The following is a 111,596-nucleotide window of genomic DNA, read 5'->3' as shown; positions in this document are numbered from 1 at the left end:
AAATCGCTTTACCATACAATTTACCATTTAATGTACATATACAGTCATTTAAATGCACGACTAGTAACAAAGCCATTGTTGGTAGCAAAGTTAGAGGACCGAAAAAATAAAACTTAAATCAAAAGTTGAAGATTTGACACTACAAACATGAACTGATAGATACTGTTGATATACAGTACATCTTTCAGTTAGTTTTTTTAAGAGATCATACAGATTTTTCATGGGGTTTTAAATAAATTAGAAATCGTCTTTGGAGGTTTAAAGTGCAATATCACAAAACCCGTCTTCAGTTCTTTGTGGTTCCGTCCCTTTTTACCTCGTGTCCGTTAAAACGAATCATAATAAATGTCTGCAGCGTTTTTCATTCTAAATGATCTGAACGCTTTCTATATAAAGAATATAATATATAATGATTATTCATCCACAATGAAAGTGCATCGTTCGTCCTCCCGAGTCCTGGGCGACGCGCGGCAGCCATTACGCACCAGAAGAACCGCTACAGAGCGCATTGTATCAAAGTAGTAATAATCTACAAGATAAATATTTTTGCACGCTTTAATATAACTTAATACTTACACAAATATAAAACGTAACAGTGGGTTTCTAAAATCAACATTTATTTGTTTTTAATTTCATGACGACTTCACTATTTAACAGGTGGCAAATACTCGAAGGACTTTAATGTGGACATAAACTGCCACCTGGCGGCTACATTGAGTCCAACACGACAGTACAGAAGTTTCTGTCTTTTATAATTTCATTTCCGTAGAGCATGTGTCCTTTACAGCAGTGGCTCACAACCCCAAGTGTCTGTTGTCTCTTTGTAGTTAAGACCTAAAGCACCGGTCATAATTGATACGTTTAACCAATCTGCTTGCTTGTTTAGACTTTTGGTTAGTCCCTGCACTGCCACGTTTCAAAAGTTACAGTACACTCCATGCTTGAGCTTCATTCCAGCAACTTCAGTAATAAGTACATAAGACTTTAGGCAGCTTCTCCTCAACATGGTTGCTCTGACGAAATGCCTATTAATATGTGATCAGAGTATGATGAACAGAGAATGGTGGCGGTGGCAGTGAAATACAGTAACAGCTTCTCACACTGAGCATTTTTCTATCTGTAGAGGTCTGTAGAAAGATCTCAGCTTGCGCACAAACTAGAAAATAACAGTTCCCCAGTACCGGGGCTACAGCATACAGTATGGAACGTACTGTATACACTGTGTGTTATACACTGCTACCGTTTTAAACAGTGATGTACTGTAGGTTTTTCTTGTTTACGAAGGTTTACGAATGAAGGTATAGCCTGATCTAACCCCATTTCAAAACCCGAGCAAAACTGGGCATAGAAGGTGCTTTACAATAATGAGATAGCAGCTTGTTGTTGATGATGTTGGCGGGACTCTAATCAGTAAGGAACACAAACTTTAAAAATCGTCTCAAATCACATCAGAAATTGTTAAATTCACCGAGTTAATTGAATAAAGTCGTCGTCAGAAAATGCAGAATAGTGCAATTAAATATTTCCAATATCAACTATCGTAAAAAGTTGTGCATTAAAAAAATATTGCCATCTTGCAGATAACAGTAAAACTATGGTTTTTCTTTTTAGCACTCTTGTTCAACGGCATTTCTTACACGAATTCATTCCTTTAGCCCACTGCGCCGCCTTGTGGCTGTGAATTAAACTTCGCATGTGGAATCGGGGAAAAACGATTCCAAGCAATATTAGAAGCATATGACCTCCAATAAGAAGTTTCTTGTTTACTGTACAAAACTGCATGTTTTTCTCTTAACTGTGTTTGGAGAAAGAACAATTCAATGCTTTAACTTAGTAGTGGAGGATGTGAACTGCTACATGTCACTTTGACCTCTTCAGGAAATAATCCCATAGAGTAACTTTACCAAGACAGCTGCATTCACAAAAACTTTAGTGCCACCTCAAATTTATTGAGACTCCAAACCTTTACACCAATGGCTTAAATGACCTGCAAATTAAAGAGCATATAAAACTTCCATTGTTAAACTTGGGTTAAGAACTGTTTTTATTATTTAAAAAAAAGGTTTGTGATGAATTACAGCAAATTATAAAACTAATTTTAGAAAAGTAAAATTTACATCTTGCATACAAGACGAAGTTTCAAAAGCAGTCCATAATCCCATAATGACCTTTTATGGTAAAAAGTATGCAAGCCATCTTTCAATTTGTAAAATCATTTTATTGGTACAAATATACACATAAAGGAAACTCCACAACCTGTAGAATAGTTTAATGAAATTTGTAAAGTGTTATTTTAACAGGAAAAATATGTAAAATATTGCAATTAAAAATCTAAAAAACAAAACAGAACCAAGAGCCCATCTTTTAACAATAAAAAATCCAGTATTTTTCAGAAATAATACATCTGTATTTAAATATTGCAACCCCCATCTCCCATATTTTAAATTACACTTTTTTGTGCTTACAGTAGTGCACTACAAATCCCCTCAGAAAGTATAGCTCTGCGCTTTAAATAATGTAGATTTTTAGATGGAAAAAAGTCTTCCTTATACAGGATTAAAAACCCATCACCAAGCACCCCTTTATTCATTTTTAAATAAATTCTATAAAAAAAATTGCTTTATCTTTTTATTAATGTGCTTTGTACCATATGAATACAGAGCCTGTGAACATGAACATGTATACATCTATGAATACATATCACACATGCGCATTTGACACAATGACGTCCAGCAGTAATTTCATTGCCTGCTTTTTAAAAGACAATTAAGAAACTATGTCCAGTTTATTCGCTTTACAAAATCATTAACGAAGATCTGTTATTTTATATGAAGCTACTTTACTGAGATGATTCACAGCTGAAAGAAAGCAGGCAGAGACAAAGGTTAGTGTGCTCAGCTGAGAGGATATATGAGGCATGGCAAAAAACAACAAACTGAATCCTAAAACAATTGTTTCCAACTGCAGACTTGATGGGCACACAACAAGTCATGTCAGGAAATCCATTCAAGGGGATGATCAATGATCACTTGCCTATGTTAATAATAGATCATGTAATTCCAGTGTCAGCTGTGCTGCAAATTGATTCAACCGTGAATGATCACCAATGAATACATTTGCAGGGGCAGGGTGTTACGAAAGGCTCTGAAACTTTTACTCTATTCCTGTGAACTCCAAGACAGTCTGCATATCAAGACGACTCCTAAAATGAATCCCTACACTATATAGATTTTGGGATGGCTGTTCACAAAATATACAAATAAAGGTAAAATGTGTAGATGAAGACTTCAAGAATTCAGACAACAGCCTACAAATTCCCTAGATAAGGTAAAAAGAAAGACACAAGTATAGTGTTCTCCACAAGTGAAGACTTTCTAAATTCATGTTTAACAGTAGAAGCAGTGGCATAATGGAAGGCCCCTGCATGAAAACGAAAAAAAAAAAAAAACTGCAAGCAAGGTTCCACATAATGTGCGTAAAGGACTACTCAGCAACATATGATAAGACCTGAAATACTAAGAGCAGATATTTTATTTAACTATTTCAGATAAAATAAATTCACCATTAGTCTGCCTGACCTCGTGTTTTGTAGTTCATGATTTACTGATAAAGAAATGTAAAATTTTCTAAAGCTCTGTGTACTGTAGGTACATTCAGCGACGTCACTGAGCACAGTATTTTTACCTCCCAACCCACACATATCCCTTGCTTTCACTATACACTCTATGAACATTGTGTAATCTACTTCAAAAGTAATAAAGTAGAATTTAATTGTAATTTTTAAGGCTTTATGCAATAGTGCTTAGTAGCTCTTTAAGGGTCTTACTGTAGTTCTTCTGCTGCAGACAATAAAACTGCTCAGCTGGCGGATTTCCTATCTGTGCTACTGTACTGTACATATAGTGGGATTATTTGACTTTATCAGAATATGTAGTCAGAAAACTACAAGTAAGCCATGATTCACCATCCTTGGATTGATACTTTTAAATAATTTACATGAAGCACCTTTTAGCCAGTTTAATTAAATATATGAGTCAAATAAACCAGCTCAACAGAGCCATTCTGTAACCTCCATCAGCCAATTTTTGATGCTTTACCATTATATCAGAAACATGTCTCCTGAAAGAAGTGCTGAAGTTTAGTCAAGGCTAAGTACATCATCTGGTAACTCTACCTTTACAAAGTAAGAACATCATCATCTCTTCTCATCAATTCAACTTGAAAACAGTGAAATAATAGAGTTGGGAAATTATGCATGTACTGGGTTTTTAAATTCTTGATTGGGTGCTGAAGGTCAGATGCAAGAAGACAGTGCTGTTTGTTTTCTCATACAAAAATAAAGTCTTTGTCTGCTTCCTCCCCAGAGTCACCAGACCTGTTACCCTGGTTCTTGTCTTTGTTGGGGGACTTCTCTTTTGCCTTTGACCCATTGTCCTCCGAGTGCTGGCAGCTAGGGCTTCTGCGCTGGGCTGCTTCTGTCATGGAGGCTGGCCGCACTGTGAAGTGCAATTTGAAAACATTTAAAATCAGTTCAGTGGCCTAGGCGCCCTTGATCTTCATTTTCTTTTAAACATTTTCATACACTTATACTGGTCTTGTCAGGTCCTGAAATTTTTAATCAACAGATCTTTCTGCTTTAGGACGAAAGGTTATAAGGAGTTTTTTAAGATGATTTAACAAAATAGTAATTGATGGTAGTTTTCCAGGATTTGCAGCTTGCAATTGGCAAGTGTGTTATAACTGGGTGAATCCGATTAAACCCAGACCAGTTAAAACCATACCTCAAAATGTGAAGGCCTGAGTAAGGGTCTATCTAAGCCTGTGTATTTAACCTATTTACTATTATGCTTATATTTGTTTTACGGTTCGTGTTCCTTACCTTGAGCTGTGTGGTATGTGTGCACAAGCACTGCAGTCAGTTGAAATGATGTGGGATTTATAAAAGTTTACCTGTTTCTTTCAGTTACTCTGGACTGGGGAGACTATTTTAAATAGATGTGACTGTTTTTGAAAAGAATGTTTTAAAGATATAACACCCTTCTATGAACAAACCATGATTTTGAATTTCTAATAAAACAGAACACTTCAAACAACAAACATTGCACCATTATGTTCTTAAAAAGTGTACTAACTACAATACTTTGTTTAGCCAAGCAGTAGACAGGAAATAATCCTAATCCTAACCCATAAAGGTGCCTCAGTTGTGCCAAGTACTTGCTCATCAGTACATTCTAGACCTCCCCAAAAGGAGGATGACAAACTGTAGGTTATTTTCCTGGTAGAGAATAAGGTTTGCTGTGGGAAGCTTACATTAATCACTGCCCTCTCAAAATCCACTGCCAAAAAGGAAAAGCTAAATACAGTGCATTTATTTAGCACTTTAATTACAACTGTAATGTTTGTGATGTTCTCTAAGTGTCTAAGAGCATAAGGGCAATTGATAATAACAGTCTTTACTAAAGGCTAAATAAAATAGCAATAAATATACAAGTTGAAGAGTTATGCCTAGGGCTATTTCAAGCTCTTCATGAGTGTCAATAACAATCCCTTAAATGCATTACGATTTATAGAACATTTAGAATAATCAGATTTAACTTTTCAGAAACACAAAGTGAAAAAGACAGACCTGTCATTATGTATTATATACAGTATGAACAACATCCTTATTCTTAAACATTAACTTTCTTGACATGCAGTATGAAATTCACAGTCAGCCAAGGGCAAAGCAAAACTGAACTACAATGATGTGCATTCTGTGACATGAGAAGCAGATTGTTCCAACTGGCACCAATTCAGGATTATTGTGGACATTTTATTAGTCATTTGCTCGTTAATCTTTTGTGCTTTTCTACAGTACATCTTGGAATACGTTTTCCCCACATTTATTACTTTTAATGTTCACTGTAAACATGTTTGTGATACAGGAAATTGTCAATTGGTTTTGATATGTCTTTTGGAGGTATTACTCCAGTTTTCAAAGCTTGAAAAATGTCAGACTTAAATCTATATGCAGTGCCATTTGGAAAAGAAGAGTATGTAGATTCACTGAAGTCAGCTTCCTTTGCACATTTGAGAAGGAAATGAGCTCAAACTAAAAATAAAATAACAGATTTAAGTGCCAGAAAGCTGTTTTTAGGAATCTATACACCTTCTTACTGATTTGTAGAATATGACAGGTGAAAGGTGAAAGGTGAAAGGTGAAAAGCTCTAACCGGGTCGAGGGTTGGACTTCCTGCGCTCCTGCTCACTCACTTCTTCAGCGGTGCTAGCAGAGTACTGCCGTGTGGTTCGCATTCTTGCAGCGATGGGCTTGTCTGGTTCATGATCTGTATCAAACGTGCTATCATCTCCAGAAAGCTCCACTGAGGAAAAGGAGTCTTTTCTTTAGCCTTTTACGCCAGCATTCAAATTGAAATAAAGAATGTACTTGGCCAATAGTATTCTGTTGTCACAAGCTGTTAGCCAGATAACCAGTGTGGTTAAGTCGTAGCAAACGATGTGCTCAGATTACATAAACAACTGTATCTCAGAGTTAACACTTTTTAAATTTACTGCGCACAAATGGAACAATGTCTGTGCTTTACTGCAGTTTGTCTCTTGGTTTTCCCAGATTTAACATTCATACTAAACGTCTTAAGAAAGCGTCCATTCCTGCTATGTGCAAGGATTAATGAATCCTGCACTGTTTGGGGTCTAACAAGACAGGAGAAAATGTTCTAATGTTCCAAGGATTATGGTCTAAAGTCTCTCTTATTGTATCTGTTGACACAAGTACAACAGAAACCGAATGTAAAAAATATTCTTTTAAATAACCAGGAACCTAGACTGAAAGTAATGTACCACATATTTTAATTTTCATTAAATAAGCCCGGTTGTAACTTGTATGATTTGAACTGCAAATTGAAAATGAATGATTATTGTTTCTAGCGTTGGGTTTGAAAGTTTCAAAGTGGCCCTTTTTATATCCACTGCAAATTATACAGACAGCAATCTCAGGCATTTTCCTTATCTTCAAAACCTGTTTAATTAGTCCACCTAATTTTCACTCATTTTTAGTCTGAGTTCCCTTTTGCTATATGCTTTTTCTCTTTTGTCTTATTTTTAATGTTTTCTCTAGAAATGTTTTTAAGATTAAAAACTATTCTATATTTTCAATACTTTTGCAAATCATTTATAAAACAGTCTTGGGTAAACTGTTGACATCTGGCACAGCAAATCTTTTTATGAAAAAATATATGTGCTGTATACTCAGAAATTTCTTACAAAGAAAACTCTAAAGGAAGATGATATATTTAGAGCTGCATGTCTGTTGAGTGTTAAACAGGAATTTCACAAGTAAATGAAGAAATAATTTGCAGTTTGGCTCCGATTCACTTCTGACAGTCCATAGTGAAATGAGAGCATGATATTTCAATTATACTAAATTTCAGTATAACATGGTCATCTTTAGTAATAACAATATAGCCCCACAAACTGGGTTATGGGGCCATGTTTATAGTTCATTGAACCTCATACCAACGCTAGAAACGTCACATGAATCAATGAAAGCTCATGAAGCCTAACACACCATGCAATACGGACAAGGTCAGCAACATACACATTGATTAGGGATTCTGGAAGGCAAGAGAGATTCACATGAGGCAACATATTAAGCAGTACACTGAATTAGAACTCAACACTTTCTACAACACTCACATCAACCACAAAGAGCAGTATCCACAACAGTGATAATTAATTACATCAGCGATAAGAGCAGACACAAAAAAGGCAATTCATTATGAAGATGTTCGAGTGGAGACCTGAGTCAGCGTGCGTTGGCTGCAAAGGAAGATAAGGTTAATTCCACACTGAAAATAAGCAAAATAGCATTTCAATACACTAGAAGAAGGCTCAAAAACTAAAATACTGTTTCTTCTTTTTTTTTTAGTGTGGAATTAACCTTTACTTTGCTTCTTCCTTATAAATAGGTCTGGAGAAATCTAAACATGTCTTGGAGAAGATGGGGAGCACTACAAGTGTTATCCTGGATTTAATCCTACTGTACCTATCCTCTCAACAATTCTATTGGTTTAAATTGTGCTCTTCCAGAGTTTAATTTAAACACAACAGATTTTGTGTGGTTTGGCACTTCTTATAACAGCATCCTTATTCAAAGAACTGCACTGTACTGTATATTAATGCATGTAACACGTATTTAATTCACTATTAACAAAGTTCCAGTAGAACTTTGTTAATTTATCCTCATAAATACTTGCTTCTACATAATTTTCCACTACGTCTTTGGTATCTAGGCACAGTTATAATGAGTTTCAACACTGAGATAATTTTGTGGGAGTTCCCTGCTGAATCCCTAGTAAAAGGGCCCTTCTGAGGTAAACAGGTGGGCCAGTCGTCTACAAACTTAACAGAGAAACATTTAGTGAGAGAAGCACCCACCTGCAGCTGGGCCTGAGAGGCTTGTTCAGTTAACCTCAGCCCCTGCTCAGGCTGAGTCACAAAGTCATATCCAAGTTGTGCCCCTCGCTCCAGTTAGCTGAGCAGATGGGGTGTAGCTGCCCCAGTGCGTGCCCACTCAAGGATTCCCTGCTTACCATTCTGGAGAGGTCACCGTCACACCCCTGTCTCTAGCAGCGAGTGCCTTCTGTGGCTGGCAGCTCAAGCTCTGCTGTTCTCTTTGTATTTAACATCTCACTTGGATATAGGAAAATATGGGGATATGGGAGTGCGGTCCTCAAAACCTTTTCCACTTAAAGTGACCCTGTCAAGTCAAGTTAAAGCTGTAGCCAACTACAGTAAGCTGTAGTTAAAGGAGTATGAAAGGGAACTGAAAAGGTGGACCCCCAAAACCTACCTTCCTGTGCTGAAGCCCAGCTGCCAGACCCACTGAGGAGGGGGCTACTTTGCCCATCTTTTTCCTTTTCAGATGGGGCTCTCTTAAGAGCATGTGGCAGCAAAGCTACCTTTGGAGAAATATTTCCAGCTGGAGAATCAGGGATTTCATCTAGTGAAACGGAACAGACATCAGAAAAAAATGTGAATATTTATCCCCTGGAAGCATGTCTATTGAATTTTCTTCACATTGGGTGTGACGTGTATGCCAAGATATAACATTTGTCTCGGTTAACAGATGTTAATAAATACATTTAAAGAAGGAGTCAATGTCTGGAGCATTCACACTACAATGAACATTATGCTTCATTAAAAAATAAACGGTTATAATAAAAAAAATAAAAATGTGTGGAAGAAGGCAAATTTCAACGGTCATTTCAGTCCATTAACTTCATATAATTTCCATATGTCCTACATGTTGGAAAAGATGGGTTGCTTTCCTAAGTATGAGAAATCCTAAAAAAAAATTAGAAAAATTCGAAACAAAAACTGTTTTTTATTTGGAGAAGGCAACATATGACCAGTTTTAAACCAATAAAACATAATTACAATAAAACTGTAGACTTTTTGTGCACAGACATGGCAGCAGCCTCTATCGGAGGCAAATCGACCGAGAGTGTTTCATTCTGTTTTTGACAAAAGGATGTTACACTTAGACAGCGACTGGACCTACCTATGCTCCTGCTGCTGCTGGTGCGCGGTTTCTGGGGGATTAGGGGCCGCGCGCTCAGGCTGGGCTTGTGACCCTGTATGGGCGGTTTGGGACTGGTGGGATTTGGGGTGGAAGAAGAGCTGCGGTTCCTCTGTGCAGCTTCATGCTTTCTTTCACTTTTTAGGCTTTTCTCTGTGGAACTCACGGCCGATTCCCCTTTGGCTGCTCCGGATACCCGGCTCTCTGCTGGGGTGTGGTGACCCTTTGCTACACAGCAGAAGATGTTAGGATAAAATAATACACAACTGAAGACAGGGAATCTGTGAAGCTGTGCTTCGTGCTTTTCATTTGGACCATTTTAGTACAGAAACAGAATTATAGCCACAGAGAAAATATCGATTTTACTGATGAACAGGTTTTACCAATTAACGTTAAAGCCAATTAAGCCAATTAATATTAAAAGAAGGACACCACATTTAAGAAAAGAGATGAACAGGGGATTGTAAACATAATTTACAACCACAAAAACAGAAAACAACAGGCATTTGAAAAGATAAAGGTTGTGAATAAAAACATCATTTTTTAGCCACTAAGAATTTTGCTTGTGTTTAATTTTGTAAAATGTATTTTACACATTGTATCTTTTCCTGTAGTTTAAAAAATATTATGTGACCCTGTCATGTACAGTACGTTGACTACACTTCTAATTCAACAATTTTCCTATTGTCATACTGAATGACACGAACCTAGACATGGCGCAATTTAAAACCTATAAGGTTTCATATGTTCTGAGTGAACAATCAGACAACAGATGCCTTTGTCTGAAATCATGCTACAGACATGTTCTCCCTTCTCCTGTTTTAGCTGTAATTCTTAACAGACTGATGATACAAGTCTTTTCTCTGCTGTACAGTGGTACTGTACATAGATAAATGTTTCTTTTAATCTTTAATATCTTGTATTGCTGTTTTTTTTAGATAGTATATAATTATGTGCCAAGGGGGTCTTATTACATAACTACAGTATATACAATTAAACAGATTCTGTGTGTAATGGGCTGCAGTCATTGTAGAGGATGGGTTTTATATTTAATGTATGCTACAGGAGATCAGCATTTTCAAATATATAATATAATCACATTGCCTTCTTTTACAACAGTAAATGATGATTTAGATGCAATACATACAGCAAATTATTTTATTTAGGTTCTTATATTGTGTAGAAATGTAGTCACTACACTATAAAAAAAGATGCTCTGTAACCAGAAAAAATCTACCAGATACTTTCCAGGACTTAAATGAGAGGAAATTATGGTAGGAATTATTAAAAGTGGAAATTAGGTGGAAGAGCATTTAAAACACAGAACAGGAGGCACTTTGATATGGAAAGGACGTGTGACTAAGGAACAGGCTACCCTGCCACCCTGTTGAAGCTGATACCCTGGTTTCCTAGAAACTTTCCTAGAAAGTTTCAAGAAATGGCTGGATGCGATCTTTAGACTAACACTAAAGTGAGCAAGCTGGGCCAATTTGCCACTTCTTGTTTATAATCTGTCTTATTATCATAAATGTATGCATTGTTTTCTCATAGATCTCATAGATATAGAAGACATGGCAAGATACTGGCTTAAGTATATGGTAATAGGAATCAAATCTATTCCTATTCTGTTCTCTTGTATAAATCCTCATGTATGATACTGGCAATGGTTTGGATGACATTTAACCTAATTAATCAAACTGTTGTATATAACAGCAACGAGAGCCTCATGGCCCAGAACCGTTCTTTTTTAGAGACGTACACACTTACCTGACACATTTCCGTCCATTCTATCCGGGCTGGATGAGGTATCATGTGTCTGGAAAACAATTCCATGGGACAAAAATAAAATTGACTTCATCATTCATCAGCATCCTTCTTTTAGGACAGACAGAAGGCATTTTGACTATATGCTCATGTAGATATGGGATGTCATTAAATAAACACCACTCATATTTACATTCTGCTAAGTTGTCTTCTCGAAGATTTTGACGTTTTGCAGGATGTTATCAAATGACTGAATTTTGCAGTTATTTTCTATTTTTACTTTTAATACATTTTTTTCTAAGTAATAACAGTAATGAAAATGTGTTTGTGATTTTGGAACCAAAATCCTGATCCCTGCTTAGTTTGATTACCTCCTCTACTGCAAACGTACCAATATAATAAGTAAAGTTCTGCTCCCCCTGACAGCTATGATCTCTTCTGTGCCACAGAACCCAGTCTCCAGCTGCAGGAGAATTCTACACTGTCCAGGCTTCAACAAGGTGAGGTTACTTTCTGGCCAAGTACCTGCCTACATACTGTAAGCACTAAGCGTAACAAAATTCTGAAGTCCAGACTTCTCTGTTACTGAATAATTCACATTTGAACAGTTTTAAAAGCAGACGCAGACGCATCTGCATTACTTTATGCCACTCTTACAACAAGGACTACTTTCATTCAAAGTGTTTAGCTGTAAACAGGAATATTTGGCTTGACTGTACAACAAAGAATTTAAAAAAATCAATCATAAAACAAAAAAAAAGGGGAATGGTACTTACTGTAATTTGTTGAGATTATATGCTCCATTCATTTAAATGTAATATAATAAAGCTTAACAGCCCAATTCATGTTAAGGAACCATGCTAAGGTATTATCAAATTGATGAAGCAGAAATCATGACAGCTCTGTTTTCAAACCCATGAAGATGGATCTAATTGAGCACAAACTGAGGAGCGGAGATTAAAAGGCACCGAAGCGTGAGGAAATTATTCTCATCCTATTGATTTCTGTTCTGGATTTTCTGACCTTATGGCTATTTAAAAATAATTTGATCTTTTAAGTGTTATAATCAATTTTGTCCACTTGCATTGTACATTTGCAAAGCATTTTCTCTGGAGGAATCCACTAGAATTACTTGTTAACAGAACTAATTCATCCAATAAATAGAACTCTTGCTTACATTAAAATTTATTTGAGAATTTGAATCAGTATATTTTAGCACTCTGTTTTTCTTACCCAATTCAACTAACTATTCTAATGCTATTTAAAGCATTAGAAAGAATCCTGAAGAGTTATGTTCATAATCTTCAGGGGAACAGTATTCACCCTGTTAGCATTAATACTTCATTGACTTCAGAATTTTTTGCACAATACATTGACTGGAATCCACCTGTTGTCTTAGGTTTTCTCAGTCTAAACCCAGACCAGCAGAGCAAACTAATATCTTTGCACATGCTTCCGAAAGTCCTTATTAATCAAAAAACACAAAACGATTGATAATTTAAAAGCCCAGTCAATTACATCTGTGAACAGTACAGTGGCTCCCAGGAACAGCTGAACACTTAATGTAACACAGCAAACCTCTAAAGGAAAAGTTTAGGAAAGCAGAAATTTCTTATTTTTGTTATCGACCTTCCATGATAATTAATTCTACACTGCTGAACTGTGCTCTCACTCTCCTGTTCTACAAGAGAAAAATAAATATTAGATCCCTCCATGAGGTTTCAACAACAGCTCTGTTCAGTTTAGAACAAGGAAAGCAGGGCAGAATTTAAACAATTTATGTTAGACAACTGTACTATACCTTAAGTTTTTTTAAATTAATCTGATGTTAAAGTCAGATAGATTCAATTAAAGCTACAAATCAAACTGCAGTGAAAAATCTGAGTCAAATGAATATTCACTACAAAGTCTAAACAAATTAATCTTTTATGCAGGAAAAAAACAACATCTCAATTATTTACAGATTTCTTAAGTGTTTATAGAGTAACTTGAAACCCTCCTCCATCTTTGCAATATAAGCTCATTAAAACAGTTCCTAGCAGACTTTGATGGTTATACACTCTATGAAATGTCAGTTCCAAGCCAGATGTCAGCAGGGGAAAGCAGCAGGTGAATATCTGGTTTTACAGTAAATGAGTTACAGTGGTACCACGTATTGCAGCTAAAAAATCCAGTGGCCGTAGAAAATATTAACCTGCACTGTATTTTACAACATTTTGTTGTGGTACATCTGGAAAATGTGATAGACTTACTTATTTTTATACGTTTTTACCTAAACAACATCTCTAAAATATAATTTTTTAAAAATGTTTTGAGCTAAAAAATCTTCATGGGAAAAGTATTCACCCTCTTAGCATTAGCACTTCATTGTCTTCAGAATTTTTTGCACAATATTTTGACTGAAATCCACCTGTGTGTAATTAAATTGGTTAACCATTCAGATCAAACACACCTGTCTTTGTAAGGTTAAATCCACCTGTCTGTGTGAATAGACAAAGCATACAAAGAAAACAAAGAAGCTTCCCAAACAACTAAGGTACAGAGCTGTAGACAATCACAACCCAGATGAGAGATACAAAAAGATTTCAAAGGCATTGGGTATTTTATGAAGCACTGTTAAATCAATCATCAGGAAATGGAGGACACGTATAACTCGTAGGTCGTCTTCCATAACTCGGCAGCTGGACAAGAACAACATTGATCAGAGAAACAGTCAATAGCTTGAAAACAATCCTCAAAAACCTACAGTGTCTCATAACTGAGATTGGACAAACATGGATCAGCGATAGCTCAGACAATCTGGGCTCTATGGTTGAGTGGCAAACAGGAAGCCATATTTGGAAAAAAGCTTGTGGGAAAAAAGTTTGTGGTCTGATGAGACACAATTTTACTGGGCTTCAATGCCAAGTCTTATGTCTGGTAAAAGCAGAGAACTGTTCATCACTCACAAAATCGCAAAATCCCTAGATAATAAAAATAATATAATAATTGCTTACACTTATATAGCGCTTTTCTGGACACTCCACTCAAAGCGCTTTACAGGTAATGGGGTCTCCCCTCCACCACCACCAATGTGCAGCATCCACCTTGATGATGCGATGGCAGCCATAGTGCGCCAGAACGCTCACCACACATCAGCTATCAGTGGGGAGGAGAGCAGAGTAATGAAGCCAATTCATAGATGGGGATTATTAGGAGGCCATGATTGGTAAGGGCCAATGGGAAATTTGGCCAGGACGCCGGGGTTACACCCCTACTCTTTACGAGAAACGCCCTGGGATTTTTAATGACCACAGAGAGTCAGGACCTCGGTTTTACGTCTCATCCGAAGGACGGCGCCTGTTTACAGTGTAGTTTCCCCATCACTATACTGGGGCATGAGGACCCACGTGGACCACAGGGTGAGTGCCCCCTGCTGGCCCCACTAACGCCTCTTCCAGCAGCAACCTTAGTTTTTCCCAGGAGGTCTCCCATCCAGGTACTGACCAGGCTCACACATACTTAGCTTCAGTGGGTTGCCAGTTGTGAGTTGCAGGGTGATATGGCTGCTGGCAGCATAATGTTGCGGAGGCTTGTCAAAATAGAGGGCAGAATGGATTAAGCAAAATATGGGCAGATCTTGGAGGAAAACCTGGAACAGTCCACAAAAGATCTGAAATTGGGATGGAGATTCACATTTCAACAGGACAATGACCCCAAACACAAAGGCAAAGCAACCTCTGAGTGGCTTAAAATGAAGGTGGAAGTCCTTGAGTGGCCCAGCCAAAGTCCAGACTTAAATCCCATAGAAAATGTGTGGCAGGAACTGAAGATCACTATACACTACCACTCTCCCAGTAACCTGCAACAGCTGGAGGAATTTTGTCAGAAAGGATGGGTGAAAATTATACCAACAAGATGTGAAAAGGTGGTTATAACATGCCACAAAAGACTTGTGGCAAAAGACTAAATGTTAAATGTGCAAGGTGCCGGGAACTTGTCCAAGCTGGATTTTTCAGGTTTCATAAAACTTTCCACTTTTCATAACATTTTCTTTTACAATAAACATGATTATGCCCCAGTGAAATATCAAGTGTTTTGTTAATCATACAAAAAAAAACCCTGTTCGAATGTGTTGCAATTTGGGGTTGTAATACAGCAAGACGTGGTAGAGGTCTAAAATATATCACTTTCTACACCTATTTTGTATTTACATCACAATAGAGCAGACTGAAAATTATGTTCTATTAATTCTGTAAATTAATCACATTAAAGTACAAAAAAATATGGGCAAAACTGTTTAAAAAGACTTTGAGCTTTATAAATGTAACAAACAAACTGTGAATCTGAGCCACCTCAGATGACATAGAAATTGTTTGAATGCTAGAATCAGGCTATGTGACCATCTTATCTCTGGCTCTTCCTTTCTCACTCTTTCTGCTTTTTGACTTTTGTCACTGCAGTGAATGACACTCATAAGCGCTGACAGATTCCTTGCTGCACATGGTGCACACCAAGAGAAATGGCACACAGCCCTGTATTTCACCCACTTTCTAAACAGATGGTGGACACAGCTTTCTGCAGTGAAGCAAGGTCAGTAAGGACTCATCCCAGAAAACACCATAAAAAAACATTTAGTGCTCCAGTTGGAATTAGTAATAGTAACATTTCCAGCTGAATTTGCACCATACAAAAAAATATTACAGGCTTACAATGCTGCTGTTGTAAAAGTTTTTGTTTCAGTTTTTGCTTTTTTTCCAAGTTGCGTTTTTGGTTGTTTTAAGTGTTTTGTAGCATATTTTATTTAACACATGGGGTAAAAATGTGAACACCTGCTGTTGAATGTTTAACATACTCCCTCTCTCTTGCTATTTTCCTGCATTTTTCTGAAAAGTTCAGTTCATTATTTTTATTTAGCAAATATAGAAGACCAAGAAGCAAGGAGAGCGATGGGATTCTCAAACACTTGGTTATGCATAAGGAATAAAGGCTGGTCTTCAATGGTGTGCTGTCAATAAATGAATTAAGTTATTCATGAAAAATAACTAATCTTATTTGTTTAGTATGTTTATCACTTGGCTTATACAAAAAAGCCACAAAATGATAGACTTGCTTCCTCAGTGCAGGGAATGAGGGCTCTGGGAGAGAACACCTCAAGCATGTTACTGATTCAGCTCCTGATAGTAATATCAATCCATGTTCCAATACTATTCCCTAAAATAAAAAAAAAAAATCTTTTCACTAATTTTAAGACGAAAGTGATAAAAAAGATATCTTCCCTGAAAAAGTTTGAAAGTATCTTTCTGAGTATCTCTCTTTACCCAATGGCCCACATCTGAATCTGGTAATGAAAAGTAATATCATTGACCCTGAATGCAGAGAACACTATGGCACTAGATGGTGCTACTTTCCACAGAATTGTCTGAAACTGTTTGAGAGCACTGAGACATATACACTGAAATAACCAGCTGTTGTTCAAGACAAATTATACCACTTTTACCATGTGTGCAATTCAGACTGATGGGCACATTATAATCTTAGATTTCTACGCAATATAATGGATTCTAAAAATATATGTTAATTAAGTCAGGAATTACAGCAGACGTCCAGACTAGCTTAATGGCTCTTTAAATAACAAAATTACAAAAACGTAATAAAGAATAGCACAGCATCTTTTCATTATTTTCTGAGCTTATGTAATTCAGGACAGAGTCTTTGCTAGAGCCAGCTGGTTTTAATGGAGAGCTATTTTTTCGGTTTTATAAGATGTTGGGTGATAATTTTGGCTTGATTTTTTCTATAACATTACACACATATTTGGATAGATACTTTGCAAGACAATGTCAGTTCTCTACAACTTAATCATTCACAACACAAGGAAGACTTGGACGGCAGCCCAGATTTGACAAAAACATACTTCCAGCTTAATAAAAAATGACTATCGCCCATATGGCCATGTTTTTCTACATAAGCTTTAGGCCTTGACTGCTACTGTTTGAAATCCTGTGAATCCTTTCCAAGATGGCAACTGCGTACATCTCAAACACTCAGGCAGTTGGTTAGTACCCACCTTATGGGAAACAGCTGCTCTCTTCTCCTGCTTGGCCTTCATCTCGGCCAGCAGACCACTGCCCATAACCTGAATGCCATAGCGTCTTCCCCCCTGGGGACTGCCTTTGCCCTCGGCCTTGTTCTCGCCTTTCAGGGAATCCTCAGAGTGCTCATCCATGGAGTCGGGCGTCTTGAGCTCCTCGGAGCGATCCGAGCTGCTGCTCTGGTCTGTGGCCGCTGACCTGGCTTCTTTGCTCTTGACCGGCTCCGCTGCTGGGCTCCTCGTCGATCCCTTGGGAGAGGAGGGCTCCTCGCTCAAGGTCACTGCCGCTACTGCCGCTGCCTGGGGCCGCTCAGACTTGGAGGAGCGGGACTTGATGAGGTTTAGAAAGCCGCTCTTGCGAGAATCACGTTTTTTCTTCTCGTCTGTTTCGCCGCCCCCATCCGGCGAGTCGGAACTCTTCAGAGAAGGACGCCTGGAAACAAACAGGACATATACTTCCTTTACAGCATATACCCCTGAAAGAAAGCTGGTGTCTGAAGAGTATACCTCTCAGGCTCTCCCATGACTGTAATACAAGACCAAGGCTCTTTTCTTGTAGAACATGTACTGTATGACTCTGCATGAGTGCTTTTGTGTTTCCGTTTGTCATCTAGTTTAAGTGGCACTAGAAAGTGTAGAAAAAGTGTTTTTGTAATTGAATTGCTTCTTCAGGTTTTAATAGGTCAACATTGAGTACTGTGCCAGGTTGCATTTTAAAGAAAACACAGCAAATACATCGGATTTAAACAAAAGGAGCCAAATGTTCCAGACTTTCAAACTATGATGACACTGCAAGCTTATGAAGAGGTTATTTGATAATATAACTGTAAAATAAATTCATCTTACTTTTTACAGTACTATTTTCACACCACTAGTTAATGATTTGGTGAGATAAACTTTTGCAAGCCCTTGGAAATAAAAAAGGGTGAATGACTTCGCATCTTCGGTGACTTGAAACATACTTGGGCTCCATCTTGGTGACTTTCTTAGAGAAGAATTCATCCACCCCTTCATCCACTCTTCCCATGAGACCATTCTGCTCACCCTCTTGCAATGCCGCAGTACTGACCTGCTGAAAACAAAATCAGAGCTGCTTCACCAGCTAACAACCACTGTGGCCAAACTGAGTTTCATTTTGCGTTTCATTTGCGAAGAACTCGGAATGCAATTTAAACATGTCAGGGAAAATATATATTGGAAAAGGTTTTTCTCCAGGCCATGAATTAAAAAAACAATCAAACAAACAAACACACTTTCATCCAATTATCAGTAAGTGGATGCTGTTTGGAGTTTGAAATCAATGTAATTTAAATTCCACAGAAAAGGGGCTACTGAAGACAGCAAATGTAATAGTTTGCAGTTTTAAAATAAAATACATAAAAAATACAAATTTTAATTTTGTAACTCTTATTTGTTGCATTTTTCATTACATTACATTTCTAATTAAATGTATTCTGTGTGTGTCTTGTACTGATCATTTTTAAAGAAAGTAACTGATGCAGCACACAGAGTTTGAAGCATAAAGAAAGAAAGTAATGGAAGGAATGTCAGTGTTGCACCATAATTTCTCAGCAACCATACTTTTCCAAGAACAGCTCATTAACATAAAAAGCAAAAATAAACAAAGAAAACAACATGCACAGCATGATATAAAACAGGCAAGAAATTCAGAAGCATAATCCCATACACTGTTAATAGGAAATCACTTTATATAGTTTATTTTATGCTATAAGCAGCTAAAAGAAAATATTTAAAATAGAGAAAAATAAAAATCCTTAAAAAGGGAAAAAACCCAAACTAAAATAATACTAAATGCAAACAGTAAGAGGAGCAAAAACATAAAAGGGTATGACCAATGTCACCATTAAAACTACATTCAATTTACAGTATAAGTTTAATTTAAGTTATGTTGTAAACCCAAGTCCTGATCTGAAAATCGTCAACACTCGCCGACTGTGACTGGGATTCATTATACAGTGATGCACAGATGTCACCGAGTATAGAACTAGTTGGTCAAGGTTCTGTTTGCTCTCAGTTACACCTGCTGCCTCCCGAGTGCTTGCAGAAATATGGTGCTTTAAGTGAGGAACGTGCCTGTCCTCCAATTGGCATGGAGCATGTGAATTGTAAAATGACGAATGGCTGAAGGTTGGGGGTGGGGTCAGATGAGGCTGCCTAAATAACCTCATTCTCCCGTGTGTGGTTGCAGGGTCTGAGCCTAACTAGGTGGATACAACAACCAAAAAAACAATTGTCGATTCTTAATTTATATGAAAATAAAACAGTCCACAAGGGTATATCCCAAAAAATACCATATTGATATAAAAATTAAACTCAATTTTAATTTGTCACATGAACAAAGCGAGATGTGCCAAACAAAAGCAAAACACTTTAGATAAAAATAATCTTTCTCTGGGTTTACATCATGATACCAATATTTAAATGTCTGTCTAGTTATCTGCAAATGTTTCTTTCTGTTTGTTTTTTTTATGTCAACGTCTGGGGTACTCAAGTTTTTTATATTATTTCTTCCATTGTTTTCAACAAAACCACTATCCCTTTCTTGTCTCTTAAACATTAGGGTCTCTGTTTTGTACACCTGAAGATATAAAATAATTACATTTAAGAATAACTGTAGAAATGACAAGAGTTGAAAGGGAAGTGTAACTGTGCTCGCCAGAGAGGTACTTACAGCAATCTTGCTGGAGTGCTGCTTTTTGTTCCTTTTGGGTCTGAGCTTGGTAAAGTGCTGAAGTTTCTTGCCTTCCTCAGAAGGAAGCTCAGCAATGACTGCCGATGGTCTATTCTCCAGTTTAGGAGCTGGAGGGGGGTCCTCTATGTGAATGGGGACGTCCTCTAGGGCCTTATCCAGGTCGAACTCCATCTCTGACACAAAGACATTGGCACGATTGAGAGACGGAAACCAATACAATACACCTCATCACCTTCATCAATAAACTGAATGCTGCAATGATGCTGCACAAAGTCCTATAGAGTGACAGCAGGCACATAATATTAGCTTCAATTATTTTTCCTGTTTCTCTGCCAAAGCAAGGTTATTTTTCTTAAAGCTGAAAGAGATCATGTTGCTATTTGCTGCTACTTCCAGTGCATCATGAGCACGGGAGGCTTTGGTTTTCCAGCAGTTTTGCATTTCAAGCAGGTACAGTCTCATGCATCCTCCTGGGAGAGAAAAGAATTCAGCCCACGTGTGCTTCTGTACCATGACCTCTCCTGCTACAACAGCCCTTACAGGCATAATGGTTTAGCAACATGATGTATTCAGAGGGCCTAAAAACAATGAACAGGATTAAAAGGAAAGACATTTAATTGTTTTTACAGTGCACCAAACCTCACACAATTCGAAACCAGTCAGTCATCACATTTGGATGAATTAAACCAAGGAGATTAAGGACACTTCATTCTAGAAGCTGGCTTAATTCTGCAAAACAACAGTTAGCTTACCGAAGGCCCTTGAGACTGGCCGGAGCATTCTGCTGTGAATGCTTTTTCTTTTTGACTTGGGCGTCATCTGCCAACCAGAAACAGAAAAATGTTACTTTGGGCTGAAAACAACATGGTTACATTCAAGTCATCATTTTCTTGGTTTTCTTATTAACAGCAATTATCATTACAAACTGTTGATTAGAACAAATCCAGGAGTTAAACTAAAAGAAAATGTGTCCCATGTTTAAAATATTCAATGTAATTATACTGTTGTATTTATTTTGCAACTTTTTTTCCTCAGAATCCATTATAAACTTCAAGATTAGTGTAAAGAATGACAGGTTGCTTCTGATGTTAATTCTTCCATTTACAATGTTGACCTTTTTAAAAAGAAAACCAACTGTAGTGAAGGAAAAAGCTTAGAGATCAGTGGTCGATAGTGTTTACTGGATGCTAATTATGCTACTCTAAATGTATGAAAGAACAAAGATTTTCTTATCTGTAAGAGCATTACACCCATCCATCAAACCACAGCTAAACAACACAACTTCCAAATGGAAAAGCTTTAAAAAAATTACTATGTATGGATACAAATCCCACAATTGATGAGAAAATGCCACGTTTGTATTTTAAGTCAATTTAAAAAAAGGAGGTGCATATTCCTATGCAACTATTTTGAGACGTAATCACAATGTACTGTAGTTCTTCTGTAAATCCTTAAAGGAATTTATTTAGTTCATACATGAATATAGAAACAAATCTAAAGGTTCAATTCGGCATTCACAGAATACATACAGTAAAATGGCACATATTTATATGCATATAAAGAAATATGACAGTAAAAATTATTTGGACACCTTAATTGAAACCCAACTAGGAACGGAACATATTCTTACTGTAAATCATTTGCTTATGCTCTGGTTATTTGAAATGGCTGTCATTTAAATAATTTAACAATGGATGCATTTTACTTGTATTTTAGCTCAGCTCTTCCCATAAAACTGTCACTCCTGATAAAACTGCTCCTTACATTTCAGAATCTGAACAAATCTAGACATGAGTATTGTGTAACAATGCAGAGCACGCCTGTAGTCAATTACTCAGATCTTCTAAATGGGAAGTCTGAATGCAACCAGAGCAGGAAAGGTAAGTGCATTAGCATTTCTCTAAGAAAGGAGTCAAACTAGGCTCTGAGCCATGGAAGACTGGCCTTTATGTTCTGTTGCTCCAAGGGAGAGGTCACTTAGCCCAGGTCAAGCCATTCAGTCATTTCAAATACAGAATTAAAACTCATCTTTATGAGTCTGGCTTGTTTAATGCTCTTTAATTTACAGGATTCATTTTGAATTCCTGTCTGCTGATGGAATACATAATCGTTTTATTGTAAAGACTTATTATTATTATTATTTACTTATTATTAGACAAAAATAATTAAAATACCTCCAAACTTAAATACATGATTAACACCTTGTCAGGGGACCCCTAGACCAGCATCAGATATATCCTGGAATTAAATTGAGGACCATCAGCATGACAGTGGGAGTTAATTCCATGACAACAGATCAACAATCTGTTCAACTTTTAGAACACGGACACTGAACATAAAAGCATCCATACTGTAACTGAGCTTTGTGGAAAACAGATGTAGGCAAAGGCACACTAAATTACTTGTGATTGTAAGATGTGACAAAGGCAGGACTAAGGTCCAACAATAATATTAAGTTTCATTTTTATAGTGCTGTTCTTGTCAAAGAATCCCAAAACATATTATATGTACTGTAGGAAGGTGCCCACATCATCCAGCACCAAAGTGAAGCATTCGCCATTCTGCACCCATACAATGCCTCACCATACACAGCGGGTTGAAAAATTGCTTCCCAAAATTATTTATGGTGGACACTTAATTGGGTCACAAAGATTAAGCCCAAAATAGAATCTAGAAAATATTTTCATAGAATAGTGATTTCACAGTTTTAGAATGGGTATAATCTGGGACCCTAAGGTCTGAATGCCTACAGTTCTGAACAGTGTCATGGGACCTTTAATTGCAAAGCAGCCAAGACCTGTTTAACATCTCATCCGAAGAACAGTACTGTACCTACAGTATAGCTCAGTGTACCCAGTCAACATACTGTACTAGAGGCACTAAAACAGACATCATGGACCAGAGGGAAAAGTGCCACCTATTAGAATACTAATACCACTTACAAGAGAATCTACAATAAGTCTTTCTCAGTAAAAAACAGACCCAACTTTGCTTAGCTTCTCAGATCTGCTCATATCAGGTAACAACGTGATAATAATGCTGTCAAAATGTATGGCATTAGCCATAAAGAAATCACTGATAAACTTCAGTACAATATATTAATCTAAAACCTAACAGGAAGGGTTTGAAGATCTCATTTAAAATGTAACAAATGTCACCACATGTTCTACAACTGAAGATATAAAAGGAAGAAAAATAGCCTGTTATTACACAGGATGTCAGGTTTCTAATTTGCCTTCTTTCCTAAGAGGAGTAATGCAACTTGTTTGACAATAGGACAACACTAGAGCACAGTGATGCTGTAATAACTATTGTAACTGTGTGATAAACTGGAGAGCTGAAACAAAACACAACAGAAAACTAGGAATACAAAGCACATTGTATGTACTGTCAATCAAAAATGGATTGCGTTACCCTATCAAAACATGAGAGGGCGAAAAAGGACAATAATTTACTATACAGAATTCAGCACACAGTATGGGTCATAGGAGGAAGCAGATTCCTTATATTTTCTGCTTTATTACAAAAAATAACAATAATGCAATATATTGCATTTGAAGTCGAAATATTAAGTTTTGCCTCTATCATATTAATGATTGACAAAAGCTGTCTAGGATTACCACTGCCTTTCTCAACGAGGTTAGATACAAACCGTGCAGGCCTGCTGTGTTTTGCAGGTGAAAGGGCATCCTATATATACTGTATTTTAAAGGGATTCCAAGCCTACTGATGAACAGTGAGACCAGCTTCTCTCCACCTGCATTCGAACATGTGACCTGCAGCTTTCCTAGACTGTAACTGCTTTGTATAAGAAGTAAAGAAGAAGACAGAAGAGACAGAATACATCTTCTCCGAGGCTATAAGTTCAAAAATATTCAACACTACTAAACAACTTCACCATTTCATCCGGAATTTGGGATCAGGCATCAAACAAGTGTGAGTCAGAAAATGAGTTAGTGAACCTGGCAGGAGTCGGAGATTTCAGACTATGAAACATAATGCTGCACTTAGTCCTGGAGGGAGGCAATGGAAATTTTAGTTCACTTATAACAGCCAGATGGTCTGACATGTCTAAATCAAGAACATACAGTAAATATTGAAAACAGTCAGGCCATCAGTAACGAGAAGATGTAATTTATGGCGCTGGTCATGTGCTGAAATGTTACCATGCTGTGCGAGACCAAAACAGTCTCATAAAACTGAGAAAAATCAGGCAGATCAGGTGTAAACAAGAGTATCAGAACCAACATGCACTGTGCCCTGGAATTCCCTAAAAGCAGAATTCTATTGGCTGCAGAACTTAACAGTGTTAACATAACCAAATATTCAACTAAACAAAAGTAGTGATTTGGCTCAAGAAGCCAATACTCCAAAATCAAAGCTGTCGGCACAGGTGTCATGACTTTGCAAGCCAAATACTAAGGTGATTCAAATGAAGGTACAGCTAATCATCTCAGATTAAAATTTAAATTGAACCATGATGATCACTGTTGAGAGCATTTAACAAGAATGCCCTTTTGCCTTAAATATCTTAAATATCGAGCGTTTAGAAAACGTAACTCAACAGACAAATTGTATATAATGTCTACAACCTGGTAACTGAGATTTCAAAACATATAATACACTTTGGAATTTAACAGCAGAGTAGTGAAAGAGGAATTTGTGCCAATAAGAATTAATAATGTCAATATTTGGAAAATCATGTGTAAAATTGCTTTGCCCTGAGCCTCAATACAGATATTCTCATCTATATAAAACTTCTAAGTAATCAGTGAGCACATCCCCCAGTGTAAAACCAAGGATGCATTGTTTCAGCCAGCTTTCTGCAAAGACATAATCCTTCCTTGTATCAATGTGCAACGCCCCTCTGAAGATGAGCTCTCCATGCTGAGTTTTAATTACTGTACTTGTGCACTGAGAACTGACTGTTCATCTCGACCTATGCTACCTTCCCAAAACATCGCCTTGCTTACATCTGTACTTTTTATGGGATTTCAGTCTGAAAAAATGGTTTTAATCTAAGAAATTAAACATTTGCAATCATGGTTTTTGCTTTGAAAATCTGAAAACAAAATTAAGATGCATATTGTCTCCTTCTCTTAACATAATATGCAATATACAGTACTTCTGTCATCTAAGAGATACAACTTGGTAACCTTTGTTAAGCATACAGCTATACAGATACAGACACATAAGATATACAGTTACATAGGAAATCACACATGTACCTACATATATTTGCAATGCTACTGTGTAAAGTGTCAAAGTAATGTATTATTGTTACAGGCAATCACATATGTATTAAGCAATTAATATGTCCCTCTCTAACTAGACAAATGATGTAAATTGTTACCTGAAACTGTCCTCACACAGCTTCCTTATTTTTTAAGAAATAATCCGAACTGTAGTATGTTTGGAATTAAACTTCCTTCTAGGCTTCTGATCACTCAATTGCTTTGTAAGCCTGATGCTTCTTTTCTTTTCCCTGTTAGAAGCAGTTGTTGACTAGATTTCCCTTGTCCCTTGCAGTCACTTTTGACAAGACACACAACATAATTGAATGAAATCATAAATGGACTCAAGCAAAGATAGTGGCGTAGTGGGTAGTATTAGTCACAATAGTGCAAGCAAGCAGGGAGGCTGAGAAGAGCTGTACTTACACTGGTGCAGCACAGAGTCTCCAGGAAGCAAAGGGATGAGAGAGAGAGAGCAGAAGAGGGAGAGAAGACACAGTGAGGATCAATGGGCCCACAGAAAAAAGCACGATGAAGGAAGAGGTTTGAGAAGGAAAACCTGCAGCATGTCACCAAGAGATACAATCAGGATGAGCCATGAGTTTCACAATTAGAAAACATCCAAAGACACAGTAAGTACTGTACACTGACATGGCATGCATCATACACATTCTCATTGGAGCAAAGGATTTTGTCAAACAGGATAAAAAAAGAAAAGAACCACATTAAGAACCAAGGTTTAAAAATTTTCCCTCTGCACAAACACTTAAAAAATAATCATAAGGGTACACAAATGAGTAAAGGATGTGATGAGAAAGAGATCATCATTATGCAGATTGGCTAAATGAGAATGCTGGATTAAGGAAATGCTTTGTTATATCATAAATCCAAAAGTCATGATATCTTGAAATAAAGCAAGAGACAGTAAGTATAGAAAGAAAGCCTCACTGATAAAGTCTCATTGGCAAGACTGAAGACATATTTTCAAAGACCCGTGGTACTGAGTATAGTTTGATAAAGAGACTATAGACATGTTGACGGATATTTTGATGACTGCCCTTGGTCAACTACAAATTGGCACTTAGTCCATACTGAACACATAATTTGTAAAACTGTCATACAATAAAAGTCACACAAAATTATTCAGCTACTATGGAGTTATTGCAGCACCTTCCACAAGTCACTTTGAGCCCTATTTCAATATGAATAAACTATGAAAATGTGAACTCTGTGACAGAAATTCTCATGGCACTGGAAAAAAAACCCAAAGCATGTAGCTCAGCTCTTATGAAGTTACAGAACCAAGGTTTTCAATGTGATGGTTCTACTATAGCTATTATACTACTAAGCTGAAAAAAACATTCCTGGAATGCTTAACATTGTCTAAGGTTTCCCATTATTGAGTGTATGTCTCCAGAGAAGTTTGAAACTGATTTAGAACAAGCAGAGTTCACAGTTCACAGCTCTTTTTGAGGCACTATTCCAGCTGAAGAACAATATTGTGCTGAATTATTCCTATATAACTGACTTAACATAAAGCAATACTGAAGGTATTCTTATAGAAAGTATCAAACACAGTACAGTACATCTTACTGTTCTGTTTTGTCTAAACGTGTTTAAACATGTGTACAGTATACTGTATACCAAACTGAATTAATCTGTTTCATCAATGGCTGAGCAGTGCATAGAGTCAATATTCCCCGAGCAATATGTTTGCCCTTTAGTTGGTAACATGGTCCATTTGAAATGTAAAAATTTAAGATTTTTTTTGGATGTGTTAATCCTCTCATATACTTGTTTTAAAGCAGGCACATTTCCTACATATGGAAGGCACGTTGCCTTATTTTAGATGTTTAGATCTACCATCAGAACTAATTCTAAACTAAATTTATGTAAACTATATCCTACGTATGAAATGTGCTAGTCAAACAAAACAGACCACTGTGACTATACCGTACCCAGGACCAGTCATCCTGCTGAGACCTCCCCAAGAGCAAACTGGAATATTATCCAGGAAGTAACAGTCTCTCTTGCTGTGGCAAATGTCAGTGTTCACACCTCAATCATCAGAAAAAGAACAGGAACGGTTTTCATGTGGTGAGGACAGCTGGGAAGAAACTATTGTTCACTCTAAAAAAAAATGTTCCCAACTTTCCCAAGGAGTACCTGGATGATCTACAAGATTACTGAAGGAATGTTCTCTGGACAGAAAAGTCAAAATACCCTTGTTTTGGCTGTAATGATAAATATTTAATGATAAATACTGCCTCCCATCAGAAGAACCTGACACCAAATGTCAAGTCTTGTGGTGGGAGTATCACGGTTTTGGGCTGTTTAGCTGCCTCAGGATCCAGACAGCTTGCCAACATTGACAGAAACCATAATCTGGTGTTGTATTAACACATTCTGAAGGAGAATGTCAAGCCATTCATTTGTCAGCCGAAGCTGAGCTGATAATTTCTCATGCAGCAAGACAATCATAAATATACAATCGGATCTACAATAGAATGGCTTAAGAAGAAATTTTGCATTTTGGATTGGCCAAGTAAATCTGGACCTAAACTAAATTTTATGGCAGGACTGAAAGCATGCAAGGACAGTTTCAAATGTCACTGCCTTGAAGCAGTTCTATAAGGAAGAATGGACCAAATGAAGAAAAAAACTTCTTTTAGGTGAAAACAGTGTTTGCTTTTTCCCATAAACAAATTCTGTACCTTCTCCAGACTTCTTCCAGGTACTGTAGCTTTTAAACTTTTTAAGACCCATTTATAACTTTTGTCCTTATGTTAGACATGTGCATGCTTTGTTGACATATTTCTAGCAAGTAAATACCCATTTAATTAATAAAACCTCAAATAATTAATGAACACAGAATAAGCACTGTAGTTTTCCCAGCAGTTTACTGCTTTTTTCTGTTGCTTTGGTCAGAAAACTAACAGAACAGAGTGTAAGTAAATGAATCCCTTTCGATTTACATTGTGCTGGTAATGGTCCATAGCAGTAAAATCACTGCAAACACATGTTCATGAGTTAGAGAACAATTTGCTCAGACAAATCTTACTTTACATTACTGAACTCTTGAATGTTCAAGTTTGCATCATTAACAAAGGCCCAAGCTGCATGACATTATTTTGTAAAATATATTAGAATTATGTCAGTTGTAGAAATTGCTCTGCTTCAGCACAAAGGCTATGATCATCGTGATCTGATATTTAACTGAAGACTATAGTGGTATATAGCTATAGCTACACTGCATTTTACAATGTGAAAATTATTTGTCTTTGACAAATTTATTTATATCACAAATTTTCTAATTCACTCCTGTTTTTAGCTATGGCTAAAGAAGATTATTCAAATTATTTATATTATACCAAATTATCTGGCTAATTATGAAATGTTTTACTGTTAGGTATTATTACTTTTTCAGCATTTGATTGTTCAACACACTGAAGTTTTACTGTAACAATAATTAATGTTTACACCATTTGTGTCACAAATCTGCCACTGTCAAAACATAAATTATTAGCTAGATGTCTTGTAAGTGTACAACATACACTAATTACTTACATGTAATTACTGATTACATGCTGGTTTTAAAATAGTAATTGCTAAGCGTGACTGACTTTCAGTGTACAGTTGAGTTTGGTCCCGTATAGGTTCCTGAATTCTATTTTTATGCTCACCTTAAAACTGACATTTATAATCTGCTATTAAGTGTAAAATGTAATAAACAAGACAGCTGTGCAGACCTATTGTATGTAATTGCAAATAATGTCTATATTAGCTAGCTAAACAGAAAACACTGAAGACGAGATGGAATTGTTGCACCATCATGATAACATTCTGTTGCTAAGAACCCAATCATATGCTGTATTTGTGATGACACACTGTAGGGACCAGTCCACTGTGATCACACACAGTACAGTACGTTTGAATGTCAAACGTTTAAAATCAAATATCCTGGAAGAGTGAAGTGAGAAACAGACATTGCCTCATTGCAACTGTCTGAGCCACAAAGAAGGTGCATATATAATTTGACTCTAAAAGATCACGATAGCGTTTAGTCCTTTCCTTGAGTTAACTGCTCAATTAATCTCAAGAAAGACTCTGTGGTGTTTGCTAAAGAAGTGGATACTAGGTCAATTTAAAAAAAAATCATTGATTCACCACAGTTCTATTTTAGAAATAATCAACTCCAATACCTTTAATATGTGGTATTATTTTCCTTACATTTTATAACCATTTAACAGGGATACTGTGACATACACTGTTCATTTCAGAAGCTTTGATCTTCATTTACTATATAATCACAGAGTAAAATAATTGCTATGGAAGTCTTTCAGCTCAAGCTTCAAAAGTTAGCTTTTCACACCACAGTCAACACTTGCTCACCAGCAAGGAATCTGGTTTCTTGTTTCTTGTTTTCTCTCTGATGGCTTACAGTAGGTGGCTATCTTTCTTTTCAGGGTTATTAGGTAAAAGAATACACTAGTGAAACATATTCTGGGGTGGGCATGTCAGCGTGGTCAGTTCTCTTAAGTTACTACAGGTGTGCAATGTTGTAAGGGATTCCAAATTAAACAATGTCGAGGACAAAAAAAACAATATCAAGAACAGAGCTCCTCTACATACTGTACAAGTCACAAAAAAACTATTCTATAAGCACTAATTATAGGGGCACAGGAAGAACTGTTGTTGGACTTGACTTCATACTACTTAACCTAAATTAAGGCTTAAGGATTTACATCTGACTATCAAATAAATGGCATGTGCAGAGATTAGCAAAAAGCTCTGCATTGTTCTTCTTTAAACAGTAATTGCTTTTAAGGTGGCATTAATTTCCTGTCAAAAAGGTTAAAAAGATTAAACTTCTAATGCTAAAAAACTGCTTATTTTGGCCAGTGATAATGACAGCTCACTGCAGCTTGGAAAAAATCCTTTAGGTTTGCAATTGTGTGAAAGTTACCAGGGTCTAATTGAAAATGGTCATGAATATCATGTTATTAATGTTGTTATAATCCGTTAGGATATAAAAAAGCCTTTAAAATCATTGCAATTCAGAGACTCTTCATTTTTCTTCAAGTTAATAGCTTTACAGATCCATTTAGGTCTGTTTAATTTTTTCAATACATTGGCCCACTTTTTTCCTATCATAATTAAATATACACTCATAGTGCTTTAGTACATAATAAAACCCAGAATACTTGATACCTTTATTCACTTTTAAAAGGTTTAAAAGCAGACCAGAAACATGTGAAACTAATTAAAAGGCCAATTCTTAAAATAATAATCATGGACTTCACTTTCACATGACTTGAAATCCTTTATATCTTAATGTTTAATTGGTTCTTTAAAACCTGCAGTCAAATAAAAAGTCCTATCTACAATTCTTTTTTTAAATATATTTTTATATTATATTGTTAAAAAACACTGGTATTATGACTGAAACCATATTTGATTATCATCCCACTTCACATAAAAACAGCTGGTTTTGCAGTTCCAGATGTTTCAGTTTAATAAAAAGCTTTTCAATATGATCAAATACTGGAAATACACCATTAAAATGTGTCATAAATTAAAATGGTTTCTGTTTTGATTCTCATTACCTTACTCTTCTTGCTGTCCAAATTGGCAAGTTTAAATCTGAAACCTGCTGATGATCTAACAACTGCAACAAACAATTTTTAAGTAGCACTGCTCATAAATCTGTATACATGTTAACCTGTTAAAACAAACATGTTAAGCCATAATATTGCACCATTTTTGCAAACTATTGCAAAACTCAGCTCTGGTCAGACTACGCTACACTGGAATATAATCCTTTATAGTAGATGTCTTGCAAAACTAAGATATGTACATAAGATATACATAAGAAGGTCTCAATACCATGGCTATAAGTTCAGTACACAAACGTGAAGTTCTAGTCCTATTCTTTCTAACCACAGTCAAAGTGGCAATAACCAGTGGGAATCAGACATTTAAATTTGGGGAACAAAAAACAAAACATCCTCCACTGGTATTTTTTTATTTCAAACATACTGTACTGCATAACACAACGGTTAAGGTGCAGAATGGAAAAGAGCAGAGTTACAAAGCAAAGAGTCTACCTAGACACATCTTCTTCCCTTCCTATATTCCTAGTGTAAACTGTTTGCTTAAACCACATTTTTATTTTTTAAATATATTTGAACAGGCGATTCAGAAACCTGGTGCACAGCTTTCTACCCAAGAATAAAGACAATGAAGTAGAACAGCAGATTGTCGTTATTTCAAGCTGGGAAGACGGAGTCCTACCATGCATGTGTCCAGATCCTCGATTCTTTCTCCCTCTGACACATCCTCTGCTGTCGAGACAGATCGTTTGGGGGCCTTCTCCTCTATCACCTCGATTTCCAGGGACTCCTGATGAACCAAGGGTTTACCCCCACCTTTCAAATGCTGTGCCTGGTGAGACAGAAAAAAGACACAAGCATTTTAACTGGGCTAAATGTAGAGGCACACTGTAGGTGTCCATGATAAAATGAACATGAGAGCAGAAATCGATTTTCTGTCGTGCAGGGACAACGGCAACATTTAATGGATTCAAATTGGGGAGGTGTTGACATTTGTGCTGTACCACACATTGGGGAGATTTGTACATCCCTATCATAGTCTGACAACTTCTTCAATATAAGATTTTTTAAAAATGTCCAATATCTACAGGTATGGAAAACTGCAATCTGCTGTTTACCCTAAAATATTGTTTATTGGAATTCACAGTGGACAAAGGACAGGTGTCTTTGATCACTACCGAAATACAGTATGCATGCAGGCTTGTGGAAAATAGTGAAACCTCTGTCTTCATGAAAGTTTCTTACTTTGAAGTCTCCTTGAATAGCAAAATTTGCAATTGTGGGACTTACTATTTTGTGGGGAGAATAGGGTTGGGTTCCACAGCTGGTGAAACAAGCATTTCCATAGTAATATTTTTGTTATAATTGTAAACTATTTCTAGAAATACTCTTAGTAATTATTGGTAGTAAGCATGTTTAATGAAGATAACACTACTATGCCTTACTGTAATAACAGGTCTACACACAACACCCATCTAATGCTTTCCTGTAGGATACTCAATAAAGCATAACCTATCATGCACCTCTACATAAACATGTTAACTATATGTTAACCAAGCTACGCCTTTACTATGGAGACTGATGCAGGTTGGGTGAAGTAGATCCACTAGATGAAGATGCCATGCAAGAGGGTGCCCACATTTACTGTTCTACTGCACAGCCTGTGAAAAGGCAAGTTTTGTCTGTGGCTTAAATTACTCAAATTCAGTTTTCATATTATCTAAAGAACACATTTTAATTTTGGTGGGCATTGAGAGTGTCTCAGCAGAATTTATTTTATGTAATAATCTCACTTTAACAATCACACTCTTGCTCATACTAACAACTTTAACCTTAACAGTTTCTAATACATCATGTAGGTTTTGTAATGGGTTTCAATGCTTAATTTGTGCTGTTCAAACTACATTTCTTTTCCAGTTTCAATAGAACAACTTATTCAGTACTATTACTACTACCAAGGTTTTAAAACATGTTTATTAAAAAAAAAAACACGAGCAAATATCACTCACCAAAACGTGCTGAGAGCTGGAAAGTGCTTCTAAGATCTCATCGACAATTCGGTCAGAAAGAAAGGAGGCAAGGCTCAGCTTCACTTCACTGTATGTACAATTACAACAAGAATGAGAGTTTTTAGCCAGTCACTTGCATTATTGCTCAATTATGAGCCCCAAATTGTTCACCACTGTTTATCTAAGTAATGTATTTCTAAGATGCCCTTTTAAAATAATGATGCATATACAGTTAATTTTTTTTTTCATTATTGGAAATGCAATTGCCACTATACTTCCTCAACCCAAATATTATTCTTTGTTGGAAATATAGATGGAGTGCAGATGTAGGATTCAAGAATGTTAAATTTGCAGATGTTGTAGACCCTACAATACAACTTCCTCATAATCTTAACAGGTGGAAAGCTCAAACATATTAGTTTAAAACTGCACTTAATCCTAAAAGCTAAGGATTACAATTACAGAGGCAAAATACAAAGATTTCATATAACATACAATCAATGTGAGAATCCTTGCTGGGTTAACCATAAGAGTCAGACTGAAGTTAGACTAACTGGTTAAACTTTGCAAGCGAGGACACCATGAAGACCAGTGTGTTTTACAGACCAGTTGATAACTAGTCATTTACCTGAAAACATTTACCTAAAACAGCAACTGTAAACACTTTTGTTAAAATCCTCTGTAGATTAATATATACTGTAGGAATCTAATAATCATCAGCCTGGGCAAAGATAGGGATCAAAGCATTCAAGGTTCTAAAATACTTCAAGATGTCAGTTATCATCAGAATAAAAATGACCCAAATTTTCTGTGGATATGTAAAGAGTTAGGGTGGTGCACCTGATTTTGTTGATGATGTCAACCCCAGATTGCTCCAACAGGACGTTCTTCACAAAGTTTCGGGGGACAGACATTTTTCCAGTACTGGCTTTGATAAGGTCCTGACTGATGTTGGCCTTTTTCATCACATGGGGACAGAGGGTCCCTGCCACATCCACCATGGACTCCAGCAGATTCTGTGAAGAGTGAAAAAGTATTAAAAATAACCAGCCACTTGTAAAGTGTATTTCACTCTACTGTATCACAATACAGTCTATTTGATCTTAAGTAACTAAGACAGTTTAATTGGATACACTATCATCTGATCAGCCTGAGAGCAGAATAATAGTTATGCTAGCCCAAAAGTATTTTGAAAGGATTTGTCTCAGTGATAACTGTGGCAACCTCACTCTCTCAATATCACAGTCATTTTGTTTTTGTCAAGATAGCTTCCCAAAATACCAATTCAATCTTTGGTTGACACACAGCTGACAGATGCTTTGGAACTGACTGTATCTGAATGCTAAAATACCTCATGAATTTCAAGTGATACAGAGAAAAACTACCCCAAACCAATTACAGCAGAAATCCGAATGGTGGAAGCCTGAAATGTTTGTGGAGCACTTAAGGGTTAGAATACAGAAATTATGTGAATAGAAATGTATTTTTCTATCTTTAAATCTGAGGATTGACTGAGTTCTGTTACTGTATACCACCTGGTTCTAAAAACATCTAAGTTGGTAAAAAAGCTTTCATCGGACTTTTGCTGCAGCACTCAGAAGCACTTCCCACTGAGACAGTTCACATTACATTGCTATGTCTGAAGCAGAGAGCCCTGGGAAACCATTGCTCCCACACAGAAAATGTCCCCTCCCCCACCATAAATGTGTAAGAACAACATGTAAAAAAATGTACATTGGATATTTAATCCACCTTTGCACAGAATACATGGGCTTGATACCCTCACTTATCTCTGAAAGCCCTTCACTTTTACAGCCACTTTCCCTTTGCAAAAAATCCTAAAAAATAAGCCATATAAGATTAGCTTTTTTTCTTTGAAGAGAATGTCCATTCCCATGCATTCACAGAGGAAATCGATAGATAAGTGTGGCACAGACAAACAAGGTTGTGATGCACACACCCAAGGAGAACAGAGGGGCCGGCAGAATGACAGAAGGTGTGTAATCGAAGCTGACACACTGAGCCATTATCTCTTTTTATACAGCACAGCACAGGCACTGTGCTGTAAATGATACACTTATGACAAGGATGCTTGAGTGCTGATAGAGATGTTGTCCCAGACTGCTGTGGCATCTTATGAGAAATCGGATGAGTTATTCTCTCTTCGGAATCACATTCTCAGATTTAATCCTTCTGGCTCTACTGAACGTGCATACGAAAAGTGACAATACACTGTACAGTCTAGTCAATTCAAAATGAATATACAAAATTGTACAGTATATACTGCAACCATATAATTTATATACTAGTCTGTAAACTAATGTAAATGATGTTAATACATGTAATCAATGTGGTTAGTGAAAAAAAATCATCTGATCTGAACAATCACTGAACAATCACAGAACATCCAAGCACAGGCAAAAATACAGAAAATTCAATACAGGAATTTATGCAATGACTAACTTATAAATCCATCATCTATTATTCACTTTTTACAAAACACCTTTTATTACATGCAGTCAAGTAACACAGCTTTATGCTCTGATTAGTATCTTCCGATACCTAATACTTATTACCCAATAAAAACGGCTTGAGTTAAGTCAGCCATGGAGTTGAAGTGTATTTCTGTCAGATCCTTCAAGAACCCTACCAGACAAAATCTCTAAGCTTCTAACAACTCAATAAGACAAAACGGGTCCTTTTTGTGTTCATTTAATCCAACTACAGTTAGCTCCTTCATTTATTAATTTTTACCTTCAGCTGTTCATCCATAACACATGTGATCTCCCCAGCCATAGACTCCAGCTTTTCTTCAATAGGTCCAGCTGATGAGCCACCAGACCCGCTCTCAGAAGTGACTCCCAGGTGGTACAAATTTGGCAAGAGCTTTCACAACATGACAAGTGTTAGAATCACATAGGTCTCTCATTTCCCACTTCAAATTTCAGCTTCCAGCAGATCAGGAGAGACAGGCCAAGACTTTCATAAGATGTTAAATTGGAACAGTTTGCAACTTACCGACATTACTACTTAATAAAATGGTGCTGCATTTGTATAAGATACAAAGCCCTCTACTATTAAAATAATGTCTAAATAAAGTACTGTAGTTTGAATACTGCCCTTTTTTAATTATGACATGTCCCTTCGCCATTTCAAATTCAAGAGTTCCTAAAAGGTAATAAAATTATAATTTATTAAACCATTAGGAATTGGGAATAGAGAAACACATGCAAATGTTTGTCCACAAACATCAACTCAACACCTCCTGTAAATGTGTCTGACACACTCTTCTTTTTATACTTAGTACAGTACATTTGTACATGATTATTTAATTTTAGGTACTCGTAACAGGCTGACATTGGTGCACACTGTAGCAACCCAGAAGTTAGGAGACTAGCAAACCTTAAGAACAGTCCAAACTGTCCCCTCACCGTTTTTGAATTTCTGGCATCCCTTATCAAGTTTTCTGCCATTTTAATGTCTTCTGAAATGGCATTATTCTCAGAGTTTCGCAGAGAGTTGAGATGGTCTTGAACTTTAACACACATTCTGTCTATCATCTAAATAAAGACAGAAACAAAGAGAAATGGTTAGGCCAAATCTATTGGATTTTTTACTGCAGTTACTAAAATAGTTTTATACTAAAACTGTTGCATTTTAATACCACCTTTAAAGAATGATAACATGATTTTCATTTTACTGATCTCATACACTAAGAGCTAAAGAGACCACCATTCTTTCAAAAAGGCATACCAAATACCACACTACAGTTCTAAATATAAGACTCTTATAATTCTTAGCTATAAGTGAAATTAAAGGGATTATAAATACAGCCTTCAAGGCTCTCAAGCATTTACCCACCACAAAGAGTTTTTAAAAGTAAATTATCAGTCAATCCTGTTTCTTCAGTTCCTTTACCAAAATGAAACAATTTGGAGAATATCAAAACAATGATACTTATTTTGTAAAAAAAAATAAAACACAGTGAACATTACAATGTACTGCGTATAAAGTACTCACCACAATACACATACAGTAGGTACTTCCAAACGTAGAAATTTAGACAATTTAGAAAAAAAAGAGATTTTGCTTTCATGCATTATTTACTACACTGAAAGTAGTAGTAAATTATGTTATTAAGATACAACCAGAAATATACAATTAAACATTTAATATACTGTAATACAGATAGAAGACCTATATAGGCATTTGATTTTTCTATTATAGACATACAGTACATGCCAAATCAAGTGTTTAATATTCTCAGGTTTTCAATTAATGGCTTTGTAAATTTTCATACAATCAAATTATATGTAGCTTTTAGCACGACATCACTCAAACCTAAATACTAAGAACTGTATTCATGTCTTCAAAAATGACTCTGGGTGCTTTACACCACAATCCGTGTGTTGCACAGAAGTAAAGAGGACTTACGTTAGACATTAATGCACCAAAATTAATTTCAGTCTACCAGCCTGAGGAAGGGTGTTATTTGATAATACAGTAGGAACATATCCCTAACTTAGCAGAGACCTAGATACCTCATTCTAGAGACCTCATACCGATTTGCAAGCTAATTATCCTGGCAGATATTTGCAGCTACTGTACCTCTAATCTCTTACTGTGGTCCACTGATATCAACTTCCAATTTACCACAAGTGACCTACTGATATTTTAGTTTTCACTCTGGTACTGAACTGTTAAAATTGATGCACGACAAAGTTAAAAATAAAAAAAACATCATCAAGCCACAAATCATAGAGTGCTGTACATCTATTTATTCACTGGTGTACCTGTACAATTAGCGCTTCTCAAGACCATTAAAATAATGATGCCCACTGATTCCCCCATCTCATTTCTTTTCCACTGATGGTCCTCAGCTACTATTTTAATACCGACCTGCTGTGTGGTGGTGGTGACAATACCCTGCTGCAGCCTGTATGCCTGCTCCTGCAGGTATTTACGAGTCTCATGATTCCGAAGAAGGTAGTTCTCAATCTGAAAAATCAAGGCATCTCAAAGCATCACTTGAATTCCACTTCATTAACAAGGCAGTTTCCTGCCGGGGTGATGAAATGAGCTAGATAGATGTCAGAAACTAAAATTGTATAGAATAGCTGTAATGTGTATAATGGCATCTGCTACGCCAAACAGCTTCTACTGCGGCAGTCCAAGAAGGAAATACTATCTCAGCCCATGTTTTTACATTTGATTATTGAAGTTGTCAGTTCACAGATCAAATGAATAAATAAGGAAAAACAAATAAGGAAACAGAAAGAGCTGGCCTGCTTAACTTGCTTCAGTGGATTAAAACATTTGTTGACATTTAAAGTAGCAACAGAATGTTTGGGTAGCTGCCCTGAATTTTAAATAAAGTTCACTAAAAAAAATCTTGCTGTTAAATAGTACTGACATTGTATACTGTGTGGCTTTCTTCACAAACTCTTCTTAAAGTCAACCAATAGCATCTTCCTGTTATAATGCTCAACAATAGTCAAAAATGAACTTCCACACATTGTAAGTTCTGGTAAAATAATTCTTGTACAAGGCACACACCTTTAGCAGTGCATCCTCTGTCTTCTCTGGACTGGCCTTCAGAGCTTGAGAGGCATCGATGATGGGAATAGGCATGAAACGGATAGTGAAGTTTCTTGAGGGGAAGAACAGAAGATGTTCTTTAAACAACACCTGGACAAAGCTCAGACTAGGAGACTAATCATGGACATGCTGTATGCCCCACTCTTCAATGGTGAATTTGCAGCAGCAAGTTGACACAATAAGGACTGGAGGGACCAATGTCTGCTAAGTTACCGATATTGGATATTAGTGAGTACAGTATACATAAAAACTGTGCATCTGTATGTTACAAAAATCAAACAGATAAATCTACAGTAATTGCCATGGGAACAACAGCAACCCTGATTCTGCACTAAGCTGCTAAAATCGAAAACAGAAAAAAATGAAACCAATACCTCACAGTCAAATGACAGGGTGAGATTTTTATTTTTGTTTTTAAGCTTTAAAAACAACTTCTTGGATGATATTTTAAAAAACAGTTTCCAAAAATTGACAAGCAGCACATGAACAGTTGTTTCAGAGCTGGCAGTCCTAAAGGCCATGCCTGAATCAAGCTGTTCCCACACACTAATTGACTGTGACTTGACATCATTAGGTAGGTTACTCATCTTGTGCTAATGCAAAAACCATATTAATATTCATTGGAGCAATATAAAGCCTTCTGGAACATTGCCTCTACAAAAGTGATTACACTGTTTGTATGGTAGACATGAAAAATAGGCTTATGACATTGTATGAATACTCCTCAAAACAGCAGGGAATTGCAAATTAGTCAACCTTGTATCTGTAAATTACTCAGTATAATCTTCCTTCCACTGGGCTTTACATGCATTTTATTCTTTAATGTATTTTTATATCTGTTTTATCCTCTTAATACAATGTCTATGTGAGGAATTTACCCATGAAGTAAAAGTTCACTCCTGTGAAACTAGTTACCCAGTGAGATCCACATAAGCCAGTTGACAGGTGGACAAATGTTGCAGTGAATTAACCTGATAATGTAACGTTAGAGAGCACTGATGATCATAACACAGATTTATTTTACAAATAAACTATGTTTAAAGTATTATTAATCAAAACCATACAGCAAGCAGCATTCTTGCACAAATCTGTGATAGATGCTGTAGTGCATAAGCATCACTCAAACATTTTCAGTATTATGTTAACACAAGGGTACAATCTTTTCCTTTCAAATAGTGTGACATAACTAGACAATTTACTGTATGTCAATGTCGGATTGCTTGCATATACAGTATCCCTCTGGATTTTATAACCCCAGCCACATGAGGTCATCAAATTCTATTGGTCAATCTGGAAGACTAACTTATTTGCTTACAGCAAAAGAAAGGTGATGGAGTTTCTAATTTAGCTGATTAAACAAGTCTTCCTATACTTAATGATAGTTACTGGGAAACTTGAAAAAGAGCAAAACTCCCGTTTGAGTCTCAAACAAAAGGCAAGATATGATCAGTTAAAGAAGCAGCACTGAAGGAACAAAATAAAATCCCTCCTCAAACAGTTTCATGCCAACTAGACTTACATCATTACCTGTGCATTAGTAAGGACATTAGTGATGATTGCCACATTGAACTGTGTGACTTACTGTACATAAAACAGCCCTGAGTGATTAACAAACTGCAACTCGCAATTCACAGTGAATTCAGTTTTTGATGAATTTGCAGATAACCAAAGCTGTCTCAAATGAATAACCTCAAATATGCTTTAAAATTTAAAAGAAGAATGACAAGCAATAAGCAGGGTGGACATGAACATATTTATAAACAGGGATAGACACAGACATGTGAAACAGCTAGACTAAATGAGATGCTGTGCACGTACACAAGATCTTCCAATCCCACTTGTATTCCCTGCCACAGCTCCTGTGGATTGTACAGTACATTTGAGAAGGCAATTACCAGTCACTATGGCATGCGTTTCTGAGAGCTGCAGCCTGCAGGAGGTTTAAAACAAGGTGCCAGCTATGCAGTAATTATGACATGTAAAGGCCATTTAAAGGAGATGACACAGATATATAAAAGAAGTCTATTTTGAACACAATATTGTATAAATCCCAGTAGATGCTCTTCTACACACTGAGAAACTCTACACAATTATGTCAAACCCCACACTTTTTCACACGGCTGCCTGGCATGAACAGAATGAGGACATGAAAGAAGATCTGGCGAGTGGAGCTCTCCCAATGGAAAAGGAAGAGCCTGCAAGCCTTATTGTTTTTGTACCGAAGCTGCTGGTGATTCTCCATGTCCAGCAGTTCACCTCTTTCTTCAGCATCACCTTTCATCTACTTCTTTTCTGCAGACTACCAGCTCTGCTATTTCCTTCTTAGTATTACACTCAGATTACAGCTGAAAAATCACTATGAAAACCTGAATAGTAAAGGAAAGAAAGTGAATAAACCTGAGGCTAGTAGCATCTCTGGGGAGTTGAGCTACTGGGGCCCTGAACATCTGATATATCGATAATATATAAGATTGTTTTTAAAAAGCTAACAAATATAATCTATGGATTGCAAGAGTCTGCTTTAGTTCTATTTAACTCTCATTTTAGGGTCTAAGGCAGGTCTGTTTGCACATCTGGTGATTTTTGTTCTTTCATGAATAATACAGTATAAGAGCAGTCATCAACTTGCAGTAAAGAGGAAAAATCTATAAACCCTTCTTGTAATGTTACACGGGTTACACAAACCAATGGTTCCTATGTCTAAATAATTTGATACATGGAATTATACAGCCACATTGAACATTATATATGTTTCAATCATTTCTTATATTATTTTCAATAATTTGTTTTTCAATTTGGAACTGCGGGTAAGAGTAAGGTGTGTACGGTACACTCATACATACAGTGTCCAGAAAAGCGATATATTTGCAAGCAATTATCAACTATTATTAAAGCACTGCTGCCTGATTCACATGTTCACGGAAGGTTCTCGTCCAAATTCAGTCACTTTTGAACTTTAAAGTTCGGATTTGCGTAATTTACTTCTAATAGCAAATTACAAGGTACAAATTCTTCATGTTCGGATTAGTGAAAATTCGTATACCAAACGTATTGCACCGGGGTATGAATTTTTCATTTTTTTAACTGAACGACATCATCCAGGGATTCGCAAGAGTAAGAAAAACCAAAAGCTATTTAGTGCCCACAAAAAAATGCAAGAAGACATAGTTGTTCCTGGAGAACATATTCTCAGGAACAGTGCAAGACAGATCTCAATTGCCCCGAATCTTCCTGATATCCTGAGTCAACAGTTATCTGTCTGTATGGGGCTGTTTAGGGTAATGTTGTCCAAAGACTACAAGACAAAACATGGGTAAAAACCTGATGGTTTTTTCTCACGTCAAGACAGTGACACTGAGATAAGCACTACTTTTTACATATCTAGCAAATTTAACACTGGAAATAAACTGAAGAGTAGGATTCAATCAGTAGTTTTCTCAGGTATCCTGTCCATATCATGCAATGGTGAACTCCTTCAGATCCATAAACACAAAAATGATAGAGGTCATGGTGTGCTGAAAAAGGCTTTCGATTTCTCAGCCCCTGGAAACCATAGCAAAGGATATTTATATAGATGAGATGGATACATCTAAAGTCAGGTGCAAGTCAACCTGGGGCAAGGATTAACAACAAAAATTCAAAGCAATTAAACTAGAAAAGAAGGGGGTGAATCCAAAGAAATTCAAAGGAAACATACTGGGAGTAGAGTCAAAAATAGAAAGGCAAAAACATCAAAGCACCAAATAATTAAATGATTATATCTAAATGCAAGCAGTATTAGGAACAAAAGAGAAACTAAAGTTATTGCACTACTGTTATAAAAGGTATAACATTAACAGAAAATGCAACAGTAAGACTGATTGGTGATGAGTATAACATCAGTGCAATATACATCATACCAAAAAGATAGGAAAGGCGGAAGAGGTGAAGACATAGCACTATACTGTACATCAAAAAGCATTTAGGCATAGGAAGGTAACGTAGATGAAACATGATTCTCAGACTTACTTTTCTAGAGCTGCAGCTATGTCCTGTAAGCCTTGAGGGCTAATGTTGTTCTTGTCCCAAATAACTGTCCTGTTTAAAACAGCAGGCAATCAAAAATAAAAATAAAAATAAAAATCATTCTAATGGAATACAGCTAAAAAAGAAAATGTTTTTAGCGGTTTCATATGACAGACTCTAAGACACAGATTAACTCAGTGTCAAACAATCAATCTCACGCATTCTGAACCACTTTCTAAAAGAATGTTAAACCACAAATATACCACAATGTATTTTTAATAACACATTGAATTGAAAATGTATGCATCATCTTATAATTGGAAAGGAAGGATTCAGAACTTTATTACTTTCCAGAATCCAAAACCATCTGACAGGTGCACTAGATATTGCAGTTTCCTCTCTCCAAATCATTTAAATAATACAAATCTCATAAATACTGTCAAAACCGACGCATTATATTTAAATCCCAAAGACTCAAAACAAAATATATAAATGAAAAACTTTTTTTTCTTACCTGAGTTTTGTGTTGATCTGCAGAGCTTTGGCCAACATCTTCGCACCCATGTCACCCATCCCATTGCCACTGATGTCCACTCGGGTCAGAGAGGTGTTACTGCCCAGGGCGTTCAAGATTATTGTCAGGTCAGTCTTAAGTTTGGAATCGGCCAAGGACAGGGAGGTTAGAGGCTGTTGGAAATGAATCAATGTTAAAAGTGCCAAGTCAGAAGACAGGGACTTATTTTCATATTTAGAAACATATATACTGTAACAGAGGTTTTATGAACATGTCTCCCCACTCACTAGATCTAAACATCATTGAACCTTTATGGGAAGTTCCAGATATAGATTGCCATCTCATTTGTCTCTCAAAGGACAGTATTCCAAGATGGACTGAAGCTGTACTGAAGGCAAAGGGTAGCCCAACACCATATTAGTTAATAAATTCACATGCTTCTTGGTATTCACATTATTTTATCGACTATCTGTACATCTAATTACACAGAATACCCTAAATATACTGTAAGAATAGGAACTGATCAAATTAGCAAATCAGAACAAATCTGATATATAGCCATTGCTTTTGAGATACACTGAAAACAAGTAATTTTTTAATTACTTTTAACTGGAACGTAAGTCCCACAAGGACAGAAACCTGATCATAAATAGTATATACTATGTCTATAATTAAACCATTCGAGTAATTGTTTTCTAAAAATATGTTTGGTCCACCATATCTTATACTTTTTCCTTTGTACAAAACGTATTGTCAATCTAAAATTTTCTTGCACAATACATATTACCATAATGATATGCCTCAGATCATTGCTTCAGAAACTAACTTCCATCACTTAAATGTTAGGCTAACATGGCAGGTTTCTCATCTATTATAAGAAGCATTAAAATCAGTGTCTTATAACAGATGAGAAATAATCATAGTCTTCACTACAGACGTCACCTTTTTAACATGACTATGGTTGGGGCCCATCAGTCTTGATTAAACACAGAACCCCATACAGATAAATCATTTTAACAGAATGTGACTCGACACAATATTGTTGCCATTCCATGGTGATTTTTTTTCTATCTTCAGTTTCTTTTTACGAGACCCCATGCTAAAACCCTGCTTATATGTTAATCAGAAAAAAAAATAGCACAGAAGCTTTCAATTAGATACCACTGTTTTCCTCACAATACAACAATGTGCTATATAACATTATACTATGAAAAGGAATCCAGAGTAAAAAAACACAATACTCTGCTATTTAAGGAACTGGTGCAGAGTAAAAACCCAAACCATATTACATCAATATTTAATTTTATAGCTATTGCTGTTTATATTAGCTCATTTTAATTAATCTTTTTGGCATGCCTCAGGAAACATGTAATTATAAAGCTAATGGAATATCTCAGTCCATTTTAATGAAAGAAAAAGGGAAAGATGAGTTGGATATCATAACATGCAACTAACATTCTTATTCCTCTCATTTACCATTGGGAAGTTTTTTTTTCAGAATGTATTTTACAGAGATATTGAACCAGTAACACAGTGTTCTGTGCAGGAAAAATTATAGAAGTTCATCCATTATTGGATATTCAAGTCATAAATGAAGTAAACCTTAATGATGGCATACTGTAAAAATATAAATAAAGGAACAGCCTTTGGCTTAAAAGAGCTCTATAGTGTACTATAATTTCCTGGAATTTAAATAAAATGCATTTAATTCCTTCTCAGAACAAAATAATAACAAAAACAACCTAAAGTCAATGAGATTTTTCAAGGATATTGCAAACTTTAACAGAACGTTAAACAAAACAAAAACAAGGATGGTTTTCTAAGATTTTTAAAAATATATTTTTGCTATCTCTGGGAGGCTGAAGTGTCATTTTTCTCCAGTGAAATGATTTTCAATGCAAGCTTCTTCTCTAAAATTGCCTAATTTATTACAGTGCTCCTCTATAAATCTAGCTATCAGCTTCCTCCCATCCCTTCAGCTGCTTTGTCCTCATGACCCAGCATGTAATTTGCTGAAAGGTCAGGTCAGTACGCAGAAAGAGCTGTGCATCATGCCGAGCTTTGGCAAATTTAAAACTGCTACAGCCCAGCAATTTCAAGAATACAATATTAAAGGCCATATGTTTGTCTCAGGGGTCTTCACCGGTTCTTTTAAAAAGAATAAGTTAAGAATGTAAAATCCCTCTTGTAAATTATTATTAATCACTGCCATACCGTAAACATCCATTTGTCAAGTTCTTTTACAACGGAAGCTTAATCTAAAACGTGTTTTGTGAATTGAAAAACTGTCAAAGGGGAAGAGCAGAAGGTTGAGCTTAAATGGGTTTAAAGCTCAAAGGAACTCCAACTTGCAGCTACATAAATGATAAGACTCGTTTCATTTGAGATATGAAACTCTGCATCCTACTATACTGAAGCCTCATAATGGGAAACTAATTAATAGGAAGACTATCAAAATGAATTGAAATGTAAATATAAAGTGAATGAAGTGTAAAGTGCTCCTTCAGTATTTGATAATTTATGTACTGTATATAAATGGACTCTGTACGAAAGTTGCAGGTTTTCCCCACATTTGCAGTTCCAAATGAATGCCAGCTGCTCTGAATTCTTCTTATAGTTCTTCAATCAAAACTTGAGGGCACTTTTGATTCATTATTCTATATAAAATGAAACTTTTTTTTTCTTTCTGACTTAGATTTGCTCCCAGTTCAACCAGTACTGATTATGGAGTTATAAAAAAACAGGAAAAAATAACTTGACAGACTGTTCTTTCCAACATGTAAACTCTAAATGCTTATATTCCGCGTACAATCTGAGAAATTTCCAGAATGTCTCTTCATTGCTCTTTCAATTGGCAAATTAATGAACATTGAGAATGATTTCCTTAAGATTGTGGCACCTCCTTGGGTGTGTCATAACAGAATCTTAATATGCATGGCCCTAAACTCATGATGCATCACACGATCCCTTCATGACCTCCTCCAAAGTGATCCTCTTGGGTTCAGCACATCACAGCCCTTCATTTGTGGGCTCTCACACCTCTGTTTCTTACTCTCCCTAGCTCCCTTTCAGGGAGTAGCAGTGGAAGACCCCTGACTCCTGATCGTACGTGTCTGGTCAGATCCTTCATCCCCCTTTACCTTACCAGTGGGTCAACAAAGCAACAACCTAGGATGCTACCCTCTTTGTGAGTCTTCCCCTGCTTTCGATAACTTTCGCTCTCTGCAACACCCTTGGAATCAAAGCAGTGGCAAGTACTCTTTTGCCACCCCAAACCTCATATTTCCAGGGTGAGGGCCCCTTTACTACACCCTATACTCTAATCCTCACGCTCTAACTCACAAATACTTAATTTAAAACCCACTCAGTTAGCGGACATCTCAGACACAGACAGCCTCTCTCACTCTAGAACACCCTGTCTGCACTCATTATCAAAGCCACCTCCAGAACTTTTGTTTTTTCCCCCCATTGCCTTCTCTTCAGAGTCAATTTCCTACCCAGTATTTTAGCTTTACCAGTTTGGACTAAATCACATAAATTCAAACTATACAGTCTAATTCCTATTTGAAAGTGCCAGGATTGCAAGCACAGATGGTAACATGTGGAAACTGCGCAGGATGGGTGAATACTTTTGCAAGCCACTGTCTATCACAGATGTGCTGGACTGGCTGTCTAGCAAGTATTAGAACATTTCTCTAATTGTTCTTTCATCACCTTCCCTACAGTATTTACTGTACACATTCAGGAAAGATCATAACCAGATCCACTTCTAATGATCTTTTGTAATATCAAGGAATTTGGTGTGTTTAAAGGGTAGCAAGCAGCAAAAAAATTAAACACCTTCAGAAAGGTTTTGATGTAGAGTGAAACACTCACCGATTCCTCATCTTGAATCATGTGTACCAGATTGTCTAGAACAGGTGCTAAATTTCTTTAAAAAAAAAAGGAAATGTTTAAACTTTAGTTGAGCTCATCTCGGCTGCCATAACAAATGAAATAGCGTATCCTGCAATGTAGGTGCTGAACACCCAGCAAGTACAATATTATACACTGATACATTTACATGATTATGCATGTCATAACATTACTAATTCACAAGAATTATGACCACATTATCACACACATTAAAACAAACAAAGATCACATCAAACTGCCAGTTTTTTAAGAAGTACTGTCTGGAGTCTTGTGATACAGAGCACAGACTGACTCTGCTCAAGTTTTTCTATTTATACAAGTAGCTCATTTGGACGTGGCCAGTGTGAGTAAAAAGGCCCATTCCAAATATCTCTCCATAGGCTCCTAAAAGTACAGACAACAATTGTGGCCTTCTTGTGATCTTCTAGACATTAGCTGTGACTCAAACTACCTGATAAATGCCACATGTGTGTTGCATATTGTCCTGCTGGGAATTATCAAACTGTGTAACATCTGGATGAAAAGGATAATGTGACTGCACAAAAAAAATACATTTTGAATTTCTTGCCTGTTTTTGAGGGAAAACACTTACTTTGACTTGATGTTGTTGAAGTTTTTCCCCAGTGATAAATGTCTTATTGATCTGTTTTTGCCCAGCCATACCAGAAGTGTTAATAGGTCAGAATCCAAACCTTGACAAAATAAATATTATTATATGAACAAAAATAGGTTTTATGTGAAGGCCAAGGAACATAAATGCTGCTGTAGTAGATGGCAAACAATGCATATTTTCTGCATGAAGAACACATCATTTCACTGGCCTAAATTAGTGTTTGAAAAATGAATTTCTCACCATTATCTGAAATATCCAGACTTGAAATATTGGGAATTTCTGCAATACAGCCCTCCAAAATTTGTGATCCCCCTGACCGTAACTGAAATAAACAAAATAAGGAGGTATTATTAATGAATTTAGAATTAGAATGAAGAGAACTTGAAATAAAAAAAATATACAACATGAAAAGAATCATGGTTACTAATTTTTGTTTCACATGTTTTGACATCAAAGGATATTCAAAAAACAGGTTTAGCCTTTTCATACTAAAAGAGCATTAAGAGGTAAATTTAGGGTATTTAGATATCATTTGCTTTTTTGGTAAATTAAGGTGGAAAATATTATTTTGTTAATAACATTACTAGAATATTATTATTTTTTTCTCCAACTGCAGAACCACTGAAAAACAACCTTTACTGTATAAGGGCTACCCAAAATACAAACCATATGAAAGGTACAATAAGATGCCAAAACATTTGTACAAATTCATCAGCAAATTAAATTCTAATACAGTCAGAATGGGCACTAGTGAAGAAAGATGACAGAACTCTTAAGAGCAGCTATTAGATGCAGAGAATTGAAACAGGAAAAATATCACATTCTAAGATACTTATTCTTCTGAAATGTGCTGATAAAAGTGCTGATACAGATTTGTGAATAAACATGGGCATAAAATACATCTTCCCCATTTGTCTTTCTTTTTAAATAGCATTAAAATAATATTTTGTATATGCATTTGAATTTACGTTTTTACTTGCAGTGTCCAGTGTTTTGTATGCACAACTCAAACAAATGTTTTGCTTAAGTTGCCAATTACTAATTATAACAAGAAAAGGAAATAATTTAAAAAATCTTCCAGTCAGTCACAGGAGGTGTTCAGTGATGGGGTAATTAGTGTCTCTATGTTGTTTAGAACAGTACTGCCAGTACATGCCTCACCATCACCTTTCCTCACATGAGGAACTACTGGTAATGCTGAGGAAATGTAAACAGCTATAAATGAGGACTACTAAAATCACGTTAAATGAAATATCTAATATACTTCTTGTATAAAGTTATATACTGTAAGTACAGACACAAATTATTTATAAAATGTGACTTTAGTTTCACTTTGCTTAAACTAAAGTTCTTGTTATGAACAGGACAGAACATGTGATTTAAGATGTCAAATATGAGCAAAGCAAATCCATAGCTTATATGCAAATGACTCTATATTACAAAATGAATGAATATTTAAGTAAAAATATTATGTAAAGTGTTACCCAGGCTGCTTGCCCAAAAAGAAAGCAATCCTGGCAGTACTGAATATAATTCCAAGAAAAGGCATTTAGCTCTAATGGAACAGTCCATATCGAATAACAGTTCCTAATGTCTTTAGATTTAGATATGTTGCACACATTTCCCAATTTGAACTAGTCATGTTGAGAGTACATAATATTTCCTTTTAGTTACTGACAATTTCTTGTCATTAAACTAGAATGACTTAAAAGAATACGTTTACCATAAAATCTGCTCGGAGTTTCCTATACATAAGATACTGTATGCCTATATTTAGGACCATCATATGAAAGGTTAAGAAATTATGTGAGACATTTAAGTATAATTCTAACATCAGTGAAATACAAAGGTTTGCGGATTTGTGTGTATCTATGGATTAATTGTTAGAAAGTTATAAATGTAGTGAGTGAAGTCACCCCAATACTTACACAGTGGCCAAGCTTAGGAAAGCAATAGGAAAGAAAATGGCACCAGTGCATATCAGAGACAAATGAGGAATTAAAAACACATTAAAGTTCAGAAGCATGAAGCAATAAAAAAACGAATGTAACTAACACATTAAAATAAAAAGATCACTACCACTGAATGAGGAATTGCACACAATAATAACCTACAGGGGATCATCCACTATCAACTGTGCTAGTGTCCTTTAATAGAATATCAGCTTACCAAGATATCTAATTAATTTGGCCAGACAATAGTATTCAAGCAGTATCTGTCAACAGTTTCATTTAATCCCCAACTCAAAATCACAGCCTAGACATACGGAGATTATGTAAAATTCTGAGCAAAGTAAACTCAATTTTCCTTTCATACCACATGAAGCATTACACAATTTTAAGATAACAGCATTTGACTCTGAGCCTACAAGTCTTTTCAGAAAGACACCTGATTTAGTGCTGCTTTAGACATTATTTTCATAGTTCAGATAGAAAGTTCTCAGATGACTCTGCAATTGTTGGATGTATCAAGGGTGAGCAGGAGGAGGAGTACAGAGGACTGGTCAGCAGCTTTGTGGAGTGGTGTGGGGTGAACCACTTGGAACTGAATGTTACAAAGACAAAGGAACTGGTGGTAGATTTCAGGAGGAAAAAGGTCAAACCTACTCCTGTCTACATCCATGGGAGTGGCGTGGAGATGGTGGACTCGTACAAGTACCTGGGAGTGCACATCGACGATAGACTGGAATGGTCTAAGAACATCGAGGCCATCTATAAGAACGGACAGAGCCGACTTTACTTCTTGAGGAGGCTCAGGTCCTTCAATGTGTGTAGTAAGATGCTACACATGTTTTATCAGTCGGTGGTAGCGAGTGCCATTTTCTACGCAGTGGTCTGCTGGGGCTCTTGGATTAGAGCAGTAGATTCCAAAAGGCTGAACAAGCTCATCAGGAGAGCAAGCTCTGTCATTGGGTCTGACCTGGACCCCTTGGAGGTAGTGGCTGAGAGGAGAATGATGTCCAAACTAGAGGCCATCATGGACAACCTCTCCCATCCCCTCTATGACAGGCTTGCAGGAATGAAGAGCACCTTCAGCAATAGACTGATCCATCCACGGTGCGACAGGGAGGGCTACAGGAGGTCATTCTTGCCGTCTGCCATAAGACTGTACAACGCATCCACCTTGCGTCTTGGCAGAGGCAACAGCGACAGTGACCTGTTTCTGGACTAAACACATATACACATCTACTGCTACATCTGTTCTCTTTCTTTTTCTTTTTCCCGTTTACAACCACTTTTGTGCAATATATGCCAGGGACCTGTGCAATACATTTATATTTATATTTATATCTATGGTTACAACTATATTTATATTCATACGTGTGATACGATTTTCTGTGTACTGTTCTGTTCTAGTTTCCTCTTGTGTGTCCGGACTGTGAGTAACTCTTGTATTGTATTGTATGTATTGTACTATTATTATATAATTCGTTACACTGTGGCTGTGTTGTGTGTGTTAAGCTGCTGTTGCACTGCAATTTCCCTCACGGGATCAATAAAGTATCTATCTATCTATTACAGGCAGATTATAGTCTTAGTTTATCCACTAGCTTTATCACCCTGCAACTCACAACTGACAATTTACTGAAGCTCATCAGGTGTGAGTCTGACCAGTACCTGGATGGGAGACCTCCTAGAAAAGCTAAGGTTGCTGCTGGAAGAGGTGTTGAGGGAACAGTAGGGGGCGCTCACCCTGCTGTCTGTGTCGGTCCTAATGCCCCAGAATTGCGTGGGGGACACTATACTGTAAAGGTGCTGTCTTTCAGATAAGTAAAACCGAGGTCCTGACTATCCATGTTTATTAAAACTCTTTTAGTGGAGGTGTTAACCTCAGTGTCCTGGTTGAATTTCCTCTGGCCTTTATGAATCATGGCCTTCTAATAATCCCCATCTATGACTAGATGATTTGTGGTGAGCGTACTGGTGCACTTTACCTGTAAAGCGCTTTGAGTAAAGTGTCGAGAAAAGCAATATACTGTATAAGTGTAAGGATGATGATGATTATTAATAATAATATTAATGCTAGCCTTTCATTCCTCCTTTACATATGTCTTTTTTTCTCCCACACAAACTGCTTAGCATTTAAAGGATTGCAGCATTTCTGCTTTTAGTGTCCAGATTATCCCCACCAATACACATTGCAAAAAACAACAAGCACTTGATGGGCCTGGATTGGCTTTTGGCCATGACCAGTTGCCTCACTGTGAACTGCAGACTGGCCATCTCCCTTGAGGGATGTGGTTATTAGTCTAACCACCCTTTAGGTTTCTTGTACAAAAACAGCAAAAACAGGTACCCCATAAAGACAGAGGGAATATGAACAGTATGTTAGGAACACTCCTGGACCTGGAAAGTAGTTCAGGTTTTGTTTGCAAAAATTGTCTTTCCCTTTGGGCGTTAGGCTTGTGAACTGGATATTAGGGAAAACAGCAGGAAAACATTATTCTATGGGCTGCAGAATTTCATTTCAAAACTTTCAAAACTGAAAGGGCATTTAGCAAATGGAATAGTCTAGACAATGATGTAATAATTCTTACCTCACAGCAGCTAAGATCCAGTGATACTTCCTTTAGGTTGGGATTGCTTGCCAGGCCAAGCAAAAGTGCTCTGGGTAAAACAAAAATCAATTGCCTTGTTTGTTTGAATGTATTTTAAAGAAAGGTACTTTTTAACCTTACACCTACCTTTTGCTAAGAATGCAATTCTTTCAATGCTGATTTTTTATAATGCAACAATAGAAAGAACAAAAGCAAACATTTTCTTTCAAACCTGACCTCATCATTGAGAAAAACACCCCTAGAAGAATCCACAGTAAATTTAAAAACCTTATTTTAGAAACCGTCTGACATAAAATACTGTATTTCCATCAAATAAGACCAGTTTAAAAAAAGAAAAGGAGTAGCAAAGGATATATATATTAAAAAAAAAAAACTTACTTCAGTGCTTCAGGAGGAAGCTTGGTTCCAGATACATTAATGCTGGTCAGAGCCAAGCAGCTACTAAAGAAATGCTTAAAAGAAGGAGAAATGTCTTTTCCTTTCCTAAAAAAGAAAATCAGTTAAGGTAAATGTTCTTTTCATCCCCTCTGGAGCTGAAAAATGTGGTGCAATGTTTATACTGTGGACATGTGATTGATGTTTATACTGTAGTTCTTACATTAAACAACAGGAATTATGATGAATCTATCTTAATTTAAAAATACAAAGTGACACAATGTAGATAATACAAATTTTGTGTTTTGCCTTACTCTGCAGTTACAATTGGAAACACTGTGCAGGCTTGCCAAAATTTAACAGCACAGTAATAATGTGTTGTTTCAAAATAACTATGGACATTGTTATTCCTGTAATGCACTTCTGCAGGTAAATAAGGATGATGAACAATAAATATAGTATGTGCTGAATTATAAATGAATAAAATCCAGCTTAACTGTTGCATGATCAAATTCTAGGCTACGGGTATTTTGTCAGGTTATCCACACTCAATAGTCCTTTTTACAATCTGAATTATATTCTGCCCCTCCCACAGCTGTCTGTGTTTTGATTAACAACCCCTCCTATACCCTCTTATGCCACTGCACTCATTGCAGTTTAAATTAAAGAACACATTTATGGAACTAAATCACTTTTACAAAGCTTACCAAGATGCTTTTGATTGTAAAAACTGAGTCTAAAACCGTAAACATCTTTATGTTTAAGAGAGCCGTTATGGACAAGAACACTATAAACTAAAGCATTTAAGATACTATCTGAATATTTTGTAAAGTCTGCAAATCCCAGTTTTTTTGCAAAAAATATCTGTTTTATAATATATATTGGGTTAAATTCACAAACGTTATTCATTACAGTAAAAAAATATGCATGTTAAAAAATTCAGGATTTACAATATCTGAATAAAAAAAAATATTTAGACTTGCACCCCTATAATAATATAAAAGGATGAAAAGCACCCCAAAACCTATTATTCATAAAATAATTTAATATACTGAAGAATATTAGAGAATTAAGTATAAACTATGGTAAATGAAATATAAACAGCTCTAACCTTGATGAAAGAGCACATTAGAATAATGTAATACATGTTTGATAAGTTATTTAAATCCCATAACAGGGGTACAAAAATTAAAGAACAAAGAATGTAAAAATCAATCTACCAGAACAGCCGCTGGCATCTAAAGCTCCATTCATTAATTATTAAGTAGAAACAAAGGACTGACAAAGAATTCATGAAATTCAGTGCAAGGTCCTGTTTCAACAGCGATACAGCAAATGTGCTGTACTGCATTCTGCTTAAATGTGTACTACAGTATATAGCCATGAGGTCTGTTGGGTGGTAATTAAATGGGAAAGGTTTATCCTGTCACCTAAGTATGTGTAAGGTTTCACTACAGTGGGAGATTAATCATTTAATCTGTTTTGGAGTGGGGTCCCTGCCACAGATAAGATATCAAATGTATTTACTTAAACTTTTAGTTATAAAATTTTAGTCCAGGAGCCATACACGAGCCTCCACACATCAGTTACCCTATTAACAGTACTTTCTATATCCTGATAGCTGCTCTCTGTCTTCACTCAGGTACAATGACTTAAAACACTACCCTTAAGTTAACTTAAGTTAAGGAAAATATTGGTTTTAAATAAGCTCACATTTATAAAAAAGCTTATATTAAACTAAAAAATACATGTAGTAGATAAAAAACAGTATGTACAGTATAGCTATAAGAAAAGTGGTGGGACTCATTGGACTGGAGGCAATCGATTGACCTTCAGGTGGGTGTTGTTGTTCCTGTCCTAAATCAATTTAACCATTTATAACTATAACACAGTTACAATCATACCATTTACTGCTGCAAAATGATTTCCCTCAGAATAGATTGTTTCGGCTCTGATCAACTTAGTGATTGCTTAGTGATGTGTTACCAGACTGTACTACAGATTTTTCACCAGTAAACATACACGTGAAAAACTTGTGTAAAAGTTTAGTTTTTCCAAAAAACTAAACAAAACAAAAAACTAAACAAGAGAGTTCAAATGGCTTTAGACTGTAGGTACAAACTGTATACACTTCCAGTTTGAAATTCCAGCCCTTAGATGAAGTGTGCATGGAAAATTAATTTAATTAAATGAGGCAGATGAAACACAAGGCTTGCTTACTCTACAATACAGAAGAAAGCATTGCCACATTAGACAGAATCGCTCTCTTAATATACACACAAGTATATAAGTGGAATTTTTTTTAATTCACTCTTATTTCCCTGATAAGGAAAACGTCACCACCATGCACTGTGCTCTGTTTGTAGTTTGGCAATGCCTAGTGAAAGTGAATTTTTGTTCCAAGTCTTAACCTGATTTGTTACTAAAGAGAGCCGGCAGCCTCTTTGAACCTTATCAACAACAGCTCAGATGTTTTTTTCTAATTTCACTTATCCTTGTAAGGATAACAGGAAAAAAAAGACACCAGGACTGTGAAATGACAGAGAAATCATCAGTTTTCATTACATGGCAATATTTATTTCCGTGGATGTTTACTCACTGTGTTCCACTGTGTTCTACTGACAGTATACAGAAGTGAAGAACACGTTTTTGTATTGTGAATGCTTGTTTTGTCAAAGCTATCAGTTACTGATTAAAATGTTTAACTATTATCTGCCAAGTATGCAATTGTAAAGCTCACCTGTGAGAGAAGACACTCTTTGACATGTTCAAAACAGTTAGGTGTTCCAGACAGCCTCGAAGAAGAGCAGCACACACCTGGGGAAAAATAGTGTCTATATTCATGTTGTTGATAAGTAACCTGAAAAAAATCTCAAATTTTCTTGCATTCCAAATCAAATTAATCACATTTCTCTCTCACCATACTTTTGTGTCTTGTTACAATATTTTCTTTTCCGTTTTTTTATATTCTTCCCAGTTTCTCTGTACTGATTTATTTTAATTGAATCAATATACTGTTCATCAGAGACACAAAGAACAGAACAGTTTTTGAATTTCACTAACCATGTCAAGCGGACAGTCTGAATTGGACAAATCCAGGGTAGACAGGTTGTTGGGTTGGCCCAGGAAACTGTACAGATTCTGTGGGATGCAAAAAAGGTACTGTAATTTTAAGAGAAATAGGACCTTAGTAAACAATTAGTAACTCTCATGTGACAAAAGCATAGTCAAAAACTATTAAAAGGCTTTTGATGCTGCAGGGCATGCTTCCTGTCCTTGTCTTTAATTCCTTGGAGTATAATAAAGTATTTGAGCTTTTGAACACAACAAGGGAAACAAACAAGAACTGTCTAGCTTATTTCAGTGCTCCAGCCACTACTTTAAGGAAAGATCTACTGTTAAATTCCATTTGGGATTCTGTTTTTTTTCCATTCAGTGTTGTGCTTGATTTAATCCCTTGGGTTGACTTCCTCAATACCTCTTGGAATGATAACACTTGGATCAGAGCCTCTGCCCTGTGTAGAAGAATAAAGTAATTCATGTCCTTTCACCTCTCTCTCATTCCCCTGAGACCTCAATATAGATTAAAGTGCTTGACTAAAATTACTGGAGTCAAGGTAAAACTGGAAACAAATTAAATCTCAAAACCCCAATGATTTTCAAAACCTGAACAATTAAAATCCCAAACATTCATTTTCACACAAATCAGATAATTACAAAGTACTGATGTCTACCCTGATAATTATTGAAAATGTAACCAATTGAACAAACAATATTAAATTATAGTTCAGGTGGGTAGCTGCGTCAGCATGCGTAGGCTGCAAAGGAACAAGTAATAGGTTTATTCCACGCTGAAAAAAGGAAGAAAGAGAACACAATGTTTCGGCCGTGGAGCTTTCTTCAGGTGTAAGAGAGACAGGGCAGTAGGCAAAGGTAAAGTAGCGGGAGAACAAAGGTTGGGAGGGAGGAGGAGTGAGAGGCGGGAGCAGGGGACAGAAAGAGAGGCCAATCAAGAGGTGTGAAGTCAGAATGGGTGCAGAGAGGTGTGAAATGAAACTTCCAATGAATGGAGAAAATGTAAAAGAACAGTAGTCTGTCGTTAATTAATTAACATAATATTAAATTATGTTCATCAACAAACTGCATCAAAAAACACCAGAATCTAGTATCTAGCGGATTTACAAAAGAAAGGCTAAAATAAATTAACCATACTAAAAGTTGTGAAGAATATGTGGAATATGAAATACAACAATTTATGGCAAAGCCTATTAAAACTGAACAGAAAGGTATTGTGGGAGCACAGAACTGTCAGGACCACATTTCCCAGAAACCTCTGGGGGAATGAGCTGCTGCTCTCTGTCACCTGACCAAATGCAGGAAGACAATTGGTCAGGTGGCTGTTGCGGGATGCAGAGGCTTCCCATGTCAGTTAATGTCTGCCACCTAAAGAGCAATGGGCAGAACCTCTCTGTGCACCAATCACTGGAAGGAGAAGGACTGACTGTGGACTTAAGGATACCACTAAACTTAACTGAGTTTTGAACATTAGGACGTTTTTTAAAAGAGTTTCAGGGGAAATGCGAGATTGGCTTTTTTGAGGTTTGAGGCCAATAAGCAGTCTAGCTTCTCTGCTGTAATAGAGAGGAACTCCAACAAGTTAATAACTCAGAAAGGAGCTAAGGTTTTTGTTTTGGTGTTTGCTTTGTTTGTTGTGTTTTTTTAATTCCTGTAAATTCGCTGTAAATAAAGCATACTGCTTTATTTGTAAATAAACCTTACAGCTCTGTGTTTGGTGCTTCTGTAGACCTGGGCTCTTCTATTTTAAAAAACTTATGACGTGCCCGACGATCATTGTGTGTAAACGCTGCAACAAGTCACGTTAAAGCTGATGCCACTGCGTCTTACAAGAAATAGTGCGAGCAGATCCTGGCATCAAGTATCTACTGAGAAACCGAATTAGATAGGCCAAATGGTTTCCTCTCACTTGTATCCATTCTTATATTTTAGTCTATTATCTAGCTAGCTACCACTTGCAGCTGTGTCAAGAGATTAAACTCGCTTTATCTAGTGATCCCAGACACACTGGAGCCTTGGACTGTGGCAGAAGTCCCTTTCTAAAATAAGCAGCACTAATTATTATAGACACTTTAAACCCCCCTTAATACAACTGACCTTTTTTGTAGAATGGCAAATGAAATTAAAAAATATATATTTACTTGTAATACCTCATTTATATCTTGACAGCATGTATGTCCTCACTTAAAATTGTCTTCTTTCTACAGTATGATTTATCCAAGCATTCTTTTTATTATTGCCTAAATTTGTCTTGATGAAGACACACCAACATGCCTAATTCCATTTCAGAAATATTTCTAATAAATAGTTCCAGAAAAGATTTTTCATTAAGTTCAGATAGTCTATTTGATATATTAATATTCAGATAGCCTATTTGATATATTAATATTCCTGTATAAGAGAAATAAGATCACTTTATTGGCCATATACAATTTCTTGTATTAGGAATTTGTCTTTTCACATACCCCAACTTGCTCTCCATGAGACACACAGACACGGAGAGAAGCTTGGGGTCAGAGCGCAGGGTCAGCCATTTATACAGTACCCCTGGAGCAGTTGGGGTTAAGGGCCTTGCTCGGGCCCAACGGAGTAGGATTCCTCTGCCGGCCGCGGGATTTGAACCAGCAACCTTCCAGCCACAGGTGCAAATCCTTAGCCACAGAGCCACCGCACCGCCCCCATATAGTCTGTATACTATATGTATTTTTGCAGCAGTCACTGGTATACAGTATATTCCTCCCCCTATTTTGGAATCCATCCATTCATCCTTCCATTTTCTAACCTCTTTATTCAATACAGGGCTGTAGGGGAGCCAGAGCCTCTCCCAGCAAGGAGTGCAAGGCAGGACACACTCCAGCAGGATGCCAGTCCATCACATCATTTTCAAATCACATTACATTATTCTAACGCAATAATAGCAGAGCCTCATTGAAGACTAGAGTCCTACATGCAAGTGCAACAATGTTCCATCAATCTGACAAGCAAATCATTATCATACTGATACCTGAAAAATAAAACTTGAGTGCAGGATTAATCAGATAAACTGAAAACCAAAGTTTCGATCTATTTCATTCCATACCAGACATTATTCAGAACACACAGTCTCTAATGGTGATACTAAATTCAGATTTATATTTGCCTGTGTAATGTTGCATGGAGTTAGTATGATCAGAGAGTCATGAGCCTGGCTATTACATCTTAGAAGGTGTGTGGGTGTCAGCTCCATTTGTCAGATCACGAGTATACCTTTACTGAGTTTTACCCCAAAAATCCTGTAACAATTGTTTCTTTTTTTTAAATCAAACCTCATTTGTGCTTGATATAAATTCATACCTTCGTTTTGAAGTTTGAAAAACTGATTTAAGTGGATAATCCAGCCAAGATGAAAAGATTCTGGTTTTGATTAAATACATGGCCTGTTGTTGAAAAGATAAGGAATGGCTTCTCCAAAATGCATAGCTTTGTAAAGGGGTTTTATAGTTCTCATTCTTGCTGTTACATATTTTCAAAAGCATCAGAAGTCTCCAGGAAAAGGAGGGCTCAAATTGATCTTGCAGGTGGCCATAATTAGTTTTGCAGGTACAGCCGGCATTGAATTCTTTTTCTAGAGGAACAGTTATAAAATGACTATACATTGTAGCCAACTCAAACATTCTAAAGCATAAAGTGAGGCAAAAGGTTGTATCTACAAATGTAGTCCATGTCAATCACCTTGATTTAACATTGCTTGATGAAATAAGTAACAAAAAACATGGAAATCAATACTGAGTTGAGGCTGAGGAAGCATGTGCAGCCAATTTGTGCTGTTGATGGAAACATTAACACAAATTAAACTGCTGTTGTTGAGAACAGCGGCACTTTGCAGTTCAAATGGCTGAAATACTCGCCACAAGGTCGTCTCCACGAAACATGTTCCCCGAGAGGTCCAGATGAACGAGGGTGTTGGGGATCAGCTGGTTGGCACTCAGTGACTGGGCAAGGCTGTTCACCCCTGAAACAACATGGGCTGTCACTCCAGTATCATGCCAACATCACAGAAAAGAAAACCAAATGCTTTTAATGAAAGACACAGCACCACATGTATTTTAAGCATGGACTTTAATCAACAGTTTATTTAGGCATGGGAATATTCTCTACACCTTAATTCATCTTCATAACTCTAAAACAGAGAGTTGTATTGTAATGCACATTTTTTCTTGGGGGGGGGAAAGATGTAGGATGAAAGATAGTGATTTGGGTAATCCTTACAATTTTCGGAAAACAATATATAATTTAAAACCCAATAATCAGGAAACCGTTCTAGAACTTAGTCATGTCAGTCATATTATTGGGTCTAAGGCCACTTGAAGAGAAGTACAGAGGTTTTGACGTTGTTGAATTTAGATCATTTGTGCAGAACATCAGCCAGATAGACAGGGGAGGCTCAAACAATCGGTGCAAGTGACTTGGGAATGTCTCATGAGTGAACTGGCATGGAATGATTTTAACTGCCTAAACTGAAAGAACTTCTCTTGTAGCTCAGCTGAGGCCTTGGACATTGAGTCTGAGCAGATCATGGTCAATCACCAAGGTGACCATGAAAAGCCATGGCTGAACCCTAGCATGGTGGAAGCTCTGGGACCTGCTGGTAGACTCCAGAGGTGAGAAAAAACCTTAAAAAATTAGGCCCTCCGAATAATGTTCACGAACTGGTGTCCTGATTCAGCTCAGAGATATTGACTGACTAGGAGTACTACTGGAGTAAAACAAACTTCTGTGAGCTCCTCTCCTATATGTGGAAAAAATATGCAAAAGTGTTTTCACCAAGCAGTGTTTGTTGTAAGATATTGAAGTTTCAGCTATGTCTTAGACCACAAGGGTCTTCAACTCTAATTCTTGAGACCCCAGGTCCAGGAAATTTTAAAGATAACACAAAATATTTTATTCTTGAAAACTGAGAACACTTTGAGGAGTACTGATATAGAAGTTTGTTAAATTAAGGAACTTCCTGTATTTAAGGACTGTGACTCTTTCATACAAATGAGATGGACCTATTTTTTCAGAAATAGGTGATTTAGTGACTGTGTACAAAGTGTGATGGACCAGGGGCAAGGCAGGAGATGCCTCAATCTAAGGAAAAGCTGAGCAACCGCTATGAAAAATAACAAAATGACAAAATTACTGTATCTGGCAAAATAAAAAGAAATATTAAACACAGACAAATTAAGGGAAAATACTGCAAAAGATATGTACACCACACTCATTATCAGAGTCCATCTGTTATATACTTGTATGGCCTTTCCTAACATCTGAGGCATGCAAGCCCTTGAGACATACCCAGCAGACTGAAGTTTCTAGCTTGAGTCACCACTGACTTGAAGAGCATTAACACCTTTCCTTTCACAATCTACGATTCACCATAAAATGAAAGCTTGTTGTCAGGGAATCTTGGTAAGAAGATGTGAGTTGTCAGAACTACTCAAGATTTGTTTTATCTATGGGAGAATTAATGACGCCATGTGCTTCACACTGACAGGTTTTTCTTTCTGGTCATATGTCTTTCAGATAAGGGATTATTGTCATCTACCACAACATCTTAATTACTGTATATCAGGTCTTGCCTAGAGAAAATACTTCAGCTTGTTATAGGATGAGGACTTCAAGATAGCACAAATTATTTTGAAATCAGTCAATCGTTTCGAGCCTGGAGCTTCCTTACTAAAATCATTCTGTATTTTTTACTATTACGTATTCCATGACCACGTTTGTCTTCTAAATTCCAAGGTGAAGAAAGAGAAACCTAACTCCATGTGCAATTCCCTGAAACACCTCAAGCATTATATATGTGCAACCCTTTCCACCACCAGTGTGTAGCCATCACCTGGATGATGTGACAGCCGCCACAGTGCACACAGTATGCTCATCTGTCAATTCAACACAGACCACTGAATGTATTTATCTTATCAAGGGCAAAGCACATTTATGATTCTTAACCCAATACTCCCCCTTAAGGAGTACTCTGTCTAAAATTAGCATTAGAGCTCCCTTTGTGAATTCAATGAAAGTAGCAAAAGCCTCAGAAGACATTGTGGAGACTGCCATTTATTGGGACACTATGAAAACCCTTTCCTATTACTTATTTCCCTTTTTTTAGTACATAAAAGAGTGTAAGAATCTCCTTTTGGGACAAATTATTTAACTTTGATTTTTAATCTAATAATTTGAATACAAATAATATTTTCTAAACTCAGTGTTGGACAGGTATTCAACAATGAGAAATTAAAACATGAGGATTGTATATTTGTTTTTTATTAAATGACATTTTTACAAGAGGGATAATTCCAAACTGAAGCCATACCATTCTTATTTTGCTGTAAATTATTTTCTTCCTTTAGACAATCAAAGGATTAACAATTGGAATATTAATTGTTAGGGTATGTAACTACAATGTAGAACTTAGGTCAGAGCAGATATGTTAAAACTGTACAATTAGTAAGGCTTCATTGAGAAAGGTAGACGCCTTTTTTCACCACTTCATAAAAAAAAGTACTGTTGGTATTTTGTTGGTCTTATGGAGAGAAACAAAGTGCATTCCTGTGCATCAAGGGATGTCTTACACAGGCCGGGTAAAAGCATTGAATATCTTGGACAAAACATTTTGAGAAGACTCAATTACGTATTCAAAATCATCAATGTCCATGACACAGTTAACCCAATGGACATGCTCAGGATCAACAGTGAAACACAAGCCAGAAAACGTAGGGTGTGTGTGTTTAAGAAGGAAACAGATGGTAATTCTTTACATATCAGGCTTTTGCAGTCTGGGACATTTTGTCAGCAAAAGTCATTACAATGGCTTCTATCAGAAACAGTAGATGAGATCCACCAATTAGGTATTAGCAACCAAACAAGCTGGGTGGATCAAAAGGCCTCCACTAGTGTGTAACAGTTTTTATTTTCTTATGCAAATACTTTACATTACATCTATGTTGGATAATCCAGAAGAGCTTATAACTACAATCAAAAAACAATTATTTTTAACCGGACAAGCAAAGTTTCAGTTTAAACTACATGTAGCCATATAAGACAATGGAAAGTCCTGTGCTTCAGCATTTGCCCGCAATGGGATTCCAGAGCCATTCTACTCTTCTACATTTTTTATGTTTCTCTAGCTGAACATTTTGCTTGAAAGAAATAAAAACAACACTATTTGCATTATAATAGTAAAACTATCCACTTAATAATAGCATAGCGGGATGTGTTTCAGTTCTAAATGCGAGTACAAGATACAGTAGCTCACCAGAATTTACATGAACAGCCATGTGGGTCCAACAAGCAAATAATCAGCACAACCATCGAAGCAAACCCATACAATCGAGACAAACAGAAAGTTTCTAAATAATATTTACATTCAAAATATATTTTACCTTTGGGTGATAATGAGGTTTTTGACAAATTTAAATGTTTGAGGCCCTTTCGGAGCTTGGCAAATTGTGTGCTCAGAGAGGAAATACCTGTCACAAAAAAGGCAGAAGAGAAAATAATTAGAAAGAGGGGCTACTGTTGTTGAAGAGCTCCATGGATGGGAAATCCCTAAAAGAGATCTGAGCTGTCTCTTACCTTTCCCACAACACTTTCTGTTTGGGTCAAGAAGTGTGTGAACACAAAAATGCCTTTGTACTGAGCTCATTGTCATGCAGTAATGTAATTCTGCTACAGACAAGTGGGACAAATGTTTCATTGTCTGCTCATTCTAATACATCCTCGAAAATAACAAGTACTCCTGTAGAGGATCCCTCACTACTAATGCATCTGAATCTCTGCTGCTTTCCAAAACCTTTTCATAAAAGGTTCTGCTGAACAAATTATAGCCTTTGCTGAGATTTGAAGGTGTTGATCACCTTATAAGCTATTATATAGTACAATATAGAAACTGAAAGTATTTGCAAATGTTGATGACTTCACTGTATTTTTTAATTGTAATCTGTACTTTTTTTTTTGCTATACCCATTCAATTTGGAATAGTCAACTATGTGTTTTGCACATCAGGGCATGGCGGCTATGAGCCCCATGACCGTGAACGGGGCGTGATGAGGAAGAGCAGACAGACTCCTCTGACCTGCCCGCCTTCAAGGCAATCAGCCTGCAGCACATCACAGGCACCACAGCTCCGTACTGGAGCATCAGACTGGAGAAGAGCTTACATCCCTCACAGACAGAGCCAGAATTCTTCAAGCACACGGCAGGCCAGAGGGGAGAGTGTAGAAGTCTGATACTGGCCTGTGATCAATACATCTGGTCTGGCTTGAGTGAATTTTAACCAGACACCTGCTGTTATACACAATTTCTCAGAATTGGCTGAACGGCCAGATAACATCATCAGGAATAGCCTCTAGGCCATAGAGTAAGTGGAATGGTCACTCATAAGCCCCCATTAATAGCATAGAGTAATAGCACAGAGTGAACATGGCTCTGTAAACTCTGTTGTAATTCGGGACACGGTGGGAAATACACCTTGTGTGTGTCTCCTTCAGTGTTCTCAGGAAATGGCCATTTTCGCACAATTAGACTGTTATCAAACCTTGCTGAGACTCTACAGTTGACTGTAAGAGACTGTTCCTATTGTACCCATGGTAGTTCTCGGACAATTACACACTGTCACTTAAGCTACTTCTGTCACTAGTCGGCTAGTGACATAACCCAGACTCAAAGCCATGATGGCCCAGTTATAAAGCTCAATCTAGGCTCAGGCACACGCGTCTACTGGCAGAGCCACACAGGGTGCATTTCACTGGGATTTTAAAACCAAACTCATCAATGGTGCTGCAAGATGTAGACCCAAAAAGAACCTACTCGCTTTAATTCTATAAAATACAATTTAGTACAGCAACTGTGACTAGTGCAATGTTAAGTATGTGTTGAAAGTCTCTACCTTAAAAGGTAGAATTTTGACTTTTATGGCTATGTAATTTGTAAATATAAATGTAAAAATCCTTAGAAATTGAAAATATGAAAGTCAAGTGATGTTCATTACATTAAAGATTTAATGAAGATGAACTTAATAAAAAACACTGTTGTAACTGGAGAAATCTGAATCATTTGACTTTTTCAATGAGTAAAATGCCATCAAATGACTGATACTGCAAGTATTAATAATTTTTGCTGCATAAGAAATTAATCATTAACACTTCAAACACGTCAAAACATTTTTTTTAATTTACCGATTTGAAAATAACCCAATAAAATAGAAAAATGTGTTTATTAGATTTCATTTTGGACACTCAGATGTAATCGTCTATAACAAATATGAAACATCTAAGGAAACATTAGAATTATCAAAAGGTTTTTTGCAGAAAACTAAACATTTAGCCAATAGCATAGCTACTGTGTATACTGTATATTTCAAAAGACAAAGCATAAGCTTCATAAGAAAACATACGCTTTGCAAGACACAGGAAAGGATCACTTTAATAAAGCATTAAGGACTTTTTTCTCCATTGGCTGCAGATAATGGTGTCCAAATCCAAGTTGCTGCTGAACAAAAAGAATTGTAAAATTCTACTGGATAAAGGAGACAGTTTGGACACTCCTGGGAATATTCAGAATATCCACATAATTTGAAATTCAAAACATTCCTTTTCATTTAAGGATTCATCTACGTGACTCTGGAGAGAGCAGAATTCAATCAATGGTTGCTGTGAGGGTAAATTGATATATCCAGACGTATACATTTTTTGCTATAAAGCCAGTTAATTTCAAAACAGTGACAGCGAAGCTCCCTTAATCCCCTTCACTTGCCAACAGCTATTAATGAAAGCCTGCATGTTCTCCATACCTCGATCTTCAAGTCCATTGTTTGCAAGGTTTATTGTGTGAAGTCCTGAGCAAGGATTATGGGCAATGGCATTGGCAAGCTTCTGTGCAAAATCTCTACAAAGAAAAAGGAAAAAAACAATGACAATAAGTTAAGAGTATCTCCTTCAGGAAAAAGCCTAATTAAGATCCGAAGCATGGCTTTCCAATCCTAGCCCTGGAAAGCTGATGTGATTGCAGTATCTCAAGAGCTGGGAGAGGCTATTAAGACAGTACCTAGCTGATTTACCTGGTTAAGAACTAAGCTGGTCGGAAAACCTGCCGACCCATATCCAGAATACACATCCACAAATTGTCAAGTCGTGAAGAGTGCTCTTGATACCCAAACACAATGCCATCCCACACCCCCTTTGTTATATGATGTACTCCACAGTACGTTAACGCTGATAAAATAAAACACAAACTAAATCAAATCGTAATAAAATCAACTGCATTTGCATGCAAAGCAGCACATAAAAAAAGGGGCAACTTAAGAATAACCCCTTGTAATAAAATTCGAACAATTCATTCAGTCACATCCTCTAACTCAAGGGTTCTGAAAAAATGTTACATTTGGAGACAACAGAATGCTTGTTTAAGGATTTGGAGTTTTTACATTAAAAAGTGTAATTAGGGAGTTTTATCTTCAAATCCATTTTTAAGCAGGTTCAACCAATGGGATATACTGGACTCCAATGTTTAAGTACAGCACCTGTCTTCCCTCCATTATACAGTACATTCTCTGGCTTTAATTAGATCTCTTGAACTGTGAGTCTCAGCTGTAAGAATGGGCTGGCACTTTATCACTGGGTGTCTTTGCATCTGCCCCTTTTCTAGAGGGGCCTCTACTGGGCTTTGAAATATTTTTTCCCCCCACAGAGTAATAGTTGAGGATTTTTTTAAGTCAACAGATCACCAACGAGAGAACCTGGTCACTCACCCTGAACCCTCTCCCTATTTTGACACTCAGCTAAACTAAACCCACCCATATTATTGCACATGCACTTTAAATAAAGACTGTAGTCTAAACTCCATCAAAAAACTAAGGTGTCAGATTAACGATATCACATTTTATCTTCAAGCATGGCCTTAAACTTTTCCTTAAACCAGGGTGCGCAGTCCTAGTCATGGAGTGTCAGAATATCTACAAGGTTTCTTCCCACGTTCCCTCATAACAACCTCAATCAGCTCATTGGGACCAATGGGACCAATATTAACAGCTTCTTCCAGATTTCAGGTGCAGGTACTTTAAATAGATGTAGAAAACTTGCAGAGACAGCAGCCCTCTATTAGCAGGATTGTCCAGCCTTGTTCTACACAATACAAATCCTAGCAGCAATCTATTGAACTTAATATATTATGCAAATTGTGCAGAAACATATTAATAAATGCAAAGTTTCCAATCAATAAAAAATGAAACAAAGCAGATGAATGAAACAGCATGGGCAGAAAACACTTCTGTATGAGCATTTAAAATAAAGCATGTGTACAGAAGCCTCAGATAATTTTGTTTAATCTATAGCATTACCAAAGTTGAAGCTGCAGAACTATTAGCAACGGCATTAGCTATAGCTGAAATTGCTGCTGACATCTCCTGACAGCAGTGTTTCCAAGTCATTCTTTCACTCAACCCAATGAGAGATACTCACGTTTTGAGGCCTGCATTCTCCAGAACCAGCTCCTCCAGCCTGCTTGACCGGGCCACAACTCGCAGGATCTGATCACACACATCTGTGGACTGAAAAAAAACAGGCACCCTCAGGAAAGAAGGCAAGTTCAGAAAAAGGCCACTGATGCATTGACCTTCCCAGAATCCATTACTGAAGATGTAAGCAACTATCTTGAGGAAGACCCTTTGAAAGTCATTCCCTGAAAGGCATTTGAGATATCCTAAAATAATACAATCTCATCAGCAAGCTGTTCCACACATCCAACCTGCAATGAGAGGAGAGATGAAATATAGATTTTGGACAATCAACTGCCTAAAGACCACTGATTGAAACACAGAAGGAATACCAGTAATGTAAAGCCACAGTCAAATGTCATGGTTAAGAGGTTTTAAGGTAGCTGTAGGCATAAGCTTTTTATCATTATTTTTATAACAGTATATCAAAAAAAGAAAAATCATAAAACAATTGTGAGTATGTGGCATGAAGTTCCAATTTTTAAATAATCAATTAATCATTAGATAGCTAACCCTTAGAGATCTTTTTATGCACAAAGAACAAATGATCAATTACACTTGTGTTTTTTTTCTCATCTTCTACATAAGCATTTTAAACATCTTTAAAAAACTAAAATTCAATTTTTAAGGGTTTCTCTTCTCATTAACTACTTGGAAAATTGCAGAATCCTCTTTGATTGACAGGCATTTCAGTATATTGTGAAAGCTAAATACGAAGTCAATTGAGAAAGGATGGCTTAAAATTCTCTAGCCTTCAATTTAAACCTCTCTGGAATTTTAAAGCATGCTGAGTGCAGTTTAACACAAGACATAACTGGAGCCAGTCAATAGTTAATCTTTTTCTTGTTCACACACAACAGACACATTTGATCATCATTCTAAAATGCAGCCTTGATCTTCCTGGGTTCTGCTGACCTACAGAAAATAGCCATACTTTCAGTCCCTTCAGTAATAGTGCAGTTCATGTTCAAGCAGTATGTAGCATAATCTGGAGCAATTTATATTCTGGATCTAGGAGTGTTTTGAAAAATAAAAGTCCTCTGAAATTATGTGTTCTTTTGATAAGAGATTGCATATACAATTCCACAAGGAATGTGCCATTCTCTGACTTTAACCAGAGCAATCATACCTTCTTACAAACTAAGTTTACTGGGCTGCACCTCCTTTTTTTAATTCGGAAGTAATTAGCATCCTTTAAAATAGTATCTTTTTAAAGGGGGTTTACAGCAAGTGGAACTTTTTCAGTTAGGAAACAGCTCTGTTGTGCTATCACAGCTCAAGCCATTTTGAACTTATCCATTTGAACATGCCTAGACGAATCAAGATCTTGGTGGAAGATTATAAGGTGTGACATTCTTTTAGTGTTTTTAGAGCTCCATTATCAACCATCCCCGGATTTCAGTCTCCCGTCTAATGCATCATGACTCACAAACACATTTCCCATGTAAGAGTGAGAGAATCATTATGGCTAGGACATCAACCCAAAAAATGGCTAGCAGTTCCTGTGACAAAGTCTAAAAATATTATCCACTTTCCGTTCATTATCTGAATCAAAAGTACATTTCTTTTATTTTTTTATTTGCTTTTCAACATCTAGACAAATAATTCTTAACAGTTTAGTGTCGAAATAAAGTCACAGGACAACTTATACAGGATTTTTTCTATTGATAAATGAACAAATGTTGAATGCGTTTCCCTTTATTGGCCTTTTAAGCAATTGTAATTGCAGTTCTACTTTGCATTCTCTCAAAGCCCTTTTAAAACATATAACCATCCCAATAACAGGAGTATTTTCAGGATCCATACACATTTGGTAACAATCTTTATAGATTACACTACATTTTTTGTACGTGTACTCTTATTTTATTTTTTTAATATACCAATTAGCAATTATAGATGACCAGTGCTCCAGAAAATGGCTATATGAACAGCTTCCACAATAACATTTGCCTGTGACAAATCAGACATCTTGTTTTATATAAATACATATGTGAGTTTAGGTATGTACCTTTCTCTTTAAAGCAAAGCGCAAGTATATGTTCTGATAGCAACCGATTCTTATTAGAACCTACAGAATGTGCCTGTACTATACAAATTGTTGTTTGTAGACTTACTGTATGTATTAAGAACCCAGACATTTTAACAACAAGCTCACTACAGAGCAAACAAAATGTGTTTCACCTGAGCCACAATCTGCCTTATTTTATGCTTCCAATCCTTCCAAAATGTTTATTGTGCTAGAACCACCAAGTTGATGCAGAGCAATTTACATGATATTGTTTTATGAATTCTAGGATTTTTAAATGTCATTAATTATAATTCTAAACACATTTATAAACACATTATTTAGAATGAAGTAGTAAGGACAATGTGGGTTTTTCACCCTGAGCCTTAATGGATTTAAGTTCTAACACCAGGGTAATACCAATCATCTCAGAAAAACTATCATGATGAATGTACAATAATGTTCCTTTCGTAGCTTGTCATCACATCACCTCCCTAGACATCAGTTACTTTCAGTTTTCAACTCATGAAGTCTGATATCATCTATAGAAATTGAATTGGATTGCAATTTCAGGCTCCAATACTTCAGGAACTGTTGTTAACATAGCCAAAGAAGTTGTATTTGAAGTGCTTTCAACTAGAAAAAAATGAATAGAGAAATGAGAGAAAAATGGAGAGCTGCTATAAAATTGCTGTGAATCTGTAACAGTTCAACATGACTCACCAGTTTGAAGTCCCTGGTGGAGAGCTTTGTAAACCACTGGTTATATTCCAAAACAGCAATGATAGGAATCAAATCTCTAGGATATAAAACAAATATTGGGAAATCACTTATTACATACTTCATCGAAAGAACAACATTCTGCTCTGTCCTTATACAGAGCAAAACAACATTACTACATGTTGGTAATTTTCCAATAACTGCCAATATATTTGTTTTACTGAACCATCAACTAAACTTCCTTCATATGCACACAGCAGATTACTTCTTGATGAATGTTCTGCTGATGATATCAGTAAATAAAAATAAATGCTCTAATATTTGTTACCCATGATTTCTATTATATAACAGAGAAAAGATTGGCTAAATAATTAGTGTGGCAATAAAAATGGTTTTCTTGTGGTATGAGAGTAGATCACTTTTACATATAAACTGGAGGTCAAATTGTGTATGTTAAGAACCTTTAATCTTTTTATCTTCAATAAATGACTGGAAAGTACTTAATCGACACCATGCATTATATAGTATCTGCATAAAAACATCCTGTTTTTATTGAAGACTATAACAGCATAAAGTATTTATTTAAATTTAAAAATAACAGATTACCTGTGATCAAGATGACTAAAATCCTGCAAATTCAACTCTCTTGTATCCTGTGTTAAATAAATGGTGTCCACATCCTGTTTAATAAAAAAACAGAAAAATAAAAGCTTTACCCTGATGTGTATTGAAGGGCATTTTGTTAAACCATTAACCACAAATAAAGCCAAATTAGATGGAAGACTAACCTGAAGCTGCTTGTTGTTGGACAAAAAGCCTTAAATAAGACATAAGAGCACACAACATGTTTCTGGTTGTCATACACCTGTTTGTATGGGGCCTTTACCCTTACATTTTGAGAGTGTCCCAGCTGCTAGCTTTCACTTACAGAGCTCAAAGAAGCAAATTTTAAAAAAAGTTGCCGACTTTCTTTAAAAGGCCAAAAAGTGAGACCACTTTAGATCATATAAGTCAAAGGTTAATGGCAAAAATTTGAGGACACTGGAGAACTGTAGTAGACTCCACCCTTTGCTTTCTCTAATAGCTAACAGTAGCTAATGATTTAACCAAATTGCATTCATAAATACTGCAGTACCAGTGGTGTCACCAAGGTAGACTTTCTTCAGCTGCCTCGGAACATTCTAATTCACTGGGAGACCCATAAGGAACATATACAATATACAGCTCACGATTTCTGTAGATACGAGTTAAAGAGATCTGACTTGCCCAGGTAAATATAATTAATTCAGTCTTTGTATATTCTCATCTTCATACTCATCTTCTGTATCCTGTTTTTATTGATCTCGCAGAAACCCAGTAACAAAGACACATAGAAAAAAGGCGATTTCATATTTCATTTTTACCTTCTCAGCTTTAGCCTGTATACAGTGGTTTTGTATTTCAGTTACTGCAAGGATACATTACAGTGAATGGAGTGGACAGATTAGTATTTAAGCACAACTAAAAGACCATACTAACCCACTGCACCTCTTCCCTATACGGTAGTCCCAGCCAGTCACAGACACACTTGTACATGTGCGAGAAGCCACCTGAAAGGAAGAATCAAAGGAAATGGGATTTGCAGTCTACAGAACACATTTACACCTAATAAAAATACTGTAATACATACACCACAATGATTTAATGATTTAAAGAGTTTAAGAAATTATTTTATAGATTGGGTAGCTTGAGTATCCACAAACGCATCACTAAACTACATGTCTGATCTAAAATTCAAGAATGCTAAACTCAAGAAAGCTCGAAAAGATAAAGAAAATCATCTACTTTTTCAAACAGTTCTTGAAGATACTTATGATTGCTAATCTGCTATTAATTATAGCTGTTACATGGCTTTTATGAAGGGCAGTATCTTCTGTTTGTGAAAGACAGATGAAGGAGATTATCAAGAAATAAAAAAGGGAATCAATATATTGATATCAGACTCCCACTTACTAAGACTATAAATTAAATAACAGCTTAATCATGCAGTGGCTAGATAAAAAAGTCATTTTAAAAAGTCTGGGCTTCAAAGCAGATATATGCTTGGTATAAAGATTACACTGATCAAAGCAAAAGAATGACACACAGAATCCTTACTATTAAGCTTATATAAGGCAAAATAGTTGAATATTTTGTCATTCCAAAGCCAAGGAGTACAAGCTCTATATATTTATATTAATATTTTAAGGGTGGCCTTAATTTCCCAAATTCCTAGACATTTTCATTTTGTTCAAAATCTATGCAACTACAGTATAATAAAATCACAAAGCACACCTACTTTGATGAAGGCTGGTTTTACATCTACAGTGCCCAAGTTAAATTTAAACTACAGGGCTAAATGTCAGATAAGAAGCTGAAGAGAGATTGGCCCTAGGAGGCAACACTACTGTTATAAATGAGGGTGGTTTGACAGGTTTAGTGGAGTGTGGAAAAATATCCCATAAACGCAGTCGTTCAACCATAGCAAACAATCCTGTAGCAGTTCCTTAAACAGCTGTTGGCATAATGGTACCTCTGATGTTAACTAGTACAGCCTGTAAGAAGTGTCGCAAAAAATAGTAAGAAAACTGAAAAGAATTAGGAGTATCGTGCTCCCCCTGCTACTGATGTATAATTCATAAGGTTCAGCTCTTCAGCCCATTAACTACAGAGGTTGTGTGGCTTTACAAGAAAATAGTATATTATTTTTATTTTCTCTCATATATGTGATTTGAAATAAATGACAAGAAAAAATCAAGTGGTTTATTATATTAAGCTTAAAATATTCCTGACAGCCACACCTTTTATAAAACGCATAAAAGTGTTAATAAGCAAAGAATTCAAAGTATATTTACAGCACGTAAAATGGACCATTATTGTGTGTAAAAGTGGTCAGAATTTGAGAATAAAAAGTCACTCAAAACTCACATATTTGTTTCAATTATAAGTAATAAAATAGCTGCACTACTGCCTTACTGACAGATAAGAAAAAACAAGTGATAAAAAGCTAAATGTGAAGAAAAAATATTCCAAAGAATGTTTTTACAAAGGAGACCCTACAACTAAAATTATTCATAACCTATATTTATTCTGTTATAACAGACGTTAAAAGCTTTCATTTGTTTCATACTCCAGCCATACATACAGAAAAGACCCTTGCTGACCTCTGTATCCACAGGGACCTCAGTCTTAACAATATCTCCACTTAAGCTTTGAATCTATTAAATAAACTATTAAACTGCTTTTCATCATCTGAGAAACACTCCTAGAACAATTTCTTGGTTTATCTGATGTTGATACATTAGCTCATGCCTTTAATTAATTGTGAATGGGCTATCAAAATGCTTTATTTTCATACTAAAATAATGCTGTCACATCTACAACTTGTGCAAAATATAGCTGTTTGAGTTTTAAAGAAAATTTTCAAATTACTTCTGTGCTACATTCACTAAATTGGCTTATGGTATAAAAAATATTTTACTACAATATAAAGTAATATATTGCTGGAAATACTTGATTATCTCACTATACTATCACTAACACTCACTAAGGACAACTGACAGTTGTCTTTTCTGCCTCCCAGGAACAATATACTGTACAAAATAAAAGGATAATCTTTATTTTTTATAAAGTAATAAGACTGTGGAATTCACTGTTTTATCACAGATGCACCCACACCAACTGTTCTTACGGTAAGACTTAAGCCACACTTTTACAAACAGCTTTTTTTTTAATTACCTACCTATTAATGTTTGTAGTGTTTTACAGTATGTTTTATTTTTTTGTGTTACTTTCAATGGTTGGGTAGAGCAGCATGCTGTGAGCCTGTACATTTTCACTTACTATAGATTATTTTATTTTCCTCCCTGTGGGACTCAAATGCGAGTCTGAGACATGGAGACGTACAGTAGTTTCACAAAGTTTGTGATTTTGTGTTTGTGAATTTACACAATTTTACAAAACCATCAATTGATTTATTTTGTTACCAAGATTTAATAGCCGGTCTATGAAATTGGGACTGCAGTTCCCCTTTAACAAACTTGGGGGGAAAAAAAACATTTACACATTCTTGTTATATTACCACAAGGCCCAGGCTCAGTCACACTCTGATTGTCCCACAATGTCTGGAGGTTTGACAGGCGCTCCACTGGTTCCATCAACAGCTTCTTCATTACTTGTCTGTCAAAAGTATGTCAAAGAATAGGTGATTAGAAACAAACATATAAGGGCATGTGCAGAAGCAACAGTGATATAATGAAATCACTGACACACCCTAGAAACAGGCATGATAAAACCTATGGCTGGGACTAAAATGTATATTGAACTATTGATTATACACAAATGTACTGTACAATTACTGTTTAATGCTGTCTGCAATAGTGGCTGCATTTAAAAGTAAATGCATGTAGTATTTTAAAGTGTGTTGCCTTGCACATCACATTACAGATCTGTTCTTTTTAGCTAGAATTCAGTCTGTTGTATTATCTCTTTTAACAATCAACATTCTGACAGGATAGTATCTTTTGTGACCCCTAGCCCCAGTACACATAATAGCCTACTCAGCTCTAAGCTACAGCAAATGTACTAGAAAGTTATCTTTGGATAGTTTCTTGGAATATGGAATATTGTAAAAGACAAAAATAGTTTTTGTAGATATAGGTTTGAAAGGTCAGGGTAACATGCTACCTTATCAAACACTTCATTACAAGAGCATTCATATTTTTGGCTGGCTTCTCTGGATATAAAGCTTGGTAGGTCAGAGCTGGTCCGATAATTTGGTGTTTATGAAAGATGATCACAAGATGCCAAATCGAAGGCAGAGGAACAAGATGGACCAGGAATGAGTACTAGACGTTGATACATGTAGATCGAAGAGTATTGTGTTGGCATTTATTTGTTACAAGATAATACATGCTGCTGACAATCAGTGTTCCAGTGTTTTCTTATACTCAAAATGCCACTGTCATTACTTTATTCTTCTTCTTATTATTATTATTATTATGCTACATGGCACAGACAGTACATCTTTAGCAAGCGCTTGGATGCTGACATAAACAGATTACTCCAATTCAGTGACAGATTAATGCAGGCACTATTCAGGTGTTTACCAACATTTTGGTTGCATACTGTATGGTTGCCTTAGAGGGAATAATTGAAAAGGTTATTTTTCTCTTCGTTTAATCATTTAAGATTATTTGCTCAGGCTTGCTACAAATACTTTGAGCTCTTGACTTGGGCTCTAGTCCATTCCAGTCTGCTAAAACAGCCAAAGAAAGAAATATTCCTCTCATCGTTTACATGCAGGTATTTTGTTTCTGCTGAAGTTTCACTTCTTGAGAAATGAAGTGACAAGATTGCATACAGGTGAAGAGACATTCTGAGACCACCTACAGAGGAGACAGACCAGGGCATATCCTTCGGAGGCAGGTCCCTATGTGTGCCACCACTTCGTTCACATCTTCAGAGGAAGCAAGCTTCATAGAAATAACACCCCTTTCACACTCCACAACCAGCTGGAAAGAGCAAACAGAAATTAAATAAGATGAACCTCCTTAAACTGAATTATCTAAAGCAAATATTAAACAATCTCTGCTGTTAATATTTCACAGAATAGGTATGAAACATGATGATATAATTAAAGAACTACCAATTACAACCATTGCTTTCATTTTAACAATTAATTGATTTAATGAAACTAATAATACACTTTTCGAGTTGTTAGAACTATATATATTTTAAAAACTGTTGTTTTTTCTGAGTAAAGCTAAGACATAAAATCTCAGTTGTTCAAAATGTAAAATCTGATCATGTGATTAACATATGATTAATAAATCAAGGCTCAAAGTCAAAATCTTATTTATTCCAGTGTCTTTAACTAAACATGGGTGGTAATAATCCTAACCTAGGACTTTTGTTCTTCTAATCTAAGACCTTCCCAACTTTCCACACCAGATGGCTGGCATTTTGGCTCAGAGAGCTTGTTCATCTCTTGTCCAGGATGCATAAGTCAGGCAGTGAGAGGTGCCCGAGAGATGGTGGATTGATTCTGGGATTTGACTGCACATGCTACGTTTGCAATACCCATCTGAATACAAACTTAAAACTATGAGCTATAAACCTTGAAACTGGTCAAAGGTGTAGTAGTTGTCTTTCTATAATAACAAGACTTATTTTAGAACAAATCAAATTCATAAATATAAAATCCTGATCTTTACTGAAAATAAATATGACTTCCTACTTATTCAAGTTATTGAGTCATTGTTGAATTGCCAGTTACTAATTTTATCTCCTGTTATTGCAAGATTGATTTTGTTAAAAGGGGGCTCTTGAGACTGTTTTGAAGATGCTGACAGTACAGGCCTGACAAAATCTGAAGTCTTTGAAGCATCATTAATTGGTTTAAGAGATTTCATGTGGGCACAACAGGAGATTTTAAGTGATGCTGGCTAATGTATTTCTGTCACTCAGCAAAGAAATAGTCACTTAAATGATCTGTAAAGCCATAATCTGCATTAAGTGAATGCAGTTCAATTACTTAACAATCATCAGTTTTTGTTTCTTAAAAGACCCAAAAAGGGTAATCAATTGCATCCAAATAGCACAGGTTAGGGGTTGTTTGTCAAATGTGACAGCACTCAATGAAATAGAGGTTTATTTAATTAAACTAATAGATATCACAGACTATTGCAGAACTCCTTTTATATAAAAGTAATCTCTGTAGAACCTGTTTTCATCACCCAGTAGCAGTTAATATAAAAACTCAATAAACTACAATAGATACTTCACCTATCACTGGATTATTGTTATTATTATTGCATTATTATTAGTTACAATTTTAATTTTTTATTTTATTTGTCTAAGAAAAAACTAAGAAACAAGAAATGAAAAGTCATGCATGTTTTTACCAGTATGTGCTTCAATATAATACTACACTTAACACAGTACATTAAATCTGAATTCAAAATTAAATATGAATTGTGTACTGTATATGAACCTAAGGTTCTTCATAATTCACGATGAGGCTAGGAAAGAAAATCAGACTTTTTACTTAAGCCTAGTGTCAAAAATTCTTTGGAACAGAATTGTTGAATATTATGGAGGTATGCCTACCCTATCGTATCATTTCTTAATACAACCCCTATACCCTCACAGAAAGGAAGAGTTAATGCTGACAGACCTCTCTCCTATGTCACCCAGTCATTGAGCTATTCGGCTTAACATGCAACGCATAAAGCTTACCACTACATTATAAAGAATTACTTGAATGAAGAAGTGCTTGGAAAGTAACAGGGCCCCCTGTGACTGCTTTCACTGGTAGCCAGCAGAACCCATGTCTACTAATCCCAACCCTAACCCCAGCTAGTTGTGAGCTTTCATTTGGGAAATCCAAGTCACAGCTGATGTGAAACCAGCAATGTCAGATCACAAAGCTCCACTGTGCATAGAGCAAAACCCTCAGCTGGACAAGCCACTACAAATACCCAAATACATGATCTGAACAAGTAACAAAGACAACTCTGAGCACGCAAACTGCTCAACCAGAGCAAGCACCACAAGGGGGAGCTTGAACAGCCCCTTGACACAGGAGTTTTGACAGCTATTTGAGAGGTCACAGAAGAATACTCTTTAAGCAACCCAGAAACATTTTAGACTATTTTTGCATAATTAATATAAGTGTATATTTAAGCTACAGAAGACCTTTTTTAATAGACTCATTGTACTGGACTAATGGTTTCCTGAATATATGTCAAGTGTTTAACAGCAAGAAAGGCCTAATGGCATTGCATAAATTACAATAAAAAACTGCTAGACCTCTGTCTGTCCAATTTGTATTATTTTATTCTGAGAATAGTTTAACCTGCCTTAGTGAATTAATCACAGATACACTTCTAAGGTATATGTACAGTTTCAATGCCTAAGGACCAAGCATATTATTAATTTTGAGTTATAAAAACGTTACTTATGACAATATCAAGATATCAAAAGATTATCAAAAAAAGACAAAGACAAAAAAAGCTTAAAAAGAAGACCTAAATGCAAGTAGTTAAAGCAGTAATGACTGATATGTTCCTTACCTGACCAGGCTTGGTACAGTGGATTCCTTGAATTTCCAAATAATTGAAAGTCTGTTCAAGCTGAAATAAAATTAATTACATAAATAAATAATAATTTCCTCTTTTTACAAAAATGTTAAGGTGGTGACCTGGCAGAATTGGAAGAGCATATAATAGATAACTAATAACAGTGATTTATGGAGATGGTTAAAGCACTTAACAGGAAAAATACTATCCAACAATCTTAAAGCATTTTCCACCTTTTCCACATTCAACTCAACTGTACAAATACATGGGAGGTTTAAAAAATAAAGCATGTAACAGTACATCCTTCACAAAAACATCAGTTAAAGAGGAGACATACAGAATGGTCACTGAACAATATGAATATTAAGTCTTTGCCTGAAAGGGAATCAGACAGCCATATGTATGTTTAGAATACAGTACAGCAGTAGAGAGGTTTTTAAACCTTCCATTCTAATAGGTGCTACCAGAAATAAACATTTCCTGTAAGGATTAAACCTACTTCATGCTAAGAAATGTGACCTTTCGCCTCTTTGAGGAATGAGAGAGAAGAAGCCAAACTAATTCAGGAAAGACACTGCTTCCTGAACTAAAATACTTCACTCTGCAGTAGTTTTCCTCTATAGTCTGTTATCTCTGTATCTGCTTCCCTCAGGGCACTTCCAACCAGAGAGCGGGATGATTCATTCCAATGCTGCTTAGAATACTCTCATGTTTTTTTGTCCAGTAATATTTTAATATTACAGCAGCTCTTCTAACAATTTATTATAGTCCCCCTCCCACCTAACTTAATATTTACATTATATCTAGAACTGCAAACACGACCTGACTAAGATCTTTTGCACTCCAACTAGAAAATGATGGTATTTCACCTAAACTTTTACTATTCTTTCCTATTTAATTTTTGTTTCCTGAAACAAGAACTTGTAAATTTGTAAAACATAAGGCACTTTTAAAGGAAAATATATATTTTATAAATGAAAATCACTGCCAAACAGTAACTGTACTGCGTACTTTGCCATTTGAGGATTTTAAGAGTGGGACTGGTCACATCTGCAATCAGGAGAATCTCTGCCATTTACAGACAAGGAACAGGCATGAAACACTGAACAGACCTCACCTTTTCATCTAGTGTACTACATGTATCTGTATTATTGAATAATAAATAAAAGCTTACTTTGATACCTAATTCATGTCTACCACAAAACATGTTATAGACTGCCTAGAAAAAAATGAAACTGACCTTTTCTAACTTCTAAAAAAAATGCCTTTACAATCTCTTCGCTACTTATGCTAATACTAAATCACACAGAGGTTGCATGAACTTGTTTAAGGAAAGGCAGCATGCCAAGTAAATTCTTAATAGTCGCAAACAAGCACAGTCATGCATGCAGACAAATAATGAACAACCATATTTTCATATCCAAAATGTTAATGTACAGGTATTTGTAACACCTATTTTTCCTATATCTTCCTGCGGTAGTACAGTACATTTGACCTAGTTATAGTTTCTTTAATTAATTATATTTTATGTATATTGATATAAACATCATTCATCCATACATTGTCTAACCACTTTATCCAATCGTGGGAGAGCAGGAGCCTATCCTGGCAAGCAATGGCAATGGGCACAAGGCAGGGCACACCCTGGACAGCATGCCAGTCCATCGCAGAACACAAACACAAACACCCACACTCGGGACAATGTTCCCTGAAGCCAATTAACCTACAGTACCAGCACGTCTTTGGACTGTGGGCAGAAACCAGAGCATCCGGCGGAAAAGCATGCGAACACAGGGGAACATACAAACTACATGCAGATAGCACCCCAGGTCCAGAACTGAACCCAGGCACCCAGAGGTGGGAGACACCAGACCTAAAGATGTACCACTGTGAAGGTACGCTAGGTGTGAAGTGGCTGTCTCGGTAGTCGTGAAACAGGAGTGTCCAAGGCTCAGGACGCACCTCTCATGGAACTTTTTCACACTTTTGCATGCGCTGCCCCCCAAAAGTGGTGATGAATACGGAACCCTTGTTGAGGTAACCAAGGTATGTGACGTACAGTACCTACACTGAGAACACCAAGCCCTCGCGTGCCGATATTCCGATATTCGGGTCCAGAGTCCCTAACTCACTGATGCCTCTATACCACATGATAGGATAGATGAGGTCCACCAGGGTTCCTTTATTGTTTCTAAACACGTGTTTTGCCCACTGTCTCCTCCTAGACTGTAGTTCTCATGTCTCCGCCCCTTATCAGGGTACCAGCTGCAGACACTAGTCTGCTTTCTCCGTCATAAATGCAGACCCCTTTGCTTTCGCCAATACCAGCATCTCCTGGCACCTGCTGCTATGTCTGGTTCAGCCCGGTGCTCTTCTACCTTCTCATTTTGCTACCAAACCTCGGCATGTGTGGACAGAGCAGCCCTGATCTTCTGTCCGCTCTGGTCTACAGCTATCGCAGGACTGACGTCCTGACTTGGTCTCTCTGATGGAATTAGTCAGCTTGCTTTTACAGTACTCCTACAGCTGAGCCTCATAACCTCAGACTGCACTCAGCTGTGGTTGTATGAACAATGTTTCGATCTCCCAGTGAGGCTCCGTCCCTTAAAGTCCTTTAAAGGAGCCACACCCTGGACGTCTTTACAATATATATAACTTATAGATAACTATATATATATATCTTTCATAGGAAAGAATTCCTTCAGTGTATAACACATTTACTGACAGCCTTGGATAATGGAGACACCAGTAACTAATCAGGCCAAATTAACACCATTATGGCTAGATGAAATACAGATATGATAAGAGACATTTATTCATATCACCAATGTAAAAAAGACATAACAGACAGATTTCTAGGCTGAAAAATGTGTCTTGCTTAGAAGAAATCTAAAGATCTTATGATGCAGTCTTAACTTGCTTTGCACAGAACAGTAATATCTGTCATGAATAATTAAGGTCCTGAAAACTATTTTAGGATATTTTTTTAAGATCCATAACCAAGTCTGTTTTCATGTTTTATATTCCTGTTTCACTAGAGTATGAATAAATATCAAGAGAACTCTGTCATTAGATTTTTACAGTGCCCTCCATAACCTTTGGGATAGTGAAGTCAAAATTGAAATTATAGGTATATACTCTAGCAATTCAGTTTTGAAATGAACAGATGAATATGAGGTAAAAGTACAGAATATCACCTTTTATGCCAATTTATTTCTGTGCTTGTATGTTGTACCATTTTAGAATAATAGCACTTTTTGTGTTCAACAGCCCAATTTCTGGAAGGAAGAGAATAACAGACATCTTTTCAAAATATCTCCAAAAATCACTTTACCTTTACCTTCTGTAAGAATAGGACATTACAAAGGGAATGAAAAAGCTAAGAAAACATATGCTATTACCTTAGTTGGGATGCGTGCAGTCAATAGGTATGCTCGGTGAGATGCAAGTGCCTGCAGGAGACAAAAAAAGCTTTTCAAATACAAATGAAGACACTCCCAACAAAATATACATATTTGTGAGGATCCTAAAGTGGGCTTTGATGGCAAACCTTACCATGTTTCCTTGTGATTCAATATAATTCTGGATAATACAAGTCATTTTTAACATTCAGTCTGTCACTTACTCTAAGATTTGACAAAATGGTTTGCATATATTTGAGATTCATAACCCTTTGTAAAAAAACAGCTTCACAGCTTCAATCTACACAAAGAGCAATTCTGCATTATTTTTGACACAAGTGGACAGAATACAATGTACCTGTTAATTTGTCAACACTTCTAGGACAAACAAATGTATTCAAAATGTGTAGCTTTTCTTTCTCACAGACTGTGCAAAAAGCATTATTAACCTACAAAAGAATCTATCACACACACAAATAGCATTCGGGTTTCAAAGAGTAACACTATTCCTGCAGAGGACACTTACAGTTCAGGCTTTTAACAGAGCTGCTCATTTCAAGGGCATTACTGGAGTGTGGGCTTTAAGGTTTAAATCACTCTTGTCGTGCTTTGCTACCAGTTATCACATTGTGGGTGCAATTATGTCTGCCTGTACTTAGCAATTAGCTCTTTAACAAAACTGCTGTCTCAAAATAAATCTGAAGAGACAGAAAAAGTATATTTACAAAATAACCAAACATCTCTGAAGGTTGTTTATGCTTTACAAAATGAACGGACAATTACTACAGTTTTCAATACCAATCACCAATTATGAATGGTTTTCACTCCCTGGAAAAAACAGATAGTGGCATGTAAACTATAGGCAAGGTCAAGTAGAAGGGAAAGTGCTTAAGAAAATGTAAAATATTAAGTCTGTAATGAAAGTGAAAGCTACAATCTGAAAAACAGAGCCAACATGATAGAGAACTGAATACCACAAAAAAAATATATATTTTGGGCAGGGTTCTACTTTTCAGTGTGCACAAGTGGCAAATTCAGGCTTTGTCTACAGAAGCTCAGAGAGAACAAATAACACTCAACTGGCTGGCTGGTCTAATCTAATTCTTATCTCTCTTGTTTTTTATATATATTTTTAAATCACAAGGCAAGGTTAAAAAATGAACAGGTACAGAATTTCACACACACAGACTTGTGCAAGATGAGATATGATCTTCTTAAACACAAAAATAAGTATACAAAGCCTAAGAGCTTCATATCATCCCAGTACAGATCTGAAATTGGAGAATTATGTGACAAGGCTGCTGAATCAGGAGCAAACAAGGTTTGTCTCCTCTTGTAACTCACAGTGAACTGAATTATAAACCAATACTTTCTGTCAGTACTTGTTGCAAATCAATAAGTAAACTGGCCATAAAATAGTCTTAATTGTTATGCTAATATTTGATACTGTATCCTGCAAACATAAAAATCAGAAGAATTTCTCCTTTATGGTCAACACTACTGTATAATACTATACTATTCATATAAATAGGTGCTAGTGAATTTGATAAGGTTGGAAAAGTGTGGTCAGTCTCAAATTGATTGTTCTTTAACTTCTCAAGAAGAAAAAGAATGCATGTAACGTTTCGGACTTTCTGAGATATGACACTATTCTAAATGTAAGGTATTCATTTATATTAAGTAATGATTACTTTTACAGAACTGTCATATTGTTGTTAATAAATGGTATTGTTAATTTATAATAAGGCGTACATGTAGGGTCATTGCTGCATCTAGAATTATTTGTGGCAGAATCATTTTCCTGGCAATAAAGTATTCCAAAAAGTTCTACTGAAAGTGTACGCTATATTTACACTACAAATAAATTTAAATACATATAGGGAGAGTCGCAGGAGCTTTTGTTTGTATTAACAGCAGTTCCACAGAAGAAATCAGGTCAGAACATTAGAACATAAGAATGTTCGCAGTCCCAAGGAAGTCATTTGGCCAATCTACAGTAGCTCATTAGCTTTTAAGTAGCAGAGTAATCCAAGACTCATCCGTCCATATCTCGAGAGAAGCAATGGTCTGGGCTTGGATGACATGACACTGTGTCTAAAGAAATGTTACCTGCTCTCAGTTTAAACGCACCTTCCCTTCACTTCCATTAGTGTCTTCTGGTTTATGCAACGCTTCTCCCATTTAACAATAGCTGGCAAATGACAGCTATAATAAACTGAGCATGAAAAGAAACATATCGCCTTTTCTATTTCCAGATTAACCGATCATTCATGATTGATGGCGATATACTCCAGTGACTGACTGCTGCATAAGCAGTAAATCACCTCATTAGTGAGAGTGTCGATTGGCCCAGCCAGTTTAATCTGTTGAATGGCAAGCCTGTTTTAAATTAAGACAGAAAAGCACTGAAAGTGCAGGTAGCCAGGCATTAGTTGTGACATCCGTGACTTTAACAGGAGACACACTGTTGGTCATGTCTACTGATGATAAATATAAATCAGCATAATTGATCAACTTTGTGAATTTGTTGTAGTTTTAAGATTTACACTACTTTTGATGTGGAGTATACTTTGTCGTTTACACACACATTTAATATATTTATCAAATTTTTAAAACAAAACCAGGACACAATGTAAAAGAAATATTCTGTTTTCACTATTCCTTTAATAGTGGCTTTAACTATGAGTCATATGACTTAACTAGGTTTTTAATCGCTATGCCAAACTTAAATTGAGGTCATTCACTCACATCAGAGCTGTCCTGTTTAAAATACACTGAGGGGATTCTCTGAACAAGACAAGAGTGATATGAGTCCCCAAAGACCAGAAATACTTTTTTTAAAACTAGTAAAAGTGAACTAAATAAAGCTATATGAAAATGCATACAGTACAGCACACTCTATATTAATAGGCGCAGGAAAAATACAGCAAGTCTATATCCAAATTTAAATATGTATATTATCCTTATGTGTTTTTATGCAAACTATCCACTCTGTATTTATTATACAGACCATATTTTTATTTTAGTATAAGTGATTTTTCAGAAATGTGGAATTCCAGAGGATGAAAAAATATCCAGATTTTCCACTTTGACATCTTGAATGATATAATTAAATAGAATAATAAAAATAATCTCTTATCAGCACATAGATGTGAGACTTATTAAAAACAGAATATCAAAAAACATTCCTCTTGCTGGTTCAACTCAGTTCAGCCCTGAGCTGCAGTTTCTTTGGGTACGGTAGTAAGTCACACGCACAGCAACTTGTGGCAACAACTCAAGCTTGTTTCTTTCCAAAGAAGTGCAGCCTGCTGGGCACTGAGGAGCTTATTAGTAATCAAAGTCTTACTTTATGAATACCAAACCTTTGAGGAAAGGAAATTATCTGGCTGTACAGTATCTTCAAACCCTTCAACGTTTTAGAGCTCATGCAGTACAGTGCGAGTGTAGAATTATTTTCTTAGCACATTCACATTTCCTGTGCTTAGAAATTCACATTTCTTAGCAGTTTCCTATTATAAGTTCACCACATGAACATTAATGAAGATCAACTATTAATTAGACTGCACCATAATCTGGACCATACACTTTACACTGTGCAACAATACTGAATGCACTGAACTAGTATAACAAACAAATTAATTTCACCCTCAGTCGGCAGCACTGTTGTGTTCACTGGATAAGAAACCAACAATCACAACACATTGGCATTGATGGATGAACAAAACAGTACATGAACAATTTTTACTGAAAACTGATAAGCAAAAGCTGCTCTAAAGTACAATAGAAATAGAGTATATTAATTAATCTTATGAACTATAAAAGCTCTTACAAATGAACATAGGAACCTAATAAGCGAAGGAGATGCAATTATCCCTTTGATAACATTTTATCAAAACCATATGAACACATTAACTGCACTGTCATACAGTCTAACACACCATCTACTAGCTCTACTATCTGCTGTTACCATAGTTACAGGATCCCCCCCCCCCCCCCCCAGTGTTAAAAGTTGAATTTTCAACTGAATTTGATTTTAAAAAAACAAGCAAGATTTTCATCAATGGCTTTGTAAGTCCAAGAGGGTTTCTCCGACTTCCTGATGCTAAAGCAGCTGTCGGGCAGCCTTCCCAAACTGTCATGGCATACTTAATTCTTTTAAAGTTCCTGGCTATATTCACCTATTTTCAGGACGTTTACTCATCTGTGTAACTTTTTAAAGATGAATCCTACATGGAAAAGGTGAGAACACTGAAAACCTACAACATGCATGGGTATTATTTGACCAAATCAGACAAAAACAAAATAATTGCACATTCAGTGTAAGAGTGGAGCTAATGGAACATAAATTTACTATGGGCTGCGAGTAGGAGTAAGTGAAATTCTGCTCCACTCACATTAATTCAATTAAAAAAAACTGACAGTTATTTCCATCTTAAAATATTTTTTTAATGAAAGATCTTTGTCATGGAGAAACACTGGGTTTAAGCAAACAATGTGGAGGACACTGAAGAATGCTATAAAGGATAAAAAAAGAACATCTCCCCATTAGCTCATGTTTTCTCAAACCAATGACATGGAAAAAGAAAAACAGTGTTAGAGGTACTCGAAGAAAGTGCTCCTATAGCTTCCTTCCAGTACTGTGTACCAGGGGCCTATTAAAATATTAGCAGCAAAAACACCACTATGTCTCAACTGCATTCATTAGCAGACAAGTTACTCAATATGGATCCCCTCTGCACTTCTAAAGAGCCAAGCAGACCATTATCTTATCATGTCAAGTCATGGATTATCATGAATAATCAGGAGCAAACATCTATTGAAATTCCCAGCTGTGCACTCAGTGGGTTATTCCCTAATCAAGATTCCAGGGGAACCTTAAAATGTTCTAGGTGTTGTTACACATTTTTGCTTAATTAATACTCCAAATGCTGTATTATTTTAAACAGAAAGTACTCTTATGAAGAGCCAATGATCAACTTGCTATACAGTTTACAGTTTAGGGTAAAAGGGAGGCTAGCATAACTACAGTAGCATGTCCCCAAAAATGTATATACTGTACATGGTTTCCTTTACTTTTAAGTGACAAAACCACACTATGTTGCAAGTGAAATATTTATAAAATGACACCTTATTAAAGTGAAAATGATTACCTGTTAAATAATGCATGGTTTGTAGCATTTAAATTGAAAAAAATATAAAACATACAAAGCAATGCAAACAATTTGAACCTCTAGATGTAGCCCTGCAAGGTTAAGGATGCTCAGTCAGCACTGTGTAACAGAGGCTGTCATTAAGAAAAGGTGCTCACAGAAACATGCGAAGAGTTAAGACAAAGAAAAATTAAACAGAGAAAATTTCTAAAGTTAGAAAAACAAAATGTGGAGCAATGCCTTTTTCCAATTTCTAGAAGAAAAATGTTATTTTTGTCAAAAGGTTTATGCAGTACAGATCAGAGCCTTCTAAAATGGACATTTGGTGAACATCACAGCATACAGTATGTACCTCAAAACAAGATGTAAAGAAAACAATGTTTACTGTCTTACTAGTTAATTGTCTTGCCCATTCTTAAGCTTAAGTGTATGTTCTGTATCAAACAAAATAAAAGCAGATGGCATGATACAGAATGTTGTAAAGTGCCCATCTGAAGTACAGTTTAGGGGGATCCAGAGCAAATACTAATATCAGGTTTGTCTTTTCTTATACATCTAACTATATTCTAGCACATATAAGCTAGTATGAATGGAGGAGTTGCTTAGGGCTTTCCTGATCTCCCAGAATTGGCTTGTTGTGAGCTCCCTGCCATTTTCGTAGTTAAACTACTCCAGGCATTGTAATGCAAAACAATGAAGTAACGAAGGGAGACAAGGTAATTATAGCTTTCTCATTAAGAATAAGATCCCCTCCAAAACTGTTTTTGCAGCATTGAAATATTTTAATTACAAGGCAGAACAAGAACCAGAGACACTGTTTGACATCTATCCCTTCTTCTTGTAGTACTCACCTTTCCTTCATTGATCAGAGACCACTTGGACAGACTGTTAGTACAGTATATCTCCAGGTTGTCTGGTTACACATTACTGACGTCCAGAACTATTCCAGTATAAAGACCATCTATTCAAATGCTAAATTTATTCCCGGTCAGGTTTTAGAGAGTGTGGGTCATTTCCTAGCATAGTCAGGCAAGCCCTAGGCAGAAGTGACATAAGAGGTTAAAGGCAGATCAATAGTTACTGAAGTGTACCAGGGAGATATTTCAAAGAGTGATCGTTGTTTGCAAAGCCCCCAGGAGTAGCAACACAGTGGGTGCTTTTAAAATCTTGACTGCCCCTGGCACATCTCAGAACACTGTTCTACATTTAAGAAAATAAAAAAACTGGCAAGATTACACTCTCAGCCAGACATGCAGTCTTAGAAGTACTGTTATGAAGTTCCCACTGACAACATGCCAACTTTTCAAAATGTCAGAGGGTACTGGTGTCAATCCCATCTCACTCTCTCCCACAAAACATAATCCTATTACTATGAGTGCTTAAAGATGATTGCTTTAAAAAGGCATATATAAAAAAGTTTATTAGAATCTTTGATAATTTTAGTTCTTTATTAGGTTCTACAACTCAATTTGTGAAAGAATTTTTAAAATCCATCTAGCTTAGAAATTCAATTACTAAGCTTTGCTCCAACCTTGTTTATATTTAATCCTTAATTTTACACATAGGTCACTGAAGAAGAAATTCTGATTTACAATGTTAATTCATAACCTAGAGTGTACCAATTTATACAGCAGGCAATTACTGGAAAAGGCCACATGACATACTTGGCTCAAAAGTACAAAAACTGCATATAAACCAGGACTTGACCTCACAATCTTCCAGTCTAGAATCCCAATCACTACTCCATATCAATTTGGTCATTTTAGGAGGTTTGCTGACAGAATTGTTTTACTACAACCTTTTCATGTACTTTACTTATTTGTGAGAACTGAAAGTGATCAAAAGCTAGCCAAGCAATTTCCAGTTAAGCTAATCTTTTCTAAACAGATAACCGCAAGGAATTCATGTCTGCAAAAAAACATTCTCATGATTAAAATATGAAATACCTGCACTAGTTCAGACCTATTGTGGTTTCTTACAAACTACTATTGTAGTTTACTACTTGTCGCAGTATGATTAGTGCCTCCTTTGGAAAAAAAACATTCTTCCAAGAAAGTTAATCTATCCATGCTTGTGTAAAAAATTGAAAAATGTTTAATGTCATAAAAGAGATGCAAAACTGCCTCAACTACAGTTGGTCTGCTGATAGGTCTGATACATGGCAAAAACACAATGGAAAGACTACCCATACTGTATACCACATATTGCCTGGAAACTAGAATCATGAAGAGGTTTCCAAGCCACAGTCAGGTTTATGGGTCTCTAAATTACCTGCCCACCTCACTTCAATCATAAGCAATTCTGAAATATCAATGAATGCACAGGCAATGGGCTTAGTGTAATATTACTTGTGGGTACAATACTGAATTACTTTTAACTAAATATTATTCATATTAATTTACTGATTATACAAGTTAGTTGATCTTAAGTTTACTAACATTTTAATTGTCTGTCATTGGTGTTCATTTAAAAATCACAAACTTCAAGCAGACTGCTCTTCATGACAAAAGAGTTGACAAGCATGAAAGCACGGACCTAAAAATACCCAGTCAGTTGCAAGCATGTGAAATTACATGACTGCCCAGCCCAGTAGTACTTTAATACATTTGTCACTTTCCCTTACTGTGTGGTTAGCAATTCATTCAGAAGGGCACTTTAAAGGGTGCAAATATTTTGATGTTTTAAACAATGAGCTACACTCTTATGAAATATGATAAAACATCTCATTGTCTTAAGAGAAAGAGAACAAAATGTTTACATATAGGCTACATTTACCCCATTAAAAATACTTTGTAGTTTCTGAAGTCATGAAAAAAGACTAGTTTGTTATGGAAGTAAGGCAGATTATCTCGATTGCAGCTTTTATTTAGGAAAGGAAGTAAACTCTTCTCAGGTCTACAGACAGTCGACAGGATCTCTGCCCAAATCTCAACAGCTGCTGAAATTTTGCTATTCAATTCTCTATTCATAATTTAAGTAAAGGTTTTATTTTAATCTTTTGAATTGCTATTACTATTTTTTTTCTTTTCAACCTCTACATCAAGAACTGTTTTTCATTTAAATTACTGTTGAAATTGCTGAACAGGCAAAAGCTCTTCTGGATTCATAAAAATCTGGACACAGATGTGTGCTTGCAGACAAATTTGTTCTCCCAACAAACAGACCTGAATCTGCATGCATCATATTCAATTGTATTGATTAAAAATTAGTACTTTCCGATTTCACTTTAACAGATCTATATTTCAATTACTTGGGACTGCACCTTGAGATATGCTTATGAAAACCCTTAGTCAGTTCTGAACTTTTATACCTTTTAACTCCTCTGATATTTGTCTTCAACTTTATTTTAATGAAGTCCTAATTTCCTTGTGCAAAGGTATAATTCAGTATATATTACTGAAGACGGCATTTCATGAAGCATATTTCAAGAAACTTTTAAACAACAGCTGTGGCGGCTATTTGCATGATGTTATCAAAAAAATTAAAAGTTGCTGTGAACTAAATCATTTCTATTATGTTGCTTTAACTTTGCAAACATCACTGGCGACACAGCAACCATCCAATCATGAGCTGAACTTCTGTCCTGTGACCACCATGTGTATGGTCACACAAAAAGATGGCTACCAAAATAAGATCAAATCGAGGAATAAGTAAAAATGGACACAGTGATTGAATGCTTTACAGGTAAGCATGAGATGATGTATTTTATAGTAGGTCAGCTTCAGAAGTCTTCATTAGGTAAAGAAGTATAAGCTCCCTAGATTGATGGATCCCTTATTTTATTCTGAAACTGTTACCCTTGGAAATTACCTGGTATTGCACAAGCGATGAAGCAACTTTGTTGCCTACAACTAGCCCGTGTTACACTAACTAATGTAATGCGCACCAGTTCACCTTTTTCTGTATGAGGAATCGCAAAAATGTGAACATGTCAGCTTTTGGTTTGTTTTCTTCCCTTGCGATATAAAAACTCACTATCACAGATCATGCAAGCTAATACTGTATTACATTTTAAAAATTGCCACAGGATCCTGGAGAAAATGGGTTGTTTCAGCCATGAAAGAAATGTTCACAAAATAGGTATTTCCTCCGCAAGTGGTAGCCTAACCACAATGCTTCTATCTGTATGCAAGGCATGCATGCTAACTGAATGCTGAAAGGGAAACTCACCAGCAGCATAAAAAAAATAAACACTGGCTCTTCAATGCAACAGTGTCTCATTTTCAATTCTTTCTTTTATCCACAATAATTACAGCCCGTTGTTTAGTGGACATTTCTAAGCACTTCTCCTGAGACACCATCTCAATTAGAAATTCATATTTCAGCAATATTACTCACTCTTGAGATGAACATTAGTTCGGTTTCATCTAGACAGAAACAATTTCCACCTCAATAAAACACTGCAAGTTCAATCAAAACATACTTCATAGGCCAATTACACTGCGATTATCAACAGGCAAGCCCCTCATCTTTTCGAAATTACAGATTTGTTTTCTTTCCAATAACAACTTACCAGTGAAAAGGGTCTTCTTGTGAAACAAACGATACAGTGAAACTAAATTCAAAGCAGATTCAAAATAGTGCCACTATGCCACTAAGCTCGAAAAGAGTAGAGGATATTTCAATCCACCAGACATTTCTGTTTCTACAATTGGTACTGCCATCAGTTCATACAGCAGCAAAAAATGAGGTCTTAAATACAACACTTAGGCAATGGAAGAGACATGAAAACAAGTGAAGTGTGTCCAAATGTGACAAGATGTCGATCGTGTCTTGAGCTTTTCTATCTCTAAGTCACTTTCACTCTTACCCAATGTAGAGTGCCTTCCCCCTGACTGTAGCAGTAATTACATTGCTGCTGGTCTTTGAGATGGTTTCCATTTTCTTTTTTCCACACACAGCACTGTCTTAAGTTTTACAACAGCAATGCCTGACATGCTGGATCAAGCTAGCTCCTCAAGATCAGCAGCTATTGCATGCTGCTACAGGAAGGATGCCATCATACTGTACTACACAGCACAATTCCCTTTCATAGTTAAAATACTTTGTCACTTTCAGTAGTTGTTTGAAATGTAATGGATATCCAAGGTATTTTTTACTGCACTTTTAAAGTAAACTCTGTTCAAGATTAATACTTTATATTATTGAAGGTTATCCATTTTCCCGCTTTTATTTTATGGTATTCTATTTGATATCATCCCTTTTAACTTTTTTTTTCCCTGCCTAAAACCTGAAAGGAAAGATCCAGAAAGCAGGCAGGAATTTCATATCTCAAGATTTAATGTGTAACTACGGAAATTAGGCAGTAAAGTCAATTACATGCCCCTTTCTGAAATCTTAGTTTAATAGAGTCAATACAAATTTACAAATTTTGCTTTTAATATAAACACATTCACTGAAGAGAAAGATCTTATGTACAATGTCTTGTACAAACAGACTTAAGAACAAGTTCAATGCTACTCAGTTGAATACCTTATTGTAACAAGTGAACTTTGCCTTTGACTGAAGACTAATATTGTTACTGTAGCTGCTACTTCTCAAAACAAATGAGATGGACTAAATAGTCTCCACTTGTTTTTAACTGTTCTTATGTTCTTAAGAAGCAACAAATATCATATGAACAGCTATTCTGGAAAATGAATGAGAGATAAATTGTTTATGTGAAAGACCAATGTTTGCCTACAGTATGTTTCTCTAAAACAGCTTGTCGTATCTCAAACTGTCCCAGTGAAATGTAGAGTTTTTGATATAGTCTTGCAGTCCTGGTATGAGAAACAAAACTTCTTTAGAGTTCACGGAGTTTGGCCTATTTGGACGTCTCTAATTGCTGTTTGAGTAATATTGCCAAATATAATTAAGAATTGCTTGTGGTGGTTTTATTTTTTTAGCAGACTTGGATATTTGCCATTTTTTAGGCCTGACAGGAACAGAACAAAGCACAAAAAATGTGGATAACACTATGCCACATGATGGTGTAACAGGATGAAACATGTTTCAGTAGCTATGCCTGCCTCAGGATATCAACAAGAATTATACTTGAGAGAATTTTTCATCAAAGAGAATTCTCAAAAATAGACCATGACCCCTCATTCCCTGGGAATCCTAATAGCAACAATGATACAAATAAGACCTTAAACTAAAACAGTAGTCTTTAAAAGGTTGCTCTACACTTAATTAAAAATGTATCTAAGTAACCAGTATTTCAGACCACAGGAAATGATCCTAGGTTACAATTTTCACTGACTGAAAAAATTCCAGAAATGAAAATGTAAATATAAGTCACATCTTTTTGTGTTGTTAATACGTATAGCACTACCTTACACACTGTAGTAATTAGTGATATTACGTCCCAAACTTGTACGGATGGAATACACACACACTTTTCAATCGAAACCCATCCATGCAATGTAGCCCTGGTTACATTTTTGAGGCCTTTCCTTGTCAAAGTTTCACAGACCAACAAACAGCATTAGCAAAAATAGAAAGATGTGAACCTCCCGCAGGTATCTAGAGCTTTAGTTCATCAGCTGATGCACCATTATGAACAAACAGTGTTGCAAGCTGATCATCCCAGAAGGGATCAGCCACATGTGACACCTCCGCATCAAGACTGTATCACTGCCTGCTGTCATCTGTACCTTCAATTTCTACCAGTTCTGTCCTGCAACTTGCATGCTTTAACATGGAGTCCATTAACACTGTATGGAGCTGACTTAATACTGGTTTCGATTTGCTAACATTCCTAAGATGGTCTGTGTTCAGTTCAAAGTCATCAGTGTGCTCAAGTGCAGCAGGCAACACTACACTGTAAACTACATTCCAGACAATGACAATTTATTATTTTTTCGGATGAAGCATATTTCTCTGTGGACAGAGTTAACAGTCTTGAGAAGGAATTCAGAAAACAAACATTTTAATGATGTCCTGTGTTGCAGAAAAGACAGCAGTAGAGATGACCCCTGTAACCACACAGGAAGAATGAGGAACTACAGATAGGCTCCTCTGACCCACCCGCCAGGAAAACAAAGTGGGAAGTGTGGTGCCAAAGTGACAAGTCCAACAACAGAGATGTTCGCTCTTCGTGGCCCCTTTGTGGTTTGTGACTGTTAACAGTGAAGTACAAATAACACTAATGAATCAGCTCGCTTTCTAGTTTGTGTATGGTTGGAAAGAACGTTTCCCACTGTCTATAAATCCAGTATATCACATCCTTTGCTTCTACTCTTAAGATACACTACCTGAAACACAGAAAAATTAATGACCTCTACAGAAAATGAACAGATAAAATAGTAACCCCTCCCACCCACCATTCTGATTGCTCCTTAAGCACTGTGTACACTCTACAGTATGCATATTTCACTATATTTGGTCATTTCTTATTTGTACTCTTAACCATCACTAACGTTACAACAACTGAAAGTACAATTGTCATAAAAAGACTTATGTGCTGATGTAATGCATATTGAAGACATACAGTACATCAGACAGACATCAGACAGAAGAAGCCCACACATTCATCCCTCAGTGCCACCACTGTCCCTTGACCTTTGACTTACTGCGCAGAGACTTGATGATTAACTATGGAGAGACTGCCAGAGCCATCGTTCAGTTTCAGCTATCCAGAACTAGCCTGTGATTGAATCTACTATTTGAAGACTTGTGAGCTTTCATGGTTTGATATATTATTGGGTGAAAAAAAGACACTTTCAACAAGACAGAGCAGACTTGACTTAACACTCTAAATCCAGTGTTTTTATGAAGCCTGCACCATAGCATATGTGAAACAAATGATTGGAAAACACTTTAAATGAAAAAGGATTCCAGAGCTTTACAGAACATTTTCTTCTTTTAAAATCTGTAAGGAAACAAGTGACAGCTTTGATTGCAAATCCTATTACACATCTGACAGTCCTTTGAAAAAAATAAACTAATCTGTTTAGGTGGAATATTTACATTAAAGGCATATCACATGGGCCTGAAGAACACACAGAGCACATTAAAATTCAATTTTTCCATTTTACTCATGGGGATGGGGATTAAATGATCTCTACTTGAGATAAAGGAGCCTGGCTTATGCCATTACAGAATAATATCGGAGCACTCTGCTGCGAAGAAGCACTGGCAACTGACATTCTAAGCTGGCTTTCTGAAATTTTCACTCCAGTCTGTCAGTCATTTTAAGTATGGAATTAGGTAACGGAGATCAAACTCGGGCCTGATTTTTTTATGGCAATTATCTACTGTATAACTGTATAAGCAAACGTTACTCGGGGATGTGAAATGACAAGGTTAAAGGGTTATGTCAATAGTGTACCACAAACATGTTTTGTATTTTTTCCAATACTGATAAAATTGCCTCTTTTATGTGTACACTTCATTTCTTAGAGACTAACTGTAAGCTGGCTGTATTTTACCTTCCTACATGTGTTACACTCAGAGAGATGAGCAGAGTTAAAGGTTTCCTTCACAGAATTACTTTTAGCACGCTATACGTCCCTACAGTCTTACTGTTTGTGCCTTTTGCAGTTCTCTCTTCATTCTCCTTATTATGTTCTCGTGAAAGCATCTGTCTGATTACCGCTCTTCTGCCACACACGTTTAAATCGGTCTTACTGTGTATTTCTTGGGTCATCATCATTACCATTTCACACAAGCTCCAGATCTCCGAGGACATCATTACAAATGATGAGCTGCCCTTTTCTTCTCCATGAATATCTTGCAAAGTCATTGAGATTAGGTCTCCTAGTCCCACAATTAACTTGGCACTGGGATCCTGGTGTATGTAGTGGTAATCGAAAAAATAAACAATGAGGAAATTAGAGCTCGGGAAAGATTCAATTTTCTTTAATGGTTATGGGTTCTGACATCTTGAATTCTTATTACTCTATTTACAAATACTTGTGTTTCTCACATTTATTATTTTTTACGGTAATTATCATAAGGACTTTGAGCAAGCCAGAATTTTAGATGATAATGTGACAATTTTCATTGTTGACTAATGCAACTTTACCGCATTATGTTCCTAGAAGGTAGAACAAAATTGAATTATCTTGAATCTTACTTAAAACTGGTATTTTGGGGAGGAAAAAGACAACATAAAATTTAAAATGTGTGATACATGTAGTAATGTTTAGTACAAAATTAGAAGAAAACAGGTGACTGCTAATTTTTAATTGAATAGGGCTTCAATAAGACCCAGAAGGAGAATGAAGCCACCACCGTATATCCTGTGAGTACTCAAGAATGAAATTTAAACTACTTCGTCTCATTTTCCACATACCAATCTAAGGAAACGGTGAATATTGTTACTGAATCTCTAAATCCATAAGCACAACCATGTTATTCAATGCCAGTGACTTGTGAAAGTGAGTTTGGGCACGTGCCACGTGTTCAGCTGTATTTATTCAGTCTCATTAATGTTTTCATGTGAAATGGGGGTTTCCAATGAAAATGGCTGCTGATCTCATGTTTGTCGTTATCCTCACACGTGAATGAGTCACCCTATTCTTCCACGTGCGTTAGTCAGTCACAAACCTGACCCTCCCTATCTCCCCCATGCAAACTCGAAATTGTCACTTTCCATAAAAATCAACACACACACACAAACTCTCCCAATGGTAAACAGCAAGTTGTGCGTTTATTCAGCTGTAATCATAGAGTACAGTATGCTTGACAACCCATAGGTAGTACAGTCTCCTTCTGAGCTAAACAGATTTTCTATGCAGTTACAGTATGGAACTGAAAACTATTTTGTATTTCATTGAAATGGCGTACTGTACTGGACGTTTCACATGATAAATAAGAGGTGCATGTTCACTAACTGGACTGGCTGTGAATAAATATGTTATCCTGTTAAATAAACTAATGGAAATGGGGGAAAAAAGTACCAAAATTACATTTTTATAATTAAAAGACTTTTTTAATTCCTTTTAGCATTCATACATTAGCTGTCTAAAGAAAATCTGGAGTGAAACATACTAAATACTTTACCTGCCAATACAAAATAGACAAACCATTTCTTCAACTGAAATAGGAACAAGTTTGAAATTCAAGTTTTTAACAAGGAAAATGCATTAATACTGTATATGCGGTATGAGAGAAATATTCATCAGACTATAAATCCCTGTATTTTTGGTTACTAAATTATTTGAAGTCAATATTTAGCATTTGGGGTAGACTACAATTTTAGTAAAGAGATTCCAATACCCTGTATTTCAGATAAAAATCCATTGGTTTCATCCCATTTCATCCTTTTAAATAATGTTAACCCACTTGTATTAAGGAAAACAGATATCTTAATATCAGTTCTTTGATACTTTAAAAAATGTCAGTCTGAGAAAAATATACCTTTCTTCCTCAATTCTAAAGCCATTTTATTCATTTGAAATCACAAAACTACAACAGGTTTTGAAAAAAACAGGGTGGCAGTTCTCAGTTCTACTACATTTTAGCACACACCTGACTTCCTCAAGGTAAATTCTTTATATCCTTCAAACAGTGCAGATACAGTATAACACCTTGGGATGATAAAGAAACAAAATACAGAAGTATAGTCTGTCTTGCGTATAAAATAGGTAGCTTTGCTTGCACAAGGCTAACAGAAGAAAATAAATGAATAATGCTTTCCCATTCCCTTGCTTCCTGGATAGAAAAATAATGCTGAGAAAATCTTATAAAATTAAGAAAGAGATGACAGTTCAAACGGATGTAAGTGATGCTGAGAACAAGATTTGCCATTAATCACAAAACCGTTCAGTAAGATAATTAGAAGTAGGTAAAATATAAAAACAATTAACTCAGAATGTAGGGATAAGGAAATGAAAAAAGAAGCTATAACAATGAGCTCTTATTCAAAGAGACACTGCAATACATGGCTGTATATTTATCTTTTAAAATAAAGATTATTTTTCCCTGCTGTGATTAATCAAATTCGACTGAAGACTGCACTGGCTTTAAGGCTCTGTAGGACTTGGAAGATAACCACCACACTCCTCTCCTAAGGATACCAAATTATTGACAAAAACAGGGAAAGGTAAACCACAAAAATGTGAGCCCTTCAGTCACAGCCCTACTGCTACATTCCACAGAATGAGCCTACTTCCTGCTAAACTTGCAAAAGCACCTGGGGGTGTGCATTCCTTTGACCACAGGCCATCTTTGTACGCAAGACTGAGACTCGATTCTGGTTTAACACGTCCACACACAAAAAAGATAACCCAGACAGAAATAAAGAAATAAAAATGCTCAATTCTTGATCAGAAAGAGAATTATGAAGTCAGTGGTTGATGTAAGGCTTCCTCAAATTACACAAAAGATTAAGGAACGGAATCTTTTTAGACTGGAATCTATGGGGATTCGATTCTGTTATTCAAAATCCAAAAAGCTACTGACCAAGTTAATCCAAGCGACATCTTCACAATCAGCAATAATATAGCCACCAAAGGACAAGAGGATATTCAATTTTGGAGATTCCACACAGAAAGCAAAAGAAAATTCCTTACTTTGAGAGATTTCTAGACCATTAATCAAATAAACAATATAGTCCACTTAGTCTCCTATTTCTGCATCTTTTCTGAAGCTCATTGATTCTAAACAACAAGCAAAAATCCAAGTTGAAATTCAACATCACATACTGTACTTGTTTACAAATTTGCAGTTGGTAGGCAAGTTAAAGTTTGATTTAATCTGTGGATTATTCAGTTTATTAAAAGAACTAAAATGCAAGATATGTCCTTTCCATTGCATTTGTTCTCAAAATCTTTTCACTCCCCATGTTAAGGATAGTGTTACGCTCCTGCAGTATTTCAGACAACTTCACTTATAATTGGTATTAGATACAACAGCTATCTCATAACTACACTATATTAGGAGTACAGTCTTAAAAATGACAATCCATATTTGTAAGAAACACAAAACTTTGTAGAATCCTCTTAGGTTGCTAAATCAACAGAAGAGTTTGGCTCATTCTTCTGTAATTTAGTTAAAACTAAAAACCAGGGTATGTTCAAAGATGGACTGAAAAGCACATCCGGGATGCATGGCATATCAGACTGGTGAAGAACATATTAAACAATTCATGTGAAGGGAGTTGTGTTATCTCCAAAACCAGAGGAGAAAATCATTCTGGCTGTCTTACAGCTAGAACTTCTGTTTGCACATTTTGTAATGAACAAAAGTGGCAAATATACATTCTATGACTTCATATATTAATGTTTCAAACTTAGTGCCTGGTAATAAGATTATAAAATAGTGTAAATATTCATACAAGACAGGTTATGTCTGTTACAATTACAATGTCAGTTCTATTTCAATGACATGGCATTTAATTCTGCACCAAATGTTATTGTTCAATCCAGCTTTTGAATTATTCAGAGAGACATACTTTGTGGGAAGATACAATAATTTCAGAATAAGAATGACAGAAGAGCATTTGTGGAATTTCCTATATTGCAATGAACTGGTGGATTTCAGTGTCTGCCTTAGACATGAAGAAAAAGTTTGTGAACCCTTTGGAATTACCTGGATTTCCGCATTAATTGCTCATAAAAATGTGGTCTGATCTTCAACTAAGTCACAATAATAGACAATCTGCTTAAACTTATAACACAAATCAGAGTCTAGGTTGAAAAAAGTATGTGAACCTCTAGGCTAATTTCTAGAGACTTCATATAGTTAAACAAAGCCCACGTGTCAATCTGCTGCAATGCAATGTATATGTTTTCTCAAGTACATTTACTGTATATGGCAAGTAATTCAGACACTAAGAGTCACAGAACACATGGAATGAGGCATTCAAGGGGAATAGAAGACAAAGAAAACTGCCAACTGTCCATTGAACCACACTGCCACTACCTGAGGAATATCCTATTTAATTTATTTTGCAGATAAAAAATATACATAAGAATTACTTTAAGTGGAAACATTGGTTTGTCTAGCCAAATTAAAACATTCCACGTAAGAAATGGCAGTCTAAAATGGATATGGGTCTAGAACAAGATTAGCAAAAGTACAGATGACAGTTGCAGAGAGAAAGTTAAAGGTTTGACAGTATGAAAGAGGGAGAAATGTGTGCTCTGATCAGGGATGCAACAAAGAACCATCTTTGTCATGATGCTGCATCTTCAAAGAAATTAGCAGGCATTTGACATAAGCTTTTAGATGTTCCTGAGCTTTGCACAATTTCAATGGATTAAAAAACCTCAAAAGAAAAATTATATTCAGTGAATACAATATCACAAAATGGAATGAATGAGGAATTCAATTTTGTTCTTTTCTTATAGTCTAGGTATAACTATTTTGTTATTGGTTTACAATGTATTAATTTGTTATGGCAGAACACAGAAATTGTTTTCTTAATTATAAAATGTTTTAATAAATTGATTCAAATTGAGCTGGTGAGATTTCCTTCACATTTTAGATCCTTTCATTTGGAGCTCAAAAAATACTGTTGAAGGCCTCAGGATAAAACCCGTTTGTTCACTGCAAGTTACTTCGGTCTTCAAAAGGTTTATTTTTTAAATGACAAATATATAAAAACAAATGCAAATGGTACTATTTGGTTTGAAGTCCAAACTTGCTATCTGGTGGAAAAAAAAGCAGCAAACCCTGTGAATTTCTTAATAAACAAAGGCAGTTCTGTGCTCAACAGAGACTCAAACGTATTTTTACAGTGCTTGAAAATTTCAGATTACTGGGCACCAATACTTGTAAAAAAAACTTTAAGACAATGTTTCTCAATAAGGCTAAAAGGAGACACAGTGCATACTAATTGTGAAATGTGAAGTAACATATACAGTACATCAAAACTGAAAGCAAGAATAAATGTGTAGATAAATAAAGGTCTGCTTTTCTCCTTCTTTTTACTTGTTTGAACCACAGGGGAACATCTACCCAAGAACATCAGGACTATTCTATTTGGTATACTGTACAAGAAGTATACGAGGCTTCAGATTAAGCACCACAATGTTTGTTTATATACTGTATACACTGTAATGCTAGATCAGCCTGAATATGGTAGATATGCTGAAAATTCCATTTGCATCTCAGAGCTGGCATTAAAACTCTCAAACATTATTTGTCAATTTAAGGTGTTTTCATTTCCTTGCATGGTGAGTGAGCAAAGCAGCCTAAAAATCCAAGCTTGTGTATTCATTGTGTTAAAAGACATCTACTCAACTGTACACAGAATTCAGAATTAATCAGAATTTTTTGCTAGGTTTTCACATCACACCAACTGCCTGTGGATTTGAAGAAGCTGCATTAAGTCCTACAGAAGCAGGGGATGCAGGGAGACATTTGGAGTCTGTCATGTCAAGACAAGCAGAGAAAGAGTTTACATGACAATACTGAACTGTGGAATTTCACAGGAAACAACAGTACACCCAAAATGTATATACATACAGTATTTAACCTTTCTTAATACCATGAATAGTAAAGAAAAATAAACAAATCTTAAAAACTGGTCTGTGTGTATCTAAAGAAACGAGAGTGTTGAACTACCTGGATTGTAATCTTTTCTTTATTTTTTGTTCCTCACAGGTAAGTGGAGTCAAACGCAAGTCATAAAGAAGTGGACTTTGGGAACGATCATGTTCACCTCAAGGCCATCATGCCTTGTACAGTACAGTAGGTCGCACGTGATTAATGAGAGAATTCTTAAGTTCGTACAAGGAGGCTATAGGCTATGCAAATGTGTCTGAGAGGATGCAAAAAAGATTTAAGACCTTGAAGTTGTAGTTACGAACAAACAAGCAGCTTTTATTAACAGTCCTTTCCATTTTGTAACCTAATGTTCTTGTCACTAAGGCAGGGATCCAACCAATGTAAAAATCCATTCAAGAAGATCTGCATGCACAGCCTCAATGTGAGGCAGCAGTGTGGTATAGTGGTTAGGTCTCTGGACTTGCAACAGGAAATTTGTGGGTTCAAATTCCAGGTTTGGCACTGCCATTGTACCCTTGAGCAAGAAACTCCCTCAGACTGCTCTAAGAAAATGCCCAGCTGTATACAGTGGTTCAATAAGAAACTGCTTCAGTAAAATATGAACCAGAAAATTAATAATCAATGCATCAACGCATGTAATGCCAATGTATTCATCAAAACAAAAGCATGAATATCACAGTGTTTAGACATAAAATTAAATTGTCTACCCTTTCCTTTGAAAAATAATTATATTGGATATAATTAGGTTTCTAAGTGGTGGAATCCTGTATTAATTGCCCTTTTTCCCCCACTTTTGAAACTGCTTCCTGGCAAAATACTCCCTGTACCTTTAATTCCTCTCCCTCAAAACTGTATGGCTTATTAACTCAAAACCTACAGTGGGTGTAGAAATAATTTGCCCACATTGTATTTTACCACATTTTGTTGTGTCACAAATGGAAAACTAACTAGACTTACATCTTGTTTTCCCTTGTGACCCATACAACATCCTCTACAATACCAATGTGTTTTAAAGTTTTGAGCTAAAAAACTAAATTAGTTAAAAACAAAAATCCTAATAATCCTCATTGCAAAAGTATTCAACCCATCAGCATTAGCACTCCATAAACTCTGCCTCAACCAGTAGTCTTCACAATTTTACACAATGTGTTGACTGGAATCCTCCTTAAAGTGGTGAACACACCTGTCTTTGTAAGTTTAAATACACCTGTCTCTGTGAGTTCCCACTGTTGGACATTGCACACAAAGCAGTATGAAGACAAAGGAGCTTTGGCAACAACTAAGTTACAGAGCTGTGGACAGACAAGCCAGACGAACCATATAGAAAAGATTTCAAAGACACTGAATATCACACAGAGCACTATAAAATCAATTCTCTGAAATTATCAGGAACTAAAACTACTCAGAATCTTCAAGATTCTACCAGACCGCCCTCCAAAACTCAGCAGCAGCACAAGCAGTCAAGAGGTCAAAAAACAACCCTCAAAAACCTACAATGTCTCATAATTGGGATGAGAGCAACGGTAATGGAGTCAACAATAGCACAGGCACCCCACAAATCTGGGCTGTATGGTAGAGTGTCGAAGAAGATGCCATAACCGAAAAAAAACATTTTGTGGTCTGATGAGACAAAAATAATTTGAGTTATTTGGTCTTAATAACAAGCACTATGTCTGGTGAACGCAGAGCACTTCTCAGTACTCACAAAACACCATCCCCACACTGAAATATGGTGGTGGCAGCATGATGTTGTGGGGTTGCTTTTCATCATCTGGGAATGGTAGGCTTGTCAGGATGGCAGATCCTGGAGCAAAACCTGGAACAGTCTACAAAAGATCTGCAACTGGGATGGAGATTCATATTTTAACAGGACAATGACCCCAAACACAAAGGCAAAGCAGCCCTTAAAAAGAAGAAGGTGGGAGTCCTCAAGCTGCCCAGCCAAAGTCCAGACTTAAATCCCATAGGAACTCTGTGGCAGGAACTGAAGATCTCTATACACCACCGCTCCGCCAGTAACCTGCAACAGCTGGAGCAATTTGGCAAGGAAGAGCAGGCGAAAATGAAACCCACAAGTTGTGAAAAGCTGGTTACAGCATACCACAAAAGACTTAAGGCCTTAATTGCTGCAAAAGGGCAACTAAATACTAAATGCTTAAAGTCTCAGGGTGGATTTTTCGGTTTCTATTTGTTTTCTTTTAGAATAAAAATGATTAAACCCTATCAAAATTTTATGTATGTTTTGGTAAGATGCAGCTATTTGTTTTCTAGCAGTTAATTGATCCAAAGATCTCATCTAGCCATTTCTTGAAATAAACCTGGGTATCGGCTTCGTCAACATGGCTGGGTAGCTTGTGCCACACTCCCACTGCTGGGAGTTACTGAAATATGAGTAACAGGGGTACAGCTTTGAACTGGCACAGGCAAAATTATACTGCTTATCTTTAATGCTTGCCTGTATTTTGAAAACCTAAATTGCCCAGAAATTGAGAAACTGTCCTGTATAACTGTTCTGTGATTGAACTTAGGCCTTACAGCATCAAATTACTTTGAGAGAACATAGGAAATGCAAGGTTTAAGGTTTTTTTTTCCCCACAAGGTTGTAAGATGTATTCCTGTACTGAATTGTTAATGAATGTTTTTTGTGCCAAACCAGGATATTCCATCCCGTCACCTGGCCTAGGGCTGGAAAAAAAGAGAGGAAGGCCTGACACTGGTGTCTATCAGCTCACATGAATCCAAAATCACCACGCTATTTCAGAAGGTTGACAACTTTAAACATGTATGAAACAGTCCAATGCCTACTGCAAACTATATTTAAAAATATTAACAATGCTGCAGAGTATAAAGGAGTATAAAGTTTTTTGTTTGAATGTCGGCCCTTTCACAACTGGATCAGGTGCATGAAGAATTTCTTTAAAGAGGTCATAACAAGAAGAGCTACAGAGAAATATCCCTTGTTTTGTGCTTATTTACAGTTTAACTGTCTTGAGGGCTTGAATCCCTGTGTGTTCTACTGTGAAGTCTAACTGGGAGAGCTTCAGCTGCAAACTCACAACATTTCCAAATGAGGTAGCCTTTTATTTTGAGCACTAAACACCCTGCTACTCTTCTATTGGTGATAGAATTTCCTTTATACTTATTAATTCCATAAATAGCCTTTCAAATATATGTTTTTTATATCTTCATTTTTTATAGTGATCTGTAGAAAAAAGACTTGTATCTAAAATACCATAATTTCTCACTTCTCCTCCGAACTGCTCTTGATACCTAACAGACATTAAGCACCACCCAGGTGTCTGTTCTGAAATAATTGTCATGTCTTGGAGGTGTTTTTATGTTCTTTACTGTATGTCTATGAGCAACTGAATTTCCCTTCTGGGATTAATAAAGTGTATGATATCGTATGGTACAGTATCGTAAGTGGTTGAAGGACCAGTAAATTGTAATCGTTGCAGTCTGGACTACATTTTCCAGACCGGCAACACACTATGGCAATGGGGAAAACTTTGTTGTCCAAGGCACTATATTGTGGGTGAGGTATTTAACCAATACTTGGTCATTTAAAATCCCAGGCTTGTTTGTAAGGGCAGGGGTTTTAACCCCTGTTTCCTGACTGAATTCCACTTTGGGCTTGCATGATCTCGCCTGCCAAGATCCCCAATTCCAGACTTCACCAGCTGATCTGCTGTGTAATGGGGATTCTAGCAGTAGATCCTTTGGAATGGACGGCACTATTCACATGCAAGGAATTAATCTAATATTACAGTACCTCTCCAATTTCATAATAATGAGAAAATGTCCGTTTGCTGGTAATCCAGTCTTTAGGGATTGGTCTCTGTCCTCATAGAAAAAAATGTAATAATCTCAGGAGCATATTTCACCTTTTCCACGTTATATGCCAAGTGCTTTGAAACATATAATAAAAAGATGAATCACTCAGAACAGCCATATTAACAACATTAAAAAGTACAGATCTCTTACACTCCATCTTCTGGATTCTCATCTTTCAGCTTTGTCTGAAGGGCTTTAATGCTCTTTTTGATTAACACTAGCTACGTGAAGAGGCCTGTGATGAGAATGAACTTGACAAAATAGAATCGATATGAAAGGATATAACTTTAAAGGCTGTACATCGAAACCAGCAGGGCTAATGTTCTTTACGGAGGGACTCTGAATACAAGTGACCTATCATATTGACTGTACATTGCGCAAAAATGACCCCATTGTAAACTTTCTACTCAATGATTGTAATCACCAGATGAGACATACAGCACATACAACAGATATTAAGTCAGATAAGGCTGAGAAACTGTATGCATTTTCACCAAAAACATATTAAGCAATATACTGTATGTGACTTTTGTTTTAAACCATTAATGATGAGTGTATTACACTGCTGCTGAAATACATTTTTCAAGAAGGATGCTGTGAGGTATTGTGATTTGCAGTGTACTGTAATAGCAAGGTTTAACACTTCTTGTGACCATTATGTCTAAGACCCAAATAACTGCCGGTTTTCAAACAAGACTTCCTGTTTTATTTTCAGACAGTCAGAAGACAGACTCACAAACTTTTTTATAAGCAAATTAAAAAAGTATGAAATAAATGTTTCTTGATATCAAAATGTGGGGAGGGAATAAAGCGATCAACTAATTGTGTCTGGCCATTCAAACATCCCTTGTGAATTAACATTTTCTTTTCTCAGATTCTTGCAATAATTCTAGAATAATCCTGTTCAATAATTCTAGAATTCCTGTTCAGCACACAGATGTGACCCACACTCATGGAGTTTTAAGATACTTCAAACCTCAAGCACCTACAGAAATCACCCATCACAGAACCCTAAAGGGAAAAACAATCCAATTAACAGTTTACTTTAATTAGAAAGTAGAAACATAAGAAACCAAACATATAAGATTTCTTTAAGTTAGAGTTTCACTCCGTAGTAAAGTAGTACAGTAACTAGATTTTAACATAATACAATGTTGCAATTTAAATGTGTACTTTGAATTCTATTTTTTTATTGGGGGTCAATTAAACTTACAATATGCAGTATCAAAGATCTTCACAATATGGAAAAAGGTACAAAACTGAATGCTACTATTTACTAAACAAAAACATTCAATTTCATTAGCAGATTACTTGAAAAAGCTACCCCCCTAGAAAACAATGAATAAAAAACTCTTCTCCTCAGTTTCAGAATAAACGTATAGCATCCCACAGTATCAGAATTTCCAAAAGGTCATTTAAAATGCCCTTTATTTGACTGATTCCCTGAGGCTTGAATTAAAAAAAACTGAAGAGTCTGCTTTCTAAACAATCAATGCCAAACATCACTCAAGGTCAGGATGTAACTAGTCAATGCTGTCTGCTACATTGAAAAGTAAGTATTTACTTCACCATTCAAAGTGCTTGTAAATATCCACTTAGAATCTTCTGGTTAATATTTTGAATAAAATGAAATTGAATATCACCAAGAAGCAAGGCCGTCTGAAACTGAAAATATGTATGAATTTAAAATCAGAGAATATGCTATTTTTCAAATGTGGTAGTATGGAGATTTTCATTCATGCAGATTCACAAGAACAGTATACCAATATTGCATTCCTTCATGACATCATCCATTCTGACACAGCCCAATGGCCATTCACTCAAATGGAAACAAAGGCATCCTATTAGCTACAAAGCTCATTTGAGATGTCCCATTAAACAACCATCACCCTTAATTTCAAGTGACATTTCAGATTTAATGGCAACATTTTTCAGTGAGAAATCATTATATATGCTTAGGCTAAAGGTATCGCATCTGAAACAAAGAATGAAAACATTCACACAGCTGACACCACACGAAACAATCTGACAGTTTAGACACACGATCAACTTTCCGCAAATAAAAATCAATAAAATGAAATGAAGACCCCTCTTGTCATGGAAGCAGGCAGAGTAGAGCTCTGTCATTGTAGAATTGAAGGCGTTAAAATAAAAAACATGATGTTTAGCTGGGCAAGACTGCTTTTAAGCAATAGCATCACCAGAGGTGCCAGCACTCAAGAAAGCTAAACAACTTACCAGAACTTTATTTTCCACCTTGTCGCCTTTGATTTCTAGCTTGACTTTCTTCCTCACTGAGATTTTAATCTTCCTGCCAACAGCATCCTTTATGCTTTCTGGTAAAGCAAAGAAAAATACATCATAGTTAAAAAGCTACAGGACAACATGCTTTTTACATCACTCCAACCCTCCTCTACCATTCCACTTACCTCCACAGTATTTAAAATGCAAATATTGGGTACTGACAGAACAGCCGTTTTATGGCTGTCTCAAACTCTAACATTGAAAACAGATATTTATAAAGAGTAAAAGTGCAAATGCACACTTCTATGCAAATTCCATTTTCTACAATAGTTAATTCTTATGGTTAAATATCTGCGATAGATTAGCCGTTTTTGAGGTTGCACTGTAGGGTATTGTATTCACACCTACAGGACCTGACCTGAAACATTAACTCCATCATACAAAGGGTAAAACATGCACATCGTCAGTTTAGGGTTTTATATTAATTGTACATTGTAACTATATATATATATTCTCATTACTGATTTTAATCAAAACTGTACATGTTCATTAATATTCTGTATAAACCGTATTTATGTTTATGTAAACGAATTCGAAGCAAGTGAAGTTCACCATCATGTGACAGATTCACATTCTCAGATGATCACAAACTTTGGCTCCTGAACTGAAGAAATCAATCAAATTATCACACATTTTTCAAGTTCTTTTTCCACGGACAACTTATACAGTGGTTATGAAAATTTCACACAATTATGAAAAACACATAAATGTGTTTTATTTATTAACTTTGCTTAAGGCTATTTGGGTACATTGTGTATTTGAACTGTACACAAACCAAAAGTTAATTGCATTGTCCCAAGCTACCAAACAAATCCATCATCTACTTAACAGATCTCATACTAATTTTGTTTACCTTGTCCTGTGGAAACTTTTAGAATTGACTTTTATTCTTTTTATTGTTGTTCTTCAAATTCCACACATTTCACAGAAGATGTTCTCATTCTGGACACCGACAAGACCACAGGGTACAGTTTTAATTAGTCTACCTATTTTAGTCAACCTATCACCATTTACTCAAATTCCACAAACCTTTCTTAGAATTAGGTCCAATAGCATTTACTGGTAACATTTACCAGGTATCTAATTTAATTCAGATGAATGTTAACATGAAGTACTTAAATCAGGGAGTTTTCCAGTAATGACAGGGAATTCTGGCCTTTGGGAGCACTGAGTCAACACTGATCTCATGCTGCAGGGTGACTTTTTCAAGAATGTTTTCTGCAAAACGTGGCATAAAGCGCTAATAAAAAAACTGCAGGATTACATCACCAAAAGGGTGTTGTCTTCTTTGTGAATTATCATGTACCATGCAGTTCTGTGAACATTATTAACTTTAACAACACAGAGAAAAAAGATGAAGCACTGCACATAAGTTTAATTTTACATGCAACTTACTTAATAAAATCGGGATTGTGTATTCTTTAAGAAAGAATGGTGTACTTTTGATCATTGGTTTCACTTTCCCACCGTGACAGGAATTGAAGCAAATGCATTTTTGCCATAGATACAGTATTCATTAGGGTCTAAGCACCAAAGGAACTGATTGTTAATAATACAGAAGGACAAACTTAGGATATTTTTAGGATATATAGGATACCTTAAGGATGTACAGCTGGAATTGAATATCTACAACACATGGCTCCTGTGTATACACGTTCATGGCATGCCTTGTGTATATGATAAAAGTTGTACACACAAGATGAACGATCAATTGAAGAACTGTACCTCACATTTCATCCTGAACACACACAAACTAATCTATTTAATTTCCCATCTCAGGATTAGGCAAACATGATTACTGCCTTTGTACCTTCATGCTGTTTCTTTCTCCTACAATCCAGGAGACACCCAAGGACCAGTCCCTTAGGCTCACAAAGAACAAAAGCTGTTTCGGCTCACAAGGGTTTCAGTAATTGTGGCCACTTTGGGAAACAATGCATGCACTTTTCTCTTCTCCATTTTCAAATAATTGCTTATTATTGTGCTGAAGTTTACATGGACACCACATCCCCAATCTAATCGAATCCAAATTTCCCTTTGTCAAAGTTGCAATGTCTTCATAAAAATTAAATGTAGCATTTACAAGCTAAGGCAGTGCAATGGGCTATTTTTGTTACTTGCACTAATGAGTAAATTTACTTAATTAGAAAGCATGTCTTTTGACCATTAAATTAATTTTGTAATAAAATACATATACTTGTGGACATCTACATTCTGTAAAGGGACTATGCACATTATCACTATCTTTTCACATAACACATTTAAATGTATTTTTATTTACAATATCATTGAGAAATCATCCAAAGATTTACAGTAATTATAACTACATGATATTGTGCAAGCTTTTCCAAGCTTGAGCGTTACAGGTATAATTAGCTCTTGGAACCAATTATGTTGTGTCTTGCTGATTAGTGGGGATGTAATTTTATCTTGCACAAGACGTTTAGAGTTACTTGGAAAGTCTTGTTTGTGCAAAGGTTGCAGAGACTTGTCTGTGGTGTACTACTAACTACACATTTTTCAATATGTCAAAGAATATATCAAAGGACAGACTTGAGGAATTATTCACTTTGAAAAGCATTATTATTTTAGAGGCAAAACTGACATTAAGAGAAGAGCACGCATCAAAACTCAGAACAGTTCGACAAGCTGCATTCCCACAAAGTCTTAAAACACAAACTCATAGAGGTCTTGTAAAGAATAACCTTTGCATTCCTATCTCTTCGCGTATCCTAATGAAATCAACAAGTCTTATGTGGCCTTATGTGACCCTTCAGTATTCATACGCTCAGGTCATTTATAATATGGGAAAATCATAGTGATTTAAGCAGTAATTACACCACGTATAAGCCTTGTGTAAGCATTTATTTTCAACATTAGCATCAATTAAGAACGCCTTATACAACAGGAACTATTAACCGCCTGTAAATTGATTTCGCTAAACGAAGCTCAAATGAATTTACAGCATAAGAAAACAGCCACTTTCAGATCCTTCTGTACTAAAGTCCAGTCCTAGCTCTCTAGACCCACCCCCTGCTCAGAGTTAAAAGAGGCGCTTGTAAAAACAAAATATCCGTCAAATTCAATTCACGTCTTTGTGACTGCCCACTCGCTCTGCTGTATCTCTGAATAAATGTCACAAACTGACGACTGCTTTAGACGATTCTAGTAAAGCCTTTCCTTCAGCTAAACAACAATCTTTTTAAAAACGCTTAAAATTGCTTACATTGCTTTAAAGCTGCCTTTATTATGTTCGAGAGAGAGACTTTAAAGGTTACCTGATGAAGCCTAATGTTGCCCCTCGATAAAGAAAGAACGCGTTTCAGTCTGCATTTCTTAATTCCGACTAGTATTGTTATTTAAATAATCTAGAAGACTAACTTTATATAAAAAACCTTGCAGGCACTCGAGATCATGGGACACTGAATAGGAGAAGTAATCTCATACGGTCAATTGCACCGCACTTATTATTTTTACTGTCCGATACAGCTACAGCAAGTACCGTAGGACATTGAATTCTACACCTATGGAAGCATTAATTCCAATAAGAAGCATTACATATACATTTGGAATATATGCAAATATAATAAAATAACATTCTACAAAAAATCTTTAAATTCTTTGCCTTGGCTGCTGAGAGAAATCATTGAAAAAACATTACGTTATTTTGTTTTTTCATAAATTTAAATGAATAATGTTACTCTGTGATAATTCCCCCCCCCCCCCCCCGCGTAAAAGGTTGCCACTAGGGTTTGAATCAAGATTACTTACCAAGCAGCTCTTTAGGAACATCTGGTATCTCTTCGGTCATTTTCGTAACCCTGTGTTGATTTAGGCTTCCAGCTGAAGGTTACCCAAAACCAAAATTATTAAAAAATAACTATAAAAACAAAACATATGAATTAAGAATGGAAAAAAAAAGTAATTCCCGTTTCTAGGACTGCAGGTGCCGTTCCAAATGCTTGGTTACATGTTTCCTTCTGGCTGGGATGATGATACAACGTATCCACAATTGCATGTGTGCATCCCCCTGAACTTTCTGCCCCTTTCGGATGAGCCGGACCGAGGAAGACAGCACAGAGCGAACACAACCAACGGAAGAGAAAAATCCACTCATTAAAAACAGAAGAAACAAGGCAAAGCTCACCTCGCGAGAATGAGCAGCCGGAAGAATCACACACCCTCAGTCAATCCCTCAGCACCACCAGGCTGTGATAAGGGAGAGCCCCTCCTCGCAAACATCCGCTGAACCGCAAATCACTGTAGGGGTTCTCGCCGAGGTGCGCAGGAGAGCAGGGGGACGGCGCCACCTGGTGGTAGTTCACATAAACGTCTTGATCATACATTTTGTGACTTTGTCAGTATAATGCGTGTAATGAAGATAATCAGTCGAGGAAGGTAATGAACAAATTGTTCAACATATAATTGTGTGGTTAGCACAGATTATCGTTATCGATTATTCAGACTTGGACACGATTTACTATG

The 111,596-nt window shown here is 36.3% G+C and overlaps 1 protein-coding gene across 8 annotated transcripts; it reads right to left on the bottom strand.

Annotated features, from left to right (window-relative positions):
• Positions 1-2,197: 2,197 nt before the first annotated feature.
• carmil1 (capping protein regulator and myosin 1 linker 1) lies at positions 2,198-111,305 on the bottom strand. 8 transcript variants are annotated; one of them, XM_088600996.1, is made up of 40 exons: positions 110,883-111,305; positions 107,046-107,143; positions 81,379-81,429; positions 77,972-78,031; positions 75,288-75,409; positions 73,978-74,075; positions 71,397-71,467; positions 70,485-70,558; positions 69,882-69,957; positions 67,119-67,207; positions 65,453-65,547; positions 63,045-63,131; positions 59,526-59,629; positions 55,627-55,704; positions 55,304-55,380; positions 52,567-52,671; positions 52,168-52,237; positions 49,559-49,570; positions 47,871-47,952; positions 47,610-47,709; positions 46,979-47,033; positions 43,103-43,275; positions 42,592-42,660; positions 38,542-38,635; positions 37,885-37,983; positions 36,417-36,545; positions 35,740-35,871; positions 33,826-34,001; positions 32,986-33,073; positions 31,659-31,808; positions 25,791-25,808; positions 20,883-20,949; positions 20,110-20,303; positions 18,380-18,489; positions 17,394-17,850; positions 11,348-11,396; positions 9,563-9,808; positions 8,852-9,001; positions 6,213-6,362; positions 2,198-4,496 (listed from the first exon to the last, which is right to left on the bottom strand). In XM_088600996.1, the coding sequence occupies exons 1-40, from the start codon at positions 110,920-110,922 to the stop codon at positions 4,327-4,329; spliced, it is 4,365 nt and encodes a 1,454-aa protein (XP_088457122.1). In that variant the 5' UTR covers positions 110,923-111,305; the 3' UTR covers positions 2,198-4,326. The 8 variants fall into 8 exon arrangements, with proteins under 8 accessions (XP_088457122.1, XP_088457123.1, XP_088457128.1 ...); XM_088600997.1 differs by having other exon boundaries at positions 18,380-18,486; positions 110,883-111,304; XM_088601002.1 differs by lacking the exon at positions 6,213-6,362.
• Between the last annotated feature and the right edge of the window lie 291 nt (positions 111,306-111,596).

Source organism: Lepisosteus platostomus, chromosome 12 (genome assembly GCF_059453375.1).
Source record: "Lepisosteus platostomus isolate fLepPlt1 chromosome 12, fLepPlt1.hap1, whole genome shotgun sequence".
In the NCBI taxonomy this organism is placed as follows: domain Eukaryota; kingdom Metazoa; phylum Chordata; class Actinopteri; order Semionotiformes; family Lepisosteidae; genus Lepisosteus; species Lepisosteus platostomus.
The sequence above is the reverse complement of the archived record's forward strand: the minus strand, read 5'-3'. Positions and strand labels throughout refer to the sequence as shown.

Coding starts and splice junctions, on each gene's coding strand:
- carmil1 (XM_088600996.1), bottom strand. CDS start 110,922: ATGACCGAAGAGATACCAGATGTTCCTAAAGAGCTGCTTG. Junction 37,984..38,541: donor CAGAGGATGCACTGCTAAAG/GTGTGTGCCTTG, acceptor TTGATTTTTCAG/ATTGAGAACTACCTTCTTCG. Junction 18,490..20,109: donor AGCACTCCAGCAAGATTGCT/GTAAGTACCTCT, acceptor TTTTGTTTTCAG/CAGGTCAGTACTGCGGCATT.